The sequence below is a fragment of the Erythrolamprus reginae genome, chromosome 2 (assembly GCF_031021105.1).
Source record: "Erythrolamprus reginae isolate rEryReg1 chromosome 2, rEryReg1.hap1, whole genome shotgun sequence".
Taxonomy (NCBI): Eukaryota; Metazoa; Chordata; class Lepidosauria; order Squamata; family Dipsadidae; genus Erythrolamprus; species Erythrolamprus reginae.
In genome coordinates this window covers 308,947,821-309,091,999 of record NC_091951.1, presented here as the reverse complement: position 1 = coordinate 309,091,999, position 144,179 = coordinate 308,947,821, and the positions used below count along the sequence as shown (strand labels likewise).

Genomic DNA, 144,179 nt, shown 5'->3' with positions numbered 1-144,179 from the left:
AAAAGACAGTAGGACAGCGAGGGTAGGCACAATGGTGTGCTTATGCACGCACTTTACATAACTCTTAGAAAGGTCAATTGTAGATAATCTAAGGTTAAAGGTTTGGGGGTTAGGAGTAGAAACCACAGAGTCAGGTAGGGCATTCCAGGCATTGATTACTCTATTGCTGAAGTTGTATTTTTTGCAGTCTAGTTTAGAGTGGTTAATATTTGTTTATATTTGTGGGATCTTGCTAAATGACTAGCAAACTAAAGCCCATCTTCCCCTCTAAATCCCCTCTAATCAAATTCAACAACTTCCCTGATTCTGTTCTAAACTGTCTAGGATTGCTGCATCTAAGATTGCCAAGAAAACAAAATAACGGTTGAGTAGGTGGGTGGGGGGACCCTGAGAGTTCATGGAGCTTTTTTTCAGCACATTCAGCTCTTGAAAATTAACAACCAAGATACAACTAGCTTTGATTCATTGTCAAACATTGCCACCAGGTGGCTTAATAATGAAAATTACTGTTAAGAGTTAGTTTATAGATAATATTGCTTTTGGCAGTTATAAAAGCTATTAATAACATATTTAGCTGCAAAGCTATTAAGAAAATATGTGGTTTGGAACAGATATTATCCTATATTAAAATAACTTTATCTTTTCAACAGCATGAAAGAAAACAATCACATTTTCCTGTCTAACATGCATACTCATTATTCAAACATTGGAGATGCTGTATTCCTTCAATATTTCTCTTAAACTGAGAAGATTTTTTTTTGGGGGGGGGAGATTGTAGCTAATGTAAAACAAATAATCCAGGATATAAAATGGAAAAACAAAGAATTGGGAATACAGAATTTTTATCCTTTAAAATTCTTTTTGAAAATCCCAAGAAAGGGATGTAGTTACCATTATTGTCCTTCCAGGTAGATTGCAAATGTAAAATTGTCATGATTTAGGGACTTGGTGGTTCAAGTGGGACAGGGTGGCTCAGTGGCTAAGATGTTAAGCTTGTCAATGGAAAAGTTGGCAGTTCAGTGATTTGAATCCCTGGTGCCACGTAACACAGAGGGGGGCAGCATACAAATCCAATTAATAAACAGGGTGAGTTTCTGTTGCTTGTCCTAGCTTCTGCCAACCTAGCAGTTTGAAAGCATGTTTAAAAATGCAAGTAGAAAAATAGGGCCCACCGTTGGTGTGAAGGTAACAGCGTTCTGTGTGCTTTTGGCATTTAATCATGGTCACAAGACCCCTGAAAACATCTTCGGACAACACTGACTCTTTGGCTTGAAACGGAGATGAGCACCACCCCCTAGAGTTGGGAACGACTAGCACATATGTGCGAGGGGAACCTTTACATATACTATTTATGAAGCAAAATTCAATAGTCATACAAATCCAATAAATAAATAAACAAATTTCCACTGGTGGAACTGTGTTCCACCCCATCCTGCCAGCTGCCCACCCCTGGTGCTACATACTGCTGTATGTAACAGTTATGTTGGTTACCTCTTCTTTAGAAATAAATGAAACCTATTTTAATCAAGCTAATCAAAATTTTAGAGTACACTATTTGTTGATGTCCAAGGCCTCACTTGACACTTTCCTGTTATTACAGCAGAAATTAGGTGAGATCTGGACAAAATATACAATGAATTTAACTTAATTCGAATATAATTTACAATATATATCAAATTAACTATGGTTAATGTCATAGCAGCTGCCCTTGGGATAATATCTCCACTCCCCATTATGAGAGCTTCATGACTCCAGCCATGCTTATTATTAACTCTGTTTAAAATATTGGATATTTTTCTCACAGGCCTTGGCTTAGGCAGAGGGATGGATGTCATGAATGGTGAGGAATATAAACATGAGAACTTTCACTATCTGAACCATCACAAATTTTTATCAAGGTCACTATTCTGTAATGTATTAATTTTATAAATGCACAATGTCACTGCCTCCAAAATCAATTGATCAGTTAATCAATCCAATGATTACCCACCCATCCACTTTTTTTAGTTGCACTTCACATTACAATTACAATGTGTGGCTAAGTTTGGAGAGTGGCTCTTAGGACTTCACCCAAGATTTTGTGGTGGCTGTGGCTATCCAGACTGAAATGGCGTTTACCTCTAGGATATTCTATTACCTCTGTATTCTATTACTGAGATGTGGCATCTTTGGGGCCTAGAGCAGTGATGGTGAATCTCTTTTGGTTCGTGTGCCAAAATGGGGGGGATGCGGGGGTATTGTGCATGTGCATGTCCATATCCATAATTCCATATGCTCCCCGTGCTTCTGCACAAGATCCCCTCACTTTGGCACATGATGTCACACCCATTTTTTGCTCTCCACAAGCTTCAGAGCCTTTCTAGGAGTCTGGGGAGGGCAAAAATAGCCTTCCCCATCCCCCTAGAGGCCAGAAATGGCCCATTTCCCAACTTGAATGGCTCTGGAGCTTGGTGAGAACAAAAGATGGGCCTTCCTGACCCTCTCTGGAGGGTAGAAACAGTCTGTTTCCTGACTAACAATGGGCCCAGAAGGCCCCAAAAAATCATTTGTTATGTCTTTTTCCTGGTTATCAATAGATGTGAGCTCATGAGAACCATCAAATCTCTGGTTGATACTGAAACATGTCTTATACATAATAATCTGTGGCAGATTCAAGAATTCCTCTCATACTCCAACCATTCCTCAGAAGCAGGCAACTGCTATCATCCATGCAGAATAAGAAATAAGCATGCATTATTAAAAGTAAATATATAAATACAGATAATCCTCGACTTACAACCTTTTGTTTAGTAACCATTCAAAGTCACAACAAAAACTGTTGCAGCATCCCCACAGTCATGTGATCAAAATTTAGGCATAGGCAGTGATGGGCTCCTACGGGAATGGTCAGGAACGCAGTTCCGGTAGCAAAATTTGGAGCTCCACCTCAGAGCACCCAATTTGCACGGAAAGATGTTGAAACAAAATGCATAAGCCACGCCCACAGTGGGGTAGTAAAATTTTGGTAGTCCATCACTGGGCATAGGCAACTTGTATCTAGTTGCAGTATCCTGCAGTCATGGGATTGTCACCTGTGGCCTTCCCAGCCAGTTTCTGACAAGAACAGTCAATGCAAGGAGCCGGGTTCACTTAACAAACACCGGATTACTTAACAAATGCAGTCATTTGCTTGATAACCATATTCAAAAAACATTGTAAAACCACACACTCAATTCAATTAACAATCACCTCATTTTCCAATGGAAATATTGGTCCCAATTATGGTTGTATATTGAGGGTTACCTGCTATATCAGTGATGGCAAACCTATGACACAGGTGCCACAGGTGGCACACAGAGCGATATCTGCCAGCACATGAGCCATTGCCCTAGCTCAGCTCCAGCATTCATGTGCGCACTGGCCAGCTAATTTTTGGCTCACACTGAGGCTCTGGGAGGGCATTTTTTTTGTTTCTGGAGGGCCTCCGGGGGGATGGGGAAGGGCTTCTTTTTTGCCCTCTCCAGGCTCCAGAGAAGCTTCTGGAACTGGAGAGGGTGAAAAACAGGCCTACCTGGCCCACCAGAAGTTGGCAAATAGGCCGCTTCTGGCCTCCAGAAGGCCTCTGGTGGAGGGCAGGGAAGGCAATTTTCGCTCTTCCCTGGCATTGAATTATGGGTGTGGGCACTTGCGCAGGTGCGATAGTGTGTGCACACACACTTTTGGCACCTGAGGGGAAAAAGGTTCACCAATTGTCTTATACAATTCTGTTATATCTTTTGCTAACAAGAATGTTAAAATTTAGCTACTGAAAGCAAACATATAAACTCATTTATATTTTAATCAGTTTTATAAATCAACTTAGGGAATAATTTAAATGAACACAATATTATCTCATGGTGGTAATTTGATATTAATATTAATTATGTTTTAATTGACATATTTGGAAACACTGAAAATCAATATGATATTCAGGGCCTTACTATCCTAGCATCTATTTATGCACAATTAAATTATGCACCGTTGATAGCAACTCTCGCTCTATCAAATTCTGATTTCAGAATTTATCATATAAATCAGTCTCAATTGGTTTGCTTTTGTGGCTATATGTTTATAAATCAAAGTTGTCAGCAGACTCTTTTTCTCTCTTTTTAATTCGGTCTGCTGGAACAGCTTTTCCTGTGGGATAGTGAAAAGTTTAAAATTTTATGCTGCCTTCTTTCATTTGCCTCATATGTAATTTTGACTAAATAGCAGAAAATGTCAGAATAACTTTACATCTGATATAAGAAATCTATTTACACAATAGCAATAATAAAGTGGCTTAAATATACTTTGCAAAACCCATAATTAATCTGTTCTTATGGATGGTCAGAAACTTGGATGGCTTTATTTTATTTAAATATTTAACACACACATACAGACACACATATATATAATTTATTATTATTAAATAATACTATTATTATTTAACATATGTGTGTGTGTGTGTGTATATATATATATATATATATATATATATATATATATATATATATATATATATTTGTTTTCTTAAATTTTCACGGGTATATGTATGTAGATTGTTCTGAGTTTGGGTTTTGCCCTGTGTAATGTTTTGCATGTCTATGCGACGTTTCGGCGAAATCACATTCACCATCATCAGGCTGGAGTTCCAATCCTTGTGTTTTTGCAAATGAATATTAGCAACTGACATTTCTTCTTAGCATGTAGTGTGGGGGTGGAGATTTGCTTTGAATGTAGCAAATAGATTGGGTGACTATGCTTCAGTGATCTGATTGGTTGGTGTAATCATGGTTATTAGAAGGAATGGCATGAAGATTATGAAGTGTTTTCTTTAAGGCTGATTTCCAAATATACAATTCTAAAATCATAATAATTAAAGGATTGACATATTGATTATAATGAAGTGTTTATTTTGTTTAAGGCTGGTTTCCAAATCTCTGGCAGGCGCGAGGTATCATCCCTTTTATTTAAACAAAAGGATTTCTTTTCAATTTCGATAGCTTCTAGAGAGATTCTTCTATATAAATTCTCTGTTTTGTGGAGTAATTTAGTTTTTTCAAAGTCAATTTCGTGCCCTGTTCTTTTAATGTGCTGGACAAGGGAGGATTTCGCCGAAACGTCGCATAGACATGCAAAACATTACACAGGGCAAAACCCGAACTCAGAACAATCTATATATATATATATATATATATATATATATATATATATATATACATATACATATACATATACATATACATATACATATACATATACATATACATATACATATACATATACATATACATATACATATACATATATATATATATATATATATATATAAGGTCTTGGCATATTCAGATTTCTTCCCGTGTAGGATTTAGAGATTTCTGGTGATGTTTCGACAAGGTCCCACTCGTCATCTTCAGGCTGGTGCTTCTGTCTTTGTTCTAGGGCGAACACAGCGAGACCTGAGCTGACTTCCCTCTATAAATACTGTTTGGTGGGTATGATTTGACGGCTCTGCAGCTGCAAGCTGTGTTGAAACTTCCTGGTGAGTCAGTGGGGTAACACCTGGGGTGGTTGATGTAATTGATGTATGCTGATTAGTTGATGTTTGTGGATTGGGGGTGATATTCTGTGTAGTTGGAGCTTGCAGGCTAATTAGCTGTTTTGTAATGTGTGTCTGGGGTGTAACAATTTTTGTTTGGCTGCAAGTTTGTGGTCTGGTCATGTGTTTATGGTGTTTGTCAGTTTGTTTTGTTTGTAAGTCAGAGGTGGCTGCAACAGTTGGGAGCACTGCTGTAGTTTGGCTTCTGGGTGGTGGTTGTATTTGGCCTGTAGGGTGAGTGTGGGTTTGGGTCTGGTGGATGTGATTGGTGGTAGTGTCCTGTGTTGTTCTGAGTTTGGTTTCAGTTTGTATGGCTGGGATACATTTGTTAATGAGGGCTGGTTTCCAGATGTCTGGTAGGCGGGAGGTATCATCCCGCTTATTCATATTGTGGGGATGTTTTTCTATCTCAATGGCTTCCATGATTATTCTTTTGTTGTAGTATTCTGTTTTAGAAATTAATTTAGTTCTGTCAAAATCAATTTCATGTCCTGTAGTTTTGAAGTGTTGGAAAAGGGAGGAAGTTTTTTCTTCTTTTCTTAATGAATTCTTATGACATCATGATAGTGTCATGGAACCAGTTCCACTTTTTTTAAAAAATTAATTTCCCCCCCCTTCTGACCATGTGCAGGAGCCACGTTTCTGGCACTGTGCATGCGGTTGTCATCTTGCTTTCAGCTTTTTTAAATAAATTTTTTGGATTTTAAAAAAAAAATTCCTTCCGAGCATTTGCAGAAGCTGAGTTTCTGACACTATGCATGCAGTCGCCATCTTGGTTTTGGCTTTTAATTTTTTTTTATTTTTCAGAACTGTGTATGCGTGCATGCGTGAAGTGTGCACATGCTTACAAGGTGCAGTCACAAGTCACAGAAGGAAGCAAACTGGCAGTGAGGTAAGTTAGAACCCGTCCCTGGATGGATGTATCTCCACCTGAGTGTCCCTCTGTGAGAGACTAAATATTGGATTACAAGGTCCTCTGCTGATCCAGCAGACTTTCTCTTATTTTCTTATGTTACATTCCTATTAATAGACACAATATGCATATACACAATATATATATACACAATGTTTTTCTAAAACTGAAATTTGAAACCCAAAATTTATCAAAAATTGCAGGTTCATAGGTATCACCTCAGGAGGAAGTATTACCCAGAGCTAATACTTCAGATGTTGAGAATCACTGTGCTCCTTAAATTTAAAGTATCCGGTGGTGCTCCTACAAGAATGTCCTGGGGAGCCATAGCACACAGTTTGGGAATTGCAAGTAGAGGCTAATTCAGCAAATTCAAGGATGGAACAAATTTATATTACGATGCCTGAAAACTAAGATTAGATTTTCCATGGAAAGAAAATAATCCCCAGGGACTAGGAAATCAAGCACTGGGTTAGAAACATAGAAACATAGAAACATAGAAATCTGATGGCAGAAAAAGACCTCATGGTCCATCTAGTCTGCCCTTATACTATTTTCTGTATTTTATTTTAGGATGGATATATGTTTATCCCAGGCATGTTTGAATTCAGTTACTGTGGATTTATCTACCACGTCTGCTGGAAGTTTGTTCCAAGGATCTACTACTCTTTCAGTAAAATAATATTTTCTCATGTTGCTCTTGATCTTTCCCCCAACTAACTTCAGATTGTTTCCCCTTGTTCTTGTGTTCACTTTCCTATTAAAAACACTTCCCTCCTGAACCTTATTTAACCCTTTAATATATTTAAATGTTTCGATCATGTCCCCCCTTTTCCTTCTGTCCTCCAGACTATACAGATTGAGTTCATTAAGTCTTTCCTGATACGTTTTATGCCTAAGACCTTCCACCATTCTTGTAGCCCGTCTTTGGACCCGTTCAATTTTGTCAATATCTTTTTGTAGGTGAGGTCTCCAGAACTGAACACAGTATTCCGAATGGGGTCTCACCAGCGCTCTATACAGCGGGATCACAATCTCCCTCTTCCTGCTTGTTATACCTCTAGCTATGCAGCCAAGCATCCTACTTGCTTTCCCTACCGCCTGACTGCACTGCTCACCCATTTTGAGACTGTCAGAAATCACTACCCCTAAATCCTTCTCTTCTAAAGTTTTTGCTAACACAGAACTGCCAACACAATACTCAGATTGAGGATTCCTTTTCCCTAAGTGCATTATTGTCTCTTATAAATCATGTGGCAACATTCACAACCTTCTCCACTCTAAGAAAAGCTTTTTTAAAAATTGAAACAGTTAAAAAATGTATGTATATGCATATAAGAATGAAGGAATGAGTAAATGAATGAATTTCTGACAGTGGAATAAGAGTAAGGAAAAGAAGAAGAAAAGGGCAAGTTAGAGAAAATATTCAGCCCTGTTTGTCTCACCCATTCCTTCTTTTTCAACTTCTTAAAGTTGTTTTTGAGTAAGTATAGGCCAATTCTGAAATACTTTCTTTCCATTTTATGCATGGGAGAAGAAGTAAAGTAAGAATGGCCCCAGAGGCAAAGCTGATCTGTTAAAACAGAGTTAATCTCTCATATGAACTGTGACAAATCTTTTAAACCATTTCAAAATGGTAATTAAATCTACAGAGTAAGCTGATTTTTTAATTGTTTATCAACCAAATGGATAGACTATATTATCATATATTGATGCGGAATGAATAAATATAGGCGAGGGCATTTTCATTTCTTTTCATTTTTCTAAACTTTCTTCTGTGCATGACTTTTGCTAGGAAGGCATTGCAAAAAATATTTTTTTTGTTCAGTATTTAAAAACTTTGCGTACCTGATACTTGCTCTGTTCCTTTTTTTTCATGTTTTTAAAATTGTTTTTTTAAAAAAACTTTCTAGGTGTTCTATCTGGGTTCCCCCAGACGCCAACACCAACTAAAAAGAGTAGCCAGACACGCTGGTAAAAAGCAAAGTCATTTTATATCTTTGAAAACAAACACAGATAACAAAAACTGTTCTTACAAACTGGAATGCTGTGAAGCTTCACAGAAGAGTCACGATGGCCAGACAATACAACAGGCTTCTTTCTGGCACACACACCACTGTAGATAATAAAACCCACGCCTCCCCCAAGTTTTCAGCCTTCGAGGCCACAAGCCAGAAGCGGAGACGCCAAGGATCGAAGCAAGGTCACAGGACTCCCAAAAGATAACTCTCCACAATACAGGAAGGGCGGGCCTGCCTTTTCAACCTTTCTGAGGAGAACGACACCCAAACCCAGCTGTTGCCTATTAGGGATGGAAGTACCTGGCTAATTGTCCCCTTCTTTGTGCTGCCCTTCTCTGCCTCATATCTATGATGGCTTGTGCGTTCTCATCTAATGACCCCAGGCTACTTGCTGGAGAGAGCTCCCCCCCGTGGGTCTCAGGCTGTTCCCCCTCCTCCTCATCCTGACATTCCTCTTCCCCATCTGCCTGGTCCTCCTCCTCCTCCTGTTCCTCATCCTCCCCCTCTGAGCATGGAGCCAGCAGACTGAATCACAACACTAGGTATGCTTTTTAGTGTCTGTTGCTATTTAAACCTTCTATAAACTAGTGATTTTGCAGCCACTATCACTAGGTAAAGCCAGTGATAGGATTCAGCTGATATGCACCTATTCTGAACAGTTGAGAACCAGTTATTGCCCTGCCTACAGAAATTGCCTTTTGGTTAAGCCTTATTACATTGTAACAGCTAAAGGTTCCTGGCAGTAAGCCCAGATTTACTGTACCCTGAGCTTCTCAGGTGGTTTTTTTTCTTTGCTGGTACTTTGCTTTATTAATTGCTTGACTTTTTTAATGGGAAAGGTGGTTTTAAGCTTTTTACACTGCTTTAGTGGTTCTTGGTATTGTCATTTAGGGTGTATTTCCAAGAGGCAGCATGTAAGCTTGGCACCGATTTTTTTTTAACTGCCTTTCTGGGAGCATGTGATCCTTTCCTTAAATCTGGATGATTTCTTTAGTATATTTTGTGAGGTGCATGGTATCTTTAAATGGTGCAAATGGATCTAAGGATTGCTTCTCCTGGGTGTGAAAGAGTGATTTCTCAGTCCACTGAGCACAGGAGTCTCTTGTCTATAAGGAGTATATAAGGAGTCATCCAGCTCCTGGCTGTCCCAAAGGTGCTTTTGCATTACTTTGGAGTGACCAAGGTTCATGATTGCTCACTGATAGTAATATATTTTTAAAGGTGGAAGGGATGTGGATTCTCTGATTCATTTTAATTTTCTCATGATAATAAGGCTTAGTAACATGACACCAGGCTTGAAGTTTATTTAGATATCTATGGCATGTATTAATTTTACTATCATCTTCACAAACTTGGGATCCCCTATATAATTTATTAATTTGTCTCTTTAGCTCAAACTTTTGTAGCCCAAATATGCCCAGCCACTTTCTGGAGAGCATAAATGACCACTCTGCTAAAGAGTTTCACTTTATGAGCAAGAGTTGGCTGCTGATAGTTAAGAACAGAAGAAGAGCCATGCTGAATCAGGCCAAAGCCCATCGAGTCCAGCATTCTGTGTCACACAGTGGCCCACCAATTGCACATGGGGATCTTGAGTAGAAAGAGAAGACAAAACCCTCCCTTTCCCTTAACCCCCAACAAATGGTACTCAAGGGAATCCTGCCTGCATCAACCAACATAGAGGCGGCACATGGACATCCGTTTCAATAACCACCAATACACTTGGCATCCATGAATCTGTCTAATTCTGCCTTGAGGCTATCAAGGCTGACAGCTGTCACGACCTCTTCTGGAAGTGAATTCCATAAACCAACGACCCTCTGGATGAAGAAATATTTCCCTTTATTTGTCCTCATTTTCTTACCTATGAGCTTTAGGGAGTGCCCCCTTGGCCCAGTATTGTGTGATAGAGAAAATATTTTTTTTCTTTTTCTCTATTGAGTGAAAATATTTTTTCTCTATCCACCTTTTCTATCCCATGCATGATTTTATGCACTTCAATCAAGTCACCCCTTAAACACCGTCTTTCAAGGCTGAAGAGACCAAGGCGTTGCAACCTGATTTCATAAGGGAGGTGCTCCATTTCCTTCATCATACTTGTTGCCCTTTTTTGCACCTTTTCCAGTTCCATTATATCTTTCTTGAGGTGAGGTGACCAAAACTGTACACAGTACTCCAAGTGTGGTCTCACCATCAATTTGTACAGAGGCAATACAACACTTACTGACTCATTTTCGATTCCCTTCCTAATCATGCCAAATGTGGAATTTGCTTTTTTTACTGCTGCTGCGCACTGGGTTGACATCTTCATTGAGCTGTCCACCAAAATCCCAAGATCCCTTTCTTGGGTTGTCTCAGAAAGCTTGGTCCCCATCAGTTGGTAGGTATAATTGGGGTTCTTTGCCCCATTATGCATAACTTTGCACTTGCTTAGGTTAAAATGCATTAACATAAAAGTTGTTTTGCATTTGAACTATTTTAATTCCTCAAGGTGCTCTGGCACCCTGCCTGATTTGTAACTCCAGCAGGTATTTCTAATCTAATGATTGGTAATTAGGGCAGATTTTTGCAAAGAAGCTCTTTGTGTTTTTGTACAGGTAAAATCCTTGACTTACCACAGGTATTCAAAATTACAATAGCACTGAAAAAAGTGACTTATGACCAGTAGTGGGTTCTAAAACCCTTTACTATCAATTTACTCACATGCAATGCTTCTGCACATGTGCAGAAGCATCCCAGGGCGGGTAGGGCAGAGCCCAACTGCTGCTGGCACAACTGGTTCAAACCGAAAGCAACCCACCACCATTTTTCACACTTATGACCATTGCAGCATCCCCATGTCATAAGAGGCCAGGCGAGGCCTTGATGTGAGTGATGCTGAATTCGCCATGCCCAGTCAGTCACATAACTACCCAGCCATGCCTACCCAGCTGATCATTAGGGCAGAGAGCTGGTTGTTAAATCATTTGAATCCCACCATTGGGTAAAGCTTAGGCTCGTGATTCACCAAATGCTCAGAATACATTTTGCCAATTGACCTGAGGCACTTTTTGGTTACCTTTTCTTTTCTTTTTTTTCTTTTTTCACTTTGTTTTGTACCTTCAAGTTAGTTTTTAACCTTAGTGACGAGCTTCAGCAGTTTCTTTGGCAAGGTTTTTTTTCAGAAGTGGACTGCCTTTTTTTCAAGGCTGAGAAGATGGCTTTGGGCTTAAAGTGGGATTAGAATTCTTGTTCTTCCAGTTTCAAACCCAGTGATGGCGAATCTTTTTTTCACTCAGGTGCTGAAAGAGCGCTATTGTGCATGCACAAGTGCCCACACCAATAATTCAATGCCCGGTGAGGGGGGAAACAGCTTCTCTCGTCTTACAGAGGCTCTCTGGAGGCTGGAAACGGCCTGTTTCCCAACTTCTGGTGGGCCCGGTAGGCTTATGTTTGGCCCTCCCCAGGCTTCCCTGGAGCCGGGGGAGGGTAAAAACGTCCTCCCTCATCCCCTCTGGAGGCTATCTGGAAGCCAATAACACCCTCCCAGAGCCAAAAATGAACTGGCTGGCACACACATGCATGTTGGAATTGAGCTAAGGCAACAGTTTGCATGCCAGTAGATATGGCTCCGCGTGCCACCTGTGGCACCCATGCCATAGGTTCGCTATTGTCGCGATTTGTGAGTGATTAAAGTCCGTTAGAATCTTAACCCCATGGAGTCGATGGATAAAAGCCTTAGTCATTTGTTTAAAACAAGATATCTTTATTATAAAAACAGAAATAAAACATGTCTCGAGGAGGGACAACTCAAAAATACGTCTTTACATAATGGAGGATAGAAAGAGAAGAGAGTGAGGAATGAAGAAGAAGGAAGTGACTTGGCAGGATATTACATCATAATAGGAGGATCTTAGAAGGCACACATAGTTAACTCTTTCATTACTGAATGTCTCTGAGAGGCTATCAGTTTTCAGCGTGACAGCTATTACTGGTTTAACCATTGCACCAAGTTGGCTTCCTTTGGTTTCTTTCCTTTGATATTACTGTTAACATTCTAAGAAACAGTTTTTCATTCTTATGCAGGATAACCAATTACCTTTCTCCCTCCCTCCCTATCTCTCTCCCTCTCTCTGTGCAGGCATGTATGTGTATGTCCGTGATTATATACCACTGTTTATTCAGTCCTTTACAAATCATGTAAGAGAGATGGATGAATAGATGAATGAATGCACACGTGCACGCGTGAGCACACACACACACACACACACATGCACACTTACAATCAATCCATGAAGGATGAGATTAAAAGGAAAGACAGTGGGAATATCTCCTGCATAAACCTCATTGAATGAATCTGAATTATACAAGTGTACAAGATACTGCACAATGCCACATTACTACCCTATTAATTTTACATGTGGCTTCTGAAGGAAACATTCCCAAAGACAGTGACAACTAATTCCTCAATAAATGAGATCAGTCGATATAACCCACATCCTGCTGCAGTGAGCACCAAAATGACCCTTGATCATAATGGATTCGGATTGCACGCTATAAGACTCAGCTCTCTCCCACTGTTCTATCTGTAGAGAATAATCGAAAACTGCAAATAGAAATAAATTGCCTGAAATCCTGTGTGGTTTCTAGGTGCTTCCACATAACTATAAATGCACCACCTGTCACATTCATTCAAAACTCACTGTCAGAAAGCTTGATATAGGATTTGCTTAGAATTATATCTAAGTAATATCCTATTGAATATGTCAGTTGTTTGGTTCTATTTTTCATCTTTCATACAATATTATAGAAGTTATTTCTTTCTCAAAGAATATTTATTTTTTCCTAAATTGTCAAGCTTATGCCTTTTGCCATGCATAAAAAATAGCCACTGTACAGTATCTTTGAATGTATTGATTTCATTAGGTGAGTAGCTCCTTGTGAAAAAATTACCATATCATCCATTTCTTCGTGTTGCATAATGAGATCTATGACTTGTAAAGAACATTCCATTTTTCCCTGCAGAGGCACTCTAGGTACTCTCATGCCATAGCTTGAAATTTTCTGCCAACACATTTGAAAGAGGTAAAAATTCAGCAGCTCGGTGCTGGGGGGGGGGAATCTTTACTGGGCTACACCTCTGCTTCAGGAGTTATGCATATTTATACACATGGCTCCTACTTTTTCTTTTCACTGGGAAATCTGGCCCTCTGTCATGTTCCCAATATTTATTCTACAGCCTGCATACAAAACCAGAAAAGTGGATTGCAATCATTCTTCTTTGGGAAAGAGCAAGTTCCTCACAAACGGTAATTTGTGAGTCAAAGGTCAAGATTTAAAATCAGTGAATATTCTGTTTCAATTTATAAGCTCACCAAGTCACCCAGAAGCCTCACTTTGTTAATATATGTTGTGCTTACATCAGCTGCAACTTTCTTATTTATGGGATTTCAGAGTTTTAGGAGGGGAATAGGGAAAGGCCAATTGAAGACGAAGCAGATTTCAGAACGGTGGGAAGAAAAGTTTTTCCAATCTCACAAAAGTCAGAAGTTTGTGAAACTGTGTAGGCAATAAAATCCTACACAAAAAGGCATCAAATAAAGTTTTAGCTGACAGAGGGTTGAAGAAAGCAAAACTGTCCTGGATTATTCTTGAATCTAGAAGCAGATGAGAAACTAGGAGCCCAAGAAAACAGCTGGACAGCATTTCAAGAACACGTCTCTTCTACTATTCAGAAACTAGAGGTTTTAACTAGATAGTCTGGAGGACAGAAGGAAAAGGGGGGACATGATCGAAACATTTAAATATGTTAAAGGGTTAAATAAGGTTCAGGAGGGAAGTGTTTTTTAATAGGAAAGTGAACACAAGAACAAGGGGACACAATCTGAAGTTAGTTGGGGGAAAGATCAAAAGCAACGTGAGAAAATATTATTTCACTGAAAGAGTAGTAGATCCTTGGAACAAACTTCCAGCAGACGTGGTTGGTAAATCCACAGTAACTGAATTTAAACATGCCTGGGATAAACATATATCCATTGTAAGATAAAATACAGGAAATAGTATAAGGGCAGACTAGATGGACCATGAGGTCTTTTTCTGCCGTCAGTCTTCTATGTTTCTATGTTTCTAGATATGACATAAATCCTTACAAGCAAGGGTGAGTTCCAACTTACCTCACTGCCGGTTCTTTTCTTTTCCTCCTGCATTATGTGGCTGTGCCTCATGGATACTCATGTGCTTTGCATATACGTGCGTGGTATGAAAAATCCTTTAAAAACATTTTTTTAAAGGCAAAACAAAAATGTGACTGAATGCATAGTACATGCATGGCTTCTGTGCATGCGCAGAAGAAAAAAAATAAATAAATTTGGGAGGAATATTGAATTTCTGGTTTCTGATCAATCTGGTTTGGTGATGTCATTGTGACATCACCAGAGGGTCACTTCCGGTTTGACTGGACCCATCTGAACTAGAAGGAACCTACCCCAGCTTACAAGATTTGTCAACAATGATGTGCTAGAAGGAAAATATTGCATCACACTTGTGTGGGAGGCACCATGGTGCTTTTTGGTTGAAAGGAATAGCTGATGACATCACTGTTGCTCAGAGCTCCTTTCATGTCCCCAGCAGGAGTTCATCCTGCCACATGGCAGCATTTGGGTCTCGAATACAGGCTTGCCAATCTCCAAGTCTGTATCCTAATCAATTGAACCATTGTTCTCTTCTGATGTGTGAAGTGGCAAAAAGAACAAATATTAATTTAACTGAAAGATTAGGAAGTTCACAGCACATACTTCCTTAAAAGCCAGAGAAACATGTAGAAGTTGTCCATACCAAATCTAATAAATAAAAATCTAATAAATAATATCAACCCGGTGAGAATCAAGCAGAAATTGGTGGAAGAGGCACAGAAACTATTAATATGCAAAACTATTCAGAAATTTGAAAAATATTTTTGTAGTTTTGCAAGCAGAAAGTGAGCCACTGAAATTACTACCAACCCATTTCAGGACTCTTCATGAAAAGTTGGCTCCATTTTTCCCATTTTTCATTTTCCTCTCCTTCAATTGGCAACAAAATAAAGACAAACAAAGAGAAATTAGACATACAATACCCTACAGAGAGAAACACCATTTGACCACCACACTTTTCATTTCGGAACATCTTCAAGATTAGACATCACTCTGTAGCATTTGTACTACAGTGTTCCCTTGATTTTCGCTGGGGATGCGTTCCGAGACCGCCCGCGAAAGTCGAATTAGAGATGCGGAAGTAAATACACTATTTTTGGCTATGAACAGTATCACAAGCCTTCCCTTAACACTTTAAACCCCTGAATTGCAATTTCCCATTCCCTTAGCAACCATTTAGATTATTACTCACCATGTTTATTTATTAAATTTTATTTTTAAAAGTATATTTATTAAAAGTAGACGAAAGTTTGGTGATGACATATGATGGATTGATGGATTCCTGATGATTAAAGAATGTTTTAAGATCTGATTTTATAACATCAAAATCAATTTATATATTTATATGATTTTTTATCTTACATTTTATATATTTATAGATATTTTTAATGTTATTGTTTTTTTATTGCTATTACGGCTATTTTATATTGTTATTAATTTAATTGTTTTTTAATATAACGGGGTTTTAAATTAAATGGATGATTGGGATAAATATGCTTGTGGTTATGAGTGGAATGACTGGCATAATGATTGGGTTGGCGGGGGTGGGTGGGGTTATGGTATGGATGAGATGATTGATAGTAGTATGAATGATAGATTTGGCCCACCTGACGCCCGGGAGACAGGAGAGGAGGGGGCACCGATCTCTGGGGTGGCAGAGGGTCGGAATATCCCTGTGTTGCTGGGGAGAGGCAGATACGGCGGGGGTCACAGAGTTAGCCGTTCCAGGGGAACGAGGGACCGTTGCTTAATAACGGTCCCTTGTTCCGGCTCTGTGAACCCAATCTTGGGTACTGGTGATGAGTGTAAGTCTGGCCCTGGGCTCAGGTTGCTGCTGCTCAATGCCAGGTCGGTGGTAAATAAAGCTCTCCTCATCCGGGACCTGATCCTGGATGAGGAGGCCAACCTGGCTTGTATTACTGAAACCTGGCTGGGCCCGGAGGGAGGTGTTCCCCTCTCTGAAATTTGCCCAGCCGGGTTTCAGATATGGCATCAACCTCGACCCCAGGGAAGGGGGGGAGGAGTGGCTATTGTTGCCAGGGAGAGCCTTTGCCTGCGTGGACTCATTGCTCCGGAAATTGCGGGTTGCGAGTCTCTCTTGATGAAGTTGGACTTAGGGGTTCAGGTGGGCTTATTTCTCACGTACCTGCCTCCCAGCTGCGTGTCAAAAGCCCTGCCTGTGCTACTCGAGGAGGTAGCCGGGTTGGCGGTGGAGTTCCCCGGACTTATTGTCCTGGGGGACTTCAATCTGCCGTCACTCGGCGAAACCTCTGGGTTGGCACAGGAGTTCATGGCCACCATGACAGCCATGGACCTGACTCAAGTAGTTCAGGGTCCGACTCACGAGGGAGGGCACGCACCTGACATGGTATTCCTTTCTGAGCAACTGAGTAATGGTCTGAGACTAAGGGGCTTAGATGCGTTGCCTTTGTCATGGTCAGACCATTTCCTACTACGGCTTGACTTCCTGGCTCCAATCCTTCCCCGCAGGGAGGCGGAACCAATTAAGATGTTCCGCCCCAGACGCCTGATGGACCCTGAGGGCTTTCAGACGGCGCTTGGGGTTATACCAGAGGCACTTGTCCACAGTTCGGCAGAGTCTCTTGCGGAAGCCTGGAACAAGGCCGCAGCGGAGGCTCTTGACCGGATTGCGCCTTTGCGACCTCTCCGAGGTGCTAGACCCCGTAGAGCTCCATGGTTCAACGAGGAGCTCCGGGAGTTGAAACGCCAGAAGAGACGTCTAGAGAAGCGATGGAGGAAGAGTAGGTCTGAATCCGACCGAACACTTGTAAGAGCTTTTATTAAGACTTACAAAGTGGCGCTCAAGGCGGCAAGATGCGCGTACCATGCCGCCTTGATTGCATCAGCGGAATCCCGCCCGGCTGCTCTGTTTAGGGTGACCCGCTCCCTTCTTAACCAGGGGGGAGTTGGGGAGCCCTTACAGAGTAGTGCCGAGGACTTTAACACATTTTTCGCTGATAAAGTCGCTCGGATCCGAGCCGACCTCGACTCCAATTGTAAAACAGAGTCGACTGACAACGAGTCAGTCGAGGTGACTGGGGCACGTACTTGTCCACCTGTCTGGGAAGAGTTTGATCTGGTGACACCTGATGAAGTGGACAAGGCCATCGGAGCTGTGACTTCCGCCACCTGTTTACTGGATCCGTGTCCCTCCTGGTTGGTTTCGGCCAGCAGGGAGGTGACACGGAGCTGGGCCCAGGAGATTACCAACGCTTCCTTGGGGAGGGGAGTTTTTCCATCACTCTATAAAGAAGCGCTTGTGCGCCCCCTCCTCAAGAAGCCCTCCCTGGACCCAGCCGTACTTAACAACTATCGTCCAGTCTCCAACCTTCCCTTTATGGGGAAGGTTGTTGAGAAGGTGGTGGCACTCCAGCTCCAGCGGTCCTTGGAAGAAGCCGATTATCTAGGTCCCCAGCAGTCGGGTTTCAGGGCCGGTTACAGCACGGAAACCGCTTTGGTCGCGTTGATGGATGATCTCTGGCGGGCCCGGGACAGGGGTTTATCTTCTGTCCTGGTGCTCCTTGACCTCTCAGCGGCTTTCGATACCATTGACCATGGTATCCTTCTGCACCGGCTGGAGGGGTTGGGAGTGGGAGGCACTGTCCTTCAGTGGTTCTCCTCCTACCTCTCTGGCCGGTCGCAGTCGGTGTTAGTGGGGGGCCAGAGGTCGACTCCTAGGTTTCTCCCTTGTGGGGTGCCTCAGGGGTCGGTCCTCTCCCCCCTGCTATTCAACATCTACATGAAACCGCTGGGCGAGATCATCCAAGGACATGGGGTGAGGTATCATCAATATGCGGATGATACCCAGCTTTACATCTCCACCCCATGCCCAGTCAACGAAGCGGTGGAAGTGATGTGCCGGTGCCTGGAGGCTGTTGGGGCCTGGATGGGTGTCAACAGACTCAAACTCAACCCGGATAAGACGGAGTGGCTGTGGGTTCTGCCTCCCAAGGACAATCCCATCTGTCCGTCCATCACCCTGGGGGGGGAATTATTGACCCCCTCAGAGAGGGTCCGCAACTTGGGCATCCTCCTCGATCCACAGCTCACATTAGAACAACATCTTTCAGCTGTGGCGAGGGGGGCGTTTGCCCAGGTTCGCCTGGTGCACCAGTTGTGGCCCTATCTGGACCGGGACTCATTGCTCACAGTCACTCATGCCCTCATCACCTCGAGGTTCGACTACTGTAATGCTCTCTACATGGGGCTACCTTTGAAAAGTGTTCGGAGACTTCAGATCGTGCAAAATGCAGCTGCGAGAGCAGTCATGGGCCTACCTAGGTATGCCCATGTTTCACCATCACTCCGCAGTCTGCATTGGTTGCCGATCAATTTCCGGTCACAATTCAAAGTGTTGGTTATGACCTTTAAAGCCCTTCATGGCATCGGACCAGAATATCTCCGAGACCGCCTCCTGCCGCACGAATCCCAGCGACCGATTAGGTCCCACAGAGTGGGCCTTCTCCGGGTCCCGTCAACTAAACAATGTCGGTTGGCGGGCCCCAGGGGAAGAGCCTTCTCTGTGGCGGCCCCGGCCCTCTGGAACCAACTCCCCCCGGAGATTAGAACTGCCCCTACTCTTCCTGCCTTCCGTAAACTCCTTAAAACCCACCTTTGCCGTCAGGCATGGGGGAACTGAAACATCTCCCCCTGGGCACGTTTAATTTATGCATGGTATGTCTGTGTGTGTGACTGTTAGCATATGGGGTTTTTAAAATATTTAAATATTTTAAATTTGTCTGATTGCTTATGATTTGTTTTTACATGTTGTGAGCCGCCCCGAGTCTTCGGAGAGGGGCGGCATACAAATCTAAGTAATAAATAAAATAAATAAATAAAACCTGTGGTATAAGGAAAAAAAATATGAAGTATTTTTTAATTAATATTTTTGAAAAACCGTGGTATAGACTTTTCGTGAAGTTCGAACCCGCAAAAATCGAGGGAACACTGTATACTTAATTCCAGGGGTGGGAATGAAAATTTTTAGTGACCAGTTCCCTGCCCGGTCGCTGGGTGGGCTTGGCCATGGAGGCATAGCCTCCTGCACTATGGTAGGGGAGGCGTTTTTTACCTCCCCAGGCTTTGGAGGGTAAAAATGGTTTCCCTCAGGCTCTGGAGGCCAGAAACAGGCTCAATTCCAGATTTCTGGTACCTCTGGTAGGCCCATTTTTCACCTTCCCCAGGCTCCAGAGGCTTTCCTTGACCTTCCAGAGTACAAAAATGGATTCCCCCAAATTCCAAAGGCCCTCCGGAGGCTGGAAGCAGATCAGCTTCCAGACTTCAGGTAGGCCCATTTTTCTCCCTCCCAGAGTCTTTGCATGTACCCTGCACTTACCTGGCATCCAAAGTGAGCCACATGGAGACTCCTGGGTGGATCAGATGGGCAGGGTCAGCGAGTCCTTGTAACAATAGGTTCAATGAACCAGATTAAAATTAACATCTAGTTCATCCAAATTGGTCCAAACCAGCTGAATCCCATCCCTGCTGGTTTTCTGGCTTTCGTTTATTCCAATGAGTTATTGGTATTCCTTTTAATTTTTTAATGTATATATATTAATTTCCAGGTGGGATGGGTTTGTTGTTGGTACATGTTCTGGTTTCAGGCTAATTCAGATAATAATTGGAATAAATGATTGCTAAAGGCATATATTTGTAAAAAACACACAACATCTTCTTTATTTTGTCCTTCTTCTCCCATTTATACATCGGCTCTAAAATAAACTTCTACCTTCTCTTCTTCTCCTCTTGCTTAGAAAATAATTTCTGAACTTTGCTGTGAGTTATTAGAAGTGACATGTAATTTCATTCGTTTCTGCAGTCCCTCTGTATCAATCTACTATAAAGAGCTAGAAGTGAGCTACTCAAAATGAGGCTATGAATGTCAGTGGGTAGAAGGCTTCTGAAATGCAATTTCTCTCATTTGGGTTTCTACCTTGACCTGTGCTGTCTAAATCCTAATTGCGGCCTTCTTGTCATTGTGATTCAGACTTAAAGCAAAATCATCTGTCATTTTATTTTAGGAATCTGTTCCCAAGAATGCTTTGCAGGACCAATCTTTAATCTTCATTCTCATTTTTGTTTGTGAAGGATCTGGTAAACAATCCCACTGGACTTCTGAAACCAAGTAAGATTTTTACCAAAAAATGTTCAGCTTTTTCTTGAAAGACAAATTCTAAAACTAAATTATACATGGTACAGATTATAATGCTTAGATTAGATTATGTTGTTCTTTTCACATTCTCTACGTCAGCAAACCTTTTTTTCCCTTGGGTGCCAAAAGAGTGTGTGCAAGTGCTATCTGACATGTGCAAGTACCCACACCCATAATTCAATGCCTGAGGAGGGTGAAAACAGCTTCCCCCATCCTTTGTAGGCCCTCTGGATGCAGGAAGCGGCCTGTTTCCCAACTTCTGATGGGCCCAGTAGGCTTGTGTTTTACTCTCCCCAGGTTCCAAGGGCTTCCCTGAAGCGGGGAGGAGGTAAAAATGCCCACCCCCCCAGAGGCTCTCTGGAAGTCAAAAACGCCCTCCCAAAGCCTCTGTGTGAGCCAAAAATCAGCTGACCGGCACACGCATGCATATTGGTGCTGAGCTAAGGCAACGGCTTGTGTGTCAGCAGATATGGCTTCGCGTGCCATAGGTTCGCCTTTACTGCTCTATATAGTCTTATTGTTTGCTTGCTTTTTCCTAAATAAAATATATGATTTCTTTTGCTATTCCAGACAGCCTTTTCTAATTCAGCACCATCCAGATATGTTTGACTACAACTTCCATTATTGTTAGCCAAATGCCATGTTGGCTGAGACTGATAGGAGATCAACCAATTCATGATGGTATTAATTAAGAGGTACCTAACTCGGATGAACATGAAGCTGGAAATGTTAGTTCAGGTTTTCTAAATTCAAAATGGTTATGTCATAAATTCCAACCTCCTAGAATTAGCTGACTAAACATAGGCTATCCTTCCGTCAACAATTACATCATGTTAAACAAAAAAGAAGCCACTATGTACAAAAAAGCATGAACTTTTCAAGTTCTTTCAGTTCACTGCTAGCTTTGAAATATGACTATATCTCACAAATAATATGGCATCTATTTTATTTTTGCACCTTAGAATCGACAACATTGAACTATAGCAACATTTAAACGTTTAGTAAAATATCATCTCATAATCATATTATCTATTCTAATATTATAATTATATTATTATATTATCTAGAGATGACAGAATTTTAATATTAAAATAAAGAAATAAACAAACTCATAAATATTTATTCATTAGAATCTTATCAAATAGAAACAATTGAGTTCCAATATTTTTCAATGTAGGCATGCATGAAATAAATTAGTTAGTAGTTGGTAAATTATAACAAGATAAAAGAAAGGGGGGAAGCTTTATTCTGAAGAGGCATAACTAATGCACCCATGCCATTAGTTTTCTTTTTCCAGTTTTTAAGTTGACTCCATCTGATGTTGAGAAACTTCAAAAGAGGGTTTTATCTGCAAAAATTCTAATTCTTTCTTGCCTTATCCACAAATGCAGATCAAGAATTGGTCTAAAATATTCTAATAAATTGTCTTTTTTTAAATTAAAAATACCATGGCAGGAAAAACAAGATATAATCCATTCTTAGATGGCAGGAAATCATTAGCAAACAGTAATATTCTCAGAGACTTTGGTATATGGAGTTTTCTGAGACAGGGCATTCACTCATAATAAAACTTTTGAAAACAGAACAAGTTAAAAAGTGTACGTTAAATACTATTAAAACTACTAACATAACTCACTGCTGGTAAATCAAGGACATTTTTTTCCTCATTGCCATGCCGATCATTAATTAAAAAGATTTATCTGTGACTAAAGATGAGAGGAATACATTTTCTTTATGATGAAATAGCTTTTCTCTTGTTGCTAGGCCTGCCCGCAGTCTCACGTTTCATGTACAAACTAGACTGCAGGAAATGCTTTGAGGTCTGTTATCTGTCTGTCTGAGGTATTCTAGTCAAAGGCAAATATCAGCTCTAAATTTATCAGCTTTCTTTATCAGGAATTGAGTACTAATGAAAACAATACAGTAGACACAATTATATTACATTGGTGTTTAAATAATCCTTTTCAATTTGGATTTGAGAAACTAGTAGCTAGCCCAGGGTTGGGTTCTAACTTATCTCGCTGCTGGTTCGCTTCCTCCCATGCCGTGTGGGCGCACACACAGGCACAGTGCCAAAAAATTTAAAAAGCCAAAAAAAAGCCAACAACAAGATGGTGACACATGCGCAGTGCTGGAAATTCGGCTTCTGCATATGTATAGAAGGGGGGGGGGAACGGGAAAAAATCTTCCCCCCCCCAAATACTATCTTTTTAAAAGATGGCAGTACCCATGGACCAGCCCAGATCACAACAGTTCCATGACATCATTGTGACATTACCAGTGGTTTGCCACCAGTTCAGGCAAACCAGTCTGAACCATGAGGAACCCACCTCTGAGCTAGCTCATAGCTTTCGTAAAGCTCTTAAGACCTACCTTTGCTGGCGGGCATCGGGGCCGTGAGTGATGAGATTGTCTCCGACCAATACTATGTATGATTGAATTGGATGTGTATGACGGTACATAGGATTTTTAATACTTTTTAGTAATTTGTATAATTTTTTAATAGTAATTTATATTTCTTCACATATTGTTGCATTTGTTGTAAGCCGCCCTGAATTGCCTCGAGAAGGGCGGCATAGAAATCTAGTAAGTGTGGTTAGCTCTGGCCCAGCTCCTGCCCCAAGGACTGTGGATGTGGAGGAGACATCCACATGCTGCAGGCCTGGTTTGCCCCCGGTGGAATCTGAAGATGAAGGCTCCTCTGACCAAAAAGACATGAGTGACAGGGAGGAGGAGAGTGTGGCAGACAGCTCAGAAGGAGATCAATTATCTAGCTCCTCCTTGGATTCAGAACAAGAGTTAATGATACAGCCACGCATGCGGAGAGCGATGCATAGGCAACAACAACTGAGAGATTATTATCAAAGAAAATGAGGCTACCTGTGGTTGGGTGAGGCTGTGGTAATTAGTGAGGCTGCTATAAATAGCAGCCTGTGGGTTTGGCCATTGTGAAGGATTATCTGATCATTGTGTTTCATGACTGCTTTACTGACTGACTTTTTGTGTGCTGATTTTTTCCCTGCTTTGAAACTAAACCAGAGCAAAGTGTGTTTCACTTTGTGAAAGAAGGACTTTGAATTGCCTCACAGCTGCAAGTTAAGTATCTCAGAACTGATAAGGGACTTGTACAAATTACCAGTTTGTTTGGAGACGAGTGCTCTTTGCTATACCAAAAGAGGGCTTGGTTTAAGTGAATTTTCATTATAAAGAACATTGTTTTGAATTTTCAAACGTGTGTGTGTCTGAAATTTGTACCTGTGAATTTTTGGGAGGATTCTACCAGAGAGCCCGACAGAACAATAAGTAAGTAAGTAAGTAAGTAAGTAAGTAAGTAAGTAAGTAAGTAAGTAAGTAAGTAAGTAAATACCATCTTGAAAGATTATTGCAGATAGCTGGGGGGGGGTTTGGGGGGGGACTTGGGTTGTCTATCACTAATTACTGAAATTATTTAGAAGAAGGGAGATAGTCATTTATTTTGTTAGTGACTGAGATGGATTGCTAAATGAACATACCTGCAAAAGAATTTTGGTACAGCTCTGTTTGCTTTTGCTATTACTCTCAACCATTGCCATTTTCTTGCATGCTGTACCTGATGCTGATTGCTATTGGGACGAATGAGTTTCACTGAAGCAATCAGAAAGGCTACAACAGGTCAAATAGTTACAACAGTCTGAAGAAGCAGTTACAATTGCCTGCAGTTCAATTACTTTTGTCCGGAGACTGTGAAAGCCATTCTAAAACCTTTAGGTTTTTGGTTTTGGTTTTTTCTCTGCAAAGTACTTCATGGTTGATTTGGTGGCAGGTCTTTTCAGATTATCATGTTGCTGAAATATCCAATCACTCTTCAGCATGAATTTCTTCACTGAGTGTGGGATATTAATGGAACGATGGACAGCTTGTCTTAGCCTTCTGAAAAGCTATAAAAACTTGGCTTTTCCATCAGGTGTCATAGACTGGCACTGTCTATTTAACAGATAAGTTATCCTAAAATTCATCACCATTTAAAACATTATTTCTCAAACTTTTAAGATGTGTGGACTCAGAGGTGATATGCTAACAGTTCATCCCGGTTCAGGCATACCGGTAGTGGCGGCCACCTGTGGACACCACCTGTCTGGACACCACCATTTTCTTTTTTAAACTCTCGGTGCATGCGTAAACCCACTTCCGAACCGGTAGGGAAGGTAAGTAGATTTCACCGCTGTGTGAACTTCAGCTCCCAGAATTTCCCCACCAGCAATTTTTTAAAAGATTTTGAAGTTCACTCATCTTAATTTTATAAGTGTTAAAAACATGGATTTAAAGCATTCAATCAAATTTTGCTGATGATGATGCTGGAGAATTTTAAATACGTGGATTCTAAACGATCTAGTGCCACAGTAATAACAGCATTTTGAAATGTTCCTAATAACTCACTTTAAGAATTCTTTAAGAATTGGCGTTACATAATTCTACTCTACATAAGTTTGATATTTTTATCAGTTACGGATTATTCTAGTCTGTATTCTAAATAGCACTATATGGAACACAAGTGTATGGATTAGAAAAATTATTTGCATTAATAGTAAATTTCTATTTTAGCAACCTATTATGTCAAACTCATCATTTAGCTCCTATAAAAGAGGACTTACTTTGATTTTCTACCAAATTTATTGTTATCTTGATTCTTGAAGGATAGGACACAAGACTTGTATTTATTTTTTGACATGGAGATACCGGCCTGCCTCTGGAACTGTTAAATCTTTCACTTGGTTTCAGCATTGCTGGAGCAATATTTTCTTATGCCTTTTGTATTTCTAAACCTGGAAGTAAAGGCATGATGACACCTGTAATAAAAAGCTCTATTGACTATTAGATGCCCTGAGCCCCATGGGTTGGACGGCAAAGAAGTCAAATTAATGATAAATAAATGCGGAGTCATGTGAACAATGGGATTTCAGATATTGATTGCATTCTGGAAAATGACAGCTTTTGTACTTAAAGATACTTGCCTTTTTTTATAATAAAAAGGGAAGTGGTATACCTATAGAGTACTCCGGATATTTAAAAGTACGTATTTTTCAAATGTGGTTCACCACTTCCCTTTTTGAAAATGGTGCTTTGTTTGTTTTATATGAAGAGGAAAGGTTCGTGGTCAATTTGTAAGATACTAAGAACATGTGAGTTTGAGGCCTCCTTTATTCATGAAATCTGTCTCGGTGTCTTTAGGCCAATCACTCTCTCTCTCTCTCTCAACCCCATCCACATCACAGGGTTGAGGCAGGAATATTGTTGTGCAACCTTGAACTATATATATATATCCATATAAAAATGTAATAATCATAATCATCTTTGCTAGATCAGTTTTAACTAGATCCGTTCTGCATTGCACTTATCTACACAAGCAGCCATGCTCTTATTTCTAATTAGACATGTATTTCAGACAGTCCAACACTGAATTCTAACTATTAAGAAGTAGCCAGATAGATAGATAGATGATAGATAGATAGATAGATAGATAGATAGATAGATAGATAGATAGATAGATAGATGCTAGATAGGTAGATAGATAGATGCTAGATAGATAGATAGATAGATAGATAGATAGATAGATAGATAGATAGATAGATAGATAAATAGATAGATAAGATACTGTAGATAAAAAGATAGATAGATAGATAAGATACTGTAGATAGATAGATAGATGATAGATAGATAGATAGATAGATAGATGATAGATAGATAGATAGATAGATAGATAGATGATAGATAGATGATAGATAGATAGATAGATAGATGCTAGATAGATAGATAGATAGATAGATAGATAGATAGATAGATAGATAGATAGATAAGGTACTGTAGATAAATAGATAGATAGATAGATAGATAGATAGATAGGTAAGATACTGTAGATAGATAGATAGATGATAGATAGATAGATAGATAGATGATAGATAGATAAATAGATAGATAGATAGATAAGATACTGTAGATAAATAGATAGATAGATAGATAGATAGATAGATGATAGATAGATAGATGATAGATAGATAGATGATAGATAGATAGATGATAGATAGATGATAGATAGATAGATGATAGATAGATGATAGATAGATAGATGATAGATAGATAGATGATAGATAGATAGATAGATGATAGATAGATGATAGATAGATAGATAGATGATAGATGATAGATAGATAGATAGATAGATAGATGATAGATAGATGATAGATAGATAGATAGATAGATGATAGATAGATAGATAAGATACTGTAGATAGATAGATAGATAGATAAGATACTGTAGATAGATAGATAGATAGATAGATAGATAGATAGATAGATAGATAGATAGATGATAGATAGATAGATGCTAGATAGATAGATAGATAGATAAGATACTGTAGATAGATAGATAGATAGATAGATGATAGATAGATAGATAGATAGATAGATAGATGATAGATAGATAAGATACTGTAGATAAATAGATAGATAGATAGATAGATAGATAGATAGATAGATAGATAAAGATACTGTAGATAGATAGATAGATGATAGATAGATAGATAGATAGATAAGATACTGTAGATAGATAGATAGATAGATAGATAGATAGATAGATGATAGATAGATAGATGATAGATAGATAGATAGATAGATAAGATACTGTAGATAAATAGATAGATAGATAGATAGATAGATAGATAGATAGATAGATAGATAGATAGATAAAGATACTGTAGATAGATAGATAGATGATAGATAGATAGATGATAGATAGATAGATAGATGGTAGATAGATAGATGCTAGATAGATAGATGATAGATAGATAGATAGATAGATAGATAGATAGATAGATGATAGATAGATAGATGATAGATAGATAGATGATAGATGATAGATAGATAGATGATATATAGATAGATAGATAGATAGATAGATAGATGATAGATAGATGATAGATAGATAGATAGATAGATAGATAGATAGATAGATAGATAGATAGATAGATAGATAGATAGATAGATTATACTCATCAGTTTAGGATATGTTTAGATTATTACCTCCAGTTTAACTAAATCTTCAACTTTACAACAAAGACAGCGCAACCTGACTTGACTCCACTAAGATCAGCGGTGAGCTCCAAAAATTTTTACTACCATAATTTTTGTGGGTGTGGCTTGATGTTCATGTGACTGAGTGGGAGTGGCTTGTTTCTCTCCCCCTTCCCCTTTCTTTTCTTTCTTTCTTTTTGTCTCTGTCTCTCTTCTTTTCTCCCTCTTTCCCTTTCCAAGAAGAACCATTTATTTGCCCAAAGGTAAAGGCCATCACTTCTGGAGAAAAACCACAGACCGGCACTAACCAAACCAATCATTGTGACATCACCAGCAAGTCATTACCAGTTTGGGTGAACTGGTCCAAACCAGGAAGTCTAAGATTAATAAAGCCTTGCCAGAATTGGCATATTTACTTCTTCATGGATCTGGAAGACTTACTAACAAATTAAAAGCCAAACAAGGCTTTCTCTTATTAATCAGCTAGACATTAATTGATATATATTCCATGTCCTCTGTTTCAAGACAACACACATTTCTCCCCTGCTACCCTGCCATAATAACAACAGGAACAAAGCCCCCTAAGCAAACAGGTGTTTGTTTGACAGAAAAGTCAAAACTCTTATGTGGTCAATTGCAGAGCTTTCCACTAATACCACTGTTCTGACACAGGAAATAAATAAGGTAATGACTACCAAGCTTTGTTCATGCAACCCCACCTTGCACAATTTAGCCACTTTTGCAGCAACATAGCCTAAGAATAGAATATCTTAGTGGTGGTGTAGCCAATCAGTAAAGGATTTAATTTGTTGCATTTTAATGGAAAGGTTTTTAGTATTCGCTTTTCCAATCAACCAATATCCTCTGTGTCAGTTTCCTGAAGGATGGTAACCTCAGCCTGTCATTGTTAGTCAGTCATTGTTATGCATAGAGATACATATAGACAGGGGTGGGGTTCTAGCAATTGGGGTGAACTGGTAGCTGTGATGATCAGCTGTAAGTGAATTAGTTTGCTGGGACTATCAGCTGCCCCCCCCATACCACTGCACTTAATTCACCTATATCCTCAGCTGATTAATGTGGCAAAGTGGCGGTAGGGAAAGCAAGTAGGATGCTTGGCTGCATAGCTAGAGGTATAACAAGCAGGAAGAGGGAGATTATGATCCCGCTATATAGAATGCTGGTGAGACCACATTTGAAATACTGTGTTCAGTTCTGGAGACCTCACCTACAAAAAGATATTGACAAAATTGAACGGGTCCAAAGACGGGCTACAAGAATGGTGGAAGGTCTTAAGCATAAAACGTATCAGGAAAGACTTAATGAACTCAATCTGTATAGTCTGGAGGACAGAAGGGAAAGGGGGGCACATGATCGAAACATTTAAATATGTTAAAGGGTTAAATAAGGTTCAGGAGGGAAGTGTTTTTAATAGGAAAGTGAACACAAGAACAAGGGGACACAATCTGAAGTTAGTTGGGGGAAAGATCAAAAGCAACATGAGAAAATATTATTTTACTGAAAGAGTAGTAGATCCTTGGAACAAACTTCCAGCAGACGTGGTAGATAAATCCACAGTAACTGAATTTAAACATGCCTGGGATAAACATATATCCATCCTAAGATAAAATACAGAAAATAGTATAAGGGCAGACTAGATGGACCATGAGGTCTTTTTCTGCCGTCAGACTTCTATGTTTCTAAGTGGATTGCCACGCTTCAGCTGTAGTGTATTATGTCCCAGTAGCAACGCGGAAGGTAGGTGTTTTTTTTTAAAGAATGCACAGTTTATCGAAGTGCACAATCACCAAACTGTTTCTTAAGCCGGCACGATCCCACCATTGCATATTGATAATAATGAGAGACAGCCATTTTATACCCAAATCATCAGCTCAGAAGGAAAAAAAACACTTTGCAAATGTTTCAAAAAGTTATCAGAGTAGTAAGCTTTGTTTTTGTGTGTGATGATGACGATGATGATGATAATGATAACTTTTCCCAACTGTAGGCAGTATTGCCTTGAGTTACATTTTTCATTACCTGAACTAGGGATGAAGAAAAGTGATGGCAATATTGCAGAAATCAACATGGCTGCTTCATCTACGTAGTTTCCCCTTTTTGTTTCTGTTTAGACATAGCTTAAATAAACTGCAAAATATGCAAATATTGCTTTTTTTGGCAAGGCATGTTCTATAAAGTTAAATGAATTGAAATTCTGAGTTTTTAAATCAGTATTTTAAGTAAATACTCTTTAATGTGTAATTATGAAAAGTACATTCTTGAATATAGCAAACAGCAATCTGCTATCTATTTTTACTGAGCAAACTTTGTTTAATTTTTTTATAGAAAGGTTTATTGTGGAACAACAATAAACAAGCAAATAAAGACACACTTAAAGGAAATTATGAAATGTTAAGAGTAAAAGTAAGATTTTTGGTGCCAAAATGCAAATCCCAAAATGGAAGTGGTCTTCAGTTTGTTCAGACTGTATATGTATGAATCACATTGTGCTTTGAACAATAAGTCCATTTGGAACATTTTTTCAGATTCTTAAAAACTAACCTTTCTGTACATATATAAATTGAGGACATGTTCTAGAACTTGTGCTTCTTAGAAAACTCAGCAATATTTCTACTTTCAGGCTGAATATTATCACTCAATCTAACAGCAGCAATTACATTATTTCTACCTCTTTAAGTATAGGCATAAATCAAATAAGCTATTTTTCTTTCCATCTCCTGCTGTGAAGTCTGAAGCTGCTAAAAGTTCCTAAACAATCTCAGCTCTATGCTGCTGTTCACTCTGAACTGCTTATTCATCTTAGAGAGCATTTTAACGTCGTCAGTGGATGAATATTTTCCATGCAAAAATCTTTTTAGAAGCATATTTCATTGGATTGCACGGATAACAGGAGTCAGCAGTGAATCAATGAATATTTAAATTTGTGATAGGCTGTTCAGAAGCCAATCTTCTGAAACTGAAAAATTGATTGTTTCTATAACCATTTCCAAGTTCATATTGGTGCTAAATGCAAATCATTTGGGGATACTGATTTCCTGTCTGCCATCTTGCATACTGTCACAAAAGCTTTCATGGAATCTAGACAGTCTAGTTAAATAATGATTGCAATCAAGGCTTTTCTGGAAAATCACCATTAATATGTCTTTTAATTGTGGTGTTCCTTTGCACAGGATATGCCTTATGGCATAACTAGAGAAAACAGCTATAGAAACTTTATATTGCCACCTCTCCAGTCATGCTTCATATAGCTGCAGATGTTCCTGGGACAACACATATGAAGTAAAGAGAAATAAATGTTGGAATAAATGTATTATTGGTAAAAGAGAATTGAAGAGTTTAGTTCTGACAATGAAGATGTGGCCAGAAATTAAACATGAGAAAGAAACCAATATTGCCCTACACTGACTCTCTTTGATGTAAGAAAATTGCTTCAACAGTGAGATGGATGGCACATAAATTTAATAACTAAATAAATTAAAACACAGAGAAAATGCTACTAGACTTTCAAGTTTGTGTAATAAAGCCTTAAGTTGCTTTTGTTGCCAAGCCTGTTGTCTGGGTTGTATAGTTCAGGGGTCACTGGTGGTCCACGAGAAAATTTTGGCGCACCCAGATGGAGGAGCTGCTCCAAGATGACTAATGGTCAGTCCTATGACTAGAATTAATAATAATAATAATAATAATTTATTAGATTTGTATGCCGCCCCTCTCCGAGGACTTGGAGCAGCTCACAACAAGCAATACATAATGTACAAATCCAATATTAAAAACAATTTAAAAAAAACCCATTATAAAAAACAGTCATACAATCCAGAAAAACCAGACATAAAACGGAACAGCTAGGGGTATATCAATTTCCCCATGCCTGGGGAAGGTGGGTTTTCAGGAGTTTGCGAAAGGCAAGGAGGGTGGGGGCAGTCCTAATCTCCAGGGGAGTTGATTCCAGAGGGCCAGGGCCACCACAGAGAAGGCTCTTCCCCTGGGTCCCGCCAGATGACATTGTTTTGTTGACGGGACCCGGAGAAGGCCGACTCTGTGGGACCTAATCGCTGGGATCTGTGCGGCAGAAGGGGGTCTATAAGGTATTCTGGTCCAATGCCATGTAGGGCTTTATAGGTCATAACCAAAACTTTGAATTGTGACCGGAAACTGATCGGCAGCCAGTGCAGAGTTCTGGAGCTCTGGAATACGGGACTGGCCAAGCAGCTCATAGTGGGGCTGGAAATCTCCCCCTTAAAAGGGAGGTACATGCAACTTTGTAGCACAGGCCCCGCCAGCCAGAACAAGATAATGGTACAAGGAGAGGGGGTAACGCAGGCGGGTCCAAGCACTGGTGTTGGCAACTCATGGTTCATTTCCCCCCTACTGTGGCTTCCTGTCAGCTGAACCCACCAGTGGCTGGCATGCCCCTTTCTCTCCCCTCCCATTCACTCCTCACTTGGCCTGAGAAGGGGAGGATGGAGGGTGGAGATTTGCTCCAAATTCCAGAGTGGGAGTGAAGCTTCATCTCTTGCTGGATCTCACAGGCGTTTCTTCCGGCCCTTGTTGGTGCTCCACCCACCTTGCTCTCTCAGGGAGACAAATGACTTCCTCTAAGCCCCAAGACACTGGCCCGGCTGTTTCTCTCCGCCACTGCTGTTGGCCCTTCCATGGCCTGCCCGTGCTCTTGCAGCAGTTAAATTTAGCTCACTTCACAATATGGGACATGGCATCCCTTTCCTTTCCAGGACACCATTATGACATGGAGCATCATCTGTAGCTGGCTCAGGTGAGTATCAGGGTAGAGAGCAGATTGGTCATCTTTCCAAATGACCAAGGTGCATCCAGCACTAAGAAAGACCGAAGAAGCATCCATGAGACCCAGATAGCATTGGAGAATAAGAATGAGAGAGAGAGAGAGAGAGAGAGAGAGAGAGAGAGAGAGAGACTGACAGAGAGAGATGAGAGTTGAGATGACATACAAAGAGAGAGATGACAGAGAGACAGAGAGGGGGAAAGATCAGAGAGGGGGAAAGATCAGAGAGGGGGAAAGATCAGAGAGAGGGAAAGAGGGGGGGAGAGAGATAAGAGAGGGACAAGAGAGAGGGGGGAGATGAGAAAGAGAAAGAGATGAGAGAGACAGAGAGGAGACAGAGAAAGGGAAGGGAAGAGATGAGAGAGAAAAGGGGAGAAAGAGGAAGAGAGATGAGAAAAGAGAGAAAGGGAGAGTGCCTGAAGGACCCCATCCTTCAATGGAGGTAATGGCAAATTTTATTTTCCTGGGCTCCAAGATCACCACAGATGGGGACTGTGGCCAATAAATTAAAAGATGCTTGCTCCTGGAAATGTATGACAAATGTAGACAGCATAATAAAAAGCAGAGACATCATCCTGTCAATAAAAGTGTGTATAGACAAGGTGCAACGTATGGCTGTGAAAGTTGGACCATAACAAAGGATGAGGCCTTTGAACTATGGTGCTGGAGAAGACTCCTACAAGTCTCTTGGACTGCAAAGCAATCAAACTGGTCAGTCCTAGAAGAGATCAACTGACTGCTCTTTAGAAGGCCAGATCCTGAAGATGAAATTCAAATACTTTGGCCACCAAATGAGAAGGACTCACTGGAGAAGAGCCTAATGCTGGGAAAGACTGAAAGACTGAAGAATGGCATGACAGAAAACGAGGTGGCTGTCACTGGAGCAGTCAGTGTGAGTTTAAATGGACTCTGGGGAATAGTAGAGAAGAGGAAGGCCTGCAGAAACATTGTCCGTAGGGTCATGATAGTTTGGACATAACTTCACAACTAACAACAATAGCTAATTGTGTGGATATGAATAAAAATATGTCACAGTAAAATGGCAACTTAAATGTGACTGGACAAGTAAACGTACATTATTTTTCCCATATTCACTGATTTCTTCTGTGTGTGATTCACTAGAAATCTTAATTCAACAAGAGATGGGCAGAAAACAGGTTCTCCTCAAATTATGACCACAATGGGTACTGGAATTTCCATCACTAAGCAAAGCAGTTTGTTAAGTGAATTACGCCCAATTCTATAATCTTTTTTTGCTGCAGTCCTTAAGTGAATAACTGTGGCTATTAAATGAATATGATTGTTAAATAAATTTGTCTTTCCCCCATTGACTTTGCTTATTGTATGCCGCCCCGAGTCTTCGGAGAGGGGCGGCATACAAATCTAATAAATTGAATTGAATTATTGGAAGCCAGGTGGAAAGTCATAATGGTGATCATGTAACCCCAGGATACTGCAACCATCATAAATATACGCCAATTGCCAAGCACGTGAATGTTTATCATGTGACCATGGAAATGAGGCAACAGTCAAAATTATGAGGACCGGTTGTCAGTCACTTGTTTCAATGTTGCCGTAACTTTGAATAGTCACTAAAAATATGGTTGTAAGTTGAGGACTACCTGTGTTAAACAATACTACCACTAATCAAATAGCATTTTTTAAAAAAAAAAAAATTAAAGCTCCTAATATAATCAGGAGTATTCACAAGATATATCTAAAAAGACTGCAGCTATGCAGTCTTGATTAAATATTTGGTCAAATCGCTGCCTGTTTTTTATGTGCATTGTGATCCACATAAAGAATGGGGAGTTTTAATCACCCCAACATGGCTGCTATCTTGATTGTTTTAATTAAACATTGCAGACAACATATAGTATGCCTTTGTCCTAGTATTAATACATATTAACAGACAGGCAGTGTTATCATTAATAATAATAGATTTAATTAAAAGTATGGGAAAGACTTTGTAACATGGTGGCTTTCAGTTGTGTCACACCATAAACTGCACTATATAACTGCATATGCAGGTGATTGTGATGGCAGTTGTCGTTCAACCCATTTGAAAGCCACCAGTTCAAAAAGATTGCTTAAGATTTTACATTTGTAAAATGTAGCCTGAAGTTATTTTTTATTTATCAGTATGGCCTTTTTAACTCCTACAATTGTGAAGGTCTGATTTAAATTATGGTCTTACAAAGGACATTTCTTTAACTTCTCTTCATTATTTGTTTGCTTGTTTGTTTGTTTAATTTATATGTCTCAGAGGGGCACCTAACTTTATATCAAGGACACCTAACTTCAGACTTGGGACCACATTCAGTTCCCACAAAGTCCTGGGAAATGTCTTGAGAGTTTTTCCAAAAGTTGCCAATGAACTGATCATAAATTGATACTTAGACAGATAGAGAGACAGACAGACAGACAGACAAATGAAAGCATTAATAACATAGGAATAAATTATGCTAATTGTATTTAATAGCTTTGATATTTTAAACTAATTGAAATCAAATTTATTTTTTGCTTTCGTCCCACCACTTGGAAAGTGCTAACACCAGTTTTTCTCCCCACTTTTCTAGATGCTTAGGATACAAGATTAATCCTACTGTTTTTGTTATTCCAAGAAGCCACTTCTTTCTCTCATCAACAATAAAAATACAACAATTACAAATAATTATCAATGTGGTATCCTTTTATGTCTGTTCTGTCGGGCTCTCTGGTAGACTCGTCCCAAAAATTCACAGGTACAAATTTCAGATACACACACGTTTGAAAATTCAAAACAATGTTCTTTATAATGAAAATTCACTTAAACTAAGCCCTCTTTTGGTATAGCAAAGAGCACTCATCTCCAAACAAACTGGTAATTTGTACAAGTCCCTTATCAGTTCTGTGATACTTAGCTTGCAGCTGTGAGGTAATTCACAGTCCTTCTTCTTTCACAAAGTGAAACACACTTTGCTCTGGTTTAGTTTCAAAATGGGGAAAAATCAGCACACAAAATGTCAAAGTCAGTAAAGCAGTCATGAAACACAACGATCAGATAATCCTCCACAATGGCCAAGACCACAGGCTGCTATTTATAGCAGCCTCACTAATCACCACAGCCCCACCCAACCACAGGTGGCCTCATTTTCTTTGATAATAATCTCAGTTGTTGTTGCCTATGCATCGCTCTCCGCATGCGTGGCTGTATCATTTACTCTTGTTCTGAATCCAAGGAGGAGCTAGATAATTGATCTCCTTCTGAGCTGTCTGTCACACTCTCCTCCTCCCTGTCACTCATGTCTTCTTGGTCAGAGGAGCCTTCATCAGCAGATTCCACCGGAGGCAAAACAGGCCTCCAGCATGTGGATGTCTCCCCCACATCTACAGTCCTTGGGGCAGGAGCTGGGCCAGAGCTAACCACAACATATGTCATATAGTTTATTGCCTTAGGTCAGAGGTAGGCAAAGTTGGCTCTCCTGATTTGTGGACTTCAACTCCAGAATTCCTGAGCCAATCATGCTAACTCAGGAATTCCAGGAATTGAAGTCCACATGTCATAGAAGAGCCAACTTTGCCTACCCCTGCCTTAGTTAGGTATTCATGAGCCTAAGGAAATAATTTGAGTGTTGTCTTATGATATACCGATACAGTAGTTAAAAATTTTGCACAAGGCCTAGATTGAAATCCACTCTCAGTCATGGGAATTCATTGGGTGTTTTTGAGCTAGCTTTCTTAGTTTAACCTCACAGGGTTGTTGTTGAAATAGATTGCATGAAGGATTGGTATATGTATCACTCTTAGCTCCTGGAAGAAAAGCACATAAATTTCATGAAAGAATATTTGGCTAGGTTGATCCAATAAAGTATGTTTTCTGAAGTTAAAAATGCTAATTACAGCATATAGTGCTATCCATTCCAGCAAAGTTTAAAAAAAAGAATTTATCTGTAACCTGTTTATTAAATGAAGGCAAGGGAAAACTGGACTAAGAATTGATTTGTCTGCACTATTCCTGGAATTTATTTATTTCTATTGGCAAAATAATTGAATAGTTGAAATTAGAATGTAGTTAAATATTAAAATGGCTGAAACAATCCAGGAGACTCAAAAGAGAGTAGTCCCTAAAAGAAAATACTCTAAACCAATCTGAAAGAATGGATAGGACTCCTTAATAAGACAATTGATTATATTATTGGCATTTCCCCATTATGCTTAGGAGAAGCAAATGAACATAAATTTGTACTGGCAATAGTAGGGATGAATAAAGAGAAGCAGAATTGCCTAAACTTGCAAGGCTATCAGCTACAAGACTGAAAGCAAAAGAAAACTAAACCAGACAGCACAATGCGATAAAATGAAAGCTGACCTAGCTCTATTACCCACCTGAAGGAAAAACAGTTGACATGGAAATATATATATATAAAAGGAATAGGAATGAAAATAGAACGATTTCAGAAACATAAAATGTATGTTTTGCACACATAAAGAACGAAGAAATGATAGATGCTATTTCTAATATATTGAACAGAAAGTGTTCCTGAAAATATGCAGGAGAACTGATTGAAGTTGCTATAAAGAAGATACTAAGGATCAGAAAGGATAGTTGATGGAATGTAAAAGGTTCTGGCTGTGGAAAAAAATGAACCATACAAAAAATGAAGCTAGAAGAGAGGATCTGTTATTCATTTTAAATTTTATCCTTTGCTTTTAGTCAACTAAAAATAATCAATCAAATAAAAAATAATAACCAAAACTGCTTTGGGGCAGCTAAGTAAAGTAACAAATGGTTGATTAAAACAGGGGAAAATTTGATAGGATTTTACAGTAGATGAAGCAGAATGAATAGAATTAAACATTCCAGCCTTGTTTTTAATTGTTATATTTTTTTAAAATAAGCCCTTTTTAAAACCAAGAGCTTTATAACAAGATAATTTTCTCAGACATAGTGATATTCAGATATAATACTGCCTACTTTTTTCTTTCAAGCTGTCTGATCTATCAGAAAGATGCTAAATTGTATTCATATTTGTACTTGGAATTATTTTGGATGAGTTAGAAAAATGCATCAGAGAAAAAAATGACCTTAAGGGATACTTTTGGTTAATATTAAGAATGTATACAGTTGCTAAGGAAAAATGGCTCTGAGTTTTGATTCTCCTGTAGCAGCATTTCAAGTTGTGCTTTGCTTCACTGAAACTTCAAACAAAACACTTCCTAGGGCAGTGTTTCTCAACATTAACAGCTGGAAGCTAAGTAAACTTCAATTCCCAGAATTCCTCATCCATAGTTTTCAGAGGATAAACTAGGTAGGTTTCTAACAGTCTTCAATGATGGCCACATTGTGTAAACCTATTGCCATGATTTTAAACCATTAAAATTCAGAATCTATTCTTCAGCTCCATCAAGTAAAATTTTTTAAGTGTCCTTTTTAATTAGGGAACTGGATCTCTGCTTCACTACATTTGTAGCTCAGTTCAGAAGTAAGACATGAAATACACAGACACATGTAACATACATGTGTTGCTTCTCCTTTGACAAAATAAATTGTGGGAGGTTACTATTGATATCTGTATTTTTATAGTTGCTTTACTTTTTGATTTTTTATAATTAGTTTTTATCTCCATTTACTGAAAAAGTAGAACAAAAACAATGTGAAGATATAGATAAGTAGACTAGTATATGGCCAATATAATTCAGTACATTTTAAGCCTGCTATTTGTCTTTCATTCTTTTTTTTCATTTAGGTAACATTGTATTTTGTTGATTATTCTTAAAGTTATCCTTAGAGAGTTCTTTCACTCTATAATAGTAGTAACCTTTTAGCACCTTCATCAATTTAAATAAATTTTATCTAACTTGTAACTTTGAAAAGGATGATATTAACTTTTTGTGACCAATAATGAAAATGGAAAGAATACACTTTACAAAGACACAGATTTGCTTCACAACTTTCCACTTCAATATCTATCTCCTGTGATAAATTCTTTCAGACACTGCTTTCTCCATTGATATAAAAAAAATCAACAAATAGGGGCTAGAGAAAAATTCACTTTGGAACTAATATTGTTCAACCTGGTGTTTGGATTACACTTTTCATAATTCTTAGCAACAAGACCAGGGTACCAAAAAGCCGAGTTAACTTTTAAAATTCAAATTTGTTTTAATAAAGTAGCAATTTTTAATAAGATGAACAAAATTATATATTGCTAAAATATGCACAATGAGCCTAAATTAAGAATGAAAAGATGAGAAACTGAGATTGACAGATTCAGTGTCAACTGGACTGCCACACTAAAAATTAGTCTTCAGAAGGGATTATATTTCCCATGCAGGGAAGAGACGCATGAAAAACGCATTATTGTTCTGTGATGCAACCTCTACTCCTTTTGATATATGTGTCACAATGTCAAAGCCATGTGCTACGTGTCACAATTATCTGATTTTGCTCTTTTATTAAATGGAATGGAATTTGCTGATGCATCTGCTTACAAGGTTGTTTGCAGTCATTTCACAACTGAGAAATGCAAAATGAGGTACTGTAGATTATTCAAATATACTGTACTTCTGTATCTGATATATAAGGCATGAAATATGTAGCACTAATGCTGAATTTAAGTAAAGCTTCTAATTTGTAGAGATACTTCTGAAAACAAGTGAAAGTTTGTTTCAGAACTGGCAAAATCAGTAATCTAATATTCAATACAAAATGTGTTTGAGAATTGCAATTTAAATGTCAGACATAATTAATGTTATTTTTAAATATGAGGTACTGTAGTTGACTGCTGTTTTTTTAAAAAATGTGCTGCCCACATGAGTTTCCCAATGAATGAGATAGCATTTTAGTATCTATTTCCTTTAATCAGCAGAAAAACAAATCATAACATTTCTGAATCACAGAATTTGGCATGAATTTCACAACTCGAAATACTGCGAGACTGCTGGAAAGTAATAAAAGATTCTGGAGAGAAAACAAAAATGAGTAAAGTGATAATCCTGGAATTGACTAAAATCTGTGGGAACAAAGAACTTAAAGCTGCTTTAAGACCAAATTTATTTCAGATACCTTAACTGAGTTGCTTTAGAAAATCTGTAAAAATCTTGAGTCAGAAATTTACCATCCAACCTCATACTGAATGTTGGTTTATACCATCTTATTTTTTGCTCTGTTTTTTGGGAAATTGACAAATTTATAGATAGGTATAAAATTCATTTTTTTAAATTTGAATGACTTGTATTTTACTTCTGTTTAAGATCTGCTAAATGGAATATAAGCTTATTGTTTTATTCCTGGATTTGATTTGATTTCAATGCTTTTCCACCTGCATTAAAAAAAAGGTCCGATTTTTGTTTGTCAAAGTCTAGATCATGATCTGATTCTAAATCACGCATGGATTTGTACAAACGATGAAACTGTATATCCAAAAATATATTCAGGAGGGTGAATAATCATGGCTAGTGTTTTTGTTGTTCTTGTTGAATACAACTAAATAGATAACTGAAAAACATCAAGATTGAAAAACTCACTGAAATTGAAGTTCCCAATCATTATTGAGACTCAACATATGGCTAAATCCATATATTAAGCTCTGCTTGAATAAATAAGTAAATTAAATAAATCATAATGTTATAAGTTTATGTACCACAGTAAGACAAATCCAACCAAATTTACCATCGTGAAATACACTGTGAGTTCAATCATTAACAAAAGTTATTCAATAAAGTTTTATTCCTTAATTTGGAAACCATACTGTCCAAGGGCCAAGTTGATTGGGAATTATAAGAGCTGCTGTCCAATGGATCTGACAAAGAACAGATTGGGAAGATGTAATTTATTTAAGCCGCTTTGTATCATGCACTTTTAGAATGCTTGTTGTGAATACTGTGATACTATATATGTCCTTAATAGGATTTATTTCCTGTCATTCAAAAGCAACTGGTTAATGAATATTGCCAAAAATTCTCAGCAAAAACATGTAAGAAGAGAATGAATCTTTTCTTAGTTATTACTTTCATACTTATTATATAAAGACAAATATTTCTATTAATTTGGTTGATAAAAATTGTTTAACACTTGCAATTAATATCACAATTTAGGAATTGCACTGGGAAAAACTGCATCTAGTTTCCAATGGAAGATTTAATGTGGCTGGGAATAGTTAAAATGTAGCTGTAACAGACCAAAAGTAAATACTCAACCTGTCTGTCAGATATAATTACATATGCATACATATAAATGTGTAGGGGATGATGAAAAACAAGAGTGTTTCACAAAAGTGTAAGTGCTCCCACATGTCCCTTTATTCTCTGTTAATTGCTGTGATTTGACTCTTTCACAGTCCGCCTCTCCCCCCACCCCGCTGGAAGCACTCACCATCTGGCTGGTTGGTCTGTTTTCTTGGTATCGTTCCCATTTAAGCCTTCCCAGTTTCTGTCTATTTTAAGTAAAACACTCATTAAGGACAGTCACAGCTGCCACACAGTGATATTTGAAAGGAAAATTTTGCCTTTGCTTAGGTGCCAAGATAATAAGAATAGCATGTTTATGTCTGATGATTCAGCTTCTCTTTTTCTTGGAATTCATCTACTTTCATCTGCATAGCATGGAAGATAAACAATCACAAATACCTGAGAGGTTTAGAGGAATGGCAGAAAGATGATTTTTTAAAAAAAATGGGGAACTACTTATATGTTATATAATATCTGATTCTTATTCAGTAAAAAATATTTTATCATGGAAATCTAGGAAATGCTTTGAGCATACTTAGTTATTTCTCCTTTTCTTTTTCTTAAAAGAATACCGTAACAACATGAGAATGGAACTTTCACTGTCACTTAAAAAGATAAAATGGCAGAATAGCATAGAAAAAGGCCTTATGTCAGAGAAAACTGAAATAGCTGTTATAATAACATTTATCCCAACTGATCAGCTGTGTATTGGAAACATGGGGGTTTTGCTTTCAAAATTCCCAGTAATTACAGTAATGCATTGTTTGGGAAACTATGCAACATTAAGTGAATGCATATAGTCATATACTGTATTTCAGTAAGTTAATTTATGTTGTTGGAAGTCCTCATATTCTGGTACTATACCATTTTATAGCTAATAGCATTTATTTCACATATTATTGCATTATATTTAGTGATGTACTATTTTTCTCTTCCAAACTCAAATTACATATTTAGGAAGCTACTGCATATTGTATTCCCAAACAGCCCATCATAAATAATTTATTTGTTTTGCTGTATTTCTATACCACCTGAATTAAGGTCATGTGACTACAACCATTTGCCTCTCTAGAGAACAGTAAATGGACCACAATTTAAGTGTAACCTAATTAATAATATCTCACAACTGTTCTGTGCTTTGAAAGTTTAATGGCACCATAGGGGTATGATTAAATATAATGGCATTTGCATTAATATTTTACATGAAACCAAAGTAGGGGAAAGGCCCAAAGGCAAATAATGCAACTTGTAAATCAAAGTGGTTATATTGGTAAAGACCAAGGCATAGGTTTGCAGGTTAAAAATACTTCATACATTCTAAATGCAATTCTCAATAGAAATTGCCAAGTATATTTTCAACCTGATTTCAGAATGTTGAACTTCTTTGAAAAGGGCAATTTCCCCTTAAAGGTTTTGTTAGGCAATATGAATTTTCAGAAAGGTTTAGTTTAGAGATACGGTATACTTTATTGGTCACAAGCACATACTAAGCTTCTTCAAAGTATTTCTCTTCCTATCTCTTTCTACTGAACCCATAAGTTATTTTTTTTATGCTGGGCTAAGTTTTGTGACTGAACTGTTATACCTGTAGTAAAATGTGTTGATGAATAATAGAGAATGTGCACATTGTTGCTTACCTGGAGATATGTCATTTTTGTACTAAGAGCTTCTAAATATTTTTTTCAGATCATTTAAATCAGTATAGACTTCATTTTTGATAGAGGATATTTGATAAGTTAAAATAAACAAGGAAGAAGCCTGGAAATTAAATCCATTCATTAACTGGCTATGTTTTAGCACCGTACCTATTTTCTAAACATTGTTCTAATTATAATACAGTTTTTATGTACTGGCCTCCAATGAGGCCAGATTCCAAAAAGCAATGACTCCTTAGATGACATTATTTACATACCATTTATATTCCATCTTTTTTGTAATAACTAATCAATTTGTTGACAGAAATAAACAATGTCAATATGTTACAAGTTGTATAGCTATACTATTAGCTGTATTGCAGCTTGCCAGCTTATGCAGCTTGCTAATCTGAATTCTATCCTTTGCTACATTCAAGTCTCCTTTGCAACTGAAACTACTTTAAGAATAAAGCAAGTTGCCAATTTACTCTGACACCTGTCATAAATTCTAACACTCCTAGATCATAAAGAGGTAGTATATAATTGTGTTAGCCCCACTTCATTAAAAATGAACTATTTTTTGACTTACATAGTTTAATTTATATGCATGAATATTTTCTTTGTGCAACTGCTTAGAACAGTCATACAGGTAGTTTTCAACTTACAAACCTTTTAACAACCATTCAAAGTTATGGCAGACCTCCAAAAGCTGCATATGCCCTGATTTTGAAGTTATGAGGTCCGCGCCATCCCGTGGTGACATGACTGCATTTTGACAATCAGCTCACATTTATGGCCGTTTGCAGAGTCCCACATAGAACTGATTGTTGACATTTTACACCACTTGCTGGTGTTTGCTTCCAGTTTCTGACAAAAGCCACCCATTGAATAAGACAGATTCACTTAATGGCCACAGCATTTGTTTACACATCACTTAACCAACTAACAACAATTCTACAATTTGGATAAAAGTATACAGTAATAGGTTTTTAGAGTGGCTTGGATCAGCAATCTTTAACCTTTAGGGTTTGGTGGCCTGGTGAGGAGGGGAGCGGGGAATAGACCCACACAAGCCATGGGCCAGAATGCACATGCCTGTTGTACACTGTACGCTGGCCCGCCACTCATGCAAGTCAAGCGGTGCATGTGCACACCAGCCTGCTACTTGCATTAGTCGAGCTGTATGCATGCTGTCCTCCCCTCACGCAAGTCAAGTTACATGTGTGCGTGTGCTCTGACCCATTGCTCATGCAGCCCAGTTCTGAATGGGCCATGGCTTGGTATTGGGCTGCCGCACAGGGATTAGGATTCTCCTTTCACCTAATTTCAGTTTGTCCTTCTTCCTAAATTAATTTTGTACGAAGCTTATGTTTACTGTTATCTCAGAACATTACAGTGTTTTGTAATGAAAACATTTTTCTGTGAGAACTAGCATCTTAAATTAGAAAATAATAAACGCAGAAGCATGTAATATACTCATGTACCAAGATGCAGAGGAAAGGAAAGTTTTGTTAGCTCCTTTGTGCCTTCCTTTCTTTGTAATTTCCTTTCTTCATCCATTTCCCATTTTTCAACATGAAAAAAATAAAGAAAAAACATTATCCATCCTTATCACAATAACTCTGAAGTTCAACCCTAATGTAGAATAGAATTCTTCCAAATTATAGGTCATTCAAAATAAAAAAAATGTTAGTGGGTACTGACTATTTCTCCTGCTTGGTTCCTATAAACCAGGGTGGACAATTAGTTTCCCCCAAAAGCCACATGAGTAATTGGACTTGTTGTGGAAGGCCACTATCACCCCATCACCACCACTACTGGTCAGACAAGGACAATCAAAAGGCCGGATGTGGTCCATGAGCTGTAAAATGCCAGGTCTGCTGTAAACAATGGGAATAAATAGACAAACCAAAGAATCTTTGTGGTTGCATTTTTCCCCTCATCTACCAATCATCCATTTATTTATTTACTGAGGTTTTTTAAAGTTGTTCGATTCCAGAATCACTTTTTTGAGATGAGCATCCATATAAATTGACTTTTCCTCCAAAACATGGAGGAAAAAAAGTTTAGAAAAACTAAAGGAAGTGGTGGTGTGGAATGGGGAGAAGCATCTATATCACCTAGGGCAGAGTTCCCCAACTTTTCTGAGATGGCGGCCTGGAGTGGGAGAAGGGGGAAAAGAGGGAGTGATTTTTGGGGAGGCAGTCACATACACATGTAAACACGTAAGCACATGTTGTTTGCACAAGTGGGGCTGGGGCTGAAAGTACTCACGCATATCACCCAGTCACTCACGCAGTCCAGTTGTGAATGACATGGATCGGTAGTGGGCCGCAGTCCAGATTGAAGACCCCTGACCTATGGGTTTTCCATGAGTTCCTTATTTTTGCATCTTGAGTTCCATTAACAGGCCTATTCCATGTGAATACAACAGTTTTTAGCAAAATACATTTCTGAAATACCAAATAGGAATACATAATATATTAAGATACAGACTCAAATCAAATAATTTTGAAAACAACTACAATGCTATAATGCAACGTATCCCTTTTGCATTAGAGAATGAGATACAAAGGATACCTTGGCTTTAGCTCTAGTGCCTGGAATGCTGCAATTTCTGCCAACTTTATCCATGCACACTTTGGGGAGGGTCACAGTATATTATTTGGTTGATTTATTGTTACTGTTTTTATATTTTTTATTTTATGGCTGCTCTTAGTTTTAACATGCAGTAACCTGCCCAAAATCCTTTGAATTGGGCAGGATATCAACACTGAAAAATGAGTAAATATGTCCATAACACACGGACAGATGTTTCTGCACCCAGTTACAGCCAAGTTGCCTTTGACATAAGAGTCACCTGCACAGAGAGGTTTATGTCTGAAACCTTGGTGGTGCAGTGGTTAGAGTGCAGTACTGCAAGCTACTGGCTGCCAGCAGTTTGGCAGATCGAATCTCAGTAGGCACAAGGTTGACTCAGCCTTCCATCCTTCCAAGGTCGGTAAATGAGGACCCAGATTGTTGGGGTAATATGGTTACTCTCTGCTTAAATAGAGCTGTACAGCATTGTGAAGCGGTATATAAGTCTAAATGCTATTTCCATTATGCTATAAATACATAAAGGCCTGCTTTTGTTGACCTTGATGACATCGTACTGGGGTTACATCCAAGAAACTTGGGCTGAAAGGACCAAAGCTAGCAATAATCTTATTTGTAAATTGCAGCAAACAAAAAAAACATTAACCCACAACCTTGAGGGATGTTATCACATTTAACTAGCTTGAATTCTATGAATCAGAGGCAAAAACCATTACCACATCCACCAATTCATCTTTATCAGTGTTTCTCAACCTTGGCAACTTTCAAGGCATGTGGACCTCAAGTTGCCAAAGTTAAGAAAGACATCTATACCAGGATACCCATGGGGGGGGGGGAGATATCCTTTTTCTTTGCCTCACTTTAACTACAAAGTCAAATGTGACAGTCCCATTAAAGAAAAAATCAGACCCCTTTAAAATGCGGCAGAGATTTTCATGGGCGAGAAACCTTTTTGCACCCCTCAGAAATAGTAATACCACTTACACTTATGTACAGCTGCACAGTACTTTACTCCCTAAGAGGTTTGTGGAGTCAGCATATTGCCCCCCAATCTGGCTCCTCATTTTAACCCACCTCGGAAGGCTGGGGGGGCTGAGTCGCCCTTGAGCCTGGTGAGGTTCGAACTACCAAATTGCAGGCAGCCAAGAAAGCCTTTATAAACCCACGAACTCTTAAACCTGTCTCCGCAATCCGATTACACTGGCAGACTGCGCTGCTTCCTCTGCACTACTATTTTCCGAGCTCTGACCGCCGGGAAGCGAGGCACTCCCTGATCGCGTCTTTCTTTTCCCAACCGGGTCACGGGCGCCTCTTGCCCGCTCCGAAAGCCCAGCTTGGGCCGACAACTGCCCCGAAGAAGTTCTTTCCGCGCTTTTTCCTCAGGGCAAACAGTGGCGGCCAAAAGGACGCGCATGCGCCGTGGAGAAAGTCGGAGGGGTGTGTGTGTGTATGTGTGGAGGAACGGCAAGTGGGAAGACTAGGGGCGCTGCCGCCTCAAACAGCAGCCCACTTGAGTCCAAGCAGGGAGGATGGTTGACGGAGAGCCGCCGCCGCCGCCTTCGGTGCCAGAGGCGGAATGTCACGCCCCCCTACCTCAGGAACTGACTTGAGACCTTGCCTACCGGGCGGCTCTCCCATTGTTCCCATTCCGCGCCTCTGCCAGCACAGGTCCACCGATTCCCTCCCTTCCCTGCTGAGAGGCGAAGGCGGAGAACAGCGCTTGCTCTCTCTCTCTCTCCCCGTGTGCCTCTCGGCCGCCTCCTCCCGGCCGCGGGCTGTCCCATTCAAGGCGGGGAAGGGGTGGGAGGAGCCGGAGCAGCATGATGGCGGCGGCCGAGGCTAGCGGCGAAGAGGGCAGCTCGGGAGCGGCCGGAGAAGCGGGGGGACACTGCCCGCCCGCCAACGCAGCCCCCCGCAGCGGGAGCACCAAGACCGCGGCGGCGGTTCTTCTAGGAGGCTCCGGCCTGAACGCTTCTCCCGCCTCGGGCGCGCTCGCGGTGGGCTCCAGGCCTGCCCCTGCGGCGGAGATGTCCAAGGGGCCGCTAGCCGCGACGCTACCGTTTTCCGAGAGCGGCGGCGGCGGCACTGGCCCCGCCGTCAATGCTGCCGGTAGCTTCCCTCCTCTGCCGCCGCCTCCGCAGCCGCCGCTTCCGGCCGGGGGACTCAGCACCGTGGATGAAGGCGACTCTCTCGACGGGCCCGAGTACGAAGAAGAGGAGGTGGCCATCCCGCTGAACGCGCCCCCCACGAACCAGTGAGTATGCCCCACATCCCCCCCACCGACCTCATCCAAGACTAAGGATTCCGAACGAGGATCCTTCCCCAAAGTCTCGGTTTCTAGCACCGCACCCGGTGGAAATGTGTTGTGTGTGTCAAAACTCCCAGCAAGTCCTGAAAGTTTCTTTTGCGCCTCCTCTTTCTCTCCCCGCATCCCGTTGGAAGCTGCTTAGTCAACTGCCTGCTTGCCTGGAAAAACTGAAAACCTGACAATTAAGTCTTTCCCCTCCGTCCCTTCGCTTGAAAATTAATAAAAATATGACATTTTTCCTTCGCTTTTTGCCTCAAAGCTTCCCGAAGTGGGCGTTTCCCGAAAGCTTTTACAGCCCTCAGTATTTTCGTTTAAGGGAATCCATGACTGAAACCAAAAATACTATATGAGACTTGCTTATCTTTTTAACTATAGCATTTTCTGCATATAAAGGTTTGCTGTGCTGCCATGGTGTAACACAACACTTTTGTATGCCAAGCTTTTCTTGTAAGATACAAAATCCAGCAGATGTGGTTGGTAAATCCACAGTAACTGAATTTAAACATGCCTGGGATAAACATATATCCATCCTAAGATAAAATACAGGAAATAGTATAAGGGTAGACTAGATGGACCATGAGGTCTTTTTCTGCCCTCAATCTTCTATGTTTCTATGTTTCTAAAATAGCAAAAATGGTAGTAACATCTCTCTGAAATATCTAATATAAATAAATACAGAATATCACTCTTTGCACCTGATAAACTTGTCTCTGACATTAAAAGTGTCACTGTTGAGTTTAGACAGAAAATGTTTTTTTTTTAAAAAAATAGATATTTTCTAATGAATGAAAGAAATAATGGTATACATTCTCTTAATGGATTAACTTTGAAAGTGGCAGAGATGTTGATCCTGACATCAGAACAGGTTCAAGTGGGGACTGAGAAGCTTTAGGTACTTAAAACTGCAAAGCTTTAAACCAGCTTTCTGCTGTGTGTATAAAAAACAATGGGAAGTAGTTTAGCTTTTCCAATGGGGCAAAATATGCTTCATCTCATCCATTGCAGCTACTGCATAATCCAGTGGCTTTTTATTTCTAAAGAGTTGTCCTTTTATGAGCAGGATATTGCACAAAATTAGATAAAATAATTTATTTATTAGCAATTGAATTTATTGAAGTGGCACATAGTTGCTCTATAGCCTCATTTGCTAAAATGATTTTTGAACCCTGAATACTATTTCTATGGTAAAAACTATTGTAACATAAAACAGATGTTTTATTTAGGATGATCATAACTAATGCCATAATAAACCTAGAATAGATGCAAAAGTAAAATGATTTAGCGCCATTCTGGAAGATATGGATATATCCAATCTGTGCTCCTTTCCTAAAAAGAGACAAATGTATTGGTGACAAATTATAACTATTTTGAATCCATGTATTGTCAGTTTCCAGTAGTAGCCTTATAATCATTTTTATAAAAATACTATTCCTAAAAAGATTTATCCTTGAAAAATAAAGGACAAATCTTCTGCATCCAAATACTTCAAGAGAAGCATTTACATTATGTTACATTAAGTTTATATTATGCATATGATATGAATTTACAAAAATGAGATATTTTCTGACATTTGAACAGTGTCATTGCTAATTCGCTGAAAATAGATTAAATGGACATTTAGGGATAATGCCTTTATCTTTTATTGATTTAAGACAGTCATTTTGATTGTTGAGAGTTGGGTGGCTTCCATGAATTATTGAATCAATCCGCATGGAAGTTTAAGAAATTATTATTAATAGATAATCTGTGTACCCAACTACTCCCTTAGATGAAAAGTTAACTTTATGCTATTTTGTATACCACCACAGTGTCAAGTTTGGTGAGGGGTAACTATATAAATTCATTGATAATTTAAAAAAAAAAAAATTAAATGTGTGCAGCTGCTTTATTAACAGGATAGCTATAAAAGTGTTAAGTTAATATATCTGGAGCTGTTAGATACAGTTGCAGTAAAGGTGAGCAGTATTTTGATCTGAAAAAGGTGTACAGGTGTTCATTAAAGGAAAAGTTCCTTTTTCTGGACTTGCATGTTACTTGGGTTAGCATAGGAAAGTACCTTTTAACAGTTAGGGGGTGGCAATAGGATATGTAACCACTGCTTTTTAATTTCCTTAATCGATGCCTCTTTTTCTAAATTAAGGGAAAGAGGAGCTGCCAGTAGGAATAGAAAGTGTCCATACTAGATCCAGATACTGTACACCTGCAGATCTTTACTTCTTTGCAGCCATTGTGGGACGTCTGCTCACAGAGTCTTTCTGCACTATTGTTGACAAGTCTGGTACTGTGATATGGAGGATTGGGAAATTGAAAATTCATACGTTGCCTAGACAAATCCCTAAAATATTCTAACCCTGGAAATTGCATGCTAATGAAAAAGGGGGAAATTGTGTGTCTCTTCCATCGCCACCACCCAGTTGGTGTCAGTTGCAATAGATACTTTTCCCTCTGTTTCCATTGCATATGCGGCTATACAGGTAGTCTTTGACTTACAATCATTCACCGTTCAAAATTACAACATCATTGAAAAAAGTGACATGACCGTTTCTCATATTTATGACCACTGCAGCATCCCCATGGACATGTGATCAAAATTCAGATGCTTGGCAAAACGGATTCATATTTATGACCTTTGTAGTGTCCTGGGATCATGTGATCACTTTTTTTGTGACCTTCTAACAAGCAAAGTCAATGGGGAAGCCAGATTAACTTTAAAAAATAAGCTAGTAATTTAAGGACTGCAGTGATTCAATTAACAACTCTGGCAAGAAAGGTTGTAAAATGGGATAAAGCTCACTTAACAAATGTCTCATTTAGCAACATAAATTTTGGACTCAGTTGTGGTTGTAAGGAAGGATTGCCTGTACAGTATACTTGCATATACAAACTCAGAAGGCCTTGACTTTTACGTCAATATAGAATCACTATAAAATTATTAAACTGTTTGCTAAGTTTTATTAACTATTGTAGTTACTGTGTAATCTGAAAAATACATTTGAAGTAAAATTTTGAAAAGAGCTATTTTATATATCAGCTTCAATGACATACTGTTCTATGTAAACTTTTTCTATATTTTATTGCTTGCTTAAGTATAAAACGGTAAGACATAAATATCCCATAAAAAGACCGGAAATTAATAGAATATTGAAATTAATATGAACATGAAAACAATAAATGAATATCACCCACCATCTTTTTAAACTGAAAACTTTTATAAAAATTATTAAATCATCTATGAAATTAAATGCAAATGTTTTTTGTTTTTTCTTATCTTTTTGATAAGTAGAGTTGTAGGTGAAATTAATTTAATATTTATTTTTAAAAGGGAAAATTAGTAATTATGAACACCATTATATAAAAAAAGATTCCCACTAGAAAATTTTAATTGAACTTGTCTTGAAATTTAATAAAAAGTTACATTTTGCATATCACTTTAAAACGTGGATGCCAAGCACCCAAATTTTAAATAAAATGACCACAGAGATGCTATTATAGTTGTGAGTGTGAAAAACAGTAATGAGTTGAACTTTGAAGAATCACTAAATGATTGGTTGTAAGTCAAAGACTACCTGTATCTGTATCATAATGTAAGCATGACAAAAAAAAATTAATTTCCACACAATTATAAATACTGTATCAAAACTAAACTTGAGATTCATACCCTTCCCTATAGTTCCCAAACATCACCAAGTCAAGCTTTCACAAAATAGCAACTAAGGCCACTGATAAAATTACCATAGTTATCAAATAATACAAACCAGAGAGTATACAATACAGTGGTACTACTACCTAAGAACGCCTATACTTAAGAACTTTTCTAGATAAGAACCAGGTATTTTAAAAAAAATTGCCTCTTCTTAAGAACCATTTTCTTAAGAACCCAAGCCCGTAAAAATTTCCAAGGAAATTTCAGAGCAGGATGAAGGCCTGGCCAGTTTCCTGCCATTCCCCCTGGGTTTCTCTTACTGGCGCAGTTTATGGGAGGCAGTCTCGCGCCGGCTGTATGGGTAGCGTGTGCCACTCCTCGCTGCCTCAGAGTCCCTCTTTTTTTTTTTAAGACTTAAAGTTTTGGATATTTTTGATTCCCCTCACCTCACCTTCTTCCTTCCGCAGTGACTGTCCTCCTCTTCTTTATTCTCCTTCCCCCCAAATTCCGAGCTGTTATTTCTTTCCTAATGGATTTGCATGGATTATTTGCTTTTACATTGATTCCTATGGGAAAAATTGCTTCTACTTACAAACTTTTCTACTTAAGAACCTGGTCATGGAATGATTTAAGTTTTTAAGTAAAGGTACCACTGTATATATAAGTGTCTGCTGAATTCACATCTTCAATCACAGCACACCTTTCTCCTTAGCCTGATGGAATAACCGCATCTTAACTGTTGTCTGCAAATATGAGAAAAAGACTGTATCTCCGTAAGAAATGTAACAGTGACCAAAATACCTGGTTACTTGGACTGTTGCATTTTGTACTAACTATACTTTCGGAACTTATGCTAACTTTACCTATGCTTCCTAAGGATACCCCATGTACAGTATATTTCAGCAATCTAAACAGGAGGTTACTGAGTCACAAGTGATTGAACAGGGTTTTCTAATTAAAAAATGGCCAGAATTGGCAAGCAAGACATAGCTGTGCAAAAACCGTCCTAGCTGAAGCTACCACCTTCTAATGGGTCGAGAGTTTAGTCCAGAGGGTCTCTCAGTCTTGCCAATTATCACTGAAGGGGAATAAAATTCCTTTCACTATCAAATATATTTCTGTGGAATTATTTGCTCCACATAAATGAAATTCAGTCCAGTTTGGAGGTATTCATTCAGGTCTTTATGTGACAATCTCCAGGGACTGGGTCAACAATTATACTGTATAAGCATATGTATATATTGCCAAGATTAATATTTTGAACAGGCTGGCTAGTATTCTTTATATTTATGCATTTCATTTAAATATTTTCTTAATTATTTTATATATTGACCAGAGTCAGAAGACTGATGTAATGCTTAATTATTGTAAAATAAATGAATAATAAAGACTTTATTAAGAGGATCTATAGGTAGTCCTTGAGTTATAATCACTTGTTCAGAGAATATTCAAAATTATGTTACTGAAAGAGGGAAGCCTAAGACCAGTACATAAGACTGTGGCTGTCCCAGCATCCCCACTGTAATGTGGACATGAATGGGGTACTTAGGTGCTTGGCTCATGATTACAACTTTGTTGCAAGCTGTAGTCTTATTAAGTGTATCTCTATTTGTGACCTTCCCCCAGCTTTCCACAAACAAAGTCAAACTGCCATAGGTCTATCCCGCTGCTTCAATACAAAATGTGAAATTCCAGGGTACTCTGAACATCCCACCTATATGCCCATAATCAAGTACCCATAATTTGACTAGATGCAAACCTTGAGTTTAAGTGTAGAATCTTTTTTAGGTTTCTACACATTACAGTTTCCTTAACTCACATAGATCATTAATTTAAAGTTGCTGCAAATGTTAACCATTCAAACCTCTTTATGTATTAATGATAAAGAAAAAACATTTCTTTGCAATTTCATCCCCATAGTAAGGGCTGACAGCTGACTAAAAGAAAAAAAAAGAGTAATTTTTACAGGCTAATTTTCTATTCCCAGATGTAAAAGACAAGGTGGTGCGATACAATAGTACATTTTTTTTTGAATTATACATTAAAAAGAAAAAAAAATCATACATTTAATAATTGAGCAACAAAAAAGGGCTCATTAACTAAAGCAAATTTTTAATGAACAATTGTAATATTGTATAAAATGATAGGTAGAAGAGAAAAAGAAAGGAATTGCAAGTTGCATAAATAAGATTTAAGTGGAAATTAGTCAAGTGATACAAATTAAGATGACAAATTGGAATAAAAATCAGTAGCAAGAGTTTGGAGTGATTACAGTGATATTTTATAAATAGGATAGTATGCATCACCTTTATGTCTTCTGCCTACTGTAGCCTTAAGGATTCTTGCATCTTCCTAAAAGGTTGTGATCAAGGAAATTGATTCAAGGATCACCTGATTCAGAAACCTGTTGATCAGTACTTCCAAGCTTTTCCTTATCAAAGTGAACATGAACAAGTAGCAAATGGTATTACTTCATTAAAAAGACAAAACTGTACACTGCCATACTGTACACTGTCCTACTGTACACTAACATTTTTTTTGTGGACTGTGTTTCCTGTTAGCATGTATGAGACAGAATTGAGGAAGATTTTGAATTGGAAGCAGGATGAGTTAAAGACATTCTTCTTAAATATTACTATACTCTGAATTGCTCTATTGTATTCTACACATTGTACCGAACTGGATCACAGATGTAATGATTTGTTTTATAGTTGTACTGGGAGAAATCATACAAGAATTAATAAATATTAAACTGCAGGATTTATCTCAGTGCAATCACATCACACTTTTTTGAAGCAATGAGTTTGCAGAGCAGTGTGAGAAAATAATATATTTAGGTGGGTGAGTGATATATGTTAATGAGACAGAGAGAGACTTGGTAGTTCTAACTATGGCAAATAGCATCCCAGAATAATAGGCATGATGGAATATTTAGTATGCATCATAAATATAATGTTGATTTGGAGCTTTAAAAATCTGGGAAACTTAAATAACACAAACATTTTTGGATACAGTTGTTTTATATATGAAGTTAGGTATGATAATAGGTATTCAGGCAGTTGGAACCTATGTTAGTTTAAGGCATGGGTGTTAAACTTGATTGTGTCATGTGATGTATCATGATGTTTTTGCCTGGGGTGGAGCTGGGGTGACTGTGACCTACATGTGACACATCCGACCCATGGGCCACCAGTTTGATAGGCCTGGTTTAACATATAGGGTTTTGCTAGCATCTTTTCAGCGTTCGCGGAGAGGGGCGGCATACAAATCTAAATAATAAATAAATATCCAATTGATTAAAAGGCAATGATTTTTTTTTTGAGTTACAGATCTCTTCATCAGATGCATGTAGTGGCTAAACTGATGTAGAATTTAAATTGGGATCAGATGTGGAATCAATGAAGACTGTGTGGTTTATGTATAAAAATTAAGTACAAGTTTGGAAAAAGATCAACAGAAATACTTTCACTAACATATTCTATGTCAGTGTTGGCAAACCTTTTTGGCACCAAGTGCCAAAATGGGAGCGTGGTGCGTGGGACAGCGCCATGAACTGGAAGAGTAACTCTCTGGTGCACATGCGTGGGGGCGCTGTAAATTGGAAGAGCAGTTCCCTGGCATGTATGTGCGCACCAAGAAGCTCAGCTTCCGGCATGCATATGCGCACCAGTCACCTTCTCTTCTGGTGTCTGGCACACATGCATGCGTGAAGACCAGCTGGCCAGCACACATATGTCTGCCGGAACCTGGAAGAACAACAGATGACAGCTAGCATGCCCAGAGAGATAGCTCTGTGTGCCACTTCCGGCACACATGCCATTAGGTTTCCCATCACGGCACTATGTGAACATTTTAGACCTGCCGAATGTATAACTTACAGAATGGAATTTTATTCTGATTATCTGATAGGGGCACAATGTTGTAATTCATTGCATTCTTGCAAGGAAGGAAATTTATGTTTATAGCATTCATGGCATAGGACCAGGTTAGTTGAAGAAGCGTCTCTCCCCAACTGTTTCTAACCATCTTATCCAATCTAGCAGGAAGGGCATGCTCTGAATAATGACATAGCTGGTGGGGCCAAGAAGGAGAACATTTTCTCTATGTACCTCCCATTTGAAATATCACTTCCCCTGAAGTTAGATTGGCACTGTAGTCTTTGGCCTTGCATAAGGCTTTGAAAAATTGGCTTTGTGTTCAAGCAAGGGACTCTGAGAGAGCCCATGTTTCGATTGTATGGGTGATAGGTTAGGTCAGTGATGGTGAACTTTTTTCCTCTCAGTTGCCAAAAGGGTGCGTGTACACATGATATTGCATGTTCATGTGCCCATATCCATAATGCAATGCCCTCCCCCTGCTCATGCGTGCACAATCCCCCATGATCCCCCCAGTGCCTACACGCAGGGCTGACCAAAGCCTCCAAAACCTGTGGATGGCAAAAAACTGGAATCCAGCTGATTTTCAGCCTTTTGGAGGGCAGGGGAGATGGTTTTCACCTTCCCAAGGTTCCTGAGGGTTTTCTGAAGCCTGGAGATGCCCCCAGCCCTCTGGAAGGCCAAAAATCAGTTGGCCAGTGCGTACATGCACACTGGAGCTGACATAGGGCAACAGCTCGCATGCTCTCAGACATGCCACTTGTAGCACAGTGCCATAGGTTCGCCATCACATGGTTAGGTGATGCCTGGCTGTTATCTATCTTTACTTTTGTTTCCTGCAACATATTCAGTATTTTTATTTATTTTATTTTAATCTAGCTAGAGCCACTTAAAAGTGAGATGGGACACTATAAAAAATAAATTTATAAATTTATCTTTTTAAATAAATTCATTCATTCATTCATTTTTTGCAGGAATAAGTACCACTGAAGTTCTAATGCCTATTTTAAAATAAAATGATTTTAATTTAAAAACATGAAACAACTACATAATTGTTACTTTTAGATTTCTGCAAAAGTAAGTATTAGATTATTACATTAGAAGTAAATTTTTCATTTACTTACATTAGCCTCTAAGAAAAATGTATGTAGGAGATTTTATTCAGGATTTTCAAGTCCTGATGCTCGGCTAAATGGATTGACTATATCATGCCTTTGTGCTTTGGCTTGCAGATGGTATCATGGAAAACTTGACAGAACAATTGCAGAAGAACGTCTTCGACAGGCGGGGAAACCTGGAAGTTACCTTATTCGAGAGAGTGACCGACGGCCTGGATCATTTGTACTTTCATTTCTGAGCAAAACCAATATTGTTAATCACTTTCGGTGAGTGAATGTTTGTTTTTGAAATTGATAATTGTGCTCCCATAAACTCCTAAAAAATATGAGAAGCAGGTCTTTTAAGGCAGCTGTCTGCATGCTTTCCTGCTTGGCAAACCAGCGGGTGGAGGGGGAAAGGGGATGATTCTGTGTGAGTGGTAGGAGCATGTGCTTGTGCACACTTGCCACTCATACAAGTGGAACAACACATGCGCTCGCCCACTGCTTATACATTACATTTAATAGGGAATTGGCCACTTCTACTCTCTCTCTCTCTCTTATTCTTATTTTTAATTCCTCCCCATTTTTTATTCATTTAATCATCGTTCCTCTGTTCATTACTGGGTCTAGAAGATGAAGTTGTAGCGCGCATTAAAACATTTTCATTTGTAAAATATTGTGGTAAGATGAGATTTATTTCTCTAATAACCATTTCACAAACTTTTAAATATTGTGAAGTGTATGTCAAACATATTTTTTCTAGCATATATGCTTGATATAATTTCTAATTTAAAAACAACAGATTAATTTGTAAATGTTGGAAAGAATCAAGAAAGGTTGCTTCTTTTGCTTAAAGAATGGCAGCTGCTGAGAGTTTAGCCACATGTTGTACAGCTGTCATTTTTTTTAAAAAAATGTGGCTTTGTTTAATGTTGCTCATGTTCTAGACAAAATTCTCAAAAGAGATCTGTCTTTCCATGATTTTGAAAATAAATTGACTAGACAGTTTCTCCATTTCATACAATATATGTGGATATATGCATAATTTTTAATTTATTTATTTTGTCATGCTTATGTAGTGTACATTGGAGGTTGGGACCCTTTGAGAGCTGTATACAACAAAAATTCATTTTAATGTATACCAATTAGTGTTACATTCAAATTGACAATTACATTCAAAGTGGCAATAAAGTTATTCTAAATCTAAGTCTAAATTATCTTTGATTTGCTGAAAAGAAGAATAAGGCTGATGTTATTATCTCGGGGGGGGGGGCGCTCTGGAATCAGCTCCCCCCGGAGATTCGTACTGCCCCCGCCCTCCTTGACTTTTGTAAGAGTCTTAAGACTCATTTATGTCGTCAGGCTTGGCCCAATTAGATCTTAGCCCCTGGCCAACGAATGATTGTATGATTGCTATACGAATGGATGTGATTGATTTTTAATTTTATTAGGGATTTTAGATTGCTTTGTAATTTTAATTTAATTTGGATTGATTTTATTGTAATGTACTGTTTTTTAAATATGTTGTAAGCTGTCCCGAGTCTTCAGAGAGGGGTGGCCTAGAAATCTAATCAATCAATCAATTAATCAATCAATTGTAATATTAATTTTAAATTATGCTTTTTATCTTTCTGTACCCTTAAAAAACTTACTTCCTGGTTGAATAGAAATGTAGAATATAAATTAAATTCTTGATTACCATTTGCAACGGAGAACTGTCATTAAGCCATCTGCTTGTAAGGTGTGATATCACATGATCACACCAATTTATGACAGCAATTCCATATTCTCAATTGCCCTATAGTTAGGCGAATGCCACATGATCACAGTGTCTTGTGGTCAGGTGATCACCTTTTTCAAATAACTGCCTGCTTCCCCATTGATTTTGTTTTTTGGAAGTTGACAGTACTGCAGGGGTGCAGAAAGGGACACAGCTACCAGCATCTCCTGTGCAGCATCATCATAACTTCAAACAATTGCTGAAAGAATATGCCTTAATGAAGACTGCCTCTAGTTTTGTTATATGTGCAGTCTTTTTTTAGTAGAAAAGGACATTATACTAATATTGATTATTATTTTCTCTGATAGGATTATTGCAATGTGTGGTGATTATTACATTGGTGGCCGACGATTTTCTTCACTTTCTGATCTAATAGGGTATTACAGCCATGTGTCTTGTTTGCTTAAAGGGGAAAAATTATTGTTTCCTGTAGCACCTCCAGAGGTATGTATTTTTTATATATGAATGTGCATTTTTGTATATTTGAAATTAATTGGAAGTGAATCAGATTGGTACTCTGGTTAAAGTACCAGGTGGGAAATCTGGAGATAATGAGTTCTATTAAAGCACAAAGGATAACCTTATAGGCCCATGATGGCAAACCTATGGCACACGTGCCACAGGTGGCACACAGAGCCATATTGGAAGGCATGTGAGACGTTGCCTTATGTCAGTACCATTGCACATGCTGGGCCAGCTAATTTTTGGCCTTGGGAAAGGCCGTTTGGCCCTCCGGATGCCTCAGAAAAGCTTCCCTGAAGCTCCGGAGTGCAAAAAAATGCCAACAAACAAATCGGAGGTTTGAAAAACGCACTTCTGTTTTACCTGTTGTGCTGTATTTTTGCACTCCGGAGGGTTCAGGGAAGTTTCCTGAAGCCCCAGAGTGTAAAAAAAAAAAAAAAGCCCAATGGACAAACTTAAAGTTCAGAAAATGCACTTATGGTTTGGCCATTTTTTCCATGTCCCAGTCTTCAGTAAGGTTTGTGTGCATGTGCAGGGACAGGAGGAATTGTGTGCATGTGCTGGGTGTGTGCATGCATGGGGGAGGGAAGGTGTGTGGGCACATGCACGCATTCTTTTGGCACACGGACAAGAAAAGGTTTGTCATCACTGTTACAAGCAATCACTCTGTTAGCATTAGGAAACAGCAATGTTAAATCATTTCCAAACATCTTGTCAAGAGAACTTCAGTTGCCAGGAGTCAATACTGATTCATGGGACAAAAAGAATAAATTGAATTAGAAACTGAAAATCACTGTTTCAAGATTCACAGCTTTGTTCACTTTTTTGGAGGAACTAAATGCCATACCTAATTAACTAGATTGACACAGAATAATTACAGTTCTGGAACTGACTTTACATCAAAGTCAGTCCCAGAATAAAAGTTGTGATATAGACTGAATACAGAACAATACAGTTTTCAGGAGAAAATAAATAATATACGGTAATACAATACCAAGAACACCTGCAATCAGCCAACTGGGTCTACCTTGGGAACAAAAATAAATATTTTTGGACTTCTGTGGTTCTTTATTCCTTCTTTTTATAGATAATACCTGATGAAATGTTCTGGAAGTTCCAAAAGCTTGTATAGTCTTTTTTCTCAACTTGGACAGGTAGAATAAAGGTGTCCCAAAGGTGCTTTTGCAAGAGGAAATTAGACTTACTGCGTTTTCTTTGAAGACATTTCGTTTCAACATTTGAAGACCTTTCGCTTCTCATCTCACAATCTTCCAGAGCCGAAAAACCTTCGTTGAGAATACAAACATCTTCAAAGAAAAATAAGAAATTCCAGGTGCCTCTTGAAAAAGCACCTTTGGAACAACCGTGACCTGGATGACTTAGAATCTCTATAGATACATAATAAATATAGAGAGAAATTTTGGACAAAAACCAACAAAATAATAATAATATGACATTAATTAATTGTAATGCAATCTATTTTTATAAATCACAATTTGAATATAAATCAAAGATTTTTCTGGTAACTTATTTAAATTCTACAAAATAAAATCAGCAAATATCTAGCACAAATTCAAATATTTTATATTTGTTTATACCAATCTTAATTAAAACATGATTGTATCCCAATCATAAAAAACCTCACTGCAATTATTTTATTATTAAATTACATTTATTTCTAATGCTACATCGAAACCTAGATAAAAATCTTGATCTTTTTATTGGTTTTGAAATTGGTTTTGGCCAGTTGGAACTTTATGACTGAAGGAATGGAAAGGGAAAAAAGCTGATTGTAAATTGTGGGTCTGAATATGTTGGAGATTTTGTCTAGATTCATTATACCAATTCTGAAGTTTTTCTTCAAAACAGAATATCTTTTTTTTTGTTACAGCCAGTAGAGGACCGCAGGAGAGTCCGAGCCATTCTGCCATATACTAAAGTGCCAGAAACAGATGAAATAAGGTATAATTTAGAATGCTAAATAATGTGTGTACACTTGGTTTAATATTTGTTAGATTTTTGTAAGAATTAAAATGGCACTACACTCTATTACCGTATTTTTTGCAGGGTAAGACACACCTATTTACACCCCAAAAGAGGGTGAAAACTTAGGTGCAGCTTATACACCGAATGTAGCTTCTCCCAGCCACCCCCATCCTTTGGTCTCTGCCTACCAGCAATTTACCTCCTTGCAGCAAAGAGCACAGTGCATTAGCAGCCTGCCAACCCACAGCTGATTCAGCACAGGCAGGCCATGTGCTAGAACTGAAAGTAAAACTAGCTGCAAGGAGGAAAATTGCTGAGAGGTGGACTGCTGGCAATGTAGGACTGCTTAATTTGGATGCAAAGAAGAAAGTCAATAACTATAAATTTTAAATAAACTATAAAAACTGATTATCAACCTCCTGGCCAGCAGTTGATTGAGGCTGCAGGCAGGCCCAGGTGCTAAAATGAAAATGAAACTCAAACTGCAAGGAGGCAAATTGCTAGAAGGGAGAAGCAGAAGCAAAATTTTATTTTATTGTGCTAATCAGTTGTTGAGACTGGATGCAAGGAAGTAAGTCTATAAATGTCTATAGAATGTTCAAATTATTAGGCTTATTTTTTAAAGACTGCTTTATTATTTTTCTAGACAACTTAACAAAATGAAGACGCTTTTTAAAATAAATGCTTGATCTGAAGAAGCCCTGTGCAATTGTATCTTCTTTTAAACAGCAGAGTATACTTCCAGAAAGCCACATTAATTTTAAAAATCTGTAAAAGTATAATCTGAAATGTAACAGTGGACGGTTTTAGTATTAAGATAAGGCAGGTGAATTAAACCCTGACTTTGTCATGTTTGGAGTAGATCTATTTAAATAATTTGGAGGAGTTATTGTGACTACATTTAAAAAAACTTTCTGGCATTAATATACTGCCATAATGTAAATTTCTCCAATTCTTTAAGTGTTAAGAAATAGAAATAAAAAGATCACAAAAGATACATAAAAGCTAGTAAAACAAAAGATATAAACATGTAAATATTGATGGTTTGAATAGGGATTTTGTGATTGTATGAATTAATATGAATATTACTGTAATTAATTAATATGTATATCATTATAGGAATTAATGAAATACCCAATGTAGCAATGAAGAAATAGTGAATGTTTGCTGATATTATAATTTTTTTTGTTTTGTCCTTTTTAATTTATTTTGTTGTTGTTTGCTTATTTGTTTATTTCAAAATATATTTGAAAACTAATAAAACTTTTTCTTAAAAAAGAAAACTTTCTGGCATTAATGTACTGCTGTAATGTACATTTCTCCAATTTGCTATTTCTACGGGTCAGACACACATGCACATATGCACACATGCACAGCAAACAGTGTATATCATTTGTACTGTTTGATGTTTGCTATATGGCAAATTATTGGGAGGCAGAGGCCTTTTTCCCTTGTTTTCCGCCCCCAAAACTAATGTGCATCTTATGGTCCAATGTGTCTTATATGCTGAAAAATATGGTAATTTAAACTAATAGTAATTTAAAACAATCACTACAATCATTCTTTTGTTTCAGTGTAAATTCTGTTTATCATTTAATTAATAGTGAAGTCAGTCAAATTTATGGAAATGATGCACATAGTTAATATGGTATAAGTTTAGATTTAAAGAATGCTATTTAAAGTAATTTTATTAAAGCAGCATCCAATTCTATATGTATATACCAAAGTGTTAGTAACACCAAATTTAAGTAGATATACTTCTTAGTAAATAATTATGGGATCATATATAACAATTGTAACAATTTTGAAAGTAGAATGTGATTAAAAATATATTTTAGGGGATTTCAGATTAATGTCCAAGGGTTGGGGGGAAATTATAAGAAATTCATTTAAATTACAAAGACAGATTAGAAATTAGGTCAAGTTGATCAAAGTGTAACTTTGTTGGCTTGAGGGTTGATTTAAATAATTAATACATTTTACCTTAACTACCTGTAGTTTCCTTAAAGGAGACATGTTCATTGTCCACAATGAATTAGAAGATGGATGGATGTGGGTTACCAATTTACGTACAGATGAACAAGGCCTTATTGTAGAAGACTTAGTAGAGGAAGTGGTAAGTAATATTATTCAACTGTCGTTGTCTACGTTTTCTCTTGTGAATTTTATTCTTTTGGATATATTATTGATTCTTGATTCTCCAGTTGTTTCTTTTCTGTTATGACAACGGTGTCATCTATATACCAGATCCATATGTTTAATTGTATGTATGGAAAAGCTATTGTTTCTATACATTGCATTACAGTCTCTGCTAGGAGTCCTGAGAGTGGTAATCCCGTAAGTATTTCTGGGAACTTGCCAGTCAGACAAATTAGCCATCAACTGGGATATAAATGATATTTAAACAGCATTCAAAAGAGGCAATAAAAAAGCTAAAAAGGAAACAAAAAGACCAGTACATCTCTTGCCAAAATCAGTACCCAGATAAGCAGAAATTAACACCAGGAGCAGCATCAAACAAACAATCCAGCAGTGAACTAATCAAGTAGTAAACAACAACCTAATTAAGGAAGTACCAACAACCCCCTCACTACACACAATGATAGGACAAGCCCTTCCTTCCTTCCTTCCTTTGGATAGGAAATAGAAATAAGATTAAACACAGGGACCATGTTTATTTCTTTATATGACTATCCAAATTTGCAGAAAGTGGTACAGTATATAATATGATGATACGAAACACAGCAAAAATATATTAATACAGTGGTATCTCAAGATACGAACCCCTCGTCTTACGAACAACTCGTGATACGAACCCGGGGTTCAGAAAAATTTTGCCTCTTCTTACGAACTTTTTTCGAGTTACGAACCGGCGTTCGGAGACTGCTGGGAAGCCGCGTGGCTGTTTTAAAAGGTGACAGCCGGGCGGTGGGGCTTCCCAGAAGCCTCCCGAACGCCGGTTCGTAACTCGAACAAAGTTCGTAAGAAGAGGCAAAATTTTTCTGAACCCCGGGTTCGGTTCGGGAAGTTGCTGGGAAGCCCCCCAGCCCGGCTGTCACCTTTTAAAACAACCGCGCGGCTTCCCAGCTGTCTCCCGAAGCCGAACGTGGAAGTTCGGCTTTGGCGTTCGGCTTCAGGAGACAGCTGGGAAGCGGCGCGGTTGTTTTAAAAGGTCGCAGCCGGCCTGGGGGGCTTCCCAGCACCCCCCCCCCCCGAACCCAGTTCGGGGTTCGGGGCCGCGCCGCTTCCCAGCTGTCTCAGAACGCGGAAGTTCGGCTTTGGCGTTCAGCTTCGGGAGACAGCTGGGAAGCCGCGCGGCTGTTTAAAAGGTGACAGCCGGCCTGGGGGGCTTCCCAGCACCCCCACGAACGGGGGGGTGCTGGGAAGCCCCCCAGGCCGGCTGTCACCTTTTAAAACAGCCGCGCGGCTTCCCAGCAGTCGCCAAAAGCCGTTTTTTGCGGGGGTGGGGTTTGGTTGCACGGATTAATTGACTTTACATTGTTTCCTATGGGAAACAATGTTTCGTCTTACGAACCTTTCGTCTTACGAACCTCCTCCTTGCACCAATTAAGTTCGTATCATGAGGTACAGTATTACTGTATTATTTATTGTTTTTGTTAGGTCACATTATGTATGTGGATGTTATGTGGAGTTTGATGTACTTTGATTTGTATATATGTATATTTGTATATAGATATAGATATGTTGTTTTTAAAATTACTTAATAAACAATATTTTTTAAAATATGATTGTCTGTACCCAGACCTCATGTTTCAGGAATGGGTGCAATTAACACACCAGGTACTGTGTGGAGAATCCTTTGACCACATCTGCTACCTGCTTGTTGAGGGATGTTATCAATCTCTTTTACTAAGGATGTCAAACTGGGGCATATTTTAAAATGTTTAGATATTTTTAAGTATCATAGACTATATTTCTTTATAAACTTCATTTGCAGAAAGCTTTGTTGTCTAATGTACTGTGCACTCCCGAATAAGCATGAAAAGAGTCTCTGTTCTGATTCAGAACAACCTGATTTTAAATTTTCTGAATTATACTAATTATGTTTTTTTCTAAAGAGAACAGAATTCTTTAGCATGCTTAATTCTACAATCATTTTGTGTTCATACTTATGATTCATATTTTTCTTAGGGGAGAGAGGAAGATCCACATGAAGGCAAAATGTAAGTGTAGAATTTTGATACATAATTATTTAAGTGTATGTTCTTTTAAGCATGCTCATCCTTGCTTTTTTATGTGCCAAAGACATCATCCCATAAAAGAAGATTGTATGCCTAGATGCATATAGGTAGTCCTTGACTTATGACTACAATTGGGCCCAACATTTCCATTGTTAAGCAAAACAATTGTTAAGTGAGTTTTGCCCCGTTTTATGATTTTGCGTGCCACAGTTAATAAATGAATCACTACAGTTGTTAAAGTTAGTCTCACGGTTGTTAAGGGAATCTTGCTTCCCCATTGATTTTGCTCATCAAAAGGTAGTAAAAGAGGATCACATGACCCTAGGACACTGCAACCATCATAAATATGAACCGGTTGCCAAGCATCCATGATCATGAGGATATTACAGTGGTCGTAAGTGAAAAACAGCATAAGTCACTTTTTTCAGTGCTATTATAACTCTGAATTATCACTAATGAACTTCTTGTAAGTCAAGGACTATCTGTAATGAGCCCAATTAACAGTCAGCACAAATAAATTTACTGAGGCTGAACACTGAATTAGTGCTATTTTAATGTTCATAATGAGAAAAATTTTAAAACTTCAAAAATCTATATTCTAATTTTGACTCAAAAGACATATCAGGATTTCTTTGTTTGATATTAGTCACAATTTTTTACCATTGGGATGATTAATTAGTACAATAGAGAATTTATCAAACAACAAAAGAACAAAAGGAATAAAATATATTCATCTGGATAAATTAATAGCAATAGAAATAAAGCTTGCTTTGAAATGTTTTCTAAACATACTATTTTAATTGAATTACCAAATTTAGAAACATTCAGATCCTTGGGCAAGTTACAGATAAAAATAAAAATCAATATTTTGAGATAGAAGTAAAAAAAGAACCCTAGCTGACTGGAAAACAATGCACAAGCCATTCAACAAACATAATAAAAAGGGACCACTCCACCCTCTCTATCCTAAGGTCAAGCCAGGTTTATAACAGTTTCCTAGACATCACAAGGAAAAAGGTGCAAGAATCTCTGGGTAGACATTGTTCCAAAGGGAAAAAAACTGCAAAAGCAGTCTGCCTTCAAGATAACACTGTTCAATCTAGTGGATCCAGAGAACACTCATTCCTTTTGATTGTACAAGCAAAAACAATTGGAGATAGGCGGTCCCTAAAATAATCAAGACTGTATGCCATGAAGAGTTTTAAAGGTGATAAGCAACACCTTGAATTTCACTCAGAAACCAATTGGCAACTAGTGCAGTTTGCAAAACAATAAGGTCCTGCTGGAATATCATGATGCTCCCAACATTCCCCACCACATTCTGGACCAGGTTCTGGCTTCCAGGTGGTCCTTTCATGAAGTAGATCAAGTTGCTGTTTTCTATTATACACTGCTCAAAAAAATAAAGGGAACACTTAACACAATATAACTCCAAGTAAATCAAACTTCTGTGAAATCAAACTGTCCACTTAGGAAGCAATACCGATTGACAATCAATTTCACATGCTGTTGTGCACATTCAACTTTGTACAGAACAAAGTATTCTATGAGAATATTTCATTCATTCAGATCTAGGATGTGTTATTTGAATGTTCCCTTTATTTTTTTTTGAGCAATATATTTGATTCAGAAAAAAACCTAGCAGTTTTAAAACTTATTTATCAGATATTGTTAACATTTAATCTAACTGATATAAAAGAATCTGAGTATTAATGTTACGTTTCTGGTTTTTTGTAAATGCGTTTTGTCATTTGTAAAATGCATGTTGTTTTCTTTAAGATGGTTCCATGGAAAGATTTCGAAACAAGAGGCTTATAGTTTGCTGATGACAGGTATGTATGAATTTTAATTAATTTAATGTCTGTTAATATGAAATGTATGCTAATATTATATGCCACTGCTTCTTTTTAAAAAGAAAGAAAAGGTCCATTTTTGACTATATAAAACTATATAAAATTCTATCAAAAGATAGAGTTAGGACTGAAATGTCGTACATGTTCTTAGGAAATGATTTTTCTACTTTTTAGGGGAGTTGGTGGGATTTTTAAAATAACACATTAAAACTACTTTACGACTTATAGTATATATTATTAAGTGTTTCAAATTGTCAGGGAAATGAATTGTCAGTTTTCCACAATTTGATAACTAAAACCCATCGGAATATTCAGATGGGAGAATGGAAACTGAGGGAATACAGTGGTCCCCCGATTATTGCGAGGGTTCCGTTCCAGGACCCCTCGCGATGATCGGTTTTTCGCGAAGTAGCGGTGCGGAAGTAAAAACACCATCTGCGCATGCGCAGATGGTGTTTTTACTTCCGCCGCAGCAGCGAGGAGCCGAAGATTGGGGTTTCCCCGCCGGCCACGCAAACTCCTCGCTGCTGCCACACCCGCCGCTTGTCCGCCCGCCGCTTGTCTGCCGCCTGCCTGCCCGCGCGCCCGCCCTTCGCCCGCCCACGCCGTTCGCCTGCGCCGCTTCCCAGCTGAGTCCTGAAGCGAACTTCCGCGTTTGGCTTCAGGACTCAGCTGGGAAGCGGCGCTGGGGTTTCCCCGCCACCCACGCAAACTCCTCGCTGATGCCCGCCGCTCGCCCTCCCGCCAGCAACAGGGGGAAGACCCAGGGAAGCCGCCCAGCAGCTGATCTGCCCGGCGCCATCTACGCATGCGTGGCCATAGAAAAAAGGGCGCGCATGCGCAGATGGTGTTTTTACTTCCGGGTTGAAAAATCGTGATATAGCGTTTCGCAATGATCGAGATCGCAAAACTCGGGGGACCACTGTACATATGTTTCAGGGATAGTAGTATCTTATCTCATGCCTAAGTTGAAATTTAAATATTACTCTAGTATTTGCCAAAATTTTCTACTATAAAAATATGGGGGGGTTTTCAGCAAAGGTTTTTTAAATTTGGGATTACTTTAAGATATAGTAGGTTTTATTTGCAAAATAAGACATGAAAAGGTTTGAGAGGTTTTTTTAGAAATTCCTGACTCCTTTTATCCTGAGAAAAAATGACAAGTCTTTTTGCAACTGATTTTTCTTCTGCTGCATGCTAAATTCCAGACTAATAAAACAGATTTATTGACAAACATCTGTAACTATTTCTTCGTCTTTATAATTAGTGGGTCAAGTATCCAGTTTTCTTGTGAGGCCTTCTGATAATACACCTGGAGATTACTCACTCTACTTTCGAACCAGTGAAAACATACAGCGTTTTAAAATATGTCCAACACCAAATAATCAGTTTATGATGGGGGGCAGATACTATAACAGGTATGTTGCACAAGTATTTTACAATTTATGTTATGTATTCGGTTAATTGCCATTAATGGTATATACTGAATTCTATCAGACTTTTGTGGGGTTTAATTTTTTTATTTTTTGTGCAGGGAGGGAGAATTCTATAAGTTACAATTCTTTTTCATTTGAAAGATGAAAAATTAAATATATATATATAATACATTAAATAAAAATTTTGTACATCTTTTCAAATGAGTAAGATAATGTGTCCATTGTCAGATCTTAAATGAAAAGGCTTGGCAATTGGAACATAAGAGTGGATTCTGCTATATTTCTTTTAAAAGTATCATTGCTTTATCAGTAGACATTGCATTTAATTTTCATACAAGATAAAATTTAGGACATAAAATTGCACTTATACTGAGTATATTTCATTTTATTTTTCAAGTTCTTAAAAGTATGTTAAGCTAAACTATGTTTGAATAACTTTTAGTAGTACAGTACTAAGTTTAGTTCCCACTTACAAAGATTTGCCCTAACCTATATTATGGAATTCAGTTACACCGTACAGGAATCATCCCAACCATCTATAAGAATATATTTGGAATAGATCAACAGTTTATAAAACCCATACTTAAAATATTCCTCAACTTCATATTAAAATGAACCATTTCAAAGCAATATAATCAAATGGGAGAAAGAAATTGTTTTTATGCTTGCATGCCTATATTTTTAAATATGAGACTTGATATGCCAGATAGAAAACTAGTGTGAGACCACTTTCCCATTTTCAAAGGAAAACAGTAACAGACATGCTACTGTTCCATATCTCAATGTATGCAGCGTGCTACAGGTGAAGATTGTCATATAACCATTTGTTTATATCAGAATTTTTGGCTTACTTTTTTTCCTTATTATTTGGGCCTCTGTTTCATTGAAGAGTTTTAATATTATTTATAAGATACTAATTACTGAATTATTAAAACATACATTCATACTTTTTTCTACAAAATTTAAAATGTGTTTTAATGCACTTGGGGAAAAGGAATCTTCAATCTGAGTATTGCATTGGCAGTTCTGTGTTAGCAAAAACTTCAGAAGAGAAGGATTTAGGGGTAGTGATTTCTGACAGTCTCAAAATGGGTGAGCAGTGTGGCCGGGCGGTAGGAAAGGCAAGTAGGATGCTTGGCTGCATAGCTAGAGGTATAACAAGCAGGAAGAGGGAGATTGTGATCCCCTTATATAGAGCGCTGATGAGACCACATTTGGAGTACAGTGATCCCCCGATCATTGCGAGGGTTCCGTTCCAGGACCCCCCGCAACGAGCGGGTTTTCGCGAAGTAGCGCTGCGGAAGTAAAAACACCATCTGTGCATGCGCAGATGGTGTTTTTACTCCCGCAGCGCTAGCGAGGAGCCGAAGATTGGGGTTCCTGTTTTAAAACGTCGCCGCCGGCATGGGCGGCTTGCCAGCACCCCCCCGGACCCCCAACCCAGGTTTGGGGGGCTGCTAGGAAGCCGCCCATGCCGGCGGCGACGTTTTAAAACAGCCGCGCGGCTTTCCAATGAGTCCCGAAGACAAACGTCAAACTTCCGCGTTTGTCTTCGGGACTCATTGGAAAGCCGCGCGGCTGTTTTAAAACATCGCCGGCGGCATGGGCGGCTTGCCAGCACCCCCCCGAACCCGGGTGGCCGGGCGAGCAGCGAGCGAACGGCAGGTGGCCGGGCGAAGGGCGGGCGAGCGGGTGCTGGGGAGGGCTTCTCGCCCTCCCGCCAGCAAGAGGGGGAGCGAACGGCGTGGGCAGGCTGCGGACAAGCCGTTTGCTCGGGCCGCTTCCCAGCTGAGTACTCAGCTGGGAAGCGGCCCGAGCGAACGGCGTGGGCGGGAGAAGGGCGCGCGAGCCGCGGGCCCGCAGGCAGGCAGGCTGCGGACAAGCCGTTCGCTCGGGCCGCTTCCCAGCTGAGTACTCAGCTGGGAAGCGGCCCGAGCGAAGCGGCAGCAGCGAGGAGTTTGCGTGGGCGGTGGGGAAACTCCTCGCTGATGCCCGCCAAGAGGGGGAAGACCTAGGGAAGCCGCCCAGCAGCTGATCTGCCCGGCGCCATCTACGCATGCGTGCCCATAGAAAAAAAGGGCACGCATGCACAGATGGTGTTTTGACTTCCGGGTTGAAAAATCGCAAATTAGCCTGTTCGCAATGGTCGGGGACGCAATAACCGGGGGATCACTGTACTGTGTTCAGTTCTGGAGACCTCACCTACAAAAAGATATTGACAAAATTGAACGGGTCCAAAGACGGGCTACAAGAATGGTGGAAGGTCTTAAGTATAAAACGTATCAGGAAAGACTTAATGAACTCAATCTGTATAGTCTGGAAGACAGAAGGAAAAGGGGGGACATGATCGAAACATTTAAATATGTTAAAGGATTAAATAGGGTTCAGGAGGGAAGTGTTTTTAACAGGAAAGTGAACACAAGAACAAGGGGACACAATCTGAAGTTAGTTGGGAGAAAGATCAAAGGCAACATGAGAAAATATTATTTTACTGAAAGAGTAGTAGATCCTTGGAACAAACTTCCAGCAGATGTGGTTGGTAAATCCACAGTAACCGAATTTAAACATGCCTGGGATAAACATATATGCATTGTAAGATAAAATACAGGAAATAGTATAAGGGCAGACTAGATGGACCATGAGGTCTTTTTCTGCCGTCAGTCTTCTATGTTTCTATGTTTCTATAACCAGAAGGTGATTTTCCAAAAGGCAATGACTTTCTTGGTTTTGTCTTTGAAAAGTTTGGCTTCTCATCCAAGAAGTTTCTTCAGTTCTTTTGAAAAAGAAGCAAAGTATTTTTAAAGGGGAAAAAAACAAAGTTCAGTTGCCTTTTGGAAAAAGTTGCCTTTTGAACATTTTGGGGACAACTGTGTTGTGGATGATTGTGAATCTCCAAAGACATTTTGAAACAATAGAACAAAATTGAAATGTTCAGCCACAACTACGTAAAGTACATTTCTAGAAAAAAATGGATAAAGCATTTAAATAAAAAAAGAAATGGTAGTTATTTTTTACAGCTAGAGGGCAGTTAGTGGCTCATTAAATATTGTGCAGGTGAGCAAAAGAATGGATTCAACTAAATATCAACAGCTAATATGACACAGTCAGTAATAAAGTTTTTAAAAGTTGGGTATTTCAGAAAGAAAATCTGAAAAATACCTGCAAATTAATCCTGAAGTCCTTACAGCAGTGGTTCTCAACCTGGGGTCAGGAGCCCTTTGGGGGTCGAATGACTGTTTCACAGGGGTCGCCTAAGACAATTTTCCCATGGTGTTGGGAACTAAAACCTCTATTCTGGCACCTTGGAACATATTTGTATAATCCAACAAATCAGGTGTTTACAGTGGGGGGTATCCCTCTGACCTTCCTGCCAATCAGATTTAAGCTCTGTTGGGAGAATTGGTGCTAGACTTATGGTTGGAGGTCACCACAACATGAGGAACTATATTAAGGGGTCGCAGCATTAGAAAGGTTGAGAACCACTGCCTTACAGTAAAGAGAAATTAAGTATCTAACAAAAAAAGAAAAAGAAACTACAGGGTACTTACCAGAAAAATAAAAAAGTCTGGCCTTCAGGCTTGAATGGTGAAAATAATGAAAATATGTCAGATCTAAAAAATTTAAGAATATTTTAAAACTAAAATAATTATTCAAGAAAAAGTAGAAAAAGATTCCAAAAAGTGGCACAAATTATTATTATTATTATTTATTAGATTTGTATGCCGCCCCTCTATGTTAGCTAGATACAGGACATCTTTAGAAACATAGGAACTAATATTAATAGAGAGGCATTAGAAATTGCGAACTGGAAAAGTGACCAAACTTTTTGCAACTATAATGCTCAGTTTTATCTTATTTTTGAACAAATAAACAACTGCACATAGTACAAATGCATTCAAATTTTCAGAAAGATGTCATGCTGGACTTAGCTTTACCGTTTGTGTTGGTTGTGTCAACTTCTTTTCATTTGAGAATTCATTAAAACGTACAATTTCAGTAGACAGGCTATACTTTTGCACTCATCTGTTTCAATTTTATAAAAATTTTAACTCTTAATTGACTTGTTTTGCTTTGCTTTTAACAGTATAGCAGATATCATAGATCACTATAGAAAAGAACAGATTGTTGAAGGCTATTATCTTAAAGATCCTGTTCCAATGCAGGTGAGTCATTACATGAATGTTTAATTGTAATTAAAGATTCTAGTAATTGCAAAAATACAAAAAAAGTCATAAAAGAAAGATATTTTTTTGTCACGTCCTTTCAAATGTGTATTAAGAGCCAATGGTAAAGTGGTGTGCAAGAGGAGAAGGAGACTGGGTTGTAATCTCACGTTAGGCATGAAAGTCAGCTGGAGACTTTGGCCAGTTACTCTCAGTCTATCCACCTAACAGGACTGCTGTTGTAAGGGAAATAGGAGGAGCGAGGAGTATTATCTATGCTCACTGTCTTGGGCTAGTTTTAAAAGTAGAAAGGATAGGATAAAAACATCAAATAAATAAAATGAATAAAAATTTGGTTTATTTTTCAGTAGAAAGAGTTGTATTTTAAATTAATATTAGTAATGAGATAATTGCTTTTTGGTCCAAAAGCTTACTATTTTATAGGTCACTTAAATTCTAACCTTTATAACACTTGTTTATTTGATTATCCTTTTAAGTTGATCTTCTTTCTTGTTATGTATTGGAATATGACTTATAATTAAATCCTTAATACTTAAAAACAAAACATTAATAATGACACTCTTTATTACTCTATTTACTATTATACAATAGTAATATGCTGTACTTGAACTGTTATATGAACAAAATCAAGCACAAGCAGATCCACTTGTTTTCAGAATTATGAAGTTGACAACAAAACAAAACTAAGCAAACCAACCAAAGTAGGTAGGCCAGGAAATATTGTGACGGAAGGCATGAAATAGAAGCTTACAAGAGTAATGGAATAAGAATTCCCGAACTTTCAAACAGAAATAGGAAACATGCATATTGTTCCTGTTCCTAGTTGAAAAACTAAATAATGCAAGTAGAGATAACACAATTTTAAAACCATTAGTTTAAGTACAAAGATTTCTAAAATGAAAAGGACAATAAACTTTTCATTGTTTCTTATTGCTTTATTGTATTGTTAATTTACTCTAGATGGATATGGGAAAATGGATTAAAAATGTATACAGGGTGAGAGGAGGGGGGTATAGAAATAGCTGACAAAGTTATACAATGAATTTAAGATACTATTCTTTAATTAGTATCTTGCAACAGCATGAACTAAACCGTGTATTATAGTATGCATTGTAGAATTCTAATGTTTCAGAGTGAAAAATTAACATTTTTTTTCCTCTCAGCATCAGGGGCAAGTGCTTAACGATGTTGTAGATGGAAAAGAAATTTACAATACAATTCGGCGAAAAACTAAAGATGCATTCTATAAAAATATTGTTAAAAAAGGATATCTACTTAAAAAAAGTAAGTACAAATGATAGAGGGTTTTTTTTTAAGAATGGCTGTGAATATCTGACAATTCAATTAAATTTTACTTCACTTGTGGCAAGTACATACAGTGTCAGTGATCAGAATAATCTTGTATATACTGCAGTTTAGGAAATCTTAAATTATACTAAATAGAGCATGTTTGGTCCAGTGGTTAATGTAACAGGCTAGAAAGCAGGAGACCTCAAATCCTGCCTTGGCTATGAAAGCCAGCTTGGTGACCTTGGATCTGTCACTGTCTTTCAGCCCAATCGACCTCACAGGATTGTTTCTGTGAGGAAAATAGAAGAAAGAAGGGTTGTTGGATATCTTTACTACCTTTAATTATTTGTAAAAAAACATAAAATCTAATTAATAACAAATAAATAATATTGTGTGGTATAAACATAATGTAATCCCATCTACTTATACTCAGTTTGTATGCTTTATATAGAGTGTAGCTGCATATTACTGTCTTTTTAGCTCATATTTATATATTGATATTCTTCAAGAAGAAAATGCATTTCTGCAATTTTCCTTTTTTTTTCTGCTTATGATGTATAGAACTTGAAACTTCCAGACAGGTATGAATTTATACATTCATACTCGGTCTATAGGGAATCTTCCCAGCATTCAATCAAAATTTGAGTTCAGTTAAACGTTTACCTTATGTCCCATTCCATTGTTAAAGATCCATTTTTTAAAAAATTGGGTAATTTGAACAAGTAAGGCAGGATTGACAAAGATAATTTTAGAAGTCAGACTGTCACAGACTTGATGATAGAAAATCCACTTTACCTTGCCTCTTTACCTTGTTTACAGGTAAAGGAAAGCGGTGGAAGAATTTGTACTTTATTTTAGAAGGAAATGATGCTCAGCTTATTTATTTTGAAAGTGAAAAGCGAGCAACTAAACCCAAAGGACTGATAGATCTTAGTGTATGTTCTGTCTATGGCGTACATGATAGTCTGTTTGGCAGGTAAGATATTATTTTCAAATATTTTGTGGTTAATTTTATCACTAATGAAGTAAATGTAAAGACACTGTTCTGACAATATCCGAGTGGGATTTTAAACTTGGAGAATAGCAGCAACATATATTTTCATAGTGGCGAATCTATGGCACACCTGACAGGTGGCACGCAGAGCTCTCTCTTTGGGCATGAAAGCTATCACTCCAGCTCTGCCATGCTTGTGTGCATGCCTCCCACTGGCCAGCTGGTCTTCGGGTCTCTGACGTGCAAGCAGGGGGGAAGGGGGCATGTCGGGAGTGCCTGCATGTAGAAGGGGGGGGGGCTGCAGGAGTGCATGCATGGAGCAGGCTGCATTCAGGAGGCATACGTGCATAATGGAGGTCGTGTATGCATTGCATTTTGGGGTTTATGTGCACATACCTATTTGCACGCTTTGGGCACTTGGTCCCGAAAAGGTTAGCCATCATTGATGTATCCAATAGAAATTGGGGTTGGTTTGCTTTTTTACTTTTTTGTATTTTAATTTTTGTTAAATTTGTTCCATTCATCAATATTTGCCTTTCATTAATGTGTGTTTGTTTGTGTGTTGTGTATTAATAATACAAAATTTATTTTCAACCTTGAAAAGTCAAATAATTTTAATGCTTGTAACAATAATAATCCAAATTGTAATTAATATTGATAGAATATCTTTTTTTCTCATGTTTTTAGTATTCTAGTTTATATAAATAATAGAAAGTCCATTTTTAAAAGTAATAAAGTGTACATGTCTTGAAAACAAAAAATGCCTAATAAGTGGTTCTTGAACAGTAGAAAATATATTTGCCTCATTTTTCTTTTTTAATTTGGTATTGTTATAAATTTTGATACGTTATATTTTCTGCTGCTCAAGAGTTATTGTAAGTCATCTTTTCATTTTCAAAACTTGTACAATGTATTGATTTCTAAATTTTACAAAGACCAAAAAGGAATATTTCTGGAAGTAAATGACTCATTTTTTAGTTTTTGTTTGTGCTTTTTTAGTGGGAGAATGGCTAGATCAGTGTAAGAACATTAAAACTAACTTATGGCCTATGGATTATCTATTTCTATTCCTGACAGTAAGACTTGAATAATTCAACTAAGGATTTTGACTACCTTTTAAGAAGATGGTGATATTATAATAGGGGGGGTGGAGAGTATGGGAAGCCATAAAACCTGGGTGGCTGTGGCCAACTTGATGTCACTCACTCCCATCCAGTCACATAACCTCTAGCCACACTTACTCAGCCACAAAACCATTATCTCTATTTCTCTTTTTCTCTATGTCTTTCTTTCTGTCCCTTCTCTGTATCTCTATTTCTCTGCCCCTCTGTCCTCTCTGTACCCCTCTCTCTCCCATACATGGTGCACTCCTTTGCTGTGCTTTAGTGCTTGCTTGAGGATGGTGTCCTCACGTATGCGCACCCTCCCGATCTTCTCACAGCCAGAGAACCAGCCTTGGCTGCTTTGCCATACCCCGCCATCACCCTTACCTTCTTAGGCCAGGCCAGGTGAAAGAGGAGAAGGTGAGGGGCGGAGCAGCCAGTGATGGGACAGGTAGCCACAGCAGAGGGCCCAAAGAGCCGCATGCAGGCTCTGGGGGCATGGGTTGCTGACACCCATTATGATGTTTATGACATGAAGCAGACTTTCTAGGAGTTGCTGGAACAGGCCGATACCAGGGGTGAAATTCAAAATTTCCCCCTACTGGTTCTGTGAGCGTGGCTTGGTGGGCATGGCAGGGGAAGGATACTGCAAAATCTCTATATCCACCCAACTCTAAAGGAAGGATACTGCAAAATCTCCATTCCTACCCATCTCCAGGGGAAGGATACTGCAAAATCCTCTTTCTCTCCCCTCTCCTGGGGGAAGGATATTGCAAAATCTCCAGTCTTACTCCACTTGGGGGCCAACCAGAGGAGGTATTTTCCAGTTCTCCGAACGACTCAAAATGTACACTTACAGTTCTCCAGAACCTGTTAGAACCTGCTGAATTTCACCCCTGGCCAATATCTCCCCAAAATCTACAACAGAACCTAAACCAAAAACAAGTACTATGTATGAATGAATGTGTTATTCTTAGCACTTGGAAACTTAAGAAAAATAATTTGCATTAAAGTGTTGATTAAATTCCTAGTCTGTATTATTTGTAAAATTGTTGAAATATTAGATTATCTTAAAATTATTTTTCTTTCTATCATTCAAAATTGTTTTTAAATTTTCTTAGTTCCTGATCATAAACATAACAACATCAAACCCAATATTGGGACATTTTGATTACCCAAAAACGAATTTGTATGTAATGACATTTTAGATTGGAAAAGACTATAACAAATTAAAACTGACTATTTAGAATTTACTGTTTACTTCAATTCATGCAGTTTTGGGAGTCAATATTAACTCATTTATTTTTAATTATTACATTTATTTTCTGCCCATTTCATCTCGAGGTGATTTATTCTTAAATTATGTTATTAATGTGCTTTAAAAAGAGATGCATATTATAAATTAAAAATATAGGCATATTTGGAAAATAAAGAGAGATTTTAATGCACTGCAATAGGAGAATAATAATAGCAAACACATGGGAATGAAAAGCCCTGCATATCCCAGCAGTGACACCTGTATTCTGTTAAAAGAATTCTATTGTTATTTGTTTGTTTGTTTGTTTTTCCTTTAAATAGGCCAAACTGTTTTCAGATAGTAGTTCAGCACTTTAGTGAAGAACATTACATCTTTTACTTTGCAGGAGAAACTCCAGAACAGGCACAGGTAAACATTTTTTAAAAAGCTACCGAAGTGATATGATTAAGATAGCAGTATATGACATGTTTTTAATGTAGTGTGATAAAAATTAGATTGGATTGTAATAATGTGCTTGCTATAGTGGTTTTTATTTATAATATGCAAGGTCAAACGTTTTTGGTTACAACATGTGTGTGGACGCATGCACACACTCACTCCCAAAAAGTATATTTTCCTTGTAAGGAAATTGGCATACAGCTTAGTGAAGCAGTTTATTAAAAAGTAGACGGTAAAGGCTTGTAAGGATTTAAGAAATCTGTTTAGAAGTGAACAAGAGCAAATACTTACAGAAATAGGATAGTCAGAAAAAAGTGTCTTCAGTTGCCTTTATACTTTACCTTCCTGTAATTCAATGGTTAATTGATTATGATCATACTACTTTTCTTCATTAGGGGAAATAAGAAAGAGACCTGCTGTAACAAATTATATTTAATTAAATAACCTAGAAATTAAGGAACTAAGCATAAATGCAATTTTGTTTGTAATCCTAAACCAAGCTATGGACCTATAAAAGTTTACACTGTATAGGTGGGAACTGCTGATCTGAGATATTCTTATTTGCAGGACTGGATGAAAGTTTTGCAAACTTTTTGCAATTTACGAAAAACAAGTTCAGGAACATCCAATAAACGTTTGCGTCAGGTAAAGTGTATTTATTGAAACTGAAATGTTTTTGATTGAACTAATGTATCACTTGTATAAAATAAAGAAGTTATAACTTTTTTTTTAGAACAATCATAGTGTTTCCTTTGCCATGTACTTTAAACAAATTAAAGATTGAAATAAACATGAAATAAATAGTGTTAATAATTTTAATAACATACAAGTACTGCTTTGCTTCTGACACTTTTTAATTTTTAATTTTAATAATGAAGTCAAAGCTAATAGGAGAATCATGAACTAACCTACTAACCAAATTCTAAGAAAAAGCAGTTATATAATCAATTACAGTGATACCTCATCTTACGAACGCCTCTTCATATGAACTTTTTGAGATACAAACGGGCGTTCAGGATTTTTTTGCCTCTTCTCACAAGCCATTTTCGTCTTACGAACCCTCGCTTCTCTCCTGGCTGCTGCCAGCAGCGGCCAAAACAAGTTATTTTAAGTTAGCAGGCTCTGATGATCAAAAGGGAACTGGAGCCAGGCTTTCCCGTGCAGGGTCTCCCCCTCCCCCATGCCATCTGCTAGAAAATGGTGGGTCTGAGGAGCTGTCTGCAGCCGCCCCGGGATAGCGGGTGGCTAAAGCAACGCTAGCGGAGTGCTTGTAGAGGCAGGGAAAGGGAGCCTGTGGAGGAATAAATGGCAGAGGAAGGTTTCCTGGAAACATAAGGAATAAGGGTGGCTGGAGGAATAAATGGCAGGGCCACCCTTATTCCTTACATTTCCAGGAAACCCCCTCCCCTGCCATTTCTTCCTCCAGCCACCCTTATTCCTTACGTTTCCAGGACCTCACCATCACCATTTATTCCTCCAGACACCTTTATTCCTTACATTTCCAGGAAACCCCCCCCCCCTGTCATTTCTTCCTCCACCTGCCCCCTTTCGCTGACCCTACCCGCCCTCTGTTCGCCTCGCTTCTAAAGTTTTGGATTTTCCTAATGGGCTTGCATGCATTATTCGCTTTTACATTGATTCCTATGGAAACATTGTTTTATCTTACAAACTTCTTCTTACGAACCTGGTCACGGAACAAATTAAGTTCGTAAAACAAGGTACCACTCTATTATGTTAATTGCCATTTTTCTTATAGATTGTTCTATAATCACAATAGAGCAACATACTGTATATCTGGTAGTATGGGATATCATTTAGTATATTTTATGTCTAATTATAATGGGATTATCATTGTGTGGATTATATATTGAGAATATAATCTGAGAATTTAGTATATTCTTCTCTAAAAATCACCCTATTTTTTGGAGTAAAAAACACATCGGTGTATAAGACACACCTTAATTTTTGGGAAGAAAAGTAAGAAAAAAAGAATTCTGCCTCTGTCTATCAGCATCAGGATCAGTGGCGTCCTCACTTGGATTTTGATAATGAGCAACACATATCCTTTTATCTGTTTAAAACAAATCCTATCATCCTCTGTGCATTTAACTGCAGTGGGTTGGATGAGATGGGGTATGATTTTTATGGGGGCTCCGCATGCTACATTTTTGGATTCGGGGAGAAAAGTGTTTTGCATAGCAGGGAAGGGGAGTGGAGGTTGATCGGTTATTTGAAGGAGAGGTGGAAAATGCACGCTGTTTGCATGCGCTATGGTCGGTGTTGAAGGAGGAGAGGCGGAGGAGCTGGGCATGCTGATGCTGTGGCCCTGTGCGTTTGTCACACCCTCAGGCTGCCCCTACAACTTTGTCTCCCTGGAATAGCTGCAGCAGTGATGGATGAATCAACCCCCCACCCCCCAAAATCTCTACTGGAGATTGCCAGGGAGGGAAGAATTTCAGGTGGCAGGAGGAAAGTGTTTTTGGGCAGCAGAACTGCAATCCCATCCCTGAATCCAAAAATGGGGCATGCAGCCAGCGGGAACCACTCACCTCTTGTCCACTGCTTCGAGGAGCTTGAAGACGGGTATGGAGATCCCTTGGGTCGCCCTTTGCCTCTCCAGAGGCAGCTCCAAAAACAGTGGTAGGGAAGGTTGGGGGGGAGGGAAGAGATGTCCTGCCAACTCGCAACAGTGATCACATCTGCAGAGCTGGAAGATTCCCTCCTTTCTCTACAAGAGTATAACAGTTCTATCTGCATGGTATTCCTTCTCCTTTTGTTCCTTGCCTCCCCCTCCCAAAAAAAAGCAAGAAGGAGAAGGAAGACAGAGCTCATCCTGAATGGTGCCCCCCGTCCCCTGCCTGTCAGCTTAAGTCCTTCCAATATGTCTTGTAGAAGTAGTCCGCCATATATACTGAGGCCTGCTTGATGGTGGAGATATTCCTCCTGGTTAACATCGCAGAGCTGCGCATCCTCCTCCTCCACAGATTTACCTTCACTTTTCTGCTGGCCAGATCCATCATTGAAACGCAAGGAATTGAGGAAGAAAGCGTTTTCAGGTGGCATTGGTAAAGTGTTAGGTATGCCAATGCAATGCTTACAGATATATAGCCATTTGTTTGACCTCATACTTCAACCTTCTATAGTATGACACTGAAGTTTCAACAACTTTGAGACATAATATCGCTGGCAATATTTTGTTAAGAGAAACAAAAATTGGCTGTCTTGTACAGGCTCAAGCTCAATCCAGACAAGACGGAGTGGCTGTGGGTACTGCCTCCCAAGGACACGTCCATCTGTCTGTCCATTACCCTGGGGGGGAGAATTATTGACCCCCTCAGAGAGGGTCCACAACTTGGGTGTCCTCCTCGATCCACAGTTGACTTTAGACCACCATCTTTCGGCTGTGGCGAGGGGGGCGTTTGCCCAGGTTCGCCTGGCGCATCAGTTGCAGCCCTATTTGGACAAGGGAGTCTTTGCTCACGGTCACTCATGCCCTTTTCACCTCGAGGTTCGACTACTGCAATGCTCTCTACATGGGGCTACCTTTGAAGAGTGTTCAGAAACTTCAGATCATCCAAAATGCAGCCACTTGAGCGGTTATGGGCCTTCCAAGCCATGCCCATATTTCGTCATCACTCCGCGGACTGCATTGACTGCTGATTGGTTTCCTGACACAATTCAAAGTGTTGGTTATGATCTATAAAGCCCTATATGGCATAGGACCAGACTATCTCCAAGACTGCCTTCTGCCGCACAAATCCCAGCGACCGGTGAGATCCTACAGAGTTGGTCTCCTTAGTGTCCCGTCGAACGAACAATGTCAGCTAGCGGAACCTAGGGGAAGAGCCTTCTCTGTGGGGGTCCCGGCCCTCTGAAATCAGCTCCCCCTGGAGATTCGCACTGCCCTCACCCTCCTTGTCTTCCAAAAGAATCTAAAAACACATGTTTGCCGTGAGGCCTGGGGACATTAGACCTTCCCCTGTCCAACGAAATGTCGTTAGCTGATTATTGTGTGAATGTGAATGAATGTTTTAAAATTAGAATTTTAAGAATTCTTTTTAGCATCTTAATTGGACAAACTATTGTTACGTATTTTGGTATATGTTGTGAGCCGCACCGAGTCCACGGAGAGGAGCGGCATACAAGTCCAATTAAATAAATAAAATAAATAAATAAATAAACTTTTTGTAACCCATTAAACAGTCCCTATTTTTACTGCTTTATACATCAGCGATGAAAAAACAACCCTACGTTTTTAGGGGGCTTGAAACATATTATTTCTAGTGAGAATGATTTAACAGAGTTTCCAGAAGGTCTTTTTGTGTGTGTGTAAAATTGGGCTGAAAATACCCTATTTTGGGCATGTTTTCAAAAAATAGTCAACTTTACATTCAATTTGTAAATTATTGGAAAGCAGTAGGAGAATGAAATTTTATATTCAAAAACCTTGTGTTGCTAAGTTATTATGCACAAAATTTCATGTTTACCATACCTTTCCTTCCAGAGAAAGCCAAACTTTAACCTTTTTTTGTGCTGCAATATTTTCAGCCAGCTTTGCTCCAAATTATCTAGATGAAGATCGCTCATGAGAATGTTTTTATTATTTTGTTTAGTAGAGCACAAAAAGTTGTACCAAGTGATCAAGTTTTGTTTCTCAACAAAATATTGCCAGAGATATTATGTCTCAACGTTTCTGGAACCTCAGTGTCATACTGTATAAGGCTGCAATATGAAGTCAAACAAATTACTATATCTCCGCAAGTATTGCATTGGCACACGTAACACTTTATCAGTGTTCATTGGAGAAGTTTGCATGTTCACACAAAATTTCATCGAAATCTGTGATGGTTGAGCAGGGACCTCCCAGACCAATTGACATGGTATGACCCTATTGGGTTGCTTTTTCTTCTAAAATTTTTTGAGAATTATAAATAGTAAATAGCAAATCGTACTGATTATGCCTTAATATTTGGTAGAACAATTAATATTTAAATGTTACAGTACTCTTTCTTCCAATTTTATATGTGACTAAATTAATCATTATGCATTTTTTAAATAATAAGAATAGTATTTTTTATAATTAAATATTAACTTTGTTACAGGATTGCTATATGTTCTTTCAAAAGGTTGTATGTGTGTGCACAGAGCAAACTCTTTATGAATTACAGAAAAGCTTAAATAGAGGTTGATGTTAATGCCTTCCACATTCTATGACATTTCTTTATACCCCAGGAAGTGGCATGGTGATCCTCCTCTTCAATTTTCTACTAGTTCCTGCATTAATAGCAATGTAGGATATTTTGTAGAAGATTATTGCATTCCACAGAGATTAATGGTTTTCTGAATTTATTTTGCAACAGGTGCGTTGCCCCACCCCATCCTTTTCAATAATTAAATGTATCACTTTTATTGTTGATCTGGATTCTGTTTGTCAACCTTTGCAGTAATATCATTAAACAGTTTCTCTGAATTTGCTCTATGCAGGCACAAACCCACAGTTAAAAACCATCAGTCAATAATTTCGCATTATATTCTTATTTTAGTGGTGTGTGATTTCTATCCGGACATTTTTTGGGTTACTTTACCAACATTAGATAGATATGAAAGAATATACAATAGCTTTCAGGTTAAATCAATTTATGTTTGAGTTCTTAATGTGGCATTACTAGGTATATAATTACTTAATATATCAGTAAACATAACCATTTATAGTTTATGTACAAATTTTTTTATGCTACATAATTGGTCTAAAATAAATTGTAAAATTCTGTTGCAATTTTTTTAGGTCAGCAGTCTTATATTACATGTTGAAGAAGCCCATACACTTCCAGCAAAACATTTTACTAATCCTTACTGTAATATATCCCTGAACTCTGTTCAAGTGGCAAAAACCCATGTACGAGAAGGTCAGAACCCTGTGTGGTCAGAGGAGTTTGTGTTTGAGTAAGTTCCATACAAATTCTATTACATGGGGCAGAAATGTTTGCCAACAAAATGAATAGACTTTTTAAAAATGGAATTGGAAATCAGACAGTTTTATAGTACTCAGCTTTCTTTCATTTGTTTACCAATATAACTGTAATGAAAATACCAACAACCTTTGGCATTTTGATGTTCAATTTGAAGGTAAAATGCAAATATGAATCTGGTTTTTCTTTCTTTTTTTCTCTAGTGATCTTTCTTCTGATATCAACAGATTTGAAATAAGCCTTAGTAATAAAACAAAGAAGAGTAAAGACCAAGATATATGTAAGTTTGGTACTTTAAAAAAAAACATTTCAAAACTATTGCATTGATCAAAAAAGAAAATGACTCTTTTCTCCAGTTAAATAAAAACAGTTTTCAAATAACTTTGAACTGCTTTGTCCCCTTCCTATAATATCACCCTTAGCATATAATATATTGTAAATTTCATTGCTATTGGTAATCATTTCAGTCATTGCTGTTTGGTAGTCATTCCAGCTTTAATTTCAGTTCATAGAAATTGTTTGAAAACAAGAGAGGATAGTGACCATTTTTTATTCTCACTTCAAATGATCTTCAAATCCTATCTGATTTCCACTTAGGGAATTTTTCAGCAATTCTATAGGCAGGTGAATTATGGGCATAGTTTGCTGCTAATATGATGCAGCATCTCAGGCCCTTGACAAAGTTGTTCCCAGATAACCACCAGCCTGAGTCGTCTGAGAAGGGTGGCATAGAAATCTAATAAATAAATAATAAATAACCTAATCTGTATTAGCTCCTTGATTCTTTGAGGAACTTTGGAAGATGAAACAACAAGGCAGTCCTCGGAGAGGGGCAGCATACAAATCTAATAAATAAATAAATAAATAAAATAAGGCAATGCCTGAAATGTAGATAGAAGACAATGAAGATTGAATTTAACCAAGCATGAGTATGTGCCCAACTTTGAGCGTATTCTGTGATGATAATAAAGAAGGAATATATATTCTATTTGTTTATCTATTTTTTATTATTCCATTTATATGAGTTAATGTAAAAATTAACTATATTACAAAGTTTTTAAAAAACCACATTGGCCAATCAATGTAAACTCAGATCTCTAGCCTAACCAAAAAGTAGTTTCTTGCATGGTCTCAGGGCCAGTGCCAGAATTAAGTCTTTAGAACCTTACGAAAAGCCAGCAGGCTCAGGGCTGACCTGATCTCCAAAGGTAGAATGTCCCACAAGCTAGATGCCATAGGTTAGAGTCCTTGGCCAATGGGACCTGAAGCATTTCTACCCTTCCTGGCTGATTGGATGGCAGAAGTAACTAGGGAACGTATGCTCTTCAAAGCTACTCCCATTTAGAGCACATTGCAGTAGTCCAGATGAGTGGTCACGAGGATATGAGTAACTACCACTCCCAATATACAATTCAAAGATTTACTAAAGCCCTCATAGCCAGGAACTTTGAGACTGTGAGGATTCCCAAATTATACACATCTGTCCATACTCATTTATTGAAGATAAAGATGGGAAATAGATTTAGGAAGTAAAATTGAAGACAAAATTTGGGGTATTGAAACTCAATCTCATTAGTCTTACTTACCAGTCCTACTCTCTTATAGGAAACATTTTCAGTTTTGTGTTGGGAGAGGTTGTAAAACAAAAGGAATATTCTTCTATATATGTTGTCTAGCAATATACAAACACTTTGATTAGAATTTTTGGTAGTAATAAGTTTGGTATTAATAATGTATCAGTAATAAAAGCATATCAACCAAACACAAATAGTTTTTAAAATATTTTTAGTGCGAAGAATAAACCATGATTCTTTTTTATTTACATCAGCAAAATAATTTGCAGTTCTGCACTGGAAGTACATGAAGGGGAAGAGCGCAAAAACCTTAGCCTTTGTAGGAAAAAGATAATTCATAAGTAAAAAATTATGATCAACCCAAATAGATCCTGTATGTAACTTTTTTTTAGAAATGGTAAAAATATGAAATATACACCTAATAACTCTGAGAAAATGAAATAGATGTAATAATAAAGTTATTATGTTCTGAAACTTTTAAGACGAGATAAAATACTTAGTACATAGGTGACTTGAAAAAAAGAATGATTAAATTTTAACTTCTTTGTATTTTTAAGAAAGTAAATCTTTTTGTATTTTTCTCTCTGAAGAAATTATGTGATGCAACAGTGGTCCTGATAAATACTTTGTTGTTTGCATTTGTAAATAATCAAATATTCTGTCAGACCTAAGCACAAGGACAACACAGCAAAATCGATTTGAGTTCAATCCTTTATTTGTAAACATCTAAGAGACAGAATTGTGCTAAAGTGAATTTATGAGATAGATAGATAGATAGATAGATAGATAGATAGATAGATAGATAGATAGATAGATAGATAGATAGATAGATAGATATAGATATAGATATATCGGGTGTGGCTACCCTCAATCTCTTTCCTTTCCTTCCCCATCCAGGTTAGGACTATGCAGTCTCTTAATCTGGACCTCTATCTGCTATAGCTCTTTGTTTTTAAAGTCTTATTTACTGCTCCACTAGGTGCACATTCCATTACATATTTTTAGAAGTTAGAATGATTTATTCTATATAATAAAGAAAATAATTGTGTAATCCATGCTGAATTATGCTACAGTTAATCCTACTGGAAAATTAACTTTTCAGACACTTTATTAAGCTTAGGGATAAAATAATTCATGTTTTATTATATGTTTAAAACATTAGGGTAGGAATGAAGTCAAGTATAATATTCTAACACAGAGAAAATCATTTTACATCTTTCACATCAAACTTTTAATATCAGCCCATATATTCATGCACACCTATCACAGTTTAGCCAATACCACTATGATTTCCTGGTCCATCTAAGTCCTAACTAGGCCTTACCTCCAAAACTTTTAGCCCAGATAAAGTTGGCCAGGAACAGCAACTTTTGACATGTCAGTTACAGTATAACAGAATTGTAAAACGCTAACTATAATCTGTAATGTTATATTTCTAGTATTTATGCGATGTCAGTTGAACCGACTGCAAAAAGGACAAGCAACAGATGAATGGTTTCAGCTCAGTTCACATGTACCCCTGAAGGGTATTGAACCAGGCTCTTTGCGTGTCCGAGCACGATATTCTATGGAGAAAATAATGCCTGAAGAAGAATATAGTGAATTTAAAGAGGTATTGAAATAGTGTAATTTCAGTTGTATTTTGAAAAATATTCGAAAGAGTTTCTTGTCAATATAAGAAAATTATTTTTATTTTGGGACTTTCAAGGTGTTTATATTTTTGTGTAGCTCTTAATTTGAATAGAAGATGCTTAGATTTATTTAAGCCATACACTGAAATTCTTCAGAAAATAATGTCAATTTTTGTAAGACTTAAAAGATAGAGTAATATTGCTCTTTCCAAATGTCAAACTGTATTATTGAGCAAACTGTCTCTGATAGCTAACAGAATACATAAATCCCCGAACACTAGAACTTTATTATTTGAAGGAGCATAGAACTACATAAATATATTTGATGGAGGACCATGAAAATGAACAAAAATTGAAAAGGACTTGTTATCCCAAAGATGCTTTTTCAAAGGCAACTGGACAAGGTCATTAGCTCTTTGAGAGTTGTTGAGGCCACTTGGGGATATATGTGTACCCTTAAAGTCACCTAAGTCAGTATTTTGGAACTGCTAAAAGGAGACCAGATAGGTGGTATCCTTTCACTGTCCTTTCAAGGTAAAAACAAATGTCCAATTGCCTTTGAAAAAGCACCTTTGGGACAGACATGACCTGGATGATGGAGAATTTCCATAGATGAAAGGATTTATTATAAGGCAAAGTTTGGAACTTCATGAGAAACATAGTAAGTCCAACCATTTAACCCCTAGGCTTTTGTTTCAAATTGGAGATTACTAGAGTAAGAATTATGTATGCAGATATGGTCCACTTAGTCTCCATAATAGATTAAAGAAGAATTGCAACAAAAATGACTTGGTGAAGGCTAAACTTATTATAGTCCGTGTATCTATAAATTGTTGGAATAATAAAAACTGATCTCAAAAATTAGGGAAGGTTTCTAAGAAAAAGGATAGTATTTGAAGTGCATGAACAGAATTAAGATCACCTACTAGGGTACATATATAAGGTGTCAATTACATTTGATACAGAAACAGAAAAATTTAAAATTGTAGATAAATTGAACGTAAAACTTAAAAGAAACAATCCCCAGAAACCAATGGGAAGAACTATGGAACATGCCTATAAAATTTTCCCAAGCTGTAACTTAAAGGAAAACTGATATAAAATATTTTATAGATTGTATACAGCTCCATCAATTAGCATACTGTAATAAATGCTGAAAATACCATGAGAACAACATATTACTTAATGTGGAAGACATGCAAAGAAAACGTAACAAGTAAACATGCAGCATTGTTCAGATAATTTTAGAATTCAAATCTGAAAAAACCCAAAATTTTTAATTAGACATAATTTCAATATATTTTAATAAAAACACTGTTCACAACCTCAGGGATAAACTTAACACTATATGTACTATAAGATAACTTACCAATGATTTAGCCTGGAAATTTTAACTTGGATAATATGCAGTAATAGCAGAATTAACATGTAATAATAACAAAGGTTTGACCCAATTTTTAAAAATGGCTTTCATAATATAGTTTATTACCCAGCAAGGGAAATTAAGTTATTTAGAATATAGCTTTTAAGGGGGAAAAGTACCGAAATCATAAATACATGAAAATTGTAAAATGTTTATAATCAATATATCATTTGGAGTACAAATATATCAGAGACACGCAAACATATTTAAAATAGTTTTTATTGTAAAACTACAGTAGCTTCTGCAGCTACTTTTTATTCACTATGTAATATTCTATTTTTGCATTTACTAATTTTTGATTTCTTTTTTTCTTTTAAGAAAAAAACCTATGCTATTTCAATTTTATATTAAATTATTAACTTTTATTTTTCAGTTGGTACTGCAAAAAGAGTTGCATGTGGTCAATGCATTATCTCAGGTGTGCGGACAAGATCGGACATTGCTGGCTAGTATTTTACTTAAAATTTTTCTCCATGAAAAACTGGAAGCATTATTATTGCGAACGCTAAACGACAGAGAAATATACATGGAAGGTACATTGTAAATCTTTAACTGATTTCTGAAATTAATTTTCTATGACATTCCTTTTCTCTTTTCCCAAGATTCTCAATCATTTCTTTTAGAGTCTTTTGTATCATTAATATCACAGGTTTTTTTAAAAATGCCACATATATTTGAACCCAGTATATAAACACATATCTTTATTCAGATGAAGCCACTACTTTATTCCGTGCCACCACATTGGCAAGCACGCTTATGGAACAGTATATGAAAGCAACAGCTACACGTTTTGTGCATCATGCTCTAAAGGACTCTATTTTAAAGATAATGGAAAGTAAACAATCTTGTGAGGTAAGAAACTTCAGCTAATATTACTATCCAACGAATATGCATGTTTTCTTTACGAAACACTTTTTAATGTACATTTGTTTTGTTTACAGCAATTTTTAATGCTATAAGCCTGTGATGAAGATACAGTGGTACCTCTACTTACGAACTTAATTCGTTCTGTGACCAGGTTCTTAAGTAGAAAAGTTTGTAAGAAGAAGCAATTTTTCCCATAGGAATCAATGTAAAAGCAAATAATGTGTGCGATTGGGGAAACCACAGGGAGGGTGGAGGCCCTATTTCCTCCCACAGGCTTCTCCTCACCTTTTCCAGCCCCGTTTCCTCCCAGGAGATTCCTGCCTTTTCCGGTTACAGTTTCGGAGGCTCGGGTTTGTAAGTGGAAAATGGTTCTTGAGAACAGGCAAAAAAATCTGCAACACCGGGTTCTTATCTAGAAAGGTTTGTAAGTAGAGGTGTTCTTAGATAGAGGTACCACTGTAGTGATATTCAATGATATACATATACAGTAGTCCCTCGCTATACCACGCTTCACCTACTGCGGCTTCACTTCATCGCGGGTTTCTGAGGAAGTCGATCGGCAGATTTAAACAGCCCGCCGAACTCGATCGGCAGGTTTTTCCAAAAAAAAAAAATATCTAAAATTGTAAATACTGTATTTAAATACTGTATCTAAAATAAATACTGTGTGGGGAGGGTTTATAAACACTTAAAACAATGAAAACTTACCAAACAATTGCAATATAAATACTTAAATAAGTACTATCAGTCGATAAATTCCCCATCGCAGATTTCACCTACCGCGGCCAGGTCTGGAACGTAACACCAGCGATAGGTGAGGGACTACTGTAGTACAATGTAAATATAGCCTCTAGACTCTTAAAACTTGTTTTTTTTAATTAATTTATATTGCCAACCATCACACATATATGATTCAGAGCAGTTTACAATAAAATAGATCAAATAAATAAAACACATAATATTAAAAAATATATAGCAGCCAAGCATCACAAAATAACCATTCATAATCCATAAAGCCCATTTGTGGTGGGCTTTATCACTCATCTGGAGTTCCAGCCTATGTAGAAAACCAGGTTTTAGGAGTCCTGCAAAAGGCCAATAGGATTGGGCAAAAGGTCTAATCTCAGATGAAATTAAGAGATTAAAATGTTTTCTAACCTCATATCGTCTGAAATTATTGTACCCAAAAATAGTTGTATTTAACCTGTACATATTTTTCCATTGTAATATACGCAGTGTCTTTGCATTTTATTTGATGAAATTTCTGAGAAAGATTTGACAAAAAAGCCAAGAATGCTTCGTTTTTAGACATAACCCATATGCTTATTATTGAATTTATAATTTCTGTGTATCCCAGTAGTCTTAATCTGTTAATCTTATACTGATGTGTATTGTAAATATATTTAATATATTTCATTTTGAATAATAATGTTCAATTTACGGTTGTATATTTCAGTTGAATCCTTCAAAATTAGAAAAAAATGAAGATGTAAATACTAACTTAACACATCTACTAAGTATTCTTTCAGAGCTAGTGGAAAAAATATTCATGGCTGCAGAAATACTACCTCCGTGAGTTCATCAATATTTTCTAGAAAAATCTGTTGAAATTTGGTTGTTTCAGTTTCACATGTATTAATTAGAACACATTCTGGCACTTTACTGCCTCCCGGCATAAGAAAGAGCAAAGACATTCTGTCCATTGTTCTCATAACTTTTCAGAATATAAAACGCACCGCATACAAAATGGGCGAAAATTGTGTTGTGACTTATGCATCAAATGTTGCTGAAGCCCGGCCCCCACTCTTCAGCCTCCACCTTTGCATTTTTGGCCATGTGGAGTTTGCAGAAGATATTTTTTTTCTTTGTGCCCTAAGAGAGAAACATAGAAACATAGAAGACTGATGGCAGAAAAAGACCTCATGATCCTTCTAGTCTGCCCTTATATTATTTTTTGTATGCTGGAAGTTTGTTCCAAGGCTCTACTACTCTTTCAGTAAAATAATATTTTCTCATGTTGCTTTTGATCTTTCCCCCAACTAACTTCAGATTGTGTCCCCTTGTTCTTGTGTTCACTTTCCTATTAAAAATACTTCCCTCCTGAACCTTATTTAACTCTTTGACATATTTAAATGTTTCGATCATGTCCCCCCTTTTCCTTCTGTCCTCCAGAGTATACAGATTGAGTTCATTAAGTCTTTCCTGATATGTTTTATGCTTAAGGCCTTCCACCATTCTTGTAGCCCATCTTTGGACCCGTTCAATTTTCTCAATATCTTTTTGTAGGTGAGGTCTCCAGAACTGAACACAGTATTCCAAATGTGGTCTCACCAGAGCTCTATATAGCGGGAGCACAATCTCCCTTTTCCTGCTTGTTATACCTCTAGCTACGCAGCCAAGCATCCTACTTGCTTTTCCTACTGCCCGACCACACTGCTCACCCATTTTGAGACTGTCAGAAATCACTACCCCTAAATCCTTCTCTTCTGAAGTTTTTGCTAACACAGAACTGCCAATGCAATACTCAGATTGAGGATTCCTTTTCCCCAAGTGCATTATTTTACATTTGGAAACATTAAACTGCAGTTTCCATTGCTTTGACCATTTATCTAGTAAAGCTAAATCATTTACCATATTACAGACGCCTCCAGGAATATCAATCCTTTTGCACTTTAGAGTCATCGGCAAATAGGCAAACCTTCCCTACCAAACTTTCCCCTGTCACTCACAAACATATTAAAAAGAATAGGACCCAGAACAGACCCTTGTGGCACACCGCTTGTAACCTGTCTCTGCTCAGAATACTCGCCATTAACAATAACTCTCTGATGTCTACACTTCAGCCAGCTGCAAATCCACTAAACTATCCAGGGATTAAGTCCAATCTTCACTAATTTATCTATCAGCTCTTTATGTGGAACTGTATCAAAGGCTTTGCTGAAGTCCAGATAGGCAGTATCCACGGCACCACCTTCATCCAACACCTTTGTGACATAGTCAAATAAATCAATGAGATTAGTCTGACATGATTTGCCTTTAGTAAGGCCATGCACATCTGCTGCGACTTGGGTTTGAGCTCTCAACATTCTGAGTAAGTGACCTAGTCTTCACTACTAGGCCACCACACTGCCAACACTGTTAAAAACCTCGGTGAACATTTAGAAAGTTCTTAAATTTGTTTTAAAATTATGTATCTTTCAGTTATTCAGTTGATCCCTAAAAGTAAAATTTCTAAAGTTCAGTACTTTGCTAAAGTTTTTGTGTAATATATATTCATCAGATGTATTTTACTTCATTCAACTTTCCCTGATGTTTCATGCAACAATTTTTTAAGTACTACTCTTGATTTTATAGATATAATATGAAATATCAGGAATATCAGCTATGTTTGGAATACTTGACTAGTAAAACTTATATGTGTTATTATCACAATTGTATTATTTGAATAGGACACTGAGGTATATTTATGGTTGCTTACAAAAATCTGTTCAGAGCAAGTGGCCAGCCAACACAACCATGAGGACAAGAGTAGTTAGGTAAGATATTTTTACTATTATTTTTGCTTCATTGCCTGTTACGTTCTATAATTGAGAAGTTCACCTTTATGTTTTATTTTTCAACTATCTTTGAAAATATATTGTTTTAAAACTTTGAAAATGCACGATATTTAGCCTTCATAGTTAGAAAAAAAATCACTTTTCATAAATTATAAAGCAGTATAACATATTTAGGCAAAACATTGCATGTTTGAGAGAAAATATTAATTGGGTAAGTAATTCCTATATCCCAATTAGGAAATATGTCTTTGTATTCTTGCGAAAAGATGCTAGTAAATGTGCAATCTCAAATGTGAATGTTATAACATCACTGTAAAGGTAAAGCCCTGTTATTGGTGATAGTTCACTTAATCCTTCTATAACATAATATGTTATGGAACAGGACCTCATCAGAAAACTATGAGATAGAGAGAGAAAGAAATTAATACACCAGATTTTATCTTTGTTTCTTATCTTGTTGAGACTGTGGACATGTATGTTTAACTACTTATTAAGCAGTACATATATAAAATAACTATTTTCATACCTATATATTATATAACTTTATTGATACTTATTGAATTTTACATTGGTATGGTGACATAGGCTATTATTTTAGCTTTAAAAAGTTTAGGACTTTTGAAAATATTTTCTATCATTCTGTCAATCAGTAATGAATATTTTACAAAGTATTAGATATAGGTGTGGAAAGGATAATTTCTCTGCTTTAGAATAAGGGTTGGGAAGCAATGAACTGTTGCTAGTACATATATAAGAACAATGAGATAAATGCACCTTAGTAACTTTGTAATGTTTTGTTCCTTTATTTCAAACATCAACATATTCATGTATCTAAAATTTCAGTGGCTTTGTTTTCCTTCGGCTGATCTGCCCTGCTATTCTAAATCCAAGGATGTTTAATATCATCTCAGGTGAATACATTATATAGTAATTAACTCATATTTATCATTAGGACAACACTACCTATTTAGTTTCAAGGACATTCTAATACTTGGTTAAATTTATAAATTTTAAAATGTGTAATTCTTATTAGAAATGTCAGTAATAAAATGAGAATGAGAGTACCGTATATACTTGAGTATAAGCCGATCCGAGTATAAGCTGAGGCACCAGTTTTGCCACAAAAACTGGGAAAACTTATTGACCCGAGTATAAGCCGAGGTTAGAAAATGCAGTGGCTACTGTTAACTTATAAAAATGAAAACCAATAAAATTACATTAATTGAGAAATCAGTAGATTAAATGTTTTAGAATATTTATTTTAAAGAAAACCAGTAAACTAGCTCTGTAAATTTAAAAGAGAGTAAACAAAAGCAATCTGGCAATAACAATAAATTAAAAAGTAAAAAAAGTAGCTCACTTAGCAACCAAGCTAAAAGCTATTTCTAAACCTAACCCAGGGCTCTTTAAACTTGACAGTTTTAAGACTAGTGGACTTCAACTCCCAGAATTCCTGCCCCAGCCATGCTACCACAGGAGTGGGAGTTGAAGTCCACAAGCCTTAATCTTTTCAGGTTTGAAGACTCTTGCATTTTTAACCCTAACCCAGGGCTCTTTAAAGTTGACAGTTTTAAGACTAGTGGACTTCAACTCCCAGAATTCCTGCCCCAGCCATGCTACTTCAGGAGTAGGAGTTGAAGTCCACAAGCCATAATCTTTTCAGGTTTGAAGACTCTTGCATTTTTAACCCTAACCCAGGGCTCTTTAAACTTGACAGTTTTAAGACTAGTGGACTTCAACTCCCAGAATTCCTGCCCCAGCCATGCTACCACAGGAGTGGGAGTTGAAGTCCACAAGCCTTAATCTTTTCAGGTTTGAAGACTCTTGCATTTTTAACCCTAACCCAGGGCTCTTTAAACTTGACAGTTTTAAGACTAGTGGACTTCAACTCCCAGAATTCCTGCCCCAGCCATGCTACTTCAGGAGTAGGAGTTGAAGTCCACAAGCCATAATCTTTTCAGGTTTGAAGACTCTTGCATTTTTAACCCTAACCCATGGCTCTTTAAACTTGACAGTTTTAAGACTAGTGGACTTCAACTCCCAGAATTCCTGCCCCAGCCATGCTACTTCAGGAGTAGGAGTTGAAGTCCACAAGCCATAAACTTTTCAGGTTTGAAGACTCTTGCATTTTTAACCCTAACCCAGGGCTGTTTAAACTTGACAGTTTTAAGACTAGTGGACTTCAACTCCCAGAATTCCTGCCCCAGCCATACTACTTCAGGAGTAGGAGTTGAAGTCCACAAGCCATAAAGTTTTCAGGTTTGAAGACTCTTGCATTTTTAACCCTAACCCAGGGCTGTTTAAACTTGACAGTTTTAAGACTAGTGGACTTCAACTCCCAGAATTCCTGCCTCAGCCATGCTACTTCAGGAGGAGTTGAAGTCCACAAGCCTTAATCTTTTCAGGTTTGAAGACTCTTGCAGTTTTAACTCTAACCCAGGGATCTTTAAACTTGACAAGTTTTTAGAAGCCTGGAGAGAGTTCATGCCACGGCCCCCCCGCCCCCCCCTTTAGCTTGCTGGCTGGCTCGCTGGCTGGCTCTCCCTCCCACCCTGATCCTCCCTCCTCCTCCGTCTCCCTTTATTGCCCCATGTGTTGTTCGGGGGAAGCAGATTTGCTAAAGAGATCCACTTGGGACAGCAGCAGGGAAAGTAGGAGGAGAGCCAGAATAGCCCACAGCCCTGGGGAAGGAGGAGGAAAGAGGCTGTCCTCCTCCTTCTTTCCCTGCTACCGCGCCAAGTGGATATCTTTAGCAAATCTGCTTCTCTCTTTGGCTGGGGGCTTCTAAAGCCTGGAGAGAGTTCATGCTGTCCCCTCCCCCCTTAGCTTGCTGGCTGGATCTCCCTCCCACCCCTGATCCTCCCTCCTCCTCCGTCTCCCTTTATTGCCCCATGTGTTGTTCGGGGAAGCAGATTTGCTAAAGAGATCCACTTGGGATGGCAGCTGCAGCTGCAAAGGAAACGGAGGAAGAGGAAAGAAAAAAGCCTCGCCTCTTTCCTTTCCTCCAAGACCGCAACTGACAGGAGAAAACAAAAGAGGAGAAGAGGAAGCAGCCCACAGCGTATTTATTTATCGGTATTTAATGAAAGAAAGAAAGTGAGGAAGTGAGAGAGACGAGCTGCAGGGCCCCACCCCGCCGCCATTTCTATCAATGTCTCACCCGGCTCCAGTTCTTCAGGCGGCTCCGTTTTTGAAGCAATGCCTGCCGGGCTCCAACGGGGCGCCCTCTTGTGGTGACTCCTCAGTGACCCGAGTATAAGCCGAGGTCGGGTTTTTCAGCCCATTTTTTGGTCTGAAAAACTCGGCTTATACTCGAGTATATACGGTATATGGATCCGGTGCACTCATTATTATTTTTACTTTGTTGCCTGTTATGGCTATAATTGAGAAATTCACCCTCATGTTTTATTTTTCAGCTACCTTTGAAAAGATATTGTTTTAAAACTTTGAAAACGCACAATACCTAGCTTTCATAGTTACAAAAAAAATCACTTTTCATAAATTTCACAGGAGTATGACACATTTAGATAAAACATTGCATGTGCTGAAAAAATACTATTAAAACTTGAGAGAAAAATATTAGTTGGGTAACTAGAAAAATAATTCCTACATATGTGTGCAATACTGCTAAACTTCCCTAAGAATTTTCCTTTCAACATTTTTTTTAAAAGTAAAATAACTTCATACTGCTACTCAACAATTCATTTTGAATTGATTTCAGAGAGTTAGATACTACGAAGATAATGACAAATATGCAGTTGTATAATTATTTTGATATGTTTCCTAAATAACTAGGAAGAGGAAGGGCCATCAAGTAGACGCTGGCCATTTTTTTCTTTAAATAAATTTTAAGAGAGGGGAAACCAGAATTTACTGTCCTAAAGATTTTTATAATTTTATTATCAGTGCCTTAAGAAAGGAAGTGCTATGGTTTGTGAATTTTCCCTTCCTTATCAGGTAACACTTGAATTAGGAGCAACTTAGCTGGTTTAATGGGGTTTGGAAGGAAGAACTTGAATTACGTTGGCTTGCTATAAATTACTATAATATTGGTTATAATTTTCAAACTGTTTATTACAGATTCTCCTTCTCCAACTGCAGCAAGAACACTGACGCTGGTCGCTAAGTCTGTGCAGAATTTGGCAAATCTTGTTGAGTTTGGAGCTAAGGTAAACATAATGGGTTCATTATACTCTCATTGAGAAAGTACAAACAAGCTACCTATCCTAATTGCTGTATACATTGGCTTCAGATAGTCCCATAATTAAACATCACCTTATATCCTGTGTCCACATGTCATACTGTATTTCCCCGAAAATAAGACCCGGTCTTCCCAGGGAGGGAAAGGAGATGAGAGAGAGAAGAGGGAGAACAAACAGAAAGGGCTCACAGCGCTTTGTTTTGACTTGTATGCCATGTCTCCTGAGAGGCCTCTTGGAGAGGCGGGCAAGCCTCCTGTTCTTAGCTTATTGCACCACTACCACCCCCCACTATTTTATCCACTGCTTTGGCCCAGACTAGCCTTCCATCCAGCAATTAAGGATGAGGGGCTTGTCCTCCTCACCACGAGGCCTCTCAGGAGACAAGGCATGCAAATCAAAACAACGTGAGGCCTTTCCATTGGTTCCTCCCTCCTCTCTTTCTTGCTCCCCTCCCCTCTCCTTGAGAACTGTGTGGAGGAAGAGGAAGGGCCATCAAAGGGACGCTGGCTAGTACTCCTGGGGAAAGGATCAAGCGGGCCCCCTGCCAGAGCCCAGGTGCTTCTGCTGACTTGGAAGGAGTGGCTCTTACATTTGATGCCATTTGTCCTGAGAGGTCTCGCGAAGAGGTAGGTGAGCCCCTCATCCTTAGCTGCACAGCTTCTCTCCCTCCCCACTTCTCCTCTGTTTCAGTCCAGCCAGCTCCCCATCTCCCTCTCAGGAGGGAGGCCAGGTTCAAATGGGATGGGAGGGTCAGGACAAATCTGAAAGAAACACACCAGATTCCTGCCAGAAAGCTCAGGGAGCAGTCCTTGAGCAACCGTTTTTCTCCATCCCCTCCCTCTCCTTCTATGATGAGGGATAAAAAGGCCCAGTCGCTGTCCCACCATCTGTCTTTTCTTCTGGAGTATGTGGCAGAGCTGTAGTACCAGGTTGGATGGCAGGGCCAAGCACGCAGCGGCCACAATGTGCCATCACCCTCGCCTTGCCTTGCTTTTCCTGTTGGAGAAACCAGGTTGGATGGCGGGAACCAAGCGTGCATGCTGCCACCCTTATCCTGCCGCCTGCCTTGCCTTACTCTGTGATGGCAGCACCAGTAACAGGTGGAGGCCAGATGTGCCACATGATTGCCTGCCTTGTTGCAGCCACAGGCAAGCAAAGATGGAGTGGGCAGGCAACAGCACATCCAGCAGGCCTGCTTGTGTGCCTCCTCTGGCCCTCCGCTGTGGGGCAAGTGGTGGGGCAGGATGGCACACTGCAGCCCCTGCGCTCGGCCACCATCTTAAATCTCCCACACACACACTGCAAGCAAGGACAGACTGTGGGATCCCATACCTCCACCATCCTCTCACCCCCTTCTGTTTGCCGTTTGTAGGGATTGGGCTGGGTGGTCTGCGGTTGCTTCTGAACACTGTTGGACCCCACACATACATTCCACCTTCCACATCTCACTGATGATGCTCTGAACTAGGACTTCTTTTGGGGACAGGGCTTATAAAATAGAACAGATTTTTTTATTGGTCAAGTGTGAAATATGAAAACATTATTTGTATTATCTCAAATTTTACCAAACATAAAAACAAAATCCAGAGAAACAAAACTCTGAGTCTATTTTCACTTTGATTGTTACTGTATGTTCCATGTGGAGGTGTTCTTGAAAGCAGCTTAGTAATTTGAATTGATGCAGAATGCCAATTCATATGTATTGTTCTTCTCTGTTTAGATAGGTAGGTTATCACTTCGCTTCTCAAGCCATTTTGAAGGGCTGTAACCTTTTTCACAATTTAAAAACTGCTTCCTTCTAAAGGCCAATTATGAATTTCCCTTGTCAGTTCTGGTCAGTTGCCTTGCTGACTTAAAACTGGATGAGATTTTTAAATAAGATGAGATTTAGTAAATCTCATAAAGGAACCACATTAAACCATTTTTACCATTTTACAAAATATATAAAACATTTGTGACTTGGTCTTTTGTCATGTGAATCTTTTGGGGATAATTTATTTTTATTTTTTCCTCCATACAAACTTTTTTAATACATTTCAAAATACGTTCATGTTACAATAAAAGCAGTATCAAATTAGTAAAACATGTGTCATGTGAATCTTTTGATGTAATTTTCATTAAATGTAGAAAAGGGATAATAAAATATTTTAACTTCGTAAGTTGCTTTGTGAGTTCATATAGAATTCATTTTTTTTTCATTGCATTGCAATAGATGTAGAATAAAGATAGCAACTTATCTAATTTTAGGAACCTTATATGGAAGGTGTAAATCCATTTATCAAGAGTAACAAACATAGGATGATCATGTTTTTGGACGAACTTGGGGTAAGAACATTTAACTATAACACAGCTATTAGTTTTGTAAATATTTGCTTTATGATTTCCTCATTGAGAACTGGGAAATTTCTCTAGTTCCATAAATGTACTTCAAAGTATTGTTTATTCTCCAAGGCATCATTTGTGCTTTCTGAAATGCCTTTTCTTTATGACTTGTTTTTTATGTGTGTTAAAGTAATTTCAATGGACTTTTTAAATATTCAAGTGATATTGTCCCTCTATTTTATATAGTGCATCTCCCTGCTTATTCTTGCCTTTCTATTTTATATACTCCCATTGCCATCTTTGTTCATGGAATTTTTCTTGCATAGAATATGTTCTTCCAGAGCACATTAATTCAATGTAGCTGTTTGCCACACTTATTCACTAATATTGGATAAAATCAGCCTATTGGTATTAAAAATAGAAGGCTAAACTTCATAAGTAAGAGTAATAATTTTAAAATGCAGTATTACATATCAGTTCTTACCTGAGCTTCCTGCATCATTCAACAATAAAATGGAATATGTTAATTACACATTTTTAATTTCTGTGATGCTTACACAACTTTTTAAAAGTATTCATTATGGCATTTAAGCTTTGAGCGGCCTGTAATTAAATTACAATGACTGTAATCATTCTCTATATGGACAAATATTGTCAAATAATGGTAAAAAAGTGAGAAAAGCCTGACTTTTGTATCATTTTATAAAAGATGATAACCTTTGTTATATTTTGTTCAAGAACATACCTGAGCTTCCAGACACTACAGAGCCCTCTAGAACTGACTTATCACGTGATCTAGCAGCCCTTCATGAGATTTGTGTAGCACATTCAGATGAACTTCGAACACTCAGTAACGAGCGAAGGCCAATGCAGGTAAAAATGATACCAAACAAAGGTTTGTTCCAAAATATGCAAAGAAATGATTCAACTTCAGAGAGGTATATGGAGTCAACACAGTTAATTCTATGTCTGGGTCCAAAATTTCTTCCCAGAAAATATACTGCTTCTGAATCTCATTCATTTTCTTTTAATTTTATCTACAGTTACTTGCCTATGACTACCACATATTTATGAGTTAAACTTTTTATGAGTTAAACAAACTTTCAGCTAAGAATTGCATGTTATCAAACAGTATTTTTTTCATATATCAGCCTCATCTCATCTGTCGTGTGATAAGATATTGCTCCATGTAGTAGATAAAGCAGAATAAGAAAACTGACTAAAGAGCAGGGAAGATATTTTCTGGATATTTGAATACAAAATTAAAGGAAAAACTGAGAAACATAAGCTAAACCTTTTGGAAATTGAATTAAATCCCTGTAGTGAATGTCCAGTAAAAATGTAAATAAAGTAAAAGAACTTTCACTATCCAGAAACTTGCCATGATTTTCCATTTGTAAAAAACAGAAGTTAATAAAAATAATCAAGCAAAGGGGGAAAAAATCAAGAAGAATAGATAAAATCCGGCAGGAGGTTGAAATACATTAGCATTCAACCAGCTAACTTTTAGAAATAAAAAACAAAGCAAAACAAAAACTTCAAAAAGTGAGGTTAAAACCCAGAGTTGCTCACAAAAACTTCTGAGAAGAAAAGGTAGATGCAAGTTCCAGCTGCTCCCACAGGGAATTGCTCTCTTCAAGATTCCCTCTCAACAGGTGAATCCACAATTGTCCAAAAGTTGTCCCGAGTAATTCTTAAGTGTCGCCACTCAAATCCAGAAAGCAACACTTCCAAAGCACCAGCTTTGGAGGCAAAAGTAGATAATTGGCAGGAGAGACAAATCTTCCTATTGGAAACAGCCAGTTTGGGGAGTAATATCAATCTCTATATTTTTATAACCTTAATTTAGAGAAAAATCTTAATATATTGATTAACTGTGAATATATCCAAACCTCAAATCATAAATGTAAAACATAGTAGAATAAAATAAAATATTCTTTTAGAATTTAGGATCTGAAGTGAGAATTCCTGGTTTCTGGGAAATCCTTACGTTCTTGAGAGATTGTATTTAAAGCACTTTTTAAAAAATGGATTTAAAAATTTGGCTTAAATACTATTGTGATTGATTAAGTCAATCTCACAGAATCACATTGACCTTGTCTTTTGCTTTTCTATGTACCAAATACCAAAGTAGTATGATACATAGCAAACTTGGTATTTTCTGAAGTAATAGTTGAAAATGTATTACAGTCAAATTTAAGTATGGTACAGTTTTCTTTTTTAGAGTCTTGGATCAGGAATGCTTAATATTCACAGATAATTCAAGTTAAGTGGGCATTTCTCGTAAAGTAGTGAAAAAAATATTCTGCAAGTTAAGGAATCATACTTGAGTGTATATGAAGTGAAATATAAACTGAAAATGAAAACAGAAAAGATCAGTAAAAGTTTACTGAAAATCATGTCGTAGTCAATGGAATGAATTCATATTCACTTAAGATTAAAGTCATCATCTACAAGCTTTTATGGGTAAAATTGAGAGGAAGCAAACTCATCAAATGGCTTTTCTCCTGCCCTCTGAAAGTTTGCTCTGGCTTTGGAGACTCTTGAGCAGTTTCAAAAAATGGCACTTAAGTACTGCAGATGGCGTAATTAGCAAAGCATCATCAAATACAACTGCCTTCGTGAAATGACTGAACCTTTTAGCATGGCTGTCTTTTCTCTATGTTTCAAATACAATGTGTATTTGAAGTTATATCCATGATTATAAAGTCATGTTGCAAAACATTACATTTTTATATTCATTGCATATCATCCCTTACATTAATTGTTAAAGCTGCAGGAATGTTATTTTGATGTATGTATTCAAGCTTGAAAACTTTTAGATTGTGTTTTCTTTTCTCAAAATCCAAGATGTTTAAATAAATAAATCACTTCTTTCAGCTTTTAAAACTTTCAGAAAGACTATGGATAATTTAATAAATTTACCTATTTTTTTTTTTAACAGCATGTGTTAAAGAAGTTGCTGGCAATTACAGAACTGCTTCAACAAAAGCAGAATCAGTATTCAGTGTCTAACAACACTAGGTAGCAGCTTTCTGCATGAACTAGCATGACCAACCTGACAACTTCACCAATATCACTTCTTCTTGCTCTTGCCAAAAATAGCACACGTTTCACGTTTCCAGTGATGTGTGAACTATGCAAAAAACAACAGATCTGTTGGTGACTGACTGTACCAGCAGCTTTAAGCTATCTGTGCAGGACACTTGCACTTTTGGAACCAATTTTCAGGACCTCTGAGCCTTGGTGTACAAATCACCTTCCACGAAGTAAATGCTGTGACTGTCTCTTTGAACTTTAATGTTATTTCAAACCTCCAATTGCCAAAGTCTAGCAGTCTTTCAGAAAACAGTCAACTGCCAATAAATTGTTTCAACAGCAAAGTATAACTGGATCAAATTACCTTTTACTGTAATACACCTGATTACTGTAATCACTTTACAATTGTTCAACCACTTTGTATTTAAAGCTTCCAGAATTTGAAAGGAAATCTTTGCTGTACACTTTTATACCATTCTATTTTGCTTGTTCAGAGTTGTGCTGAAAGAAAATGCAGACTGGGTTTTGTCACCTTTATTTTTTTTATGTGCCATTTATCATTTTGAGTAATTTTTTTCACCAATGACTGTATCCAGATAAATTGCAATGCTTTTTGTAAAATGTTTACAACAGTAAATTTGAATTCAGTAAATTTATTGATTATTGTATCAGGCATGCATGCATTCATTAAACAGTTTTATAGCATACATTTAATATTTTTGACTAATAATTCAGAATTTAGTGATATGTACATATATTTGTATATTCGTGACTGGAAAAAAATCACTACTGAAAGAATGATAGAAAATACCATATTTTTTGGAGTATAAGACCCACCTTTTCCCTCCCTAAAAGAGGCTGAAATTTTGGGTGTGTCTTATACTCCTAATACAGCTTTTTCCAGCCATAATGAGGTGCTAACGATGTTCCCAGCTCTTACAGGCTTGCAGGCTTTCATTGTTACTTTTTCCAAATAAGGTTTTTTTAAAAGCCCTAACCAGGGGATAAAATAATGTGCTGAAGCTGACCAGACTAAGGATGCTAGCCAGATGAATACCCGGTAGCCAGATACCCCCCCGCCCCTCATTTTCCTCCCAAGAAACTAAAGTGCGTCTTATACTCTGAAAAATATGGTACTGTCCTGACACTTGCTGTTATGTTCTTGAGATACCACAAATGCCAATGATAACTAGGTAGTAGCCATTTAAATTCACCTATTACTTAGTATGCTGCCATTGTTGTCCTAAAAAATATGGCCTACTGAATTACTGAATTTTGAAAATTCTTCTCCTTACAAATAAAGTTACAAATAAAACAGAAAAAACAAAAGACAATTCCAGAAGGCTGAAGCAAGGGAAGCTTTAATGCAATTCATTTCAAAATAGTTCTTAAAACAATTGTGAAAATCTTAGAATTTATGTTTAGATTGTAAATGAACACAACATTAATGAGCAAAATTTTTTCCCCCTACATATATATGTGTATATTTTCTCTCTATACATTTAAGCCATCTTGCAACATAAACTACCTCACACCTTTAGATGAAATACATGACTAGGAAACAATAGAAAGAGTAAGATATCCAGTGCTAGGACTGTAGACGTGATACATCAGCAGGCCTTAGACCAGGGGTCCCCAAACTTTTTACACAGGGGGCCAGTTCACTGTCCCTCAGACTGTTGGAGGGCCGGACTATTAAAAAAACATGTGAACAAATCCCTATGCACACTGCACATACATTATTTAAAGTAAAAAACAAAATGGGAACAAATACAATATTTAATATTTATTCTTCCTCTTTCTCTCTCTCTCCCTTTCTCTCTGTCCTTCTGTCTTTCTAGTTCTCTCTCTTTCTCTCTGTCCTCTCTCTCTTTCTCTCTCTTCTCTCTTTCTCTCTCTTCTCTCTTTCTCTCACTCACTCTTTATATCTCTCCCTCTTTCTCTCTCCCTCTCTCTGTCTCCTCCTTTCTCTCTCTCTCCCTTTCTATCTCTCCTCTTCCTTTCTCTCTCCCTCTCTCTTTCCCTCTTTCTTAACAAGGATTGTTTAACCAATCCTTGTTAACAGGAGAAGTTCCTGAGGATTGGAGAATGGCCAGCGTTGTGCCTATTCACAAGAAGGGCAGTAGAGAAGAAGCTGGTAACTACAGGCCAGTTAGCTTGACATCAGTTGTAGTTAAAATGATGGAGACTCTACTCAAAAAGAGGATAAATCAGCACCTAAAAAACAATAACTTATTAGACCCAAATCAGCATGGCTTTACTGAAGGCAAATCATGTCAGACTAATCTCATTGATTTCTTTGATACGGTTCCACATAAAGAGCTGATAGATAAATTAGTGAAGATTGGACTTAATCCCTGGATAGTTCAATGGATTTGCAGCTGGCTGAAGCGTAGACATCAGAGAGTTATTGTTAATGGCGAGTATTCTGAGCAGAGTCAGGTTACAAGCGGTGTGCCACAAGGATCTGTTCTGGGTCCTATTCTTTTTAATATATTTGTGAGTGACATAGGGGAAGGTTTGGTAGGGAAGGTTTGCCTATTTGCCGATGACTCTAAAGTGTGCAATAGGGTTGATATTCCTGGAGGCGTCTGTAATATGGTAAATGATTTAGCTTTACTAGATAAATGGTCTAAGCAAGGGGACACAATCTAAAGTTAGTTGGGGGAAAGATCAAAAGCAACATGAGAAAATATTATTTTACTGAAAGAGTAGTAGATCCTTGGAACAAACTTCCAGCAGATGTGGTAGATAAATCCACAGTAACTGAATTTAAACATGCCTGGGATAAACATATATTCATCCTAAGATAAAATACAGAAAATAGTATAAGGGCAGACTAGATGGACCATGAGGTCTTTTTCTGCCGTCAGACTTCTATGTTTCTATGTTTCTCTCTCCCCTCTCTCTTTCTTTCTCTCTTCTCTTTCTCTCACTCATTCTCTTTCTCTCTCCCTCTTTCTCTCTCCCTTTCTTTCTCTTTCTCTCCCTTTCTCTGTCCCTCTTTCTTTCTCTCTGTCCCTTTCTTTTTCTCTGTCCCTCTTTCTTTCACTCTGTCCCTCTTTCTTTTTCTCTGTCCCTCTTTCTCTCTGTCCCTCTTTCTTTCTCTGTCCCTCTCTTTCTCTCTGTCCCTCTTTCTTTCTCTGTCCCTCTTTCTTTCTCTGTCCCTCTCTTTCTTTCTCTCTGTCCCTCTTTCTTACTCTCTGTCCCTCTCTTTCTTACTCTCTGTCCCTCTTTCTTTCTTTCTCTCTGTCCCTCTCTTTCTTTCTCTCTGTCCCTCTTTCTTTCTCTCTGTCCCTCTCTTTCTTTCTCTCCCTTATCTCTGTGTGTGGGGGAGGCGGCTGCTTGAAAACCCCTGACCTCCATCGCCTCCCCCCCATGGCACAAGGCGAGCACACCTCTCCGCTGACACAGGCGGCGGGGACTGCCCTGTCCCCCTGTCCCCCCTGCGCAAAACTACGCAGCCCCAGATCGCTCGCTTCTCCAGCCGGCAAAGCCGACTGCCCGGCTTTGCTGGCTGATGCAGGAAAGGAAAGCGTCACATTTAAAAAGCACGCCACTTTCTGGGACTGCGGCGCCGTGGTGGCCTTCAAGCGCGGCCCTTCGCGGCGCCGTACCACCCGTTCCTGCAGGAAGAGATCGGGCACTTTACCGGGAGGTGGAGGCGGCGTGGGGCCGGACGCTGGGTGCCGGGGAGGGCGAAGGAGTGGACGCGCCTCTCAGCTGCAGAGCGGAACGGGGGTGGAGATCAGCGGCGGAGTCTGGCGTTGGGGGCCTGGGGCCATGCGGGACCGCTCATCCAGGCTTGCCGGTCCATGCGCGCCTGGATGAGTGGTCCCGCATGGCCCCAGCGCCGGACTCCGACGCTGATCTCCACCCCCGTTCCACTCTGCAGCTGAGAGGCGCGTCCACTCCTTCGTCCTCCCCGGCACCCAGCCGCCTCCACCTCCCGGTAAAGTGCCCGATCTCTTCCTGCAGAAACGGGTGGTGGGGCACCGCGAAGGGCACCGCTTGAAGGCCACCACGGCGCCGCAGTCCCAGAAAGTGGCGTGCTTTTTAAATGTGACGCTTTCCTTTCCTGCATCAGCCAGCAAAGCCGGGCAGTCGGCTTTGCTGGCTGGAGAAGCGAGCGATCTGGGGCTGCGTAGTTTTGCGCAGGGGGGACAGGGGGACAGGGCAGTCCCCGCCGCCTGTGTCAGCGGCGAGGTGTGCTCGCCTTGTGCCGTGGGGGGGAGGCGATGGAGGTCAGGGGTTTTCAAGCAGCCGCCTCCCCCCCACACACAAACTTAGCCATGGTGCACTTAGCTGTGACTTTCAGTGGACAGTTTTTCAATTGCCAATCGCCTTTTCATGAATTTCGCGTCCACTCACCGCGGAGGAGGGGAGGAGGTGGAGAGGCAAGGGGGCGGGGAGGAAAGCGGGCCTGCAATTGGCCAATTTCTTTCTCGCCTTTAGGGAGAGGAACTGTTGCTGCTCTGCCATAGGGCAGCAACAGTTTCTCTCCCTAAAGGCGACAAAGGAAGGGGCCAATTGCAGGCCCGCTTTCCTCCCCGCCCCCTTGCCTCTCCACCTTCTCCTCGCTGAGCAGCCGACCGCGGTGAGTTGACAGGAGATTCGGGAGCTTATTTTATCGACCAGTAAAATCTCGTGAGCTTGCCACGGGCCGGTTAAAAGACCTCGTTGGGCCGCATCCGGCCCGCGGGCTGTAGTTTGGGGACTGCTGCCTTAGACTGATAAAGAGCCTTCTGAAAAAATGTAGGGAAGACTTTGTGCAAACAACTAGATGTGCTCTCAAGCTGATTAGGACTTCCCCCAACATGTATGCCTATTACATTTACTTAAAGTGGTATCCTGGAGAAGCATTCTCCTACCACATTCCTGGTTTTCTGAGCTTTGTATAGGTATTGGAAGCATTCTTTTTTTAAAAAAAAAAATGAGGGGATAAGGAATATAATCAAATGATTTCTTTGAACACTTACCTACCTTGATGGAAAAACCAAGCCAAGGTGATCAAACAGTAGGGTGGGATGAGATAAATTTTGCAAGTGTGACCATACACTCAAAATACACTGCTCAAAAAAATAAAAGGAATACTTAAATAACAGAATATAACTCCAAGTAAATCAAACTTCTGTGAAATCAAACTGTCCACTTGGGAAGCAACACTGATTGACAATCAATTTAACATGCTGTTGTGCACATTCAACTTTGTACAGAACAAAGTATTCAATGAGAATATTTCATTCATTCAACTGTAGGATGTGTTATTTGAGTGTTCCCTTTATTTTTTTGAGCAGTATATTTCCACTAGCCCTCAAATGTTGGGAAACCTTAAGAGTGGGAAATCCAAACTGATTTTCAATAGTCTGAAATATAAAGCAGGATATAACTAATTTAAAGAGATTACGTAGAAGAGTCCCCTCTCCAGTTACAAAAATTCTGAGGTTTGGCTACAAATGCAGATCCCTTTGGAGAGATGTATCATCTGTTGTGACTAACAAATTACATTATGCTAAACTGCCCAAACATAATCATACTGTTCTGCATTCTGCATGGACCTATATTTCATAATTATGTCTGACAGAATGCACAAGACAGAGTATGTAAAAGTATTTCAGTTGTAAAAGAATATTCTAACCCCACAAAAGTTCAGTGGGTAATAAAACATTAAATATCAGCTCAAAATACTTTGTACAGCTGATATTTATGTATCCTGTAAATGTATTTCCAATCACTAGTGGGAGTAAATTGGATAATTACAGCAGTATTTCTAATTGGGGTATTATTTTTAATTAAAACATTCTCATCCTCCTTCACTGAGCTAATGCCCAGTAGATCAAAGCTAGAAAATATATACATTAATTCTTCTATTTCCCCAATTGTATGCTCAGCATTAAATGCAACTAACTGACTTTAGGGTTAATACATACCTTTGATTTGGCGATTAAGCTTGATTCTCTAAATCAGCAATTCATAGTTAAGAGCCGGGGTGGCAGAGTGCTGTACTGCAGGCAACTGAAGCTGACTGTAGGTCTGTAGGTCAGCAGTTCAAATCTCATCACCAGCTCAAGGTTGACCCAGCCTTCCATCCTTCCAAGGTGGGTAAAATGAGGACGCGGATTGTGGGGGCAAAATGCTGGCTCTGTTAAAAAGTGCTATTACTAATGTTGTAAGCCGCCCTGAGTCTAAGGAGAAGGGCGGCATAAAAATCTAATAAATAAATAAATATATGCCTTATAAAAAGTTCAAAGTTCACATATTGTGACACATTTCCATAGCTGTTTTCAAAGAATACACAATAAGCAGGATATTTCACTTGCAGCCCTTCGAACACAAGAATATTTGTCTGGGGTGTTAGCAAAAGGTTTTGCTAAACATGGCTGATATTTTCTGCTCAAGCAAAGATTGTACTAGATTAGTTAAGTAGCTTTTAAAATATGGTATAATAATAATAAATAAATAAATAAATAAATAAATAATAATAATTTATTAGATTTGTATGCCGCCCCTCTCCGCAGACTCGGGGCGGCCTTTAAAGATGAGCAGTAGTGTTTCCACTGCCCTTGTCTTTGGCAGCCCGATTTGGCTGCGGAGTATATCAGGCTTTCTAACAGCAATTAATCACGTCGTATCTTTATAAAAATAAAGTTTAAATATACTAAGATTTTCAAAACTGCATGGTATCATACTGAGATTATTTCATGATTAGTGCTTCCTAAAGAAATAATTATGGAGCTATAAGTTATTTGTACAGACCCTTTGAATGTAGCTATGGTCATATCTACTCTGAACATGGTTATTACAGTTGGTTGATTGATGGTCAATGAAAAGCCTTGTTCATTGTGAAGTCACATTAATGCCACTTAAAGAAGTTCAAATATCCCAGTCACTTTGTAAAAACATTTTTTATTATATTATAAATATATAATTTACTGTTGAATGTTAAGTTGTACAACATACTGCCTGGGTTTATTTCCAATCTATATTATTCAGATTTTATTTTCTATTAGGAATGTAGATGTATCAGTCCATGAAATCATCATCTGTCCATTCATCCTAAGTAAAACAAAATCAAATTAGCCACATATTACAAAAGATTAAAACTCCCAATTTACTCCTAAATCATTTTTTCCTGCATGAAGATTGGTTGCAATAAGTATCCTATTAGAGCGAGTTAACTACAATAGCTTTGAAAAACACTTAATTTATCAAGGATCCTGATTACATATGAGATTTTTTTAAATATCAAAAGGCAAATTTTATTTATATAAGGCAAATATGACAAGCCTAACATCAGCATTTTCAATTTTATTACAGTTATTACTGTACAACTTCAATACTGTAAGCATTTAAAGATGGAAAAATCTCAGTATACATAAATTTGGTTCTAGAATTTCCAGATGTCCAACTGGAAAAGGACATAAAAAGAATTTCACCTGAGTTAAAAAGAGTAGAATGAATGGTACAAAGATTTAATTCAATGCAAAGCAACTTCACTTTTTTAAAATGGGTATAATATACTAGGGATAAATTCTGATTGCTTAGTTTAAACCATGATTTGCTTTAGTTCATGTTCTTCCAACATGTTTTGCATTTAATGTCAGATTTATTTTAAAACCAAAGATACAAATTAATTTTTACACAGCAATTCAAATATAATATAGTATCAACTTCTAATTTTGAAATTGAATTTAATATTTCTTTAATAGAAAGTTTGACAAGGTAGAACAAATAAGAACTAAGTTTTTCCCTTAAATATTCTAGTTGAGCGGTATGTGTTCGATGTAAAACTCTGTATAAAATACAAGTGTATACTGGTTAACAGTTATAGTGCTGATACTTTTAGATTTTGTAAATAAGGCAACATTATTTTAATAATTTGATAGTATTTATCATAATTATCAATAGTTCTGTTTTATTAGGTAAAATAAGGTATTCATTTCTTAATAAACATCTATATTCCCATAAATTGCTGTATAAGGTATGTGGGAACTGGTCCTGCCCCTTTTGATTCCATGGTAATTTAATTTCTACTTCTTTACCATATTTGTATATCTACCCATCTATTGTAGTGACTCTGGATGACTCACATGATAAAGAAAATACAATAAAGACACTAAAACCACAATTCAAATTAAAAAGTGGGTTTAAAAAACATATGGTGGCATATATTACAGATTAATGCTCTGTCGTGCCAGGTGGAAATTTTAGTGAATGATCCAGAGACATTTATAAATTCAGTCCTTGCTTCATTTCTTATGAACTAAAGCAACCAATAACAATTGATCAGAGATTTGCTGTGATAAGAGGGACAAAATAGCACATTATTTGTCTTAGTTTAAAAAATAATTGGCATAACAAAAAGTGATTTTTGACATGATACAGGTGCCATCTAAAAACATTGCGATTTTGATTTAATAATAGAGTTTAAATACAAATTTAATCTGGAAATATAAAATCTACTAACCTCCTCCATTCTAGATTTTTTCGAGATAAATTCATCACATTCATAGCCTTTTCTTTTTTTCCTATCAAAATCACATAGCAGATAAATGTTAGAGGATATGTTCCACCCTTAAATTTATTCAATCCCATTTTTATATTAAAAATAAAGCAATGAGCTTGAAGACATGACTCTGCCATAGCCATTCTTACAAGAGGGTGATTCTGGGAATCTATCTGTCCCAGAGATTTAGAACTCTGGAAAATCCAGAGGCCTTCTGCAGGTAGGTGGAAGAACTGAGAGTAACAACAACAAAAAAGCACAGCAGGCTTGGGATACTTTCCTTCTGCATTTAGGGTACATTTAACATATAAATCGCTTAATTTTATAAATTAAAATTTATCTCTGAGGTAAATAAAAAGTTTGTTAGTTATACTGTATACTTTTGTTTACTTATTTACTTCTTTAAGATACGTGTGTTCCATTGATAAACTGTAGAAAAAGTAATGCAAAGAATGATGAAGTTGGAAAAATAATAAATTCAATATATCAACCTTCAGATTAATAGAATTAGTAGAAATTTCTTTCTACTACTTTTATGAAGCCTTCAGTAACAGATCATCTTAGGCTTTTGGGGTCCAATTTAGCAAAAAAAAAGGTGGGAAAGGGGAGTACAGTGGTACCTCTACTTAAGAACTTAATCCATTCTGTGACCAGGTTCTTAAGTAGAAAAGGTCTTAAGTAGAAGCAATTTTTCCTATAGGAATCAATGTAAAAGCAAATAATGCGTGCAAACCCATTAGGAAAGAAATAAAAGCTCGGAATTTGGGTGGGAGGAGGAGAGGGAAGAAGAGGAGGACAGTCGCTGCCAAAGGAAGGTGACGAGAATCAAAAAAATTCAAAACTTTAAAGCTTTAAAAAAAAAGAGAAACTCTGAGGTGGCGAGGAGGAGCACACGCCTCCCATAAACTCGGCGCGAGGCAGCCTCCCAAACACTGCGTCAGAGAGAGAAAAACCCAGGTGGGTGGGAGGGGGGAATCTCCCGCTCCTTTGACCGAAAGGTGGCTGCTGCTGCTCCTGCTTCCTCTTCCTATGCTGAAGGGCTCCCCTCTTCTCTCGCTAGCTCACTTTGTAGCCGGCACCTTTCCTTCACTGTGGTGACTCCTCGGTTTGGCTAAAGTCAAGTTGATCTGGCCGGGGTGAAGCACCCCCTTTTGCCTTTTCATGCCCAGATGCTCCGGGAGGCAACCTCACGCCAGGTGTATGGGACGCAGCGTGAGGGAGTCACCACAGCGAAGTCGTTTGTTCCGTCTCCAAGCGCCCAGAGAAAGGAAAACGGTCCGTTTGCTCTGGGCTGCCAAAGCCTTCTTAAGCGCCATCTAAAGGCTCTTCTGGCAGCCCAGAAAAGCCCGAGATAGCCAGGATTAAAGGGGGAATGGCAGGAAACTGGCTGGGCCTTCGTGCAACTCTCAAATTTTCTGTGAACTTTTTCCGGGCTTGGGTTAAGTAGAAAATGGTTCTTAAGTAGAGGCAAAAAAAATCTTGAACACCTGGTTCTTATCTAGAAAAGTTCTTAAATAGAGGCATTCTTAAGTAGAGGTACCACCGTATAAGAATGAGCATTGTCACCATTTCTATTTCTTGCCTCCTCTGTTTGTTTCATTTTCTCAATTTCCTCCAAAAGATTACCTTGAGAGTGTATAACCCACAGCAGAATAAAGATTACCTAAATTTAATCAATTTCCATTAATTTATTTGAAAGTAAACTTTTCCTATTTATATAAATAACAATTTGAACCTCGTAGAGGAATGTGGCATTATAAAATACCTACAAGTGTACTCCAAGTACAAGAGTTCTAAGTACTAATGTAAGTAAGTACTAATGTTGTTAGAGGAGGCAAATTAATACTTTTATAATAACATCTTTCATCTTCTCTTTTTATGTTTATTGTATAACATAAACCTATCCCTATTCAATCTTGCTGCATGAAAGTTTTTGCTAAGGAACATTATAATCCACAAAATGACTTTCAGTGTATTGTGCTGACTGAGGAATACTGACAAACACCTGGAATAGCATCAATAGAGACAATCCTAGCCAGAAATTAGGCCATTAGAACAGAAGAAATGTAACAAAGCTTTAAACTTACGTATTTGAATTAAGAGCAAGTTCTGGACTGTGACATTTTTCTAGCTTCTGTTTTAATACAGAAACCTCTTCAGGATGTGGTAATTCATACTTTTTAATCAGATTTTTCATACCTACACAAATGCAATAAACATTTATCAAAATATTATAAAATATGAACTTTTATGTTACTTACCAAAACAGATGAAGAAATTCTAAGAAAATGAATGTGCTGGTTAAAAATGATTGGAGTCACAAAACAGTTTGCATTCTAAATAAAATTGATCAAATGTCAACTAAGGAATTCTCTAATTTCAAGATATATGTTGGAGGATATTCAAAGTAGGGAAGGTGAATCAATTCTATTCTCAGTATAGACTTTACCAGAATACATGCAGCAGAGACTACCACGTGCCTAAGTAATTGATTCTATTGTTTAAATGTTCCAAAGTATTACAACTGTTTAAAAAAAACACTGCCTTCTTATAGTTTAAGAATGTTATTTAAAGTGCACATTTTAGGATGATGGAGAGCTAGTCCTGACTCTTTTCTCAAGTAATACTTCAATATCTGAAGAGTGCTATCAAATTTATTTTCTTTCATTTATTCAAGCCATAACATATTTAGCCAAATAGCTTTATAATCACTAAAGAAAATGAACATAATAGTGGCTCTCTTGATATAAAGTTCCTTTTGATATTGCTCCAATATGTGGCATACTGGATTCAAACAGAAACAAGACGCTTTGGACCATACAATGCATTCACAAAATATTTGTCCACAAGACCTTAAGATAGCTCCATTATTTCCCTGGATTTCACAGCTATCTCTAAACTAATTCCCATGGAGACAGACACTGCTAGTATGTTACATATGCACCCCTGCATAATTTGAAGCACATTTTTCATTTCAAAATATTATACCAGCGATGTCGAATCTATGGAATGCTGGCATGTAAAGCCATATCTGAGGGCACGTGACGTTGCTCTATGCCAGCTCCAGCACGCATGCATGCTCTGGCCAGCTGATTTTTGGCCTTCTTTTCGGCCGTTTTCCCTCTCCCCAGGCTTCAGGAATGCCTCTTGAAGCCTGGAGACAGCAAAAATGGCCAAACAGGCCAACTGGAAGTTCATAAAAAATAGCCCAATAGCCCTACCGGAAGTCCGGAGGCTTCAGTAAGGCTTGTGCGCATGTGCAGGGGGAGGGCAATGCATTATGAGTGTGGGCCAAAGGTGGGTTCTATATACCTTCCCCACCGGTTCGCATCATGATGTTTTGCGTGTGCGTCCCCTCATGCAATTTTGCTTCCGTGCATGCTCAGTAGGGGGAATGAGCCCAAAACACAGCTGAGGAACTGATCAGCTACACTTTGGGCGAAGGAATAAAGGTCAGTATAAACCTGGGGGCAGGCCGGACGTCCTCTTTTAAGCAGCAGAACAGGAAAAATCTTCCAAAAAGTAAAAACTTCACAAAAAGGTCAACAAAAAAGACAGCGGTGCCCACAGACCAGCACCAGCCGATCCAATTCAGTGACATCACCAGTGGGTAGCTACTGGTTCGGGCAAACCAAGAGGAACCAATCTCTGGTGTGGGCATCTGCCATGCGCAATTGCACAGCCTTTTGGCACCCAAGCCAAAAAAGATCATTTTTGCCTTCCCCCAGCCCCCAGAAGCACTCCGCAGGCTTCACAGACCCTATGCACACCCCATTTTTGGAAAGAAACAGGTGAAAATGGACAATTCTTTTCAAAAACAGGCATTTTTGCCTTCCCTCTGCCCCCAGAACTGCTCTGCAGGCTTCCCAGACCCTCTACACACACTATTTTTGCAAAGAAACAGGTGGCAAATGGGCTTTTTTTGTGAAAAGTAGAATGCACAGAGGGTTTGGAAGGCCTGCAGCGTGCTCCTGGTGGCTGGCAAAGACAAAAATGGCTGTTTTTGCAAAAAAAAAACAGGCAGCACAGAGTTTGGGATGCTTGCAGAGTACTTCTGGGACCTGGGGAGGACAAGCTATTTCCTTACATACCTCTTTGAAATCTTAGTGTGTCTTATACATCAGTGCGTCTTACATTTCAAAAAATATGGTGGTTAGTAATACAGTCACAGAGAAAATGTTAAGACATATAGTAGGTATGTATATACATCAATGTTTCTAAATATAAGTCAACTGAAACAGAATCTAGTAAGTCCTAAAGAAAAAAACATTAGTATAGTTGTTGACATTTTAGTATCTCCTGGACTACACAGTGCACAATATTTAATGGAACCCCCTCTAGAATCAGGCAACATAAAACTGAGTATCAAAAGAGACAAACCAAACCTGTTATAGTTACTGCAGAAATCCATACAGCTACAAACATTTTATATAACAGGATATGAAGGGGTCACTGGTACTCTCTGAGCTTGGTTGTTTTCTTGCAGAAATTTCATTACACAATCTAGGTAACATCCTCAGTTCTATACTATCATCGGCCGCTAACATTGATGATACCTAGTTAGGGTAATGAAACATCTGTAAGAAAATAATCAAGCTCAGAGAGCACTAAGGGCCACTCATTTCCACCCTGAGCTACAAATATTCTTCTTTATTGATAACAGAATATCCTGTCCTATTCTATCCTACATGCTCGCATGGGGAATAGGAAAGATGGAAACAGACAAGATTTCAGGTATGTTTGTTCTAAAATAATGGGTCCTTTTATTCAGGTAGAAATATCAAAAATATTTACAACTCTTAAACCACATCAAGCTCTTCACCTTTTCTTTTTGGAAGCATCAAGCATATTTTAAATAAATATGTAGGTACTGTTTCATTGTCAACATCAATACTTACATTTCATTCCATCCAGCAACTGCGAAAGGGATGCTTTATTCTCTTTGAGCATTAGGGTTCCTGATAAGTAACTATTTAAAAAAAATCAGAAAATTAACAAAAATAAACAAACAACAGCTAAAAAGAATTATAGATCATAAAAAGAATAATCATATTAAACATTTCACAATAAGCAATGGCAGATATTTTAACAGTGTTTAAAATACAACTTATGCTATGAAAGCAATTTAAATAATAAAATAAAGTAACTTGTGTTACAATTAATTTCTTGTATTTCCGCATCCTAAGGTACTCAGATGTTTTCCCCCTTCATGTAAAACATTTATACAGCTGTCTTATATCAAACTCTGGATAGCTCCCAAGCAAGAACCCATATTAAAAATATTAAAACCAAAAGCATTAAAAACAAAACCCTGGCGCCAAGTCAAGCTTCAAATATGCAATCACCACATCTTATCCCAGTACTTCACAGGTTAGGAAGATAGAGACCTACCAAACTACAGGCAGAAGAAGGTTCCATGGAGCAGGGGCTGCCACAGAAAAGGCATTTCTTCCTAGCTCACCTAGGTGTCAATATTTAAGGGAAGGGACTAGAAGCTTACTCAACCTATCTAACCTAGCATAGGCTGATATCCCTAGGGAAAGGCAGTCCTGCTCCTAACTTGGGCTTCTGCCATGTGATAACCAGCATCTTAAATTTCACCCAGGAGGAAACTTGAAGCCAGTGCAGCTCATGCAATAGAGGCATTATATGGGTAAAGCTAGGAATGCCCATCCTGAGCACATTGTCATATTCTGGAACAGTTGAAACTTGTGAGTGGTCTTTAGGGGCAGCTCCATCTATAGTACATGCAATAATCCAAATAAGCAGAACAATAACATTAAGATACGAATAGTAGGTGTGTGTGTGTTTGTGTGTATGCCACATATATACTTGCCTATTTTGATAGGCTAAAGCATTATTAAAAGTTATAAAAGTGATCATTCCACAGAAAAATTCTACATACACCAGAATAATTTACTGCTGCCAAACTCTTATATAAAGTGCTCAGGCAATTAGATCAAATATTAGATCAAATCCCGGAATTTGGGGTATATGTCTGACTGCAGTTATCATTATTCATGCCTTTTTATAGCCTATATTTTTCCTACAGAAACAGAGGATATTTATGTGATTGCTTAAATATTCAGAAAATGCATACCTTTCCATATTAAATCCTGCCCTGGATGCACTTGATACCATAGCAGTGAGAGCTATCTGAGAAGGTGTAAATAGAAGGCAGGCATCTGTCAAAGCTACTCGATTAAGAAAATCATCTGCTGTCTTCCTCAGTGTCTCCGGATTTTCAAGCAGCTGATAACGGGTCTAGAAAATAAGTAACAGACAATAATACTTTGGAATAATTTGTTGCTACAATTTCCTCCAAGCCAATATCCAAGACAAATACTTTCAAATGAAAGGCAGGTACTAAAAGGATTCCCTATTTTCAAGCAATAGAATGAAACAAAATAAACTAAAAAGCTTATCTATTATGTGGTCTTTTTCATCACTTCAGAATAATTAAATACCAAGGTTTTCATGAATTGATTTGATAGTGAGCAAAATTTGGACCTTACAAAATCAAACCAAAACTCTTCTACAGTACCTTGTTTTTCAAAATAAGGAAAGTCCATAGATTATGAAGCTGATTATGATATCCAAGATTTATCTTTAATGATATTTGTAACAAACAACAACCACTTTTTTCTATATCTAATAACTCATAACTTTGATGTTCATAAGAAATATAATTACATGGATAATATCCTTATTTACAGATGAATTAAGAATCCTGTCAAACATATATGAACATCAGCACAAACAATTCAACATTTCCAACCATCATTTTGGCACTCAGTTCTAAAAACCATATTTTGTTACTTTTTCAGAACTGAAGGGTTTTCAAAGATGTGCAAAGAAAATCTAAGGTAATAAAGATGGAGTCACATAATCAATATTGATACCTATGTTTCATGTAATACATTTTATTGCAGTTAATGTTTAATTTAATAAGCAAAAAAGAAAAAAGATACCTTCAAATCAATCAATAGCCCTTCAAATGGTCTGTAAGGATTATGTACTATAAGATGGAAGTTCAGCTGCTGAATAAGAAGTAATTCATATTCTAAGATCTGTTCCAATGTTTTCTCCTGTCCTGCTGGGCTGTCACGGAGGTTAATAACGAATTGTGCACTAGATACATTAAATTCATCTACTTTACAAGCCAAGAATGCACACGTTAACCTTAAAAACAAAACACAAGCATTTTATTATAACAAAAGAATACGTACTTGAGACAATATAAATAATTTCAATAACAAAAACGCTTTCCTGGTAAACAGACAGTTTTCACCTTGGAATATGAATGAGCCCTACATAGTTCTTATCTCTTATTAGTTAAAATTTCAAAAATACATAAACATTATCAATTTTAACTGATATCAAAGCATAAATAGTTAAGAGTTACTCACATAATTATACGGGGATGATATTCCATTACTGAGTTATTGAGATAAAAACGTTTGAAATACATGCAGGCTGTTCCCTAAAAGTACAAAAAAGTTGGAAAATTCATTCAAATGACTTGTTATAAACCTAATAAATAAATCCAATACACATTTTAAAATGCCAATAGAAAACTAAATAACATATCACTCAGTTCTACACACAGAAAAAAAATCAAATCAATAGTCAAAAAGGGAATTTATGAAACAAAGGATGCAGCCCTGAAATAGCTTATTACTGTAACAATGAAAAGTCCATCTATTTTATATATAAATTGGGCCAGGAGAATAAAATAGCATGTTTGCTCCAATCTACTTGGAGATACTAAATCATTTTTCTGTTTATTAAAGATCAGAGTGCACAAAACTGATACTAAAATTCCTTTCTAAACGGCACACTAGATCAGTAATTCTGTCCTTCTCCAAGTCAAAAATAGTATACAGTGATCCCCCGATCATTGCGAGGGTTCCGTTCCAGGACCCCCCGCAACGAGCGGGTTTTCGCGAAGTAGCGCTGCGGAAGTAAAAACACCATCTGCGCATGCGCAGATGGTGTTTTTACTCCCGCAGCGCTAGCGAGGAGCCGAAGATTGGGGTTCCTGTTTTAAAACGTCGCCGCCGGCATGGGCGGCTTTCCAGCACCCCCCCGGACCCCCAACCCGGGTTTGGGGGGCTGCTAGGAAGCCGCCCATGCCGGCGGCGACGTTTTAAAACAGCCGCGCCGCTTTCCAATGAGTCCCGAAGACAAACGCGGAAGTTTGACGTTTGTCTTCGGGACTCATTGGAAAGCGGCGCGGCTGTTTTAAAACGTCGCCGCCGGCATGGGCGGCTTCCTAGCAGCCCCCCAAACCCGGGTTGGGGGACCGGGGGGTGCTGGCAAGCCGCCCATGCCGGCGGCGACGTTGCTGCCGGCTTGGCTTCCCTCGCCAGCGCAGCCAACGTGCGCTACGATCTTCCGGGCGAGCCAGGCTCAGTGACGGAAGGCAGCCGCTTGGCCCGGGATGCTGGGCCGAGAGGAGCCGGGCTTGATCCGCTGAGCCTGGCCGGCTTGGCTTCCCTCACCGGCGCAGGCAACACGCGCTGCCATCTTCCGGGCCAGCCAGGCTCAGCGGATCAAGCCCGGCTCCTTTCGGCCCAGCATCCCGGGCTAAGCGGCTGCCTTCCGTCACTGAGCCTGGCTCGCCCGGAAGATCGTAGCGCGCGTTGGCTGCAGCGGCGGCGACATTGCTGCCGGCTTGGCTTCCCTCGCCACTGCAGCCAACGCGCGCTACGATCTTCCGGGCGAGCCAGGCTCAGTCACGGAAGGCAGCTGCTTGGCCCGGGATGCTGGGCCGAAAGGAGCCGGGCTTGAAGATCGCAGCGCGCGTTGCTGCGGTGGCGAGGGCTTGCGATGGAGGGTGGAGGAAGCGGCCATGGGAGGGCGAGCTGCCTCAGGGAGGAGGATCGGGCGGGACCAGGTGGGGGCTGGAATTTCTCCGCTGGGAAGAAGCGGCGATGGATCATCCGTCTACCTCTGTCGGCTGCTCCGGGCCAGGGCGAAGGGCGGGCGAGCGGCGAAGGGCGGGCGAGCGGGTGCTGGGGAGGGCTTCTCGCCCTCCCGCCAGCAAGAGGGGGAGCGAACGGCGTGGGCGGGCGAAGGGCGGGCGAGCGGCAGCGAGGAGTTTGCGTGGGCGGTGGGGAAACTCCTCGCTGATGCCAGCAAGAGGGGGAAGACCCAGGGAAGCCGCCCAGCAGCTGATCTGCTGGGCGCCATCTACGCATGCGTGCCCATAGAAAAAAAAAAGGCACGCATGCGCAGATGGTGTTTTGACTTCCGGGTTGAAAAATCGCAAATTACCCTGTTCGCAATGGTCGGGAACGCAATAACCGGGGGATCACTGTACTTCACAATAACAATACAAGCCTACGTGCCTATGATTTCAGATACGCTTATATTCTTCACTGTAGTTTTCCGTAATTATGGGACTTGTTTGGTTGTCACTACCATTGATTCCCAAAGTAGCTGAGATGTGGTCTCCTATAGCAGAATTTAGTATGGCAGGATATAGCTTTCCTGACAGTGTTGATATTTTGTGCATTCTGCTGCATGTGTGTTGTACAACTCTAGCAGAAGCTGTGACAATATGACAGATTACAAATATTATAATATTACAAATTGATCTAACTGCTACTCTGACATTTGATGCATAATGTTATTCTTTCTCTTCCCACTTAACAAAATAAGGTGGACCAGGGTCTTCATGGGAATGAAGCCACCAATCACAGAGCAGCTAACCTTAAGGCTGTACTAATTACTTCAAAAGGAAACTTCTGCATGTTTTCAGCATTTCAAATCAGCATTATTAATGCGAATGTAGAAAATAAAATATTCTGTGTATGGGGGGGGGGACCTTGTAAACCACATTAAATTTTGAAAAATGAAAGGAAAATTAAAACTTACAAGGAATAAGAATTAATTAGTTATTTACATCCAAATAGCCATTTTAAAACTATGGGATATTATATAAACCATGATTTGTGCTTAATTTGTATTTCTATGCTTAATTTATACTTCTTTGTCACAAGCATTAATCAAACTTGCTTTTCTTTAAATCAGCTTTAAAGGTTGCATTTTAAGTAAGCACCAGCAAGACATTGGTTTCTTTAAGCAGAAAAGTAAAAAATAGGTGTAAAATATTCAGCAACTTACCACAACAGATTTGGGCATTACTGGCTTAAATACAGAGCAAAAGTCTGCTAATCTTTTTTCATAATATTTACAAATTATCAGTTCTTCATGTTGGTCAAGAAGAAACGAGTCTGTCTGTTGAACCTTATGAAAGAATAATACATATCTTAAATAGAAATCACAATCCACTAACACAGACTGCAGCTATTAAGTGGAACCCCTTAAGACATAATCCGATACATGAACTTTACTAACCAAGTACTGTTCACATGTGCAGGACTATCACTCCCATTATCCCCAGGCAGCTAAAGGAATTGAGAATTATAAATTTATATATTTGTACAAAAGAACTTTGGAAAACCATATAACAGAGAGGTTCTTGGTGCTTTCTGAGTTTGGTTGATTTCTTGCAGATGTTTCATTATCAAACCAGTGCACCTATCAGTAGCAGTGCATCAATATTCTCTATCAGTAACACAGTTAGAAATGTGTATGTGTGTCTGCGTTTTTGTCGAGTGGTTTTTACAAGGCAGAGCCCCAGGTTCAAATCCTGGTAATGGTGTGGCTACCTGATGAAGGCAAATAAGCCCAAAATAGATCTATATTAGTATCCCTTCCTTTTCATTATCAGCAAAAATACGTTACACACACACACACACACACTATTTATCCGCTTAGTGGTCAATGCAACTGTGAAATAGTGCAGATATAACACGGTGTCTCACTCCCGCCAAGAGAAGTATGACAAAACCTGTTCATGGGGACATGGTACACTATAACATCAGTTTCTCTTACTCTTAAGGGAAAACAGAATCTATGTAACACTGTTTTCCAAACTTGGCAACTTTTAAGATCTGTGGACTTCAACTTCGAGTTCCCCAGTCAGCATACTGAATTAGGATTAGTACATAAAGGCTGTCCTCGTTGAAGTGTGAGCTATACTTGCACTTAATAATGAACTGAAGTAGTGGTTCCCAACCTTTTTTTTGGCCATGACCCACCGAGGCATCCCTAAAATCCTGATCCCCTCCCCCAGACATATAATTCTTATTATTCAAAAACTCCTATTCATGTGGAACAAGCCTAAAAGGCCAATAACTAGGTTTAAGCAAGGCTCCAATTGCCCCCATTAAAAATCAAACTGCCTCCCTGTGGGGTGTGGGGCCCACTTTGGGAACCACTAAACTAAAGGGTCACCATCAGTAAGCTGTTGGACAGTATTGCTTGGTCTGTTATGTAGATGTTTGGGTAGTTCAGGATGGGGAATTTGTGGGTGGGTGGGGCATGTTTTTTTTGGGATTGTTATGTGTGTTGGGACTGGTCTTTAGGTGTCATGTGAACTCCGTTGTATTGATATACTGTGTATATATACTGCTCAAAAAATAAAGGGAACACTCAAATAACACATCCTAGATCTAAATGAATGAAATATTCTCATTTAATACTTTGTTCTCTACAAAGTTGAATGTTCACAACAACATGTGAAACTGTCAATCAGTGTTGCTTCCTAAGTGGACAGCTTGATTTCACAGAATTTTGATTTACTTGGAGTTATATTGTGTGGTTTAAGTGTTCCCTTTAATTTTTTGAGCAGTGTATATACAATGACAATAAAGTATTTATTTGAATGACCACCCGTTCAAAGTTACAGTAGTGCTGAATGAGCACTCATTGTAACGACTTCTCTTACAACCACTGCTACATCCTCAGTGAAGTTATCACAATTCACAGTGCTTAGCAACTGGCTCCCGATTATAAAAAGCATCATATCCCAGATTTGTGATGTCAGCTTTCCAACCAGCAAAGGCAACCGGGAAGCCGGCAGGGTAGCAATCGCACGACAGTGGGACGCGATCCAAGCCACCATACAGGATTCGCGTTGACCGGGACTGCCATCTGCCTGCGTAAATTGGTGTAATTACGCGGTACGGATTAACGTCGGTAAACAAGGGCTACCTGTACCATTCTAACAAATCCTAAAGCGGGCAATCCTAAAGGCAAATGCAACGGACAGCAAACTCCGGGGCTCCCTTAGGTCTTTCCCCCCCCACCGCCCTTACCTTCCCATTGGCCACAACTTTGCATCTGAACTTGCGGTTGGCATCAGAGCGCCTGCGAACCAGCTCCTCCTCGCTTCGAAAAGTCCAGTAGCGCCTCTGAGTGCTGCTGTGATACATCACAGCGACCAGCGACGACAGCGGTCCCGAGCTTCGCCCAACCGCCGCCTTTCAGACGAACCGCCTTCCTCCACCCCCGGAAACTGCGCAACGCCCCACCCCTCTCTGAAAACATCCGCCATCACTCCGCCCCCAAGTTCCCGGCGTGCCTTGCGCCAAAGGGCGAGGATTTCCCAGCACGCCCTGAAATCTAAATTCCCGCGGCTTTCTCGCAAGGCCGTACCGGGAGTGAAGAAAAGTTAAGAGTCGCTTTCTAAGCTCGCACTTCCGGAAAGCTGCGTATAATATTAGAGAGCGATGCGACGTCTTTCTGAGGGGACAACCTTCGAGTTTACTCAGAAAAAAAAAAAGCCTTAGATTTGAGCGACGGCAAAATAAAAAAATTTGGCGGGCTCGCACCGCCTGCTTAACACCATATGAGCTATTTCAGTTTCCCGTCATTTACAAGCCGAACCTGCGTAAAGAATCTTATTCGGTGCCCTGAAATATTTATATACTGTATACTGGTAATATATTCAGTTGACTGACTAGAAATACCGGCGAGCCATATCGGCGCATGCGCCAATTTAGATTTACACTAGTTGAGAAAAATGAATGTATGTATCGTGAGCCTTTTTCTCAACTAGTGTTAATCTAACTTGGCGCATGCCCTGATGTGGCTCGCCTGTATTTCTAATTAGTCAACTGGCAGCTCGGGAATAAAAACAAAAAGTCAATAGAATAGCGAGAGATGCTGGCGCGCGCAGATATAGAGATTAAAATCTTCCGCGCGATTCAGGACTGGATTTCGAGCTACAGCGGCTTCCCGGATTCTTTGTCGGCTTGGCGCTGATGCTCCGAGGGTGGGGGGAGCTTGGGTTTCAATAAGCAATTCGCATTTTGGAAATTCGAAAAAAAAGCACTGATCGGATCCGATTCGAGCCTTCCTGGTTGCGAGAGATGGGAATGTAGCCCAACGAGGATTATGGGCAAGCTGGGTCAACGGAGACTTGCGCACCTTGCAAGGGAATAAACACATTCTCTCTGAATGGAATAATGTGCAGCTCTGAAGATCAGTTTGCCTAACCTGCCATCTTCCGAACAGGTTGAACTTCATTTCCCATAAGTGCTGGAGGCCGGCCCAGCAATTATGGGAGTTGAAGTGCAACGGATCAGGTGGGTCTCCGAATGAGGAAAGGATTTCTCCTCCTATTGGATGTGCCGTCCATAAGAAGGCAATTCGAAGCAGTTTTTTTCTTCCTCGTCTTCTCAACCTTGCGAGAAGTTGGATCCTAGTTTTTCTGATGAACTCAATGCCTGGGGAAGCGGCTCCAAAAAAGAATCTCATTTCTCCAAAAGCCGTATCATAGTTCTCTTTTGTTAAAGAAATACTATGCAGCTGGACTACCAGCTCTGTACTGTACTATCAAACTTAAATACAGTAGTGGGGTCCCCTGCTGTAGGTAGATCTTTGAACAGTTTGCAGGGACTGGCAAGAATCTTTTAATGCACGATTTAATCCTTCTGAAGCAAAATTTGGGGTGCCTTAATGTCTTTTTCTATGCAGGCACAAAGGATGACTTCATTAGAAGATGCCTCTGGCCGAATAGGCTTAGCTTATCCCTTCATTAGAGCAGGATAACAGCCACCCACTCCACCATAGATCTCTGATAGGCTATTTGTGCTGATTTGATGCAAAATAAAATTAAAAAAATCTTTGTCAAGTCATCTTTGCAGCTTTCAGAAGATGCAGACATGCTGATTTCAGTCCCTGAAATACCTGCAAAAAATAGATATTTAGCCTTAAATTGTTCGTTTTCTCCAAAGCAAATATTTAAAGGTAATGACAGGATTATTTATATCCATGCCAAGGAGTAGTTTTGTTATGTCCAAGTTTTAACTTTTGGCTTGACTTCTATAAAGAGATAATATTTTGCTAGTTAGGAGAGGATAGAGATACAAGAAAAAAGTTTAGTTGACTAATAAAAATAGATACAGTAGATTAATAGTGGAATAGTTCTCCAATATAGTGACATTGACAAAAACACCTGATGTTCCAGAATATAGAAATGATACTACCACAATTGCATTAATGGTCAATACAAGTCAGAGGTGAAAAGTTCGGCTTTTGTCTAAGTTTCTCTAAGCTGAATACTAATATTTGTTGTATAAAGTAGGCCAGAGAATGGGAAGAAGGCTCTAGATGTAATTAAGAAAATGAGTTGTCACAGGCTCTTCATACTTATATCAAATATATGGCATATCTTAGGTTGCAGATTCCTAATACGGAATGAGAAGTTATCCATATGTTTTGTGTTTCTAGAAATACTATATCAGCAAATTAATGTTGTTGATTTATTAAAATGGTTGCAAAAAGCAATAGTGATCTTGTTCAATGTTTTGAAAGCAGTAGCAAAAAAATTATTTTATAAAATTTACCAAGCCATTAATGGTAGAAGGGAATAATGCAAATAAATAAAACCTCAGTACCTGTTTAATGGTACAGTTTTAATGGATGACTCAAAAAGATGCACCACTGAAAATTAAAACTGGAAACTGAAATGTGCTAGTTAATTATGAATGGCTCAATTGCCTGTTGTGCAAATTGTCCAGAGGCTAGAGAATTAGAAATGCAGTGTTAATTTTACAAGTATTGTAATCTCATTTTCATAACTAGCTGTAAAAGTTATTAATCAGTTGCTCTGGTCAGTCATGTGTAAACATTCTTAATCTATGAAGATGTTTTATTTTGCCATTAAGCATTACATGTCCTAGAATATTTGATCAGAATCATGAGAATGGTGGAACAGCAAAGCAAACTAGGAAGATAATGAAAATTAGCCAATTACTTATCCCTTTAAGAATGTACTACCTGAGTTATATCAAAATCTTCCAGAATTTTGCTGAGGTTTTTTAAAAATAAGAATGTACTTCTTTGTTTCTTATTTATTTCTTAAATAAGAATGGCTTGTTTCCCTTGCAGCAAGAGAATGGACCAGAGTAGAGAAGCTGAATGACGCTAGAGACTACTCAATAACTTCTTCCATCAATTTGGCTATTGGCCATGTGGTCTTTTATTAACAAAAGTTGAAATTCAGGAATTAGCCAATTTAGTCATCTACCTTTTATAAATGATTTTTTAAAATGCAGTAAATTAAAGATGCTTATCTAAGGCTGGTGGGAGGAGGGAGTGGTGTATGGAAAAATTCAAAACACCAAATTAATTCTTGGGAGTGATTAACTTTACCATCTTGAATGGAAAAGATCAACTCACCTGATTACTTCAAATACTAAACCATAGTTGAATGGAGCCCTTTCCATCTCTGAGAACTGGAATTATTATTCTAATTCTTCTCTAAAAAATTCCCCCAGCATGGGCGTACAGATCAATGAGTGCACATATACCCGGAACTTCTGACCCAGCAACCAGCATGTGTTTGAAACGAAACTGGTCTTATAGACCTTTCTTGGTACAAAGTAGAATGCTGATGTTTACTTTAGCTGCAGAGTGCATGCTGCATTAGGAGTCTGTTAGTTATCCTTAAATTAAAGAGTCAGTTTAATGTAATGGTTACAAATACAGGGTTAGCTAGGAGTAAGGATTGTTACATCCTAGAGCCTTAGATTTCAGTTAGCCAAAAGGGTGTGTGGGTGTGACTTTGATGTAGGGTCAATGAAAAAAGAATTGAGTGGGGAATTCAAAATATACTGTCTCTTGATTTCTCAAAGGCTGTACAGTATACTTAATGTGCAGTATACTTAATACCTATTCCCCAGATCGTCAAGGTGATCCTTAGAAGAGAGTGGCAATGTTGCTTGCAGATTATTTTACTTCAACCGAGGTCATTACTAGAGTAAGAAGTAGTGAAAGGCTTAGTTCTTTATTCTGGCAGTCCTGCTCATGATTGCTGTGCTCTGTCCCTGATAGCAGATAAGACTTGTTGCCATTGAAAGTGGCATCTGCTCTGAGATAAAATGATTTAACAGTGGGTACATCAAAATGCAAAGCCCACCCTTTCAAATCGCATCCTAATATATATAAATACATAAGTAACAGTGTTTGAGTCATGATATGATGACACATTTCATCACTAGCCATGCCCATTATGAGTCCTGTGGGTGATATGATATTGTGGCTCTTCAGATTCCATTATTCATGGCTTCGGGTTGTTTATTCTTCTGTTAAAAACCATACTTAGTTCATACAGACTGGTGTACATATACAGTGATCTCTCGATTAGCGCGGGGGTTACGTTCCAAGACCTCCCGCGCTAATCGATTTCCGCGTTATAGTGGTGCGGAAGTAAAAAACACCATCTACGCATGCGTGCCATTTTTTTCATGGCCGCACATGCGCAGATGGTGGAGTTTGCGTGTGGGCGGCGGGGAAGACCAAGGGAAGGTTCCTTCAGCCGCCCAACAGCTGATCTGCTCCGCAGCGCGGAAGCAGCGAGGAGCCGAAGATGGGGTAAAGGCAAAGGGGAAACCCCATCTTCGGCTCCTCGCTGCTGCCGCGCTGCGGAGCGGATCAGGTGTTGGGCGGCTGAAGGACCCTTCCCTTGGTCTTCCCGCCGCCCAGGCAAAGGGGAAACCCCAAGATCGCTTGCCGCTTGCTGCTTGCCGTATTGCAGCTTGGAGCCTTGCTTCGCCTCCTTCGCTGCAATACGGCAAGCGGCAAGCGATCTTGGGGTTTCCCCTTTGCCTGGGCGGCGCTGGGGCCATGCGGAGCCGCTCATCTAGGGGGGCGTGGACCGGCAAGGTGCCCTCTGCTCTCTCTCTTTCTTCCCCTGTTACCGGTGTGATATAAGAGAGAGAAAGAAAGAGAAAGGAGGGCGACTTGCCAGTCCACGCCCCCCTGGATGAGCGGCCCCGCATGGCCACAGCGCCGGACTCCGCCGTTGCCTCCGCCCTTGTTCGGCTCTGCAGCTGAGAGGCCACGTCCACCCCCTCCTCGGTGTCCCCGGCACCCAGCGTCCCCACGCCGCCTCCACCTCCCGGTAATGCGCCCGACCTCTGCCTCTCTCTTTCTCTGCCTCTCTCTTTCTCTCTCATATACCACGCCAGCAACAGGGAGAGAAAGAGAGAGAGAACTTATTTTTTAATTAATACTTTTTGAAAAACCGCGTTGCAGCGTTTCGCGCTAATAGAGACCGTGCTAATCGAGGGATCACTGTACACTATTTGTTTCCACTTCTGGTAGTTAAGGGATAGGCAATAAGTCCTACTTGCTGTTAATCAAGGCTTCAATAAAAAAGCACAAAAAGATGCAAAAGAAGCCTCTAGTTCTTTCTACCATTCTGTTGGTTTCATTGGTATTCATCTGAGTGAATACCAATGAAGCTAAGGAGAGCCAGTTCAAATCCCTTTGTCTCTATGATAACTAATCTTGGGACAGTCAGTCTTTGTCAAGCTAACATTTTGTGGAACAGTTTTGAGAATTTCTTATCCCACCAGAAGTAAATGTATTAAAAGATTGATGTGGATTGAGATCCTTAGCATGCAGAACTGTGAACATCTGGTGTCAGATTTTGCATCATCCAGAAGTAAAATGGATAGATGTCGTTGTAATGATTCCTGACATGATTTAATGCTAAGCCAGTTTACTTTTTTAAATTTTTTTTCCTGAGGCAGGAATAGATTAGATTAGATTAGATTTATTGGATTTATATGCCGCCCCTCTCCGCAAATTCGGGGCGGCTCACAACAGGGTAAAAACAGTACATAATAACAAATCCAATACCCACCAATCCAATTACAATTTTAAACTAAAAAATTCATAAAAAACAGCCCCAGAATAGTGCTTGGTCTTTTGAGTACCAAGACAAGGACCTCACTCCAAGAAGTAGTGGTTGGACCAGTCTAAAGCAAAGATTGATGTCAAATTATTTACATTTAAATGAACATTGCCCTCCAAATAAACTGGAGTAGAAGCTTCAAGAATTTCCAACCAGCCTGTGCATTAAAAATGTTTCATTTCCAAATCCTGTGACATGCATGAGAGGATTTCCCTAATAAATACTAAGTATGACTCGACTGCTGTTTTTTAGATTCACAATAAAGCACTAACATGAACCAGACCAGCTGCCTTACTGATAAGTGTTTTCCTTCTCCACTTGAAAAACAGGTCTGTTCTGGGATAAAAGAAAGAAAAAACTCTTCCCTTTTTTCCCTGTAGCCTTGATTACATTGAAATTCACAAGTAGCAATGGTTCCCTCCCTGGCTCTGTTGTTGCCATGGTTATGTTTTCTCAACAGGAATCTCCCCCTACCCTGCTTGCCTGTATAATATATTAAATGGGAATAAGATTATTATTTTTGTGTGTGTTAGTGTTCAAAAAATTGCAGAGGAATAAAAAGAATGACACAAAGGGATGCTATTGTTAAGGGCTACTACTACTCTGAATGGTGTGGTATGGTCTGTTTTGTTTCTTTGGGGTGAGAAGCAAAACACAAAAACTGTATAGCTAGAGTAGTATTGCTTGCTTGGAGTAGGTAAACCCTTAAAACGTGGCAGTCACTGATCTTACACCTGAATCTAGGCAGAAAAGTGTGTAGACTAGATGTGGAAAAAATTAATGGCTCTTCAGAGACTGCTGAATAACCTTTTCTGTCTATTTTAACCATTGGCCATAATGTCCTTTATTAACAAATGCTGGAATTTAAAAAAACCATAGGAATGTAATTCTTTTCAGCTGATCATTTATCTAAAATTCAACTTTGTTTTTATTTGTACCTACCAGTAAATTAATTGTAAACATTCCTTTGTCCCAGTTCTGGATACATTAGATATTGTATTAGTAATTGTCTGTGTAAGGGCGGGGTGGGAAATCAGTTACTAATACCAGTAGTTCACCAGAATTAGCCAATTCATATCAATCAAGTATAAAATGTATAACATTGAATGTTGTTTCAGTCACATACTCACAGGATTTATTAAATATTTGTACTCAACCCCCTGAATTTTCTAGCCCATAAAAGGCAAAATTATTCAAAGTCATTACTTGGGCATTCATACTGTTATATTCAGTAGATTCTACATCTCAAGCTACTTTGGCTTCACCCCTTTTTCATTGGCAAGGTTAAATAAAATGGATATATTTAGCCTACTTGTTTTTATTGGAAATCATGGGAAATCATATGGCTGTCATTCACATAAGTTCCACAAAAGGAGCTAAGAGCTACATTCAATTTAAGGTCACTATTTTCTACTCCTGGTTATATAACCTTCAGTGGTACCATTCAATTAATTCAAACATTCAAGAACCTTTCCCAATTTGCCTTATCCAAATGTTAATTAATGGGAAAATTACATAAAGGTTTGTGGAACTCTATATGGGGTCATTCTTTGTCAAGTGGACCAGGTGAAATTGAAGTCTTATTTGAAAAGAAACCATCATAAAAACAACATATATGATAGGGGAAAAATGTGCTCTTTCTAATGAAATAAAAATGAAGATGTTGAAGGTGAGAAAACAGCGATAGGAAAAAAAAGTGTTCTTTCTAATGAAGATGATTGGAGATGATGAAACAGCTCTCTGTTTTCTCACCTTCAATCATCTTCATTTTTATTTCATTAGAAAGAGCACATTTTTTATATCATATATGTTGCTTTCGGTGGTGGTTTATTTTCAAATAAGGCTGCAAAAATAAGTCAAGTGGACAACAGGTCCACTTGACAAAGAATGACTCTATGATTAATCTTATAGAAGTTCCCAGAACTACAGTTCAAACTAATGCACAAGAATGAGACTGAAAGTCATCTGATTATAGTATTCCTAAAATGTATTCTAACCAATTTGAGATAATTTAGAACCATATGGAAAGGCGGAAAGTGCACAAGAAAGGTTTTCATATCTATTTGTGGAGTTTTTCTCTAAACGTTTAGAAGCTAAGATTCACAAATCATGAGGAGCCTCCATCAATGTTCTCAGCAGACAGTTGGCTTCAGTGAATAGTTTAAAAAAGAGGAAAGGGTAGGGACACAACACCTGCACATTCCATTGTGTCCTCTTTTGTACACAATGAACAAATGGGCTCCTATTTATAATATATTGCAGTCAAGGGTGGGTTCTAACTTACTTTGCTGCTGGTTCGCTTCCTCCCACACCACGTGGATGTGTGTATGCACAGTGGCAAAAAAATTGGGGGGGGAAAAGCCGAAAACAAGATGGCAGCCACATGCACAGTGTCGGAAACCCGGGCTCTGAGCAAGCTCAGAAGAAAAACTAAATTTTATTTTAAAAAAAGATGGTGGTGCCCACGGACGGGCACCTACCAAACCAGATCTATCACTACCAGTTCGGGCGAACCCTGATTGCAGTGGATGGTTTTTAGTGTCACAATTCATTCTGCCATGCTGTTTAAAACATACCTTTGCATTATTGCTTGTGGCAATAATGGTCATATAGTCTATAGAAAACTTGTCCAAAACATATCTCCTCTAAAGAACAGTCCATATTTTCTAATATGACTGATTTAGGAAATAAAAATACATTTATTGTGCTCTCCAGTTTATATCAAACATTTGTAGGAAATCAAGATTAAAAAAACCTGCTGCTGCTCTACTTCTACTACAAAACTATTACTACTGCTACTACTACTACTACTACTACTACTACTACTACTACTCTTTTCAGTTTCCCAAATGAGTTCATCTCTCAGTGCTACACAAAATTGTAAATATAGGTATAGAAAAAAGGAAATATGTGGTGTTTTTGTGAAACTCAAGTCTGCTGTTCATCACAACCAACAGAAAGATCTATACAGTATTCTGAAAATTGCAGTTGTATATATTAATATACCTATTTCCAACTGTGGAAAGAAATATATCACCAACTTTCAAAGTCTTGGGGGAGGAAGAATTATAAACCAAATCACTGGTCTATGCAGTTTGTTTAGTTAGGAAGACGGAAAGCATTACAGTTTCTTTAATTGCTTCTGATGATTTTGCTGACTATAATATGTTTGTCTTTAGACTTTGCATGAATAACTTTCAGTGGTTTTTTGTTTGGGGGCAAGAGCTTTGCATCTCATTGTAGCCAACTTAAGTAAAATAAGGGTTTTTTAGCTGTTGTAGTATTGGATTTCCATGCTGTTTTGTACTACTGTTGTTAGCCGCCCCGAGTCTACGGAGAGGGGCGGCATACAAATCCAATAAATAAATAAATAAATAAAATACCACAATTAGTATCAATAACACTGAATTGAATGCATCACTATCACTTTTATAGTTCCTAAATTATGTCACTTGCCTAGTGATTCCAGTTGTCCAAGAAGATTTAAGTTAACCAATTGCACTGTTAAAATAAAATAAAATATCTTGCACATTCTCAAAGTGTGATAAACATAATTTTTGGAAGGACTATTTCCTCAGGGTGACCTTTAAGAAAAAGTCAGTGGGAAAATTCTTATATTTCCATGACCTAGTTATGTCACAATCTTTTCTGCTTTTTTGGGAAGGTGAGAGAGCTTCACCAGGCTGCTACATTAAAGTGGCTCTAGTATCCTGGTGTGAGGTTTAAAAAAGGAAAGTTGGGTACTTGATTAGTAATTGAGACCAAACTATAAACTTTCCAAAAAACTAATTCTGTTCACTAAGATATTAATAATTCACTTTCTCAGGCCAAATGATTAATTCCTGGCATGGCTCAGGAAGAGATTTTTTTTTTCTTAATTTGCTAGAGGGGAGGATAAGGCTTATTTCACAAATATTGTTAATTAGTTTAATATTAATTTTAATTTATACTTTTAAACTTTCAGGAATATTTTATTTTTAACTGCTTTTAATACTTGAAAGGAAAATCAGAATTTTTTTTAAAAAAAATTCTGATTTATTCAAGCTTGTTTCTTCACAAGAAATAGCTAATTATGGAATTCATACCAAGTCTAAAACAGAAACTTTCTCATCTCCATTTATAACCCACCGAAAAGTTAGGGGAATATATCTACATCAGAAATATGGACTGTTCCAATTCTTTGCTCCTATTTTATTATTATTATTATTATTATTATTATTATTATTATTATTATTAATTGGATTTGTATGCCGCCCCTCTCCGCAGACTCGGGATGGCTAACAACAATAATTTAAAAAACAACATGTAACAATCCAATTAATAAAACAACTAAAAACCCTTATAGTAAAACCAAACATACACACAAACATACCATGCATAACTTGCAATGGCCTAGGGGAAAAGAATATCTTAACTCCCCCATGCTTGGCTATTTCCCATATTGAGGTACATTTCTTATTATTATACTTCTTGGTAGTACAGTATATAATTCCAACCCCAGATTTTGCTTTGTGTGTGTGTATGTGTCTCTGTACATGCACATATGCACACATGCACATACGCGTACACACATATAGAACACATACAAAGGATAAGCAGGGCTAAATCTATTGGGTAAGCTGCATTAGTGCATATTATCCTTGATTTAATGTGAAATGATTCAGCCAACAAAATATCTGATTTTTAAAAAACAATTATTCATGATAGGCTGGTAATTCTAAGATATGAAATCTAATGTCAGATTTCTTTTTATATTCTCTATACTTGCAAATAAAGGTAGAAGATATGTAAATCACAGAAGAAAGTGAATCCCATAGTCAAATCTTATGTTCCTGTAGTATCAGCAAAAAACCTGTTAATTCTTTCATGTGTTACAGATGTGGCAAACATTTAAAAGACCTGCTCAAAATATTGGTGATTTTTCTCAGTCCTAAAGCAACAGACAATTCCACTTTGATGATTAGTGCTCTTTCAATGAAATTTTAATTGCTCACATAATACTAAAGTTGAATAAACTGACTTTTCTAAAATCTTAATGCTTAATGTGGAATTTTATTGGATTTTACATATGAAAATTGATGTATTCTGGGAATTTGAAAAGGAGTGGTTTTCCCCCACAAAAAATAGAACTTCTAAAAAAAATATTTAAAATGTACAATGCAAACTACCAAAGTTTTTTAAAAACTTATTTAATGGATAATTTGGATCTTGTTGATGCATAGAGATGTAAAAAGGCTGACACAAAAGCATTTCCTGTTTTTTTGAAAGCTATAGATTATTTTCAGGAACAAATGTGATTTTGTACTTTGAGTCTTTGGTTATTAGTTTAGTTTGGTTTATGCATATTAATAATAAATTAATAAAATGATGGCATTACCAAAGACTTCATTAGAACATGTTAATGACTTAACATTTTAAATGAAAAACAGTGCTTTCAGGTCAAGATTGAATGAGATGTTGTTCCAAAGAAAATGGTAGGTAGCAGAGGATTGGTTTAGTTTATTGATGATTACACACTATAAATTATAGAAAGAAGAAAGACATGATGTAAGTTTAGAGAAGCTTCTTTTTATCTTTCTAACCATCTTTACATCTTTCTCTTTTTCTGCTTTTTTATTAAAGTGTTCGGAAACTTCAGATCGTGCAGAATGCAACTGCGAGAGCAATCATGGGCTTCCCTAAATATGCCCATGTCACACCAAAACTCCGCAGTCTGCATTGGTTGCCGATCAGTTTACGGTCACAATTCAAAGTGTTGGTTATGACCTATAAAGCCCTTCATGGCACCGGGCCAGGTTATCTCCAGGACCGCCTTTGCCGCACGAATCCCAGCGACCAATTAGGTCCCACAGAGTTGGCCTTCTCCGGGTCCCGTCAACTAAACAATGTCGTTTAGCGGGACCCAGGGGAAGAGCCTTCTCTGTGGTGGCCCCGGCCCTCTGGAACCAACTCCCCCCAGAGATTAGAATAGCCCCCACCCTTCTTGCCTTTCGTAAGCTTCTTAAAACCCACCTCTGTCGTCATGCATGGGGGAATTAAGATATTCTTTCCCCCTAGGCTTCTACAATTTATGTATGGTATGTTTGTATGTATGATTGGTTTTATAACAAGGGTTTTTAGCTACTTTAGTATTGGATTGTCGCATGTTGTTTTTACTACTGTTGTTAGCCGCCCCGAGTCTACGGAGAGGGGCGGCATACAAATCCAATAAAATGAAAATGAAATGAAATTATTTCTTATAGCACTTTTAGATTTTTCTTTTATTACTATTTCCTGTCCATTTTCTCTGTTCTATTTTTGTTTGTGTTAGTAATTAATGCTGTTAAAACCTGCATATGAGCCAAATGGTAGATAAGTTCTTAAACAAGCCAAGCTATCTGTTAGTAGAGGTAGTCTTTGACTTAGGACCACAATGGAGACCAAAATTTCTGCTGCTAAGCAAGACATTTGTTAGGTGAGGTTTTTTATTCCCATTTTGCAATCTTCCTTGCCATGATTGTTAAAAGAATCATGGCTGCTGTTAAGTTAGTAACGTTTGTGAAGTGAATCTGGCTTCCCCATTGACTTCACTTATCAGACGTTCGCAAAAGAAAATACATGACCCCGGGACACTGCATCCATCACAAATATTAAGTCAGTTGCTTAGTGTCTGAATTTTGGTCACATGATCATGGGGATGCTGTAATGGTCATAAGTGTGAAAAAGTTCATAAGTCATTTTTCAGTGACATCTTAACATCGGACGGTGACTAAATGGACTTTGCGAACCGGTAGGAAAGGTAAATGAATACCACCCCTGCACCAAACCTGATGTTGATGGCTCCAAGTTCCTTGAACATCTTTATTTGGTGCAGTTCGTAAGTAGCATCAACCATACTTGAACTATTTTGTTCCTGCCCATGTTCAGAAACTGCCAGGATAAATCCCTGCAATTTTCTTTTTCAGAAGTGGTTTGCCACAGTCTCCTTTCCAGAACTGAGAGAAAGTGACTGACCCAAAGTCACCCTATTGGCTTTGTGCTTAAGACAGGACTAGAACTCACGGTTTAGCATTTTCTAACCTCATACCTTAACCACTACATCAAAGTGGTCCTCAGATATATATTAGGAAAGAACCAATCTTGTCCATCAGAGTAATCGTGAGTTTCACTTAGCTCTCCCACATTTTTTTAAATGGTCAGTGTCTGGAATATACTACCTGACTCTGTAGTTTCTTCCCCAAACCCCCAAAACTTTAATGTTAGACTATCTACTGTTGTCCTCACCTCATTCCTAAGAGTTCTGTAAGGCAGTGTTTCCCAACCTTGACAATGTGAAGATATCTGGACTTCAACTCCCAGAATTCCCCAGCCAGCATTCGCTGGCTGGGGAATTCTGGGAGTTGAAGTCCAGATATCTTCACGTTGCCAAGATTGGGAAACACTGCTGTAAGGGGCATGACACACAAACATACCTTACACAAACATACCTACCATTCAAGTGTGGGTTCTAATTTACTTCACTGCAGGTTCGCTTCCTCTTGCGCCTTATGGGCAAGCCTTGTGCATGCATAGTGCATGAATAGTGTTGAAAAATCTGATTTTTTAAAAGAAAAGCCAAAAACAAGATGGCGACTGCACGCACAGTTCCAGAAACTCAGCTTCTGCACATGCTCAGAAAAAAAAAACAAAAAACATTTTTTTAAAGATGGTGGTGCTCACGGACTGGCACCGACCAAATAACTTCCGTGATGTCATCGTGACATCACCAGTGGGTCACTTCTGGTTCAAACTGGTCCAAACCTCTGCTAGCGTTCCTGTTCTAATGTCCTCCCTTTATTCATATCCATTTCATGTATTAATAACCATGTGCTGGAAACAGTGGACAAGGACGAGCATTGCTACCACAGATTTTCTAGCCTTGATGGTGTGCTGAAGACCAATCTTCTGGATGTTTCTACTATAATCCCCTATTTTTAGAAATTAACAGCTTCAGTATAACGATTTGCTTCTGGGTAAAACTGGTACAGCCTTTGTCCGGGAGACACATTTCAGAAAAATAAAAGAAAACTCATTTGTGAACAAAAAGAAACAAACCATTGCACACATTATTTACTTTCATACAATTGGCATCATATCTTGTTTGGTTCTTGGACACATTCAGTTGCTATATGAATATACTGTAGGTTTGGTGTCCGGGTTATAGAAGGCGGGCGCTTGAGCCATGGCGGAGCTCATGGTTTCTTCAGCGGGAGTTCGACCTCCTCATCGCCACTGTTAAATCACGGCACCGCAGACTTCTTCGGGTTCCACAGGTTTATTGACTAAGACATAATAGGACAACAGCTCTCTCCAACAATCAATCCCAACAAGGGCAACGGCTAATCCGTTGCCCTATTTATACTCTATCTTTTGCGCGGGAATAAACTGACAACCGTTTATTTTTGCCGGCTTCCTAAACTTAAGCCGTGTCTTAACAAATCAGCGATTTTCTCTTTATTTTCTCTTACGGACATAACAGTAGCTTTATATTCATTGGCTGCCTGTGGCTGGGATGAGGATATGACATTGTAGATAGTTTTTTTTCTGGGTGCCTGGAAAGGAAGGAGATATGCAACAGACCATAGGATTGTGTCCCTTGTTATTTATTCCTCTATAAGAGATATTTTTGTACTTCAGCTCACAGAAATCCTGATGCATTTTACCATATCTGTAAGATAATTTCAGAAGTCTGTAAGTGATGTACTGTATGTGAACATAATATTTGATGATATTTCACAGAGTTCTAGCGAATAATTTCGAATAAATATATCTAAAATTAGTGTAATGCAGTGGTGGTTTGTTACCATTTCTCACGGGTTCAACAAACCGGTAGCAGTGGTGACAGTGGTGGGAGGCTCCTCCCATCCACCCGGACATCATCAAAAACCCTCTGCACATGCACAGAAGATTTGTATATGCCTGCGCACATCCACACACTCCCATTCCTGAACTAGTAGCGAAGGTAAGTGGAACCCACTACTGGTATAATGTGTAGTGATTCTGCAGCAGTTTTCAAGTTTCTGATGGGCAATGGGGGTCATATTGAAAAACAAACATAGAAACATAGAAGACTGACGGCAGAAAAAGACCTCATGGTCCATCTAGTCTGCCCTTATGCTATTTCCTGTATTTTTATTTTAGGATGGAAATATGTTTATCCCACGCATGTTTAAATTCAGTTACTGTGGATTTACCAACCACGTCTGCTGGAAGTTTGTTCCAAGGATCTACTACTCTTTCAGTAAAATAATATTTTCTTATGTTGCTTTTGATCTTTCCCCCAACTAACTTCAGATTGTGTCCCCTTGTTCTTGTGTTCACTTTCCTATTAAAAACACTTCCCTCCTGAACCTTATTTAACCCTCTAACATATTTAAATGTTTCGATCATGTCCCCCCTTTTCCTTCTGTCCTCCAGACTATACAGATTGAGTTCATTAAGTCTTTCCTGATACGTTTTATGCTTAAGACCTTCCACCATTCTTGTAGCCTGTCCTTGGACCCGTTCAATTTTGTCAATATCTTTTTGTAGGTGAGGTCTCCAGAAATGAACACAGTATTCCAAATGTGGTCTCACCAGCGCTCTAATATAGTGGGATCACTATAAACTTTAAAGAAAAAGTCTTTTTCATATTTTTAGTTTTCAAAAGATATCACCTGTAGGGCACATTTTGATTCAACCAATTGTAGAATTTATCAAGATATTCTCCTGCCTGTTGTCCAAGAGTTAAAAATGATAGATTTATTTTAATAAAATATTCATAAATGTGCATTAACAAAGCAAACGGCCAAAATACTTAGCAGTTGCAACACTGTCTGTGATCTATAAGTGGCAGCATTTATTTGTTTTAAGTTGGCTTCCCCCCCCCACCCCGCTTGATATTTGTGAAATCCTATGTGTCAGAGTTTCATTTTCAATCATACTGTATGCAAATAAGCTGTAGCATCATGCAAGGGAGAAACCACAGCTTGCAAAATAATTGCCAACATTTTCAAGCAATTCCATTCTTACACATGGAACGGTCTTTTGAGAAATTACACCTATAAATAAATCCTTGCAATTGCTAGAAAGACAGTTGACAACTGCACTCCCCCCTCCCTTGCTTCTTATATAGAGATATGTTAGCAACAAATTAAAATGGAGAAAAAAATGTTATTTTATACAGCTTGCTTGAAAGCCACGTAAGATTGCTGGATCAAAATGTACAAACTGACTTTTGTTCTTATTGGTGTTTTTGAATACATGAAGCTTATGCCAAATCAAACAGTAGATCCATCCAATGTATAGTCTCTGTTTTGACTAGTGGTGCCTCGTCTTCTCAAATCTCTAAGAAGGATTTTCTTCTGAATTCCATTGACAAGTTAGGCATAGTGGAAAGAAGAACTATAACTGTAGTTAGGAAATGCACACCTCACCCCTTAGCCATGCTTCTGAATATATATACAGTGATACCTCGTCTTACAAACGCCTCGTCATACAAACTTTTCGAGATATAAACCTGAGGTTTAATTTTTTTTTGCTTCTTCTTACAAACTATTTTCACCTTACAAACCCACAGCTGCTGCTGGGATGCCCCACCTTCGGACTTCCATTGCCAGCGAAGCACCCGTTTTTGCGCTGCTGGGATTTCCCTGAGGCTCCCCTCCATGGAAAACCCCACCTCCGGAGTTCCGTGTTTTTGTGATGCTGCAGGGGAATCCCAGCAGTGCAAAAACGGGCACTTCACTGGCAACGGAAGTCCGGAGGTGGGGTTTCCCAGCGAGGGGAGCCTCAGTGAAATCGCAGTATCACAAAAACACAGAGGTCCGGAGGTGGGGTTTCGAGGACTTTGGTGTTTTTGTGATGCTGCGATTTCACTGATGCTCCCTTTGTTGGGAAACCCCACCTCCGGACTTCCATTGCCAGCGAAGCACTCGTTTTTACGATGCTGGGATTCCCCTGCAGCATCGCAAAAACACAAAAGTTCGGAGGTGGGATTTCCGATGGGAGTCTCAGGGGAATCCCAGCAGTGCAAAAACAGGCACTTCGGCTGGCAAAAGGGGTGAATTTTGGGCTTGCACTCATTAATCGCTTTTCCATTGATTCCTATGGGAAACATTGTTTCGTCTTACAAACTTTTCACCTTAAGAACCTTGTCCCGGAACCAATTAAGTTTGTAAGACAAGGTATCACTGTATTCTGAAAATATGTATATATTTTAAGGTAGAAACTGTGCAATATAGTTGAATATAAAACAATTGTTCTTAGCTTCAGCCCAACTAGGCAGGACATCAGGGTATTACTTTATCCCATAGCTGCTTGAAAAATTCATTGTCTCCATCCACTAACCAGATTTAAACACTATTGTCAGACATATTAGGATGGAGTAAGCAACATATTTTCCCTAAAAAGAATTTAACATCCTCAAATTTAAACCATTTGGGATATATCTACAGTATACTCTCTTTTACTAGCCCATTTCCTTAATATTGACTCTCTTTGAAGTTTTGTATTTTTTTTTAAATTGGCTAATCCATAGCAAAGATGGTATTCTTTTCTCCAGTCAATGTCTGATTGGTGGGACCTGATTGGGTTCAGAGGGGTCTTAGGGCTTTTCCTGAGGATCTCGTTTTAACTCAGCAATGGAAAAGGGGCCATAGATGCTCTATATTGCAATCACCAGTCTTCGGAGAGTGGCGGCATACAAACCTAATAAATTAAATAAATAAATAAATAAATAAACAAATAAATAAATATCTTGATTGCATTTGCAAATAGGGCCACCAATCAATTTTTATACCTTGTTCTGCTAATTCTTCCCTGCTTTTTAGTTTTCCCAATGGGTCTAATATTTCTTTACATTTGACTGTTTTGGTCATATCTATTGTATTTGGATATATAAGGGCTTCTATGGTTGAGAGCCAATTAGGAATTAAATAGTGGGTTTTTTTTAATTTCTTGCCATGTATTCAATAGGGAGTCTCTGATTAGGTGTTGGTTAAAATATTTCTGTGGTTTATTGCCAATGTCCCATAAATAAGCATGCCATTCTTTCTCTAAATTATGACTTTCTAATTGTAGTATACATTTATTTCTTAAATTTATCCAATCTCTTATCCAGGTGAAGAAGGCTTGCTTTGTAATATAACTTCCAGTCAGGTAGTCCAAAGCCACCTCTATTTGAAGATTAGTTAAGTTAATTATAGGCTTTTTGCCTTGCCATATAAATATAGATATGCCATATAAATTTAGAGATGATTTTATTCAAATTTGTGAAGAACTTCATTTCTAGTTTGATTGGTATTTTTTTTTAATTTATTTTTTATTTTTTTATTAGATTTGTTTGCCGCCCCTCTCCGGAGACTCGAAGCGTCTCACAACAACAAAACAGTACAAATCCAATTATTAAAACAATTTTAAACCCTTAATATAAAAAACAATTAAATATCTGATACAAATCATACGTAAAACGGAAATGGCCCAGGGGAATCAATTTCCCCTTGTCTGGCGACAGAGGTGGGTTTTAAGGAGTTTGCAAAAGGCAAGGAGGGTATGGTTTGAAAGAGAAATAGAAATTTTGGAAGGATGCTCATCTTGATTGCCGATATTATTGCCTAACAGTGATAATTGTACATTTCCCAATTTTTCTAATTCGATTTTTATTTTGTTTACCAATTTTGTATAATTATCTTCTTTGATAGATGAATATCTATTGGTTAAATTTATGCCCAGATATTTAATTTTTTTAATGCTTTGCAGGTTTAAGCTTTTTTCCAATTCTTCATTTTGTTTTGATGTTATATTCTTACTCAGAAATTTAGTTTTTTGCTTGTTAATTTTTAACCCTGCAGACTCTCCATTGTCTTCTATTTTCTTAGTGTTCCCTTTTTGACACCTTTAAGAATATGAAATGATTTGGTCATTTCCCCATTTATAATTAACCTGCCTTTCTCGGAGGTGTATATTGTTTCGACTATTTGTTCAAATTTATTGCCAAATTTCATCTATTTAATTAATTCTATCATATATTGCCAATGTATGTTTTCGTATGCCTTTTTAGTGCAGCTTGCCTTTCTGGATGTGCTTCATAGTATTCAATTATATTCAATATTGTTCTCATATTGGTTCTGATATGCCGCATTGGTAAAAATCAATTTTGGTCCAGATTTTGCAATCAGCGTTCAACAAAGAAATTGGCCTACAGTCTCAAATTTGGCTTACATTGGCACCTTCTTTCATAATCAAGATAATGTATGTCTCCCTCCACGATTCAGGCATTCTTGCTTTCAGAAGTGCTTCATTATACAATTTCCATTGTAAGTGTTGTAGTGTATCTCCAAGATTTTTATAAAATTCTCCAGAAAATTCATCAATCCATAGTGATTTGTTTCTTTTTTGTCTTTTAATTGTGTCATGGAATTCCAATAACGTGACCTCTCTATTTAGCATTGTCTTATCCTCTTCTTCTAGTTCTGGCATATTTACTTCTGTCTATTTTATTGAATTCTATCTGATCTTGAGCTTCTTGTAATATTCTACGGCAATTTCCTTTAATTTCTCCTCATTGTGGTGTGGTTCCCCTTCCTTGTCTATTAATTGGTGTATCACCCTATTTTCTTTTCATTTTTTGATCTCATGTGCCAGCTACCTGCCAAGCTTATCTGCACTTTCAAAACATGTCTGTTTTGTTAACCTAATATTTTTGATATATTCTTGCTGGTCCATTAAGTTTAGCCTGTGCTTAAATGCAGTTAAAGTTTCATATATTTTATCATCTTTTGGAGATTTTTGGAGTTTATATTCCAATTGTTTTATATCTTCCATCATTTTGTTATATCGCTGCCACTTTTCTTTGTTTTGTTTTTTCAGCTGTATAAGCTGTGGTGGTTCCTCTGATATAGGCTTTTAGTGTGTCCCATAGATTTTGTAGCATCATTGGTTGTTTCTGGTTTTCCTTTAAAAATAGATTTATTTTCTTTCTGGTTGTTTGGTCATATTCCTTTTTCTGCAACAAGTATATATTTAGTGACCACTTTCTGTTTTTGTTTTTGGTTCCTTTCCTGACCACAATCAAAAGATTGTGGTCTGCCCATACATTTGTTGTTATTTCTACAGCTTCTATGTTTTGATTTAGTTCATTGCTTACCCATGCCATGTCAATTCTAGAATATGAGTTATGAGGTATTGAATAAAATGTGCATTGTTTATCTCTGAGATGTAGAATTCTCCATAGGTCTATCAGTTTTAATTCTTCTACCATGTCCTTAAATGTGTTTAGCAATGGGTCTCTTTTTGTACATTTCCCTTTTTCTGTTGTATAACCTTTTGGGGAGTCTACTACTCTGTTGTAGTCCCCTTATCCTCTGGTGTTCTGTTGTCACAAATTTATTTATTTTATTATTTATTTATTTATTTGTCAAACAAGTATAGTATTATAGTACATATTAACATAACATAAGTAGAACGTAGTAATAGAAAGGATAATAAGACAGTAGGACAGGGACATTAGGCACATAAGTGCACTTATGCACACCCCTTACAGACCTCTTAGAAAAGGGGAAAGGCCAATTGTAGATAATGTAAGGTTGAAGATTTTGGAGTTGGAGGAAGCAACAACAGAGTCAGGTAATGAGTTCCAGGAGGTGACCACTCTATTGCTGAAATCGTATTTTCTGCAGTCAAGTTTGGAGCGATTTACATTCACTTTGTATCTATTACGTGCTCTTGTATTGTTGTTAAAGGTGAAGTAGTCACTGATAGGGTGTACATTATGATGCATGATTTTATGAACAACAGTTAAATCAGTTTTTGTGTATTTGTCTATAGAACTCTTTCTGTCTTTTGTTGGGGGCATATATGTTAACTATCAGTAGTTTTCACTCTCTTATTTTGACTTCCGTCATTAAGTATTTCCCTTTAGATGGTCTTTGGATATGGCTTCTCTCCTTCCCTAAGGATCTAGCCATTGCCTTGCCATGTCCAATTCCATCCCCACAGCTCTTCAGCCGAGCGGAGTGGGGTCCAGCCTGAAGTGGCAGGAAGTGAAGGCTGCCTTCACTCCAGTGAGCCTCCTTCCCCTCTCATGTGGGGTGGAGGCCCATAGCAAGGTGAACACCAGAACCTTAGGGCAGCAGAGAAGCAGCCCTGTAGCTGCCTTCATGCCACATTGGCAGGTAAGGCAGCCTTCACTTCCTGTCACTTTGGGCTTGAGGTCATGCCCTCCTTGCATCCAAAGATCCTCCTTAAGTGAGCAGCAACATGCTACCCACCCTCCACGTGTGCCTTTGCGCTTTGAGGAGGGTCTCCCCATGCTTGCCACAGCCAGCCAGTTTTGTGGCTCTGGGTGTTTTTATTTTCTCTGAGAAACACATCCAAATGGCTCTTTGACTTTTTAAGGTTGCCGACCCCTGACCTAGCACATCAGCAGATGTACAAAAATTATCCTCATAGTATCTAAATTTGCAGTATCGTACCAATTCGCATAAGAGAATTAAATAGCATGCTTACTAGTTGCATGTTTTGAATGGGACACTTACTTGTATGATATAAATTAGTCATGATCAGGGCCAACTTTGCCTAGCTTTGCACACAATCGCGTAAGGTTTTAACCTGTTGAGAATAACTGAAAGCTGAAGACTTATCAAACTTGTTAAATATACAGTAAAACTCATCATATTGGTTAGTCTATTGACTAAAAAGTAGATAATGAGAGCAGAGTAGATAGAATATGAATGATGGGAAAAATATAACCTGTAATTTTCCCTCAGGATGATCAACCTTTTTTGTTTCATGGATACTTCTAGAATTTAAACACCATGTGCATGTTCTCACCATATAGCTGCTTTCTTGAGCATGATCAATCAAAAATGCCCACATACTAAGGATGTGAAAACCCAAATGTTTTCCTGTTTGTGCCAATGCAGTTATTCTTGGACTGGC

At 38.3% G+C, this 144,179-nt stretch overlaps 2 protein-coding genes across 2 annotated transcripts; one reads left to right on the top strand and one right to left on the bottom strand.

Moving 5' to 3' along the window:
• Nucleotides 1-46,955: 46,955 nt before the first annotated feature.
• RASA1 (RAS p21 protein activator 1) lies at nucleotides 46,956-102,383 on the top strand. The gene is made up of 25 exons (XM_070743062.1): nucleotides 46,956-47,434; nucleotides 56,239-56,391; nucleotides 58,195-58,330; nucleotides 60,240-60,310; nucleotides 62,333-62,450; nucleotides 64,487-64,518; nucleotides 66,316-66,368; nucleotides 67,657-67,807; nucleotides 71,910-71,988; nucleotides 73,173-73,293; nucleotides 74,119-74,275; nucleotides 76,975-77,062; nucleotides 77,660-77,737; nucleotides 82,878-83,035; nucleotides 83,265-83,341; nucleotides 86,075-86,247; nucleotides 88,063-88,222; nucleotides 88,399-88,541; nucleotides 90,013-90,128; nucleotides 92,006-92,092; nucleotides 92,957-93,024; nucleotides 96,194-96,282; nucleotides 98,563-98,640; nucleotides 99,376-99,510; nucleotides 101,582-102,383. The coding sequence occupies exons 1-25, from the start codon at nucleotides 47,001-47,003 to the stop codon at nucleotides 101,663-101,665; spliced, it is 3,039 nt and encodes a 1,012-aa protein (XP_070599163.1). The 5' UTR covers nucleotides 46,956-47,000; the 3' UTR covers nucleotides 101,666-102,383.
• Nucleotides 102,384-108,562: 6,179 nt separating this feature from the next.
• Nucleotides 108,563-122,556, bottom strand: CCNH (cyclin H). Its single transcript, XM_070736343.1, has 9 exons — nucleotides 122,353-122,556; nucleotides 120,314-120,436; nucleotides 117,592-117,665; nucleotides 117,154-117,364; nucleotides 116,283-116,446; nucleotides 115,081-115,151; nucleotides 112,270-112,381; nucleotides 110,144-110,204; nucleotides 108,563-108,732 (listed from the first exon to the last, which is right to left on the bottom strand). Exons 1-9 carry the CDS (start codon nucleotides 122,467-122,469, stop codon nucleotides 108,700-108,702), a joined length of 966 nt encoding a protein of 321 aa, XP_070592444.1. The 5' UTR covers nucleotides 122,470-122,556; the 3' UTR covers nucleotides 108,563-108,699.
• Nucleotides 122,557-144,179: the final 21,623 nt, after the last annotated feature.

Coding starts and splice junctions, on each gene's coding strand:
- RASA1 (XM_070743062.1), top strand. CDS start 47,001: ATGATGGCGGCGGCCGAGGCTAGCGGCGAAGAGGGCAGCTCGGGAGCG. Junction 64,519..66,315: donor GATCCACATGAAGGCAAAAT/GTAAGTGTAGAA, acceptor GTTTTCTTTAAG/ATGGTTCCATGGAAAGATTT. Junction 71,989..73,172: donor AAGATCCTGTTCCAATGCAG/GTGAGTCATTAC, acceptor TTTTCCTCTCAG/CATCAGGGGCAAGTGCTTAA.
- CCNH (XM_070736343.1), bottom strand. CDS start 122,469: ATGTATCACAGCAGCACTCAGAGGCGCTACTGGACTTTTCGAAGCGAG. Junction 117,666..120,313: donor TAATGCCCAAATCTGTTGTG/GTAAGTTGCTGA, acceptor TTGTACTTTTAG/GGAACAGCCTGCATGTATTT. Junction 117,365..117,591: donor TATCATCCCCGTATAATTAT/GTGAGTAACTCT, acceptor TTTGTTTTTAAG/GTTAACGTGTGCATTCTTGG.